The 141,832-nt window shown below is 42.2% G+C and overlaps 8 protein-coding genes and 2 long non-coding RNA genes across 29 annotated transcripts in view; 3 read left to right on the forward strand and 7 right to left on the reverse strand.

Annotated features, from left to right (window-relative positions):
- Positions 1 to 6,445: 6,445 nt before the first annotated feature.
- On the reverse strand, positions 6,446 to 7,387 carry TAS2R60 (taste 2 receptor member 60). The gene has a single exon (XM_020997987.1). It carries the CDS (start codon positions 7,385 to 7,387, stop codon positions 6,446 to 6,448), a length of 942 nt encoding a protein of 313 aa, XP_020853646.1.
- Positions 7,388 to 14,845: 7,458 nt separating this feature from the next.
- On the forward strand, positions 14,846 to 25,511 carry FAM131B (family with sequence similarity 131 member B). Of its 4 annotated transcripts, XM_020998109.2 has the most exons (7): positions 14,846 to 15,038; positions 17,263 to 17,372; positions 17,786 to 17,821; positions 18,616 to 18,709; positions 19,042 to 19,239; positions 20,489 to 20,632; positions 20,869 to 25,511. In XM_020998109.2, the coding sequence occupies exons 1-7, from the start codon at positions 15,011 to 15,013 to the stop codon at positions 21,333 to 21,335; spliced, it is 1,077 nt and encodes a 358-aa protein (XP_020853768.1). In that variant the 5' UTR covers positions 14,846 to 15,010; the 3' UTR covers positions 21,336 to 25,511. The 4 variants fall into 4 exon arrangements, with proteins under 4 accessions (XP_020853768.1, XP_020853770.1, XP_020853769.1 ...); XM_020998110.2 differs by lacking the exon at positions 17,263 to 17,372 and having other exon boundaries at positions 14,847 to 15,038; XM_020998111.2 differs by lacking the exons at positions 17,263 to 17,372; positions 18,616 to 18,709.
- A 279-nt stretch (positions 25,512 to 25,790) lies between these two features.
- Positions 25,791 to 61,438, reverse strand: CLCN1 (chloride voltage-gated channel 1). Its single transcript, XM_020997946.2, has 23 exons — positions 56,593 to 61,438; positions 50,372 to 50,501; positions 49,706 to 49,837; positions 49,193 to 49,321; positions 48,791 to 48,924; positions 48,499 to 48,576; positions 47,232 to 47,310; positions 41,690 to 41,815; positions 41,274 to 41,358; positions 40,956 to 41,057; positions 40,440 to 40,524; positions 40,034 to 40,183; positions 39,054 to 39,123; positions 38,738 to 38,848; positions 37,314 to 37,527; positions 36,138 to 36,271; positions 34,506 to 34,753; positions 33,907 to 34,009; positions 33,569 to 33,648; positions 33,332 to 33,370; positions 27,433 to 27,537; positions 27,140 to 27,226; positions 25,791 to 26,515 (listed from the first exon to the last, which is right to left on the reverse strand). Exons 1-23 carry the CDS (start codon positions 56,770 to 56,772, stop codon positions 26,144 to 26,146), a joined length of 2,973 nt encoding a protein of 990 aa, XP_020853605.1. The 5' UTR covers positions 56,773 to 61,438; the 3' UTR covers positions 25,791 to 26,143.
- Positions 61,439 to 61,529: 91 nt separating this feature from the next.
- Positions 61,530 to 81,011, reverse strand: CASP2 (caspase 2). 4 transcript variants are annotated; one of them, XM_020997945.2, is made up of 13 exons: positions 80,339 to 80,423; positions 76,182 to 76,286; positions 75,769 to 75,922; positions 75,180 to 75,347; positions 74,931 to 75,012; positions 74,318 to 74,412; positions 73,824 to 74,000; positions 66,709 to 66,837; positions 66,463 to 66,553; positions 64,901 to 64,927; positions 64,236 to 64,385; positions 63,840 to 63,949; positions 61,530 to 63,660 (listed from the first exon to the last, which is right to left on the reverse strand). In XM_020997945.2, exons 3-13 carry the CDS (start codon positions 75,916 to 75,918, stop codon positions 63,526 to 63,528), a joined length of 1,314 nt encoding a protein of 437 aa, XP_020853604.1. In that variant the 5' UTR covers positions 75,919 to 75,922; positions 76,182 to 76,286; positions 80,339 to 80,423; the 3' UTR covers positions 61,530 to 63,525. The 4 variants fall into 4 exon arrangements, with proteins under 4 accessions (XP_020853604.1, XP_020853601.1, XP_078009278.1 ...); XM_020997942.2 differs by lacking the exons at positions 76,182 to 76,286; positions 80,339 to 80,423 and adding an exon at positions 80,852 to 81,011; XM_078153152.1 differs by lacking the exon at positions 76,182 to 76,286.
- A 73-nt stretch (positions 81,012 to 81,084) lies between these two features.
- Positions 81,085 to 83,669, forward strand: LOC144456910 (uncharacterized). The gene is made up of 2 exons (XR_013486136.1): positions 81,085 to 81,195; positions 81,771 to 83,669. It is a non-coding gene; the product is annotated as an uncharacterized LOC144456910 (long non-coding RNA).
- Positions 83,670 to 83,904: 235 nt separating this feature from the next.
- Positions 83,905 to 87,639, reverse strand: TMEM139 (transmembrane protein 139). 3 transcript variants are annotated; one of them, XM_020997929.2, is made up of 3 exons: positions 87,557 to 87,639; positions 85,927 to 86,176; positions 83,905 to 85,721 (listed from the first exon to the last, which is right to left on the reverse strand). In XM_020997929.2, exons 2-3 carry the CDS (start codon positions 86,157 to 86,159, stop codon positions 85,319 to 85,321), a joined length of 636 nt encoding a protein of 211 aa, XP_020853588.1. In that variant the 5' UTR covers positions 86,160 to 86,176; positions 87,557 to 87,639; the 3' UTR covers positions 83,905 to 85,318. The 3 variants fall into 3 exon arrangements, with proteins under 3 accessions (XP_020853588.1, XP_020853587.1, XP_020853586.1); XM_020997928.2 differs by having other exon boundaries at positions 87,478 to 87,566; XM_020997927.2 differs by lacking the exon at positions 87,557 to 87,639 and having other exon boundaries at positions 85,927 to 86,303.
- A 13,409-nt stretch (positions 87,640 to 101,048) lies between these two features.
- LOC110216183 (glutathione S-transferase kappa 1-like) lies at positions 101,049 to 106,601 on the reverse strand. 2 transcript variants are annotated; one of them, XM_078153175.1, is made up of 6 exons: positions 106,354 to 106,601; positions 104,204 to 104,304; positions 103,916 to 103,951; positions 102,263 to 102,379; positions 101,765 to 101,858; positions 101,049 to 101,345 (listed from the first exon to the last, which is right to left on the reverse strand). In XM_078153175.1, exons 2-6 carry the CDS (start codon positions 104,288 to 104,290, stop codon positions 101,296 to 101,298), a joined length of 384 nt encoding a protein of 127 aa, XP_078009301.1. In that variant the 5' UTR covers positions 104,291 to 104,304; positions 106,354 to 106,601; the 3' UTR covers positions 101,049 to 101,295. The 2 variants fall into 2 exon arrangements, with proteins under 2 accessions (XP_078009301.1, XP_078009300.1); XM_078153174.1 differs by having other exon boundaries at positions 101,049 to 101,858.
- LOC144456920 (uncharacterized) lies at positions 104,915 to 107,214 on the forward strand. Its single transcript, XR_013486143.1, has 2 exons — positions 104,915 to 106,083; positions 106,152 to 107,214. It is a non-coding gene; the product is annotated as an uncharacterized LOC144456920 (long non-coding RNA).
- Positions 107,215 to 118,038: 10,824 nt separating this feature from the next.
- Positions 118,039 to 141,832, reverse strand: part of LOC110216226 (glutathione S-transferase kappa 1-like) — a 35,815-nt gene continuing 12,021 nt past the window's right edge. The window contains exons 1-7 of one of the 7 annotated variants that reach the window (XM_020998013.2): positions 124,485 to 124,928; positions 123,601 to 123,749; positions 123,218 to 123,372; positions 122,476 to 122,560; positions 121,489 to 121,524; positions 118,756 to 118,781; positions 118,039 to 118,336 (exon numbers count right to left, since the gene is read on the reverse strand). In XM_020998013.2, coding sequence (XP_020853672.1) covers positions 118,287 to 118,336; positions 118,756 to 118,781; positions 121,489 to 121,524; positions 122,476 to 122,560; positions 123,218 to 123,305 — 285 coding nt within the window. In that variant the 5' untranslated portion in view covers positions 123,306 to 123,372; positions 123,601 to 123,749; positions 124,485 to 124,928 and the 3' untranslated portion in view covers positions 118,039 to 118,286. Of the gene's footprint in view, positions 118,337 to 118,755; positions 118,782 to 118,820; positions 118,850 to 121,488; positions 121,525 to 122,475; positions 122,561 to 123,217; positions 123,373 to 123,600; positions 123,750 to 123,994; positions 124,378 to 124,430; positions 124,929 to 141,832 lie in introns of those variants that run through there. The other 6 variants (XM_020998010.2, XM_020998009.2, XM_020998011.2 and 3 more) reach the window with 6 other exon arrangements.
- GSTK1 (glutathione S-transferase kappa 1) overlaps positions 138,166 to 141,832 on the reverse strand; it is a 15,977-nt gene continuing 12,310 nt past the window's right edge. For 4 of the 5 annotated variants that reach the window (XR_002326708.2, XR_002326707.2, XM_020998005.2 and 1 more), the window contains one exon: positions 141,815 to 141,832. This exon is cut by the window's right edge and continues 1,099 nt beyond it. The gene's annotated coding sequence lies outside the window, so the exon portion shown is untranslated. Of the gene's footprint in view, positions 139,096 to 141,814 lie in introns of those variants that run through there. The other variant, XR_013486137.1, reaches the window with a different exon arrangement.

Raw genomic sequence — 141,832 nt, forward strand, 5'->3', positions numbered from 1 at the left:
AATTACATGTAAAGAGAATTTTTAACTTTCATTTTTTATAAAATTTTGAATTCCAAATTTTCTCTCCCTCCCTTTCATCCCCCCCTCCCTAAGATGGTAAGCAATCACATAAAAACATATTTCCATATTAATCAGGTTGTGAAAGAAGAAACAGTTTGCAAAAAAAAATATATAGCTTACAAAAGGAAAAAACACACACACAAAAAGTGAAAATAGTGTGCTTTGATCTGCATTCAGACTCCATCAGTTCTTTCTCTGGATGTGGGTAGCATTTTCCATCATGAGTCTTTTGGAAGTGTCTTGGATCATTGTGGTGCTGAGAAGAGTTAAGTCATTCACAGTTGATCATTGAATAATGTTGCTATTATTGTGTACAATGTTATCCTGCTTCTGCTATGAACAACTTTCAAAAGAAAAAACGCAAATGATAATTTGCAAACCATGATTTTAAATGTTCCAAATCACCAATAATAAGATATATTTATATTAAAAATAATTTTAAGTTTTTATCTCAAACTTACTAAATTGTCAAATATCCAAAAGATGGAAATCATTACCACAGGAGGTTCTATGGGAAGACAGACACATTAATAATATTCTGTTAATGGAGCTGTGAATTGGTACAATCACTTTGAAAAAACAACATGGAATTATTTGAGAAAGTCACTAAATGGTTAATGTCCTTTGACCTCGAGTTACCACTACTGGATAGATATATACTAAGGAGGTAAAAGACAGACTTAAAAGTACTTTCATATCAAAATATTAATAATAGCTTTAATTATGGTAACAAAAATGAAACAAAACCTGGAAACAAAGTTGATGCCCATTGATTGGAGAATGGACAAATAAATTGTTGTGTGTAAATGGAACTGAATAATAATTGTGCTATAAGGAATTACAAATATGGGAATTTTAAGAAATTTGGGAAGATGTCTATGAAGACACTTAAAAAACAAGTTTTCACTAAGCATTCATCATGGAACAGACATTGTGATAGGTACACGGGATACAGACAAAAGTGAAACTGCCCCTGCCCTCAAGGAGCTTACATTCTAACAGAAGGGTGGGAGAGAACAACAATATACATATATGTGTATGCATAAAGAATATGTACATATATGCATGTGTACAGAAAACAAAGCAAAACATGTACAAGGTAATGTTGAAGGGAGAGGCGCTAGCAGCTAAGGAGGCTAGGATAGGCCTCATGCAGAAAATAATGCTTGTGCTGAATCTTGAAAGAGATTTAAAGAGGCGGAAGTGGGGAGAGAGCACATTCCAAGCATGAAAGATAACCAAGGCAAAAGCAGAAATAAAAGATAGATTCTTGTTTGTAAAACAAACAAACAAACAAACAAAAAAGGCCAGCTTGGTGGGAGCACAGTGTACATGGAAGGGAGTAATATGTAATAAGGCTAGAAAGATAGACTGGGGGAGGGCTGTGAGGAACTTTAAATGCCAAATCTAGAGACAATAAGGAGTTTTTGTTGTTATTCAGTCGTTTCAGTCATGTCTAACTCTTTGTGACCCCATTTGGTGTTTTGTTGGCAAAGATACTGGAGTATTCCTTCTCCAGCTTGTTTTACAGATGAGGAAACTGAGGCAAACAGGATTAAGTGACTTGTCCAGGGTCACATAGCTAGTAAGTGTCTGAGGCTGTATTTGAACTAAGGTCTTCCTGACTCCAGGCCTGGCCCTCTGTCCACTGTGTCACCTATCTGCCCATAGTCAGGTGCTACTAGGGTTTACTGAGTGAAGAGGTATTTTGGTCAGATTTCCCCTTTAGAAAAATCATTTTGGCAGCCTTGTAGAAGATGGATCGGAATAGGGAATAATTTCAGTCAGTGAGACCAATTAAGAGGCTATTGCAATAGCCCAAGTGAAAGGTGATGAGGTACCCAACTCAGATCAGGCCTTCAGATCATGAATGTGTTCATGGAGAGAAAGAGAAGGAAGCAAGAGATGTCGAGGAGCACAAGAATTGGCAAATTATTGGATGTCTAGGGTAAGAGTGAAGGACTAATGATGCTGTTTGTTAAACTGATTGATTCAAATGCCCTAGACAGAAATAAGAAAGTTTAGGAAAGGGATAGGTTTGGGGCAAAAAATAACAAAGTGTTTTTTTATTTTTAAATATTAGCCTGAGATGCCTACTAAAGATCCAGTTTGAAACATCCAATAGGCAGTTGACGGGGGATTGGAACTTGGTAGAGAGACTGCTTAAGGGTGCATGCATAGCTCTAGGAATCATTTACATAGAGATGGCTCTTAAAGCCATGAGAGCTGATGAGGTCATTAAGTGCAAGAGCAGAAACAAAAAAGAGAAAGGTGCAAGACAGAGCCCTAGGATACATCCAAAGTTAGGGGACTTTGAATGATAATCAAGCCAAGACTGAAAAGATGCCATCAACACACAGGAGAACCAAGAGAGAGCAGTGTTATGAAAACCCAAAGAAGAGAGAATGTCCAGAAGGAGAGTGTGGCCAAGAGTGTCAAATGCTATAGAGAAATCAAGGAGAAGGAAGATTGAGTTAAAGCCTTTAGACCCGACAATTAAAAGATTACTGCTAATTTTGGGGAGGGGAGTTTTAGCTGCGGGGTTGAGGTTAGAACCCAGATTGCAGAGGTTTTAGAAGAAATGGGGGCAATGAGTGTAGACAGTTTTTTCAAGGAGGCTGGTTGAAAAAAGGAGAAACAAGACAAAAACTAGTAGGGATTGTAGGGCCTAGTGAGGATTTTTTAAGGGTGAGAGAGACTTGGATGTATTTACAAACAACAGTTAAGAACTAATAGAAGATTAGAGGTGGGGAGGGAATGATAGTGGATGGCAAGCTGCTGGAGAAGATGGGAAGTTGTGGAATTAAAGGTACATTTGGAGGGATTGGCCTTAATGAGGAGGTCACCTATTCATCAGAGTCTGGCCTAAAGAACTACTACAAAACAAACAAAGCAGAAACAAGAGAACAATATTCATGATAGAAACAATAACATAGAAGAAAATAAAACTGAAAGACATCAGAATTCAGAGTTACGTAATGATCAGTCTTGATTCCAGAAGACTCTTCATGAAACTGCTTCTTCCCTCTTCTTGATAGAAATGAGGTGAACGGTGGATCCAGAATTCTGCATGCACTGTCAGACATGGTTGATGGGTTTTTGTTAATAAAATGTTTCTTTTTCTTACAAGGGAAAGTTCTATGAGGTTCAGGGAGTGTGGTGATGTAAAAGAAAATTGATTGCAAAAAATAAAGTGCCCAGGTATAAAATTCATCTTGCCTGAAGGCTGAGCCCAGAAATCTGGGAAAAATCTCTGGGTTCCAGATTCCAAAAGGCTAGTATCAGCTTCTAACTTACAAGTACAAGTGCTCTGGAAATGCTATAGCAAAGATTAGTTATTAAAAGAAAATAAAAACAATGAACATTAAATATTCTGCGATAAGTAACTTAGAGTAACCCAAGATCCAAATATACCACAATGAGTGTTTCCCATTATCACTTGAAATCCAGGAGTGAACAATCTTCTACCAGGGAAGCTTTCTTCAATTTCTCAATTGACAATACCTTCTGTACCACTCCTCTGCAGGATCTTCCCTTAAACAGTGGATTCTCTTAGCCATTCTGGGCAACCTCATATTGTCATGGGCAATAATCGCTAATACTTATATAGCACTTATTATGTGCCTGGTACTGGCTAAGCACTTTACAATTATTATCTCATTTATCCTCATGACAATCCTGGGAAGTAGATGCTCTTATTATCCCCATTTTACAGATAATGAAACTGAGGCAAACAAAGGTTAAATGACTTGCCCAGGGTCACACAACTAGTAAGTATCTGAGACCACATTTGAACTCAGATCTTCCTGACTCTTCGCCTGGCATTCTGTGCACTCTGTCACTTACCTGCATAGATTTGGCACCAGGAGAGTTTCTCTGATGATCATAGAAATGACTACTGATCTTTCCCATAGAAAGAAATAAGGATTTTACCCCCCCATATCAGGGCTCATCTTCTTCATTTACAATTACTTTTCAGACATATTCAGAGATGTATCCAGTAGCCAGCGTCTTTATGGAAGCTTGGCACAGTGACCTCTTCTCTTCTCTGGGGTTTACATTCATCTACTCTCACTCAGGAGTGGCATCTTTATAATTTGTTGCTGTTGTTCAGTTGATTCAGCAGTGTCCAACTTTTGGTGATCCCACGGACCATCCTTTCCAGGGGGTTTTCTTGGTAAAGACTCGAGAGCTGTTTGCTATTTCCTGCCCCAGTGCCTCAAGGCAAACAGAGGTTAAATGATTTGCCCCGAGTCACATAGCTAGTAAGTATCTGAGGCCGGATATGTACTCAGGTCTTCCCGACCCCAGGCCCAGCACTTTTTCCATCGAGCCACCTAGCTGCCTCAATCTTTGTAATACTCTCACAGAAAAACACGTCATCATTCTCCATAGCTCCCACTCAATGACATTTATTTCTGCCATGCTGTAGACAATGTGATTGTCATAGACTCTATCTTTTTAACTCAGGGTGATCTATGTTTGAACTCAATTCAGTTGTCTTCCCAAGACTTCTAGGAAGGAAGTAATGTATTATTCCCAAAGAGCCACATCCTACCTTGCCAAACTACCTCGGTATACTACAAATCAGTCACAATATAAACAAAGAGCCCTCGACCACCACCACAGGTTACCCAAGAAATATGTCTGCATGGATTTCCAAAAGCTACTAGACTCAGTCTTCAAAAATCCAATAAACTTTGATTCTTCTCTGTTCTATATAGACTGTAGATATTTCTGATGCTGTTAGATGAACCTCTTCTAGTCAAGTCCTAGGGGAGTGATTGGCAAGGCTGAGATGATGGCTCACAAGCAGTAAAACTGGAAGGCTGGTTGAATAAATAACATAAAGGAGCCTGCTGGTTAATGACCAAACAAAGAGTTCTTGGAAGTGACATGTACTAAGGCTGGAAGAATCTAGAGGTTAGAACCTCCAGGTGCCTAGCAACCTTTCTCACACATGTACAAAAGGAATATAATGCTGGACTTGGAGTCAGGAAGTCCTGAGTGTGAAACCTGATTCAAGCACTTACTATCTGTACTACCCTGAGCAAGTTACTTAACCTCTCTCAGCCTCAGTTTCCTCACCTGTAAAATGGACAACTAGGTGGCACAGTGGATAGAGTGCCAGGCCTGCAAGTCATTTAACCTTGTTTGCCTCAGTTTCCTCCATTGTAAAATGAGCTAGAGAAGGAAATGGCAAATCATGCCAGTATCTTTGCCAACAAAACCCCAAATGGGGTCACAAAGAGTCAAACACGATTGAAAAATGGGGATAGTAATAACATCTACCTCAAGGGATTGTTATGAGGATCAAATGAGCTAACATTTGCAAAATGTTTTGCAAACCTTAAAGCTCTATATAAATGTTAGCTGTTATAATTATTAAGGAATACCCCCTTCATTCACCTGCTCATTAATTATTAACTCATGAATTATTGTCATATTTTATACATGAACCAAAGAAAGTTTGAACGTTAGAAATGGGTTCAATGTTGAAAGAAATGTAAGAAGAAGAAGGTACTTAGCTACAATGTTTCATTTAGATTAGATAATCACACCCTTGCATGTTTAAATAGAGGCTAAGTACAAGTTACAGAGATGATACAGATGCTATTGCATCACTATCCATCAGCACATGAGAAACAGTGCTTTTTCTTATTGGCTCACAGGGTCAGAGCTGGAAGGATCTTAGAAACATCTAATCCCACCCCCTCATTTTCCAAATGAAGAAACTGAGGCTTAGAAAAGCGACTTGACTTGGTCACGGCATACATAAGTGGTAGTGCTGAGATTGAAATCCCAGGTCCCCAACTCCACATTTTGCCCCCTTTTTTTTTATACCTTATTGCTTCTGAGGAAGGCTTCCCAGGGGAACAAGTTGTATGTTGCATTAACAGATAACAGGCACAGAAATAACTTAATGCCAAAAAGAAAGCATATTCCCAATTTGAGGCTGACCTAGGGAAATGGGATGCCATTTCACTAAATGTCTTCTCCAGGTTGATTCAACAGATGAAATGAGTGGGTAGGTGAGCATCCACATGGCCAGTTCTCAGAATGATGATGACTACTACAGAAGGACAGGGCAGTAGGAAAATGTAATTCAAAGATTCTTTCATTGGAAAAGTCAAGTATCACAAAATAGATATTGCCAGGGCATAGCCGTGTGGTCCCCTTTCCCTCTATGTACATATCAGTGGTGCCTGTTCATCTCCTGGTACTCTGAGGATACCCTTATTCCCTTCTTCTTTCAATCAGGATTGGAATGATATCTCATTGGAACAATGGTAAAGTAAGGATTATTAGAGAAATGGGCAAGGGGAACTTGTCTTCTGTATCTGTAGGCTCAGGGAGCTTCCTGTGGTCTTTTATCCGATGGAACTTAAAAAATCCCATCTCTCAAGCAGTTCCTCCTCTCCAGAACACCTCTTAGCTGAGGGTTAGTCAGGATCAGAATCATGGAGTGGATTGTTGTGCACGGGTAAGTCAAAATCTCCCACCCCCAGTACCATGACTTCAAAGAGGGCAAGATGTTTGAAGCATTGAGCAGTGATGCCAAAAAGTAGGAGAAAAATAGGATGAAGAAGGAGATGAGTGTCTTGATAGCCTTTATGTGAGCCTGGGTCCTGAAGTCCCAGAGGCCAGAATCACTACATAGCATCTTCTTTCTGTGTCTTTCCAGGGAACTGATAAGCAAAATCATACAGACGAAGAAGATGGAGGCTGGAATTGAATAAGTAATTATTTTCAGAGGGAAAAAGTAGTATATTTCCAATTTTCTTCTCAAAATTTCCCTAGTACAATTCTCAAATACAAGACTCCTTACCGAGTAGATATAATAGATATAATGGTTGCCTATAATAAACAGGAAAGCAATGGCAAAGCTGAGGCCAAGGGATCCGAGCAATAGCCAAGTCATGTACCCGGAGATCCTCCATTTCAGCCAGAGGAAGACAGGGTAGGTGAAGGTTGCAATTTTCACACAGTAGAAGACACTGAGCAAAGCACAGGACCATATGGTAAGAGAGTTCAAAAAATCCCAGTGAAAGGAAAGGTATTGTCGTATAGGGCTGTATGCGAAGGCCATTGGATAGAGCAAGATGTACAGGTTCCTTCCACATATCACCCACTGCAGGAAGAAGCGAGATGCACTCAGGAAAGTTAAGATCTTATCACTTGGGGGAAGTGTCCCACATCGTGCCCATTTGCTGGCCAGCACTACAAAGATAAAGCCATTCTCCACAATCGATACTAGACACAAGAAGTAGAAAATGACAATTATTCCAACCATGTCCTTTTCAAGCATTCTGTTGCCTGGGAGCATTTCTGTTGCTGACAGCTTGGTTGCTTTAGGGCAGGTGGCAAGTCTTCAAGGGTTGTTCCTGTTGGGCTCTTCTGAAGAGACTCTAGATAATTTGTAATGAACTTTCAGCTACCTTTCTTCTCAAATGCTCAGGTTTGGCCAGAGAAGAGGATGCAGACAATCTGATGAGAGAGAGGGAGAGGTCCCTTCCCCTCAGAATGGATGCAAATCTCCCTAAGATTCAGTTACCAAAGTCCCCAGTAAATGAATGCCTGTAATTTGCTTACCCTTCCTCTGTCATCCCAGTTAGTCAACATCAGCAGAGATATGGCATTAGGCCACTGGGTGCAATGTACATTGGAAAACTATACTGTTCCTTTATTGTAACACTATATTCCCATCTCCTATGTGCCTCACACCTGGTCAATTCCTGTCAGCATCTTCCAAGATCTCACATTCATCTCCATCTCCTACAATTGACAATTCCTCTACCTCTTTAACCTGTTTCCTTGGATTGCTCACATACCTGGACCATTATGCCCCTACTTCCTCCTTCTAGCATAAGAAATAGAAGAACCAAGAATGAACCAGAATCTAACTCCTTTTGATAGCCCAATAAGGAGGGCAGATAAAATTTTCTATAAACATAGCCTCTCATTATCTTCTACCAGAAATGGTCTCTGCAACACTTTCTACTGTAAGGAGCAAAGTAATTGAGCAAGGGATATTATGCATGATGCTATGCATTCTGTTCTGCAAAGTTCTCTTGGTGCCATCTGTAGAGCTAATGGTGAAAAGATCTCATGAAATGTTGTTGGTCAAAGAGTAGTTGAGCTACCAGATCTTTCCTCATTCACTCAACACATACTTAACATATGTGCATAACAGAAGGGTGGCATGGAAAAAGGAGCAAGAATATCTCTGGAACGCTGTCGATTTTCCAGAAACTGGAAACCCATTGAATCCAAAGGTTTTGTATTTATATCACAAGGGATCCAAATGGAGATGGCCAGATGTCATTTGAAAGTGGCCAATCCAATTTAGGTAAAACTCCCACAATCTCCCAGTATCTACTGGCAATTTGTAGATTCATTCATGCCCTTATAGAACTCCTGAAATGTTTGTGATAGGAAAGCTCATATTTGTGCAGTTTTTGAAGTAGCAGGAGGCATTTGGAATCATGGAGAGTTTTTTTCTAAGGCAACTCTTCTCCAAAACATGTAGCCTGAGTCCCACTCTCCATTCCTTAAACAAATTGCACTCAGTACAAGACCCATGAGTAGATCCTCCAGACATCAAGATCTGGTATGAAGCAAACAAACAGGCACGAAGAGCATCACCATAGGAGTTAAAGAGTGGGCTTCCAAGCCAAAGAAAGGAGCAAAGAAGAGAGTATCCCATTGCTAAAACAAGATAAGAACTAAGAGAGGTAAGGGAGCACTCTAATTCTGGACCAGAGTAGGACCAGAAGTGAGACTCCCAATAGAGAAGAGAGTGTCTGGATGTCTCCAACACTTGGTTGCTCCTCGTAGTAACTTTTCCACTACTTGACCACGGCTTTCAGTTTAATCCTTATAAGCTGACTTCATATATTCAGCTAAAATGGTTTCCCATGAGTTTTTATAAACTAGAAGCAGAAATAAGAAAACAATGTATTCAGTGACTACAATCATATCTAAAATGACCACTCCCTTCTCCTGTAAGGTGAGGAGCTTCTTAGCCCCAGACCCATATACACAGGCAGACTGGGTTCAGTATTGCAGGAGTCTAGCACCTAATGAAAGGAGGACCAAACTCCCTTGCCTCACACCCTTTGGGTCCTAGAGACAATTTATTTAAAAAGTAGGTTTTAGCTCACATCTAAGGACTCCCTCATCCAAAAAAGGTGAGTAGAAAGGTATTTAATGTAAAATATAAATCAGGCATTGGACAGGTATTTTTTTTTCCTACACACAAAAGAAATGCTAAAACACAAAAGACTCAATAGCACACATTAACAGAATCAGTTAAAATAGAATTCAGTAACTTTTGTTATGATCTCTCCAGGATGCTGATGATTAAGTCTCATAAGAACATAAAGGAACATGTGAGACTGTTGAATAGGAATAGCTACCTTTCACCTCTGCTCAACACATTATCCAAATCACTCTCAGTAATTCTGTTGATGGTCTAATGAAGAAACTCACTTTCCCTTCAGTCAACTTGAGCTGAACAAACTTCTCTGGAACCTATAAGTTCACCTTCAAATCCATCTTAGGTACCAATTCAAGAAAGGAAACACAAAGCATGAAAACCAGCCAGGGGTCCAGCCTCAAGTTCTGCAAGTGAAGCTCCCCTCCTCTAGCTGACTTGTGACGCAGTTGCTATGACACCAGGGTGGGAAAGGGCTAAGCTATTTCTCATCCCTCACTAGAAGTCTTAGAATTACATTACAGAACCTGGAACAGCGAAGGAAGAAAGAGCCAGCCAGAAGTTCTACGTTCTTTTAAATGACACAGACTCCCACCTCCCAGACACCATCAGTACTGGAAGGGGACAAAAGGGCTGCTGAGGATTTTCTTTTATCCTTTCAGTACTGGGCTATCATGTAGCCAGAAGCAGTTGGGAAATGTCATCCCAAAAGGCTGCAGCATTGAGTCATCGTGTCCCTGAAGTCCCTGGAAGTTTCCAGGGGAGTTCCAGCAACATGTTCCCTAGAATGGCCCTTATAGACCAATTCAACTTCCAATATACATGTAAATGAAAAGATTGAAAACAACAACAGCAACAGCAACTAAAGACTGTATAATTATAATGACCAAAGAGAGATGAGAAAAGCACACCTATCAATTTTCCTTGTGTAGGTGGTGGGCAATGAATGTGGAACTTCATACATGCTGTCAGACTCCACTGCTGTTTTGGTTAGTTTTGCTGAACTGCTTTTTTCCCTCCTTTTTTTTAAAAAAAAATCTTTGTTACCAGGTATGGCTTAATGGGTAAGAGAGATAAAGGAATATATACTGCTGATTTTTTTTTTAAAGAAAATATGTCAATAACATATTTTGGGACAGCTAAGTGGCATGGTAGGTAGAGTGCTGGGCCTGGAGTCAGGAAGACTTATCTCACTGACTTAAAATCCAGTCTTAGATATTTACTAGCTATGTGACCCTGGACAAGTCACTTACCCCTGTTTGCCTCAGTTTCTTTATCTATAAATGAGCTGGAGAAGGAAGTGACAAACCACTCCAGTATCTTTGCCAACAAAATCCCAAATGGGATAATGAAGACTCAGATACGAAAGAAAAATTATTGAACAACAAATGTCAATAACATTTTTTTTAAATTAAAAATAAAATAACCTCCTACAATCTCCAGGAAAAGGGGCTGGGACATGTCTGTCCAGTGCTAGTGAAATGAATGAAACAGTACAACTGCTGTTTCCTAGTACTTTTCTAAGGTCCCATGGACCTCCCACCAGATACATGAACTACATTGACTCCATTATTCTGGTTGCCCTGGTATTAATAGTAATGGAGAGATAGTCTAGTGTTGGGTTAGGGAAAATGAAAGAAATAGCAGGTTTGGCTTGATTGTGGCAATATGGAAGTTCAGCTGAACATGTGGGCAGGTTGTATGACTCTGTGGATCTCCTACCAGGTGTCTGAATCAACATCTTCTAAGGCCACTGAGATAAGACATGATAATGTCTTACAGATGAGCAAAGAAAAAGGAGTTCCCCAATGAAATACACCAGAGCTTTCTCATAAGAGAACTCTGCCACAGTGAGGCAGACCTCTTCTAGGTAATTGTTAGGCATGGCATGGGACTCCTGTATTCCAACCAGGTGTACCTATTTGCCCCATCTGGCACTATAGTGTCCAGGAGTTCTAAAATATGAACTGATGAAATGCTGCAGTCTCTATGGATGGAAATTCAGTTAAAATATAATGAAAGGGAAACATTGTAGACATCTTGGCTAAGATAATATCTTCCCTGTGTTAATGTAATGAGATATTGATGTTAAAGTTCTTTGCCATTACATAATAATAGTTGGTCACATGCTTCATTTCACAGTTGACGAAAATTGAGTGAACAAAAGTCACGACCTTCAGAAAGAAAAAAAATGGTTAGGTAGGAAGCCCAGATGAAATCAGAAGATTTGAGACTACCCAGGTAGTGGTAAATATGGGGCAAGGGGAAAATTCAAGAAAAAGTTTTTCAAAATCATGAACAATAGGATGCATAAATTGAAGGTGCACCAGCCATTCATGATGATAAGAATAATTTTATTACAGAATCTTAGAGTTGGAAGGGATCAGACAGATCTAAGTATCTAGACAGATAATACAGTCCAACTCTGTCCTTTTACATATAGGTTTACATATAAGACCACATCAATGAAAAGACTTACACAGATATAAATCAAGATCCCAGATTTGTACTCAAACTATTTGATTCCAAATATTATGCTCTTTCTACTATAATGTAACTACAAAATGGGTCATGTCATTCCCCTGATCAAAACCCTTTGATGCTTCCTGGTTTTCTAATATTCAAGACCCTTAGCTTGACATGCAAGTCTCCCTAAATCTGGTACAACCTGTCTCTGTGGCCTTATCAATCACTAATCTCTATCATATACTATATTCTGCAGTCAAATTGGATTATTCTTTGGCCACAGGACATACAAGCTCTTGCATCTAAGCCTATGTTCATGCCAGATCCTAAGCGTCAGACGCCCTCTTACCCTGTCTCTTTCTGTTAAAATCCTAACCATCTTTTAACACTAGGTTCAAATAATAGCTCATGTTCCCATGATGTTTTAACGTTTTGGAATTATTTTCATCACACCAATACTGTGAGGCAAGTAGTTCAACCATCATTGTTGTTGTTGTGTCTGACTCTATGTGACCCCATTTAGGGTTTTGTTGTCAAAGATATTGGCATGGTTTGCCATTTCCTTCTCCAGCATTTTACAGATGAGGAAACTGAGGCAAACAGGGGGTAAATGACTTGCTCGGGTCACATAGCTAGTAACTATCTGAGGCCAGATTTGAACTCAGAGAGATGAGTGTTCCTGACTCTACGCCCAGCGCTCTATCCACTGTACCGCCTCCCTGCCCTCAACCATTATTACCCATATTTTATAGAGGATGACACTGAAGCAGAGAAAGATTGACTTACCTGTGATCACACAGCTAGTAAGCTCAGGTTTGAACAAGTTCTCCTGATTTCAAGTCCAGTGCTCTCTCCATTACACCATGTGCATTTTCCATCCTTTATGAAATTTCCCCAGATCCCCTTTTGCCAACCAGAAAGAATCTCTCCTTCTTCAGAACATTCATTGTACTTTTTACTTATTATGACCTATTTTGTGTTCTAGTTACTTATATACCTGTATAATCTTCCTTCCTATACTGTAAGCTCCCCGAGATCAGGAACCATGTCATAGTTGCCATAAAATCTCTTAGCTCCTAGGCAAAAGTAAGATTTCCTAATGGTGTCACAGTTCTCCAAATGTTCCTGTTCATAAATGGCACAGTAGTAATTGCATTGAGCCTTGGAACACTACAAAGACTCCTGACTCTGTGAGATTCACAGTTATGCTGAAGAGGTTGGTCTAAACATCTACAATAGAAATAATTATTTTTTTACATTAATGTAGCCTAAGATTGAACTAGCTTTGTAAAAGGCTGTTATATCACACTACTGACTCATTAATCTTACAATCCACTAAACCCCTCCAGGGTCTTTTCCCACACCAACTACAGGCTAGCCACATTTTCCCCTTCCCGTACCCATGTAGTTGTTTTTTTTTAACCCATATGCACACCTTTACATTTATCTTTATTACACTTCATTTTATGATATTCAGCCTACCATTCAAGCCTACCAAGACTCTGAGATCCCCTTTTGGTATATGCCCACAGTGAATTAATTCAAAGACAGACTGAAATTCCTCATGTATATTCATGTAGCAGCACTTTTTGTGGTAGTGAAAAACTGGAAACAAAGTGAGTGCCCATTGATTGGGGAATGGTTGAAGAAATTGTGGTGTATCCATGTAATAGATGGAATATTATAGTGCTGGAACAATTTATATAAGGAATTCAGAGAAAAATAGGAAGGCTTGTATGAACTATTACAGAGCAAAATAAGCAGAACCAGGAAAACAATATAAATAATGACTAGAGAATGGAACTTTAAATATCTGGCTTCAAATCCCACCTCTGACAATTGTTAGCTATGTAAGATGCTTCTCTGAATCATAATTTCCTCATCTATAAAATAGGCATGCTCATAATAATTGCAGCATCTACTTCACAAGGTCGTTGTGGGGTTCAAATGTAAATAGACATAGATAAGTTTGCAAACCTTAAAGCTCTCTATAAATATCTATTTTTACTATGTTGTTGTTATTATTACAGTATTGTAAATAAACTCAACATTAAAGGACAATAGGACTCTGACCAATCTCTGTCCTGGAGAACTATTGATGAAACAAGGTAGGGGTATAATGTGGAAAGAGGGGTAGAGATCTAGAATGTAATATTTACTTTGTCAGAAGATATGGATATATGTTTTCATTTGTTACAAAAATAGTTCAACAAATTTCGAATATACTTAATTTTCACTCCCGTCCTTTCCTGGGTTTGAATTCTCTCACTTTCACATACCCTAATACACTTAGGTTTGAATCATTCCTTTCCCCCATCACGGTCCCATCCTCCCCCTCTCCCACACGTACATAACGCGTAGTCCTGAAGTTGGATTATCTCCTTCTTCTAGTCCCTTCCCCTCGGATTTGGGGTTGGATTATGAGTCAATAAATACTTAGGAATGTCAAAACCAAGCATAACACATTAACCCTGCCCTCTCAGAGTTAACAATCTTGTTAGGAAGACAAAGCTAACACATACTGAACAATAAACCCACAATACAAAACAGCAGATCATTACCCTGGTGTATGTGTCCCAGATGTAATCTTTGGAAGGAAAGCAAATGCATGGGAACCTGGGGGACAAGGCCCTTAATCACGACTTTGCCCCTGCACCGCTCCCCAAGCTCTCTGTTCTCCAACAATGAATCAGACAATACTTAAATGTGTAGCCACATGGGGCCCTAAGACCCAAACTGGGCATTTGCATCCCCATTCCACGTTTCCCTTGAGGTGATTCCCCCAACCCCCAAACTGGGAAGGGGGAAGGATGGGCACCGTGACCGTGGGAAGCAAATGAAGGTGAATGGGAGAGACGGAGACACAGTCATCCAAAGAGCCCATGGGCTACACAGAGCATGGAGCCCGAAGGGAAAGCAGGAGCGTGAATCTGGGTGCAGGTAGCGGACGGGGGGCAGAGGGCGGGGAGAACCCGGGAGCAGCCAATCGCCAGACCCACCCCCTCCCATCTGTGAGGGAGCTGAGCTGAGCTGGGCTGGGGCGGGGGGAGCGAAGCGGCGCGGCGGCGGCGGCGGCGGCGGCGGCGGCAGCGGCGACGGAGGCTGCTGGAGGGAGGGATGGAGGAGAAGGGAGGGGGGAGCGGAGCCGGAGCCCATAGAAGACGGCGGCGGCGCTGCAGAGCAGCTGGGGCGGCGGCACGGCCCCGGGTGCTACCCCCAGCGCCCGCCCAGCGCCTGTGAGGGCCCTGGCCCCGGCCCCCCGGAGTCATGGGCTGCATCGGCTCCAGGACTGTGGGTGGGTACCGCGGCGGGGGAGTGGGCGGGGGCTGGGCTCAGCCCCTCTCAGCCTGATCCCTCAGCCCTCCCCCCTCCCCCATCTCACCCCTCTTCATCCCTCTTCATCTCTCTCTCCATCCTTCTTTCCCTGCGCCCCCTCTGTGCCTCCATTCCTCTGTCCATCACTCACCTCTCCGTCCTGTTTTCCATCCTTCTCTCACTTCATCTTCCTCCACCTCTGTTTCTCTTCCTATTTCTATCTCTCCTTCCCTTTATCATTCTATCATCCCTCCCTCCATCTCCTCCCCAAGCCTCTGTCCCTGTCCCCATAACTCTTATCAACCTCCTCTCATTCCCTCCATCCCCTTCCTCCAACCCCTATTTCCTCATCTCTCCATCACCTTAACCTCCCTCCCTTCCCTTGCCTCCTTCTATCCACCCCTCCTTTTCATTTCCAAAATAGTCTCCCTTCATCCTCCTACCTCAGTTTCTCTGAGTCTCTTTTGGGCTCTCCCATACCCCCTTTTCATTTCCCCTCCTTTCCATCTGTCTCCCTGTGTTTTACCCCCTCATTGTCTTTCCCTCTCTTCTGCCTTTTCTTTTTTCCTCCCCCAGATTTGCTTTGTTCACGTGCATTTTCCTCTGGGGCGGGGGCGGGATCAACCCTGGGGATTCGGTAACTGAGGAGGTGGGTGGGTTCCTTGTCCTCCCGGAATGGGGTTGGGAAAAGAAATGGAGGGAAGGAAGAGTTTGACTGTGGGTTGGAGTGGAGAGGGGACGGGGAGTGAGGAATCAAGGGGAAAACTAAAGAAAAGACAGTACCTGTGTTGGTGGGGTCAGGTTGGGTGAGACTCTGACTTTATTTACCTGGTTTTAGGGGTTGGGTGTTGAAGAGTTAGGCTCCTTCTATTCTCCTCCCTCCCCTTTGTCTGGTCAGAAGAGGTCTCAGGAAAACTGCCCCCATATCCTTCACACAGCTTGGCAATTAAGTCTGACCCTCTTCCTCAACCTCCAAAATTGTTCTCTCCCCAATTCCCAACTTCCCATACTTACACACCCTTCAGTAACCTCAGGCTGAGAGAATAATTCTCAATGTTACTCACATTCTCACAGTACAGAAGCCTGGTTTCTTTGAAACCTTATTCATTTCTGTGGATACCCCCTCTTCCTCTACTCTCACCTCCTCTCCCCATCCCTCCCCTTCCTGCCCCCCACATCTCTGACTCAGCTCTCCCTATTGCTACAAATTCAATGTCCCCTTCTCTTTCTCTCCCACTCTCCCCACCTCTAAGGATCCCTACACTGATCAAGCATATTTCTGGGCCTCCAACCAACCCCAGATTCTCTCTTATTCTCTGAGGCTCTTTATTTTTTCCCCTGCCCTAGGCTGAGCCTTTTGCCTTTTGGATCCACTAGCTTTCCCTCCCTAACCGCCCCCCCCACTTCTAACAATGATGGGGAGATTTTCCATACATAAGGGGCTTAGCTGTCTACTATCTTAAATTGAGTATTTTCTCTTCCACTGAGACCTGCCTCCAACCAGGGGGTCCCAGTGGTGATGTCAGAGCCCCAGACAACTTTTTCACTAAGACTTATTTCCAGCCATCCCACTGGTTTCACCTTTTCTCTAAGCTGGGAGCCTCAGGGAGGAGGGACTTTGATTCTATATACACAGTCTCCAAGTCCTCCCTTTCTCCCTCTAGTTTCCCTCTGATTCCATCAGGGCCTAAAGTTTCCCTTCTCCCCCAAGTCTTAACTTTCTTCCCATCATAAAGCCCATTCCTCATTAATAACTTCATCCTGCCCTCCCTAAGCCTAGGCTAAACTCCTCTATCCTATCCTTTGCACTGACCACCTCATTTCTGTGTTCACCTCACTAGTAACCCCCTACTGGGAAAAAAAGTAGCCAATGGAAAGTTTTCTCTTTGATTTATGATAGCGTGCTCTGTTTAGCTCATCTGAAGCTAAAATTCGGCTTATTGTTTTTACTATTATTACTATCAAATGTTGGGAGGAATAAGGGTAGTCACTGAATAATGAAATAGAGGACTAAAGAGAGGGGATGGGGATTGTAGGGCAGAGTTTCTCTACCTGGGGTTGGGGAGGGGTGGAGCTTGTTGGAATGGGAACTCTGAACCTTTCTATGGAAATGGGGCTGAGCTGGTACCCAGATTAGATTCAGTGGTGGTGCCAGATGGATTATGGGGGCTAGAGGCTGAGTTTTGGCCCCTGGCTGCCTCTAGGGAATGAGGTGATTGCAGTGGATTGGAAAGGTCTGAAGGATGTTGACCAAATCAACATGGACAGCACCAGCTCCCTGCATGGGAGTAGCATCCACCGGCCATCCACTGAGGTGAGGCCTTCACCCCACCCCAACCCCACCCCAAATGTTCCCTACCTACCATGAATTTCCTTAATATCTCTAGTCCCCTCTGAGATCCATCCTTTGTAACTGCATTATAGTGTCCTGCCCCTCTTAAGCCTTCCAAGTCCCAGCCTAAGAATCTCCATTCCTTTGCCCAAGAATTCACCTACCAATTGTTACCCTACCCATCCTCTAGGTTGATACCTCTCCAGGAATGCTCCAGAATCTCTCCCCAAGGATCCCCAGACTCTCATCTTAGAATTAAGACTAGCCTCAGTCCCTTTTCACCACACATGGATGGCCCTGCTATTTAGTGAAGAGAGAACTCTATGGAAGGGATGATTCTACAGCCCTCATTAGCAACTCTTCAAACAGTGTACTCTTATTGTGTCTCCTCACAGCAAACTCGAACAGATTTCTCCTGGGATGGCATCAATGTGAGTACTTGTCCTGGAGTCTCCCTGGCCTAACCCTCTTCCCTCTTAACTTCCTTCTCATTTTCCTACACCAATATGAAAGTGATGTATCTCTTCCTCTCCCTTTCCCACTCCAATCCTCCACAGCCCAATGAGAACCAGGACTCTTGAGTTCTAGTCTTACTGAATTCCAGTGAGGAACATGGGATCTTCTGCCTTTACTTATCTTTCCATCTCCTAACTATGACCCCTGTCTCTAGTCCTGTCCCTCCAGTTGTAAGGTTTACTGCTCCCAGAATCTTCTCTTCCTTTCACTAATTATTCCCTCCCCTTTATCCATTCTCTACCTTGCTCAGACTTTCACATCATCAGGTATAGATACCCTTATAAATAAACACACACACACACACACACACACACACACACACACATTCATTCTACCCTTTAGTTTCGAAGGACACTTCATTTGGATTCTTGGGAAAATATCTTTTCCCTACCTCCTTTCACTTAACCCTATAAATCTCATCTTCCTTCCCCTGGACACTCTGAATTCTCCCCATGCATGTCACAAACCCACAACCTCCCCCCCACTACACACACACACAGACACCCTTTGTCTAGCACCAACACTTATTAATTATGTGACTTTGAGAATATCATTTCATTTCCTTGAATCTCAGTGTCTTCACTTGTAAAATATGGATGATAATATCTGTACTACTTACATCACAGGATTTTGAAACCTTAAAGCACTATATAAATGTGAGTTATTATTGTTGTTGTTGTTGTCCTTGTTTTTCTGTGCCCTCCCCCAGCTTTCCATGGAGGACACAACCTCCATCCTTCCCAAGCTTAAGCGGAACTCCAATGCCTATGGTATTGGGGCCTTGGCCAAGTCGTCTTTCTCAGGTGAGACCCCAGTCCTGAGACTTATATAGCACCTTCATACACAAGGAACCTTCCTCCAACAACCACACATCCCCTTATCCTTGGCATCTATTGCCAACTCTACCCATTTTCTCCCAATGCCATCCGTACCTTTGCTTCTAGACTCTCCCTCTCAGAGTCTTCTTCCTATCCTTTTTGCCCTTTGAGAAATTGTCCCTCATTGGTAACACCCTGAGGTAGTCCTACATAATGAGGCTCCATTGGTTGGGGGTCATGGATTATGGGTGGTTTAGAGGGTCTGTCCTGGAGCCTGGGTAATAGCCTGTTGGGAATGGGTACCTTTGACTTCTTAGGGATCTCACGGAGCATGAAGGACCACGTTACAAAGCCTACAGCCATGGGGCAAGGTCGAGTGGCCCACATGATTGAGTGGCAGGGCTGGGGGAAGGCTCCAGCTGCTCAACCACAGCACAGTCATGAGTCTGTCCGAAGGGATACAGATGCCTACTCTGACCTCAGTGATGGCGAGAAGGAGGCTCGATTCCTTGCAGGTATCTTCCTCCCCAATCCTGGACATCCTCAACCAACTCCATGGCCCCAGACATACATCACTCAAAAGTCTCCCTGGACTTCTCACCCTGACCTCTCCAACTCAAGTCTTCCCATACTGGGGCCAACCCTATGCAGATTTATGTGGGATTTGAGTGCCTAGTTTCCCTAGAATATTTCTCTTCCTGGTCTCACATTTGCTCCATGTGACTCCCTTGATGTCCTATATCAGCACACAAAGACAAAGGTTGTTCCCAGAAGGCCACTGTTCAAACATGTTATCCAAGGAGACAGGAGTATGGTGGTCATCCTTCATCTATTAGTGCATTGTCACAAATTAGCTTGTCAAATTAACTAGCTATAACAAGTAATGGGAATAGCGTTGGGAGTAGAGTCCTAAGGGTATGAGATACAGGACAGGCAACTTTTAGTTAGCAGTAAAATCAGGTTTGAATCGTAGCTGTGTACCTTACGAGTTGGGTAATCTCCTTCAGAAAGTCACTTTAACTCTGCACCTCAGTTTTTTCAGCTGTAAAATGAAGGTGTTGGATGAAATAATCTCTAAAGTCCATTAGTCTCACATTTATGTGATCCCTGGGTGGGGAATATGGAGAACTTGCTGGAGAGGACATGCCAGTATGGCAAGCCATAGAACAGGACTCTGAGCCCTGGCTAAAGGAGGAGCAGCCTTAGAGTGTTGATTCAAGAAGAATATGGAAGGCATGGGAATATTAATATAGCAGAGAAGTCAATTTAATGAGGAACTTGGACCTAGCAAAATAAAATTTCTCCTTTACAATTTTCCTTAGAGTCAGGACCCCTAAACTCTCCTAGTCCCTAGAGAAATTCTCTCATGTCTCCCTTCCACCATGAAGACCTTTGAAGCCCCTCAACCTCAATTTACCTACAGAGTCCCTCCTGAAGACGTTGAACTGTGGTCTTTTAGGAGCTTCTCACAGAAATTCCCTAATCCTCACTCCTAGAAACATTTAAACATGAACACCTGACTATCTCCAGTCCCAATCTCTAGAGTACATCTCCCTGGAAATACTCCTTGGTTCCAACTTCCTTAATCCCCAGGGACTCCTTACCAGAAACCTCTACCTTTTTTGCTTAGAATTTCTCAATTGCAACACCTAGGAATTTTTCCTCATTTTTATCCCTAATTTGAGAGCTGTATTGTGGTGACCCCAGTTCTATGTCTGTGGTTGGAAGTGTTTCCTGTGATAACTCATCCTATTTCTTTCCCAGGGGTCATGGAACAGTTTGCTATCTCTGAGGCCACACTCATGGCTTGGTCTTCCATGGATGGTGAAGATATGAGTGTTAATTCCACCCAGGAGCCATTGGGCTGCAACTACAGCGATAACTACCAGGAGCTGATGGAAAGTCAGGGTGAGAGATGGTTCTAGAACCCTAAGATTAGGACCTCTTCCTGACTCCTAAGATCTCCAAAACCTTGTCACTTCTACCTAGACCACCATGGGCATTCTAGTTCTTTTAGTCCTTTCTACCACCCATTGCTCTGTGCTTCCCCCACATGCCCTCTATATTCCCTATGACCCCCATATGACTTTATTACCTGCCTGTAATCTGTGTGACATCTCCTTCTTTTATCCTTCTCTTCACAGATGCCCTAGCCCAGGCCCCATTGGATGGATGGCCACATTCCTATGTATCTCAAGGCATGTACTGCTTGGGTTCTTCAGATGCCTGGGAGGCAAGTGACCAGTCTCTCATAGCCTCTCCAGCCACTGGTTCCTACTTTGGTCCAGCCTTTGATGACTCCCAGCCCAGTCTGCATGAAGTAGGGCCTTCCCAACCTCCACCTGGGCACTTAGCCCAGGGGTCCCAACCCTTACTGGGAGGAGACCCTGACTGGGCTCCAGGCATGGGTGGAATGGACCCAGCAAGGGATGTGCCTGAGAAGAGACAAATGCCTGCTGAGGAGGAGGAAGATGCAGGATGCCGGGATCTGGAATCATTGTCCCCACGAGAAGAGCCTGAGGCATCTGCTATCCTCAGTCGGAAAGTATCAGATGTTACTTCCTCAGGGGTACAGTCTTTTGATGAGGAGGAGGGAGAGGCCAACAATTAGTTCCCTCCCATCCGTGTGCTCCTGCCCTCCCCCTCCTCAATTTTACCAGAGGGGCATGGCTACATCAAACATCCTGAGGGCAAAGGGGAACAGCACAGCCAAGGCAGGGTCATAGGGCAGTGAGGGACCCAGGAGTTCCCAATGACCCCAGCAATGGAGGGCATCAGGAAAGAAATTATCCCTGCTTAAGATCCAGAGACTATTGGGCTGATAATTGAGACAGAGACACAGCTGTGTGGATATGGAACCTTGAGCAGACAATGTCAAGGCTGTGACTGTGGTACATGGGGCCTGCAAATACTGATCTATACTGTAGATGAAGCCTGTGGCAATGGAGATGGAGATGTCTGTGGATGTTAGAGATTGGATAATGAATAGAGAGCCTATGGATACAGATTGGACCTTAATTCTTCATTCCCTTTAATTTAGTCTTCCAGGCCTGAGCTCTTGGCAGCCTAGATACCTCCTTGCCACCCTCCCAGTATGGCTTATTCTTCAGACTGTTCATTGTGGCCATGGTACCAGCTTATTCCTACCCTAGGGAACAGATCACCTGGGCACTTGGCCATGGCTGTAATGGATGCCACTTCAAGGGGCCCACTTTCAAAGTGGGTGCAGAAGCTACCTAGAAAGGAGAGTTCCCATCTTGCTAATGGTTATGTAGCTCTCTCCTTGGAAGAAACTTGCAATGCCAGGACGAAGAAGCTGCCTTCAGGCAGAGGTTGAGGATCAATAATGTGTTTGCCAGGATCCTTGGACATGTCCAGGTGTGATTCATCCAGGTAAAAAGGACATCATTGCGCAGGTCAAGAACTTGTCCCGAGATAGCAGTATCACCTGCTGGATCTGGCTTTGCATCTGGGATATAGAACATGCTTTGGTCAGAGAGGTGATTCCAAGGCTCTAAGGGCTGCCCTAGCTGGGTGGGTGGCTGTGGCATTGATTGGCCTTTGGTGTCAGCCTTCTCTTCTTCCTTTCCCATCCCCCTTCCCCCTCGGCTTCTGCCTAGGGAGTCTGCCCTTGGGCAGAGATGTGGGACATAGCCTCAGTATATTGATTCAGGTGCCCTGGCAAGGGGGCTGAGCTTTGGGGCTGTGTACTCCGTCCATTCCCCTCTCTTCTCTGGAGCTGTTTACACTTTTCTCTTTGCCTTTTCTACATTTTTATATCTTCTTGGGGACTCAGGGATGAGCGAGATGGTGGGGCTCGGGGGGACCTAGTATCTAGACCGGAGTTGGGTCATTTGCTGGGAATGGAGGCAGTACAGCCACTTGGCAATTCTGCTCCTTCATCTAGAACCCCACAGAGTGCTATTTATATGGCTTAACCCTTCGCACTCCAGACTGACAGGCGGTGGATCAAGTATCTCCCATCATGGGCGGGGGACTTGTGGTGTGGCACACACTCCAGAAATCATCATTCTCTTACATCCCCAGAGTGTTTAGGTTGCTCTGGGACCCCTTGGGTCTACTGTGGGACCAATCTGAGTCTAGGAGCCCAGGGCTTTGATAGGGTGTTAAGAGACCTAAAGGGGAGGAGTGGAAAATGAGGCAGCTACTAGGGGACTGGACAGGTGATAAAACTGGACTCTGCCCTCCTATATCTCCCTTCTTCTGTAGGGACAAATTCCTCTATACCTCCAGTGTGCCACTCATTATGTAAATTCTTGGCAAACGGAGGCACCCTGGAAAGAAGGAAAGTCTAAGGAATCAATTCAGGTGCCATATCTCCATCCTCCCCTCTCCCTCTGCTCCCCACGGACCAGCCTTTATGGCAGTGCTCCTGGGTGTGTTATGTGGCTTGCTACTTTTGGGGAGATGCTCTTTCCAGTTGTCCTAGGCCCGGTCTAGAACAGAGATGGCCCATGAGGTCCTTCTGACTGTCCTCTGGAATCAGGGGGCTTGGGATGGTTGTCTCCCTGTTCTGTAACTACCCCCTTCCACCAAGCACATGGTAGATCTGATCTAGCTGTCTCCTCTGGGGTTGGATGGTTTGGAGAAGAAAGGGAGACAATTACTCTAATAACAAATCTTGGGGGGCATGCAGGAGTGGGTTTAGCCATCAGATTTACCTGTATGACAATTCCTGGAAAACCAAAAGGTATTTGAGCGTCAGTGATCAGACTCACTGAGGCATCAACAGGAGGAGTACATTTCCAGGTGCTTCAGTGTACCGTGTACCTCCTCTCCCACCTTAGCCTCCCCTGCTGTTACTCTCCTAAAAACTAGTCTTCCATCCCTCCTCTCCAGCCAGGATCCAGTGTTTCTCCTTGCCCAGCTTATCTTCGAGAAATATATCATTCCCTTTTTGTTCTAGACCAAGTCTACATCTCTGTCCCTGAGCCCATTATGGATATATGATCCTTTGGGTCCCCTAGGGAGGGAGAGGCCCACTCTACCACTCTACGTGAAGTCCGTTTCCTGCAGTTCCTTTCTAGTAGAGGCCATTGGGAAGGGAATCAAGAGGCTGAAGGCTCAAGCCTTCCTTTTGGCGAAACCATGCAGGGTGGGTGGGGGGGAATTCCAAAATAAGGGCAAATTGATGGGATCACCTCTAGAAAAAGAATTACCTGCTCAGGGATGCTAGAAAGGGATCATTGCAGGCCAAAGGGCAGGAAAGGTATCTGCCATTCCGACAAGCACCACCACTCCCGCCCCTACCATCATAAAGGAGGAGACATAGGGAGATAGACTGGGGGAGGATCTGCCCCTTGATTTTGCCTGGGGGGGAATGCATGAGGGGTTAATTATAGACTTTTTGTAGGGGGGAGGGGCATGTGCAGAAGGGAGGATGTTTGGGGTGGGGTGCTGGGGTGCTTTTCTTTGGGGGACCAGATCTTACAGCACGTTTTGCAGCAGCTGGGGGCTGTTTTTTTATATTGTGAATGAAATTGCTCTTGCTAATGATGGGGAGGGAGTGGGGCATTTTTAATCAATATTCACTTTACTCAACCAGGAAAAACCTACACCTTCATTCACCACTTCACCCCCACCCCTCCTCCTCATCCTTCCATGAAGGAGGGAGTCTTCCTGGGCATGTCTGGGGGGTGGGCAGGAAATAAGGACCTTATTCCATATACAAACACATCCTACACTTTCTGTCTTCCAGCTCTGGGGAACACGCATTTTGTGGCCAGTTTTTCTTTGCATGTTTTCTTAATGTGACTACCCCTCCAACCCCAAGAGAGATTCTGTGACATATATCAAAGAGAGAATTATATATATATATATATATATATATGATATTGCAGATTATATAAACTTAGACTTACTTCAGTATTGAAGTATATATATATATATATGGGCAAGGGGTAGGAGTGGATATCCTACCCTCTGCCTTCCGCATTCCTGCCTCAGCCCTCTCTCCCTTAGGGAGAGGGGGCTGCATTTTGCATTTTGCAGCCCCTTCTCTATACTAGGGAGGTAGAGGGAGTGGTGTTGGGGGCGGGCCAGGGGTCATGTTCACTGGCACTAAACAGGATGTGGTCTCATATTTTGACTCTGACTGTGTCTTATTTGACAAGGGTGGGGTGAGACGGAGAGAAGTCACCGGCTGAGGAAGGGGAACAACTAGACAGTCAAACTGAGAAGGAGCTGGAAGCAAGGGTGTCTGGGTTGACTTCTGGAGATAACCCAGGCATTAAGAAGAGCTGTGTGACTTTAGGCAAATCATTTAACCTCTTGAGCCTCCATTTTTTAATTTGAAAAAATGGGTTTGGGTGGGAGGGAATTGGACTGGAAGTCTTTGAATTCCTTTCCAGCTCTAATATTCAGTAGCTCCACAGCTGGGCTGGGTGGCTTCCAGTATAAAAGAAAACTAATGGATGATCCCTCTAAGATATCTTTGGGATGTGGCAAACTGAGGCGACTGTCCTGCTCTCTGCCCAAGGAAAATGTTAGGGGTGACTAGGCAGCTGATGCTGCAGAGGCTGTGGGTGGGGGAGAAATTGGTGGCTGTACCAGCTGGTGCTTAAAAACAACAACAAAAACCATGAAGCTCGGGCACATGACTGGGGGGACTGGTGCTGGCTGCCTGGCAACAACAGCCTCCTCCCCCCTTCTACAGACATCCCCCTGTACTGCATATAGCCCTTTTGTGGCATGTCTTTCTTCTTGAAGTCTGTCCTTGACATTCATTTTAACCAAATTTCATCTGAATAAAAAGTGTTGGCACCCAGTGTGGTCTGCTCTGCACTCCCCTAGGGACAGTCTTGACTAGAGGTCCTCAGTAAATTTTTTAGTGTTATTCCTCCTTTCCCCTTACTCCCCTGAGAGCTAGTTAATTCCCTCCCACTCTGCACCCTCTGCCAAGATGCTCTTTCTTTGCCCAATCCGTCACATAAAATGCACCATCTACACCCCCATTCCTACTTGGATCCCAATGGGAGGCAGGTGGGATCAAGTGCAAAGAGAATGGGGAAAGAAAAGTGGGTATCAGGAAGGCGCTAACAACAGATGGAATTCTGCAGTTTGCAGGTTTATTGGGAGGATCCCAAAGGTGGCCCCTCTCCCTAATCCTTCAACAGGGAGCTTGAAAGAACCTCTACCATTCCAGGCCCCTTCAGCCTGGCCTCAAGGAAACTGAAGCACAGACAGATGTGGGGAGGGGGAAAGATAAGAAGATCTTGGGGTCAAGACCACCTGGCCAGGACTCACGTGGGGACAATGGTGACTGGGGCACTGATCATGGTTATTCCCTGACCAGGTTATGACTCCTCCTCTAAGACTATTATACCTTCATTAGAGAACACAGGGCCCTTCCTTAGGGGTATCCCTTCATTACAAATGGGGAGGTTACTAAGTCAGGTATCAAAGGGTCAGTTCATCCTCATCCTCTTCATCAGTAGATCGAAGGCTGGGGCCTTGTAAAATGTCAGCCAGGTCTTCTTCTGGCCCAGAGGTTCCCCCTAGCTCCAGCTCCTCTAGTTCCCCCTCTGCACGGGGAAGGGCTGGGGAGGCAGGGGGGATAGGGGAAGATGACTCTAGAGGTTCAGGATAGGCTGGAACCATCATGCCCTCCATATCACCACCCTCAGTGCTGTCTTCTGGAAGGCTCCAACCATCAGAGGGTGGTGGTGGCCCCCCTGGGGTCTTTCGGGTAGTAGTAGTATTCCGGAAACTCGCAAGGGGGGGTCGAAGCTGGACTCCTGACTTGGTGTGCCCTTCAATGGCCTTCTGTAACTAGAGAGTGGTAGGATATGAGAGAGGGAAAAGGACATGGAACAACAGATGGATGGAAGAGCAGTGACAGGGAAAGGGAAATGGGAAAAAAAAAAGAAAGAAAAAAAAATAACAGAGTAAAGACCAATAGGGCAGAAATCAAGGGAGAAGAGCAAATCATGGATGGCAAGAGGAACGGAGTGAACCAACCAATACTCCGTACCTACAATCTTCCCTTTTACCCCTTCCCTAATTAATATCAGTCCTCCCTATCACTCCTCATCATTCCCTCTCTCCCTTCCCCCTTGACTGAAGCTGGGACCTAAGTCATCTCCCCAACCATTGTCCTACGAATATGTCAGAGCATCTCTAGAATGAGGAACTCTGCCCCCTTCAGGACCATAGCCATAGAACAAGAGCCAGAGTCTCTATCAGGGCTCCCGCCTGATCTCAGCATTGGAAGTGGAGGAGGTTAAGCTCCCTGGGGAGGCACAGGAAGAAAAAAGAGGAAAAAAAATATGCCCAAAGGAACTTGATAGAGCATTGGCACCTCACCTGTCCTCAGCATCCTGTTCTCTATGTCCCCCAACCCAGATTCTGTGCCTCATCCCATTCAGAAGGAGATAGGATACATGTCACCATTACCTCTTCCAAAGCCAGTACACCCCGGAGTTTCCCCATGCTGGTCACATAGGCAAGATGGAGGCCAAGTAGTGAGAACAGCGTATGAGTCTGGGTGGAAGGATCAGAGAATTAGGGTCAAGCCAATGGCATGGCAGCCCTCTACACCTCCCACCAAAGACTCAAAAGCTATAACTGCTTTCCCAGTTTGCCTGCACCTCCCCCTCCCCCACCAAATGAATGATTCTGCCATTTTCATCCAGGGCTGAGAAGTCACATTGGGAACCAAAGAAAGAAGGGAGGTATTAGGGTTTAACTTTGTGCAAAGATGTCCGCTCCACCAACTGGAAGGGAGAGGTATCTATGCAGCAGGAATCAAAGCAGACAGGCTGGTTCAGCTGCTCCTGCTCCCAAGCTTCAATCTGTAGGGCCAGGAAGGAGAATAGGATGTCAGAGAGTCATCGTGGCAGCTCTGATTGCCACAGAGCTCCCTGATCTACCCCACAAAGAGCCTCCCTGGCCCCAGTATGCAGCTTCCTATCTCACACAACCATCACCATCAAATTTACTGTTACTTAAACTCTTTCTGCACCTGGAGACCCCTCAAGAAAAATACTACCTTCCTTTCTTGCCTAGCAGCAGGTAGGTGGATCATGAATAGAACGCTGGGCCCAGAGTCAGGAAGACCTGAGTTCAAATCCAGCTTCAGACACTTACTATCTGTGTAACTGGTCAACTCACTCAACTGCCATTTGCCTCAGCTTCCTCAACTGTAAAATGGGGATAATAATAGCACCTACTTCATAGGGTTGTTGTATGGCTCAAATGAGATATTCAGAAAGGGTTTAGCACAGTGCTTGGCACATAGCAGGCATTTAATAGAATGCTGATTCCCTCTTCCCTTCCCCTATCCCCCCCCCACCCCATTCATTACTCAAGAACTACTAAACAAAGCTCACACATGATTACCTCCTTTCTGCCTCTACAGAGTCCCTTCCAACCCCTAGAACCTGCCTTATCATTGTGGGGCAGCAAAAATAGTGATGGTCTTGGAATCATAGGACCTGCGTTTGAATTCTGTCTCTGCCATTTACTAGCTGTGTGACCTTGGAAAAGTCACTAAACTTCTTTGGGTCTCAGTTTCCTCATCTGTAAAATGAGGAACTTGGATGAGATGACCTTTAAAGTCCCTTCTAATTCTAGATCTACGATCTGAAGGAAAACAAATAAAGAAACATGAGACTCTCATAGACTTCTCCCTGAAACCATGGAACCAAGCTCTCCTAAAACCATAAAGAATGACATACTGGGTCACCCTTCATCCTAGCCCATGTTCTTATGTCTCTGACAGTAGCATATGTATGTGCATGTGTATCAGAAAGCTGTTAGATTGCGCTTCTTCCTTATTTAGATAATTCATTATGGATCTGCCTATGAATTTATCTGAAGCTCGGCAGTGTGAAGGAGTGGATACTTCTGATCTTTGAGTCACAGTCATCAGGGTTCAAGTCTTACCTCTACAGCCCAGAAAAAGTCACTAAACCTCTCTCTCATTGAACCTGGAAACTCTCTAAGTCTATAGGTTACAGGGCAGATGCTGACCTACCTTGGTAGAGGGAGCTCTCTAAAACAATGAAATTGTAGGCTGGATCTATGTGTGTGCTTGCATACATATATGTATAGCAGAAAATTAGAATGTATATATAAATATAAAATGTATATATGTGACAATATGTATAGAAAAAATTAGAATGTATACATATGAATATATAATATTACATAATATATATTATATATTATTTATATAATATAAAATATAGACTATATTATATATGTGTGTATACACATGTATAAGAGAAAATTAGAATGTATATAAATGAACATATAGAATGTATATACATATGTGTGTGTATATATATAGAATGTATACACATTTGTGTAAGAGAAAATTAGAATGTGTATATATGAATATAAATATAAAATCTGTATATATACATATATATACATATGCACATATATACACACACGTATATTATTATACGCATACACCATACACACAGCCAGTATTATCTGTTAGGGGTAAGAAACTCCTAAAGTTCGCTATCCTCTGAGTGAAATCAGATATCATATTGTTTGCCCTAAACAATCTCATTCAAGCTTCTGGGGATGCCTCCAATATCTAGTATACATAAGGATTTGTTAAGCAAGGCCTTGTTCACCCAGCAACACAGAATTTGACACAGAACCTAGTTCAACTCATGCACTAAAGGAAATTCCATGCTAAAATATGCCCCAGTAGAATGGCACCCTATCTGGTTCCTTGATGATTTAACAAGATTTGTACTGTATCACTCTAAGTCTTCTTTTCCAATTGAAGAATTCTAGACTGGTAGTGGGTCCCCCTTGGAAACCCCTGCCCCTTCTATTATATCTGTCTTGCAGTGTGATGACCAAAAGTACACATGAGATTCCAGGTAGTAATTCAACATCTATCCAAGGGTTCACCAAACATTTATAACATGAATTCTATGGCAAGGCATTGTATGCATAGGCACCAAGGGTGTGAAGGTTGCAAATGACCCCTTGCCTAGCGGCCTATGTAGTGCACCTCCCAGTACTGTTGTGGAGATAAAATGAGATAACATTTGTAAAGCAATTTTAAAACCTTATGACATATAAAGGTTAGCCATCGTTACTCGTAATCTTGGAGTTCTCTAAATATTAAGCTATCCTGATCAATTATTAAAATGTGGAATAAGATTGGCTATAGAACTGATCCCTGGTCACTTACAATGGATTGTTTCAAAATTCCTAAATGAAAGTTATTCTTGTGGTCCCTGTGATTTACCTGTTTCGTTTGCTAATTTTGTCAGGAATACCTTTTGCATTTACAGCTGCTTGTGACAGTCCCTTCTACTTGTCCCTTTCAAGAGCCACTCTGAGAATGGGAATCTCCTTAACATTGTCTTGAGGAAAATCTACCTGTTGAGAATTCATTCTCTATCTACTATCTTCTGTCATCTCTTGGTGAACCTTCTGCATTATGATCATTGAGCTGTTGCACTCTCTACTGGGCTACTTCTCTTTGGGGTATTCAAAGGGAGGAAGGTGATGGGGCAACAAGCATTCATTAAGCAGCTGCTACACGCTAGGTACTTTGCTAGGCACTTTATAAACATTATCTTGAAGGGTTTGTTATTGGTTTTTTGAGTCATTTGAAAAGTGTTCGTCATTTATGTTTGGGCCAGCTGTTTTTCTAGTTTGGGCCTGATGATGGATTCATAAAGAGGCAATTCTAGAACCCATTTTTATATATTGGCATGCCACTCCATCCAAATAAGGAACTATTCTCCTCCTTTGAGTTTATTCTTTAGGGGAAGATGTCTTTTCCCCTATTAGTCATCCATAGCTCATCCCTCCCCCAAACCAAACACTTGATATTTTGATCCTCAAACCTGTTTATTATGGGCTTCCAAGAAATTGTTTTTAAACAATACAATTCCTATAGGCTACCTGTTTAAACTCTCCTTTTTCATTTTTTTTCTATTGCCCGAATTTTGTTATAGTTCCTTTTTTTCTTCCTAAAACTGAATAACCGAATGATAGATTTTTTTTTTTAATCATTCTGTCTCTCACCAGGATGTTGAATTCCATTGTGCTATTATCACTCACCCACAGTTACCTCCTGCCCCAGTTCTCGTTCACTATTCAGGACCAAGTCCAATATATAAGTGGATTCTAGGACTACTTCTCCCTCTAAGCCATCATTTGTTCTGTCCAAAAGCCTCTGCTCACATCCCCTCCTGGTGAGGTGTTCCACCAGGCTGTGTTTGGGCAATTCAAGTCCCCCTTTATTATTACCCGGCCTGATTTTTCAGCTCCCTACAATCTTAACTCTTCCTGAACTAAATAAAACACAACAAAATAATACAGCTTGGTCTAACTGGAAAGACCACTAGTTTTCAGTCACAACAAATTATTTGAGTCACAGCTCTGACACTTGCTAGTATTAATCTGGGCAAGTCAACTTAACATCTCTGAGTCCTAGACTTCCTCATCTTTAAGGAGGAGGTAGCATTATTTGCACCTTCTATCTCACAGGGTTTTTGTCCATAAAACACTTTGTAAACCTTCAAATGCTATAACAATCTGTGGCTTGCAGTCAGTGAAGAAGGCTTGAGAAAGATAGGACAAAGTAAGAAAAATTAATCTGGAAGACAAATGGAGACAGCTTTCTGACTGGAACTGAAAAATGGCCATTATAAGAAAAAAAGCGTAGCAGTGAAAGTTTAGGATAAAATAAATATTTTCCTGTCCTGTTCTTTTTCAGTCAGTTCATAATGTCAGTTTACCTATTTTCAGAAAGGCCTGGGCATCTAGTTGGTATTCTGTGCCATTCCTATATTTTCAGTCACCTCAGGGCTAGGCAATTGCATAGTCATTAAGCTAAGTACCATACTACTAGACAAGATTACTAATATATAGATGGGGCACATGAGTTTTCTCTGGACTCAAAAAATTACTTTCCTGGAAGCTATTCCAGGCTATGCTCAAGCAAAATAGTGTTTGCTTTTGTTGCTTGGCATCGGCAACATGCACAGGGTCTGAAGAAGGGCCATGGGTGGCAGCTGCCCTATTCCCACTAGAAGTAGCATCCCAAGTATTTCAAGAATGAATTGTGCTAAGTGACAAGAAAGAGTGGTGATAGTGGACAAGGTGAGATGGAAGAATAGAAGGGAGCTGTGACCTTCTCAGGGGCATCGACCCCACCTATTTCTTGACCCAGCTACCCAAAAAATGACTCCTAGAAATGGGTAGTGCTATAAATAGAATCTGAATTAACTGAATTAGCTGTAAGTACAGGGAATAATGTACAAGAATCTGGTCTTATGCCAAGTGTGTGATTCCCTAATAGAAGATCCCATTATATAAAGTGTCTAGGAGCAAAAGACTACTGTACTGGCTACTGTCTTTTATTGCATCCTACAATACTAGTAGCTTTCATTTTAGGGTCTTCCCCCTAAGAGACAAAGTAACATCAAGTCTGAGAGCTAAGTAACCTACTTTGGTCTATATTCAAATTACCCAAACTTTTCACAATCTTCCCCTGTACCACAAAGAGTACTTATCCATGTCTCCCCCAGACCAGTCCCCTCCCCTTCACAGGCATCCCATCTGGAAATGATGGAGCAGCCTCCTTCCTCTCATCTGGCCAGGATGAGTTCCTCACTGCTATGGGAAGGGTAGAGAGAAGAAAGGGAAGGTTCTATGTTAAGTTAATCATGGGAATAGGACATATATGGACACTTTAATATTATTTTGTGAGGAAAAGCAGTTAGGTCATGCTTGGAGTCCCAATTCTAATTCTCTCAGCAATAAAAGAGCTATTTGCTTATCAAAAAAAAAAAGAAAGAAAGAAAGAAAGAAAAAGAAAGAAAAATAAGGGGATTGGACTTGACGACTTCTAAGGCCTAAATCTACGATCCAGTGATGTGTGCAATGGGAGTCCTGCCTTTACAAACAATGCATCTACACATCTTTGTCCCTTTCAGACAACTCCCCAGCCCTATGCCAATGGAATCTTGCCTCCATCTCCTGCTCTCCTATCCTCCCACCCCCATCCTGCATAGAATTTTAAATTTTCAAAGAAAGACCTTTCACATCTATTATCACCTTTGAGCCATACAGTAAACCCTGAGAAGTGCAAGAGGAGGTCCCTCTTGGAATTTGGGTGAAGAATAGCACACTTTCATTGTGTAAAGTGTTTTTTTTAAAACTGTAGTGATAACATTCCTGAAAATCATTCCCCAAGGACTACCTGGGAGGTGAATCACCAGAGACAGCTTGGGTGGCAGTGGACCATGGCAGTCGGCCAGCCAAGCCCTGGGGCTCTCAAAAGAGAACAAAGTAGGAAATTAGTCCTGGACCTGAGAGGTCTCTCTGGGCATTTGATATCATGAGAAGGATTTCCTGTGGCCCCGAAACAAGGCAGATGTTATTACCTTTGTTTTAAATAAAAGAAAATCAAGTCATAGGGAGGTTAGATGGTTAATGTTACTCAGTGACAACAGAACCCAAAACACAAAACACAAATCTCCTGATTCCCAGACTTTCCTTAACTTAACCATGATGGTTACTGCCTTACTCCTTATTGCTCACAAACAATTACTCCCCACATCCCTCCTCATTCAATTGATACCCACACCCCACACTTACCTCCTCAGGTGGCATATTGTCCACTAAGTTGATGGGATCCTGGAAGAGTCAAATTTGAGGTCACTGTCCCCTCTAGCCCCAGAGTGCCACCTAGCCAATATAAGTGCCACCTGTCCCCACTTCAAGGTCACAGAACCCTTCTTCCTAAGGGACAATACTACTCCCCCAAGTGCACCCTCCCTTCTGTGGATCTCCCTGAGATCTTCTCCCAGAATGTCCCTCAGAGATTTCCCTTACCTGTAGTGTCTTCTTCTCGGTGTGGAAGCCATTTCCCAGCAAGCAGCGAAGCAGAGACCGTAGGATGGGAAATCTTTGGCCTTAATAGAAGGAGTCGTGTGGGCCAGAGCAGGAGGGAATGATTCTTCCTGGAGCTTCCTCCTCCCCACTCTGATTAGTTAGGGTCCTTCCAGACAATGCTTGCAGATGGCCTTCTCTTAAAATCACTCCCTCCTTTTTCTCAACTGAGACATATTCCCTGATAGCCACACACAGGAAGACTCCATTTCCACTGGGGCAGGGGAAAGAGGCTGGGAGTAGCCACAGGAAGGTAGAGTTAAGAGACAGCTGTTTCTTACCGGTAGCATCCTGTGCTTCTGATTGCAGCTTCTGGTGGGGCAAAGGTCCATTGGGCTCCTCAGGGGACAAAGCAGCAGTTAAAGGGTGAGGAGAAGGAGGCAACTGTAAGATACAGCAAAGTTGGTTTCAGCAAGGAGACATGCACGCGCGCATGCGCGCGCGCGCACACACACACACACACACACACACACACACACACACACATCTTAGATGAATCCTAACCAATCTGTCCATACCTAGGGCCCACATATTTCCTCTGTCTTTCTTGTATCCCTCTGCACTCATCTCTTGCCACCATTTACAACCTAATCTTCTGATGAATGTTAAGTCTCAGAAATATCTGTGTTCCAGGCCCTAGGTCTAGAGAACCCTGATGAGTCTTGAGCCCCTAGTATCTTGGACCTCTCTCTCTCTCTTTCTTTCTTTCCTCCCCCCCTCTACTCTCCAATCACTGTTTCTCTGGTTGCCATGTCCCCTCACCCCCAGAACAGAAAGGGGAAAAAACAATCCTATTTCTTTAGCCCTGCAGATTGCTTTCACTTTGTCACAATCTCCCTATTCTCCACTCCCCACCCCCATGCCTCTCTAGTTAGGTCACCTCTGTCCTTCCAGTGATGTCCTCCTCCTCCTCCTCATCCACAAAGGCAAAGGACTGTGGCCGGCCCTGTGCTGAATGGTTCCTGGGGAGTTCCTGACCTGCCTGCTTCACCTGCCCATTGAAGGGCAGTTCTGCCAACTTCCTTGCCATCTCTTGGGCTTCCCGCAATCTTCGCTCAGGGCTCAAGTGACGTTGAAGTAGCGACTGCAGCTCTGATCGCTCCACTGAGCCCAGCAAGATCATCGAGTCTAGGGGACAGCCATGATCACCAGGAAGCCCTCCATAAGTCCAGCAATGTTATGTTAAAAGCAAAGGAAGCCCAGCAACTGCTCTTGTAAGCCAAGTTATGTCTGTTCCCTTCTAAAGGAAAAAACCAGCTCCAATAATTTTTCTGATTGATCCCATCCAACTCCAGTGCATACCATAGTGGAAAATGCACCTGATTTGGATAGACCAGAAGGTCCTGCAATCACGCCTTTGCCACTCAAGCACCTCTCTGGGCCTCAATTTTCATTTCACCCTCATTTCAGTTGGTATAAAATGTCTACACACTTTGAAAGTTGGTGTCCATGGTCTATAACCAATATAATACAATGATGACAACAATGTCAATAGAAAGAACAGCCACAAAACAATCCAAAATGAATGTTGTAAAATTACACAGAACAAGCATAGCCCCCAAAGAATAGATATGAGAAGACATTTCTCCATTCCTTTGCAGAGGAGGGAAGTCCACACGTGTGGTAGATGGTATATATTTGCAGACTTTTTTTGATGTACTGATTGAGTTTGCTGATTTTTTTTTTACTCTCCTTTTTTTTCAAATAAAAAAAGATTTTTGTTATATGGATGGCTCTCTGGGAAGAAGGAAAGAGATACTGGGAGAAATTCTGGTGACACAAAGAACAAAATATAAAATTTATTTTTAAAAAATAATAAGATTGGGGGCAGCTAGGTGGTGCAGTAGATAGAGTACCGGCCCTGAAGTCAGGAGGACCTCAGTTCAAATCCGGCCTCAGACCAAACACTTGACACTTACTAGCTGTGTGACCCTGGGCAAGTCACTTAACCCCAACTGCCTTAAAATAATAATAATAATAATGATAAGATTGGATCTATCAGCAAGACAAATGTGAAGTCACCAAACAATGAAATCCACTAGAAGACACTTGTGATGAATTCAGACTTTGAGAAGACAGCAGAACTATGCAAATATACATATCTTAGAATTCTAGAGTCATGGCTTTAGGGCTGGAAAAGACTTCAGAGGTGATCTAGTACAAAGCCTCATTTTATAAATAAGGAACTTGGTCCCAAAGATCTTAAATGCCTTATCCAATGTCATACAGTTAGCCAATGGCAGAGCTGAGATTGGCATGAACCTAGGCGCTCTGAGGTGAAATCCAGCAAACTCTCCACAGTGTAACACCGCCTGTCTTGGTATCATCTTCTTGTGTCTATATCCCAGCTTTAGACTTTTCTCCTAAATTTGGGCAATTTTCCTCCTTGTCAATTGAGGACATCCATAAGGAGAAAAGGCCATGTCTCTTCCATTATAACAAGTGTTCTCTGAGTGCATCCTCCCAGCCCAGTTCTTCCTTTAGGAATATACCTCTTTCCTTTTCCACTGACCTGTGGAGTCTACTAATGGTAAGGTCTTGACGGCAGTGGCCTGAAGCAAGGCTTGCAAGTCCCGGTAAGTGCAGGAGGCTGAAACAAACTTCACCTCACGAACCATAATGTCCTCAACGAAGATTGTGTATTTGCTGTTGAAGAAGAAGGCATAATGAGGGAGCTCTACGGCCCCATCTGTCAAGTTCCCATGCCCAGTCTATCAGATACCTTTCCTAACATGATCTCTCCCCCTCCTCCAAAGGGCTTTACCATCATAAAAATTTAAGACCTGGGCACCCTTCTCTTCAGTGAGAAAACCAGCAATCGCCTCAGCAAGTATGGAGAAATAGCACTAAGGTATATCTGAGCACAGGTCTCACCATCATTTATGTCCCCAAGTCTGGTACTGTGGGCTCTGGAGCAACATGAGCCAAAGACCAAGACTAATTAATAAATATTGGAGGCAGCCAGGTGGTACAGTGGGCCTGGACTCAGGAAGACCTGAATCCAAATCTGGCCTCAGACACTAGATGTGTGACCCTGGACAAGTCACTTAACCCTGTTTGCCTCAGTTTCCTCATCTGTCAAATGAAATGGAGAAGGAAATTGTAAACCACTCCAGTATCTTTGCCAAGAAAATCCCAAATAGGGTCACGGAGAGTCAGACACAGATGAAATGACTGAACAGCAACACAAAGACACTGAGCTAGCTTCCCTAGGCATCACAATGATAACACAAGGGAAGAAAGACTTTGGACCAAATATCAGGGTCCCCATAGTCACTCTGTACTTTCAAGCATCAACTAATCTCTCCCCCAGACTCCCTCCACTGACTGTTGCTATGCATTTTTCTCTACCACCATATACAGACCTACCTCCTTCCTAGTAAACCCTAGTTTTCATAAAACAGTGAAGCTGCCACTCTTCTCATTCATTCATGGCAACTCTAAAGTCCTGATGAAACCACTCTTGGGAATCTCCTGTGCAGAATACCAGGACTGCCTAGATTCTCTTCTGCTTCTAAATCCCACAGTGTTCCATTTTCCCAATGATAATGAAATCCCTTTCTCCATATCAGGCCTAATCCAATTCTGACCAAGATTAACTGGACAGGAAGGATTCTTCACCTACCCTCTGCTTCCCCCTCTCCCAGTACACCCCCCCCCACACACACACTTAGTCATTCTTCCTGACCTGAGCTGGTTCCAGCCTAGATCAGGCAAATATGGCAGCTTCTTGACTTGGATGATGCTGTCATAGAGTGAGGGCTGTAGGCTTTGGGCTACCATGTTGGCAAGGATCACAGCCACCATCATGGGCAGGATGTGGGCAATTTGGCCAGTCAGCTCAAAGCAGATTACTGCTGTGGAAACCGTGTGAGACACCGCACCAGTAAGTGCTGCTGCCCCTGGATTAGAAACATAGAGTTGTACCATGCTGGTCAATGCTGCCCAACTCTAGGAAGAACATGGCATTAATCCTCCCTTCTGCCCCTCCCCCTCAGTAGGGGAAGATATAAAATAGGTCACCTGGAGAATATGAAGAGTATACTGCAAGTATAGGACACTAAAGAAGACATGGAAAGGCATAGAAGTGGAAAATTATGAGAGGGAATTATGCAGGGGAAGAAGGAAGACATGTTAAGAGTCATCACTGCAGACATGGCAGGGGGTTATAAGGGACTAGCTAGTCACCAGGGAGGGACATAAGAAGGAGCAAAAGAGGGATGAACATGGCTACTGTGAAGGCCACAGTGCCTAGTATCTGTGTTCCTGAGGGAGGCCTGACCTTAGGCATTTTGGAAAGTGGGCACCATAGCTATGGAAATTGCATTGCCTTGATGAAGCAGAGAATTTTTAGCAATGGGAACTTTCATAGTATCATGGACTACGAAAACTGGTAATTATTTAGTCTAATCCACTTCTCCTCCTCCCCTCCATTTTGCATATGAGGAAACTAAAGCCCAGAAAATTTAATTGATGCTAGCCTGGAATAATGAAAAGAGTATTTAATTTAGAGTCAGAAGACCAGGATTCAAATCCCAGCTCAGCTTTTCCTGCCTTTGTGAGTCACTTAACCTCTTTTGGGTTCAGGTTACACATGTGTAAAAATGACTGGGTTGGACTGGATGACTTCCAAGGTCCTTTCCAGCCCCAAATCTATGATTGGTATGATCACAGTTAGTAAATAGCAGAGCCGAGACTTGAATTCTGGTCTCTTGACTCCAGGGGTCTAGATTTAGATGGGGGGGGGGAGAGGAGAAGGAGAAGAGACTCCACTGATAAAAATGTGTCCTCCTGGTTTAGAGGATTAAGTTATTTAGGATAATCTCATCAAAGATGGTACAGTGGGACTTTGGAAAAATTCTCACCAATGACAGTGAAGTCACTGGGTTAAAAGAACAAAGGAGACACGTGGAGAATGTCTCCCTTATTAGGACACAATCCCCAACTATGAGGAGCTGGAGAATTATTGTTCAATAATAGTTCCTGGATGAGGAGAGTGGAGGCGTCTAATTGCTAATGACACAGCCCTTGGGTTTAGTTTAGAGTACTTGATTGTGTGTGGAGGTGGAGGTGGGGAAAGCAGGATAGAAAAGAGAGAGTGAACAATCTCACCAATTACTGCATAGCCCCCAGGAAGAATCTTATAGATGATCCCATCAAATAGGATCCCATCAGGGAAGAGCATGGCCATGACTTCTCCCACCAGTCGCCCAAATGCTGCCCCTGGGTGAGAGATGGAGAGAGTAATTGAGCTGCACAGCATTAGAATCCTTCTAAGAGCCCCCAAACCCCTACCCCCCCAGATTTCCAGAATCAAGCCAACCCCTCCTCAGAGCCCAAAAGCTCAACCATACTCCCAGAACCCCTAAACCAAGTTTTCCATCACTCTCCCAGAACCCCAGTCTCCTGCAACCCTTTAAGGACTCACCCAGCACAAACACAGGCATGAAGCCCCCACAGGGGATGGGCATAGTAGTGGCCACAATGGACATCCAGAACTGGGTCAGACAGAGATATCAGAGCAGGGAGAAGGCAGCTCCCTCCCCCAGTGCTGAGACAGTCTTTTCCCTGGGTCCAGCCAAGCAGTTTCCCCCTTTACCACCCCCCTCCTCTGCCGCCAAATAAGTGCCCATTCTTAGTAGTCACAATTACTGTCTAAATTCTCAGGAAATTAATATATTCATATTCCTACCTCCAATCCTTATAGTTAGGTGATTGGGAAGGGGGGAGCAGGGAAAAAGAGTTATAGATTTAGGGACTCCTCAAGTGTCTGCTCTCTAATTCTGTACTTTCCTCCATTCCTCTGCCTTCCTTTCCCAACCCATCCCCGTCTTGCCCATCAGGAGGTTATTCCCAATATCTAATCATATTTCTTAGTTAAAGTGACTATATTTCCCACAGTCAATCAGGAACGGGACTAGGAGAAGGCATAAGAGGACCAGAGTTCCTTTCCCTTCCCAAAAGCCCTAAGATTAACCTCAGTCCTTAAGTGTCCCTTAAACCCAGAATGTTCATTACAGAAAAGCTGCTTGAAGCCTTTGGGTCTACCTTTATCCAGACCTATTCTATACTTCATGAGACAAGCTCTTAACTCCAGGGTATGAACAATCTGAATGACTTTGTGAATGATCATATAACCAACTTAGATTTGATATGGTCATTTGCTAAGCAGCAAACTATACTTCATAGCGTTCTCACAAGACATACATTTCCCTTGAAAATGGCTTACTCTTTAAAGTGCAGCAAAAGCCCTTACTCTTGCAACGTTCTGTCTTTTCAGGAAGGTGGGAGAATCAGATTGAACTACCATCCTTCATCCTGCCCCTACCCCATATTTCTGGGGTTCCAGACTGGGTATGACTGGAGGGTTGGGTGATCAGGACGGTTAAAAGAGCAAAGGAATGATACCTTCATGATAAAGAAGAAGAAGATGACTATGATGACGCTGACTTGGGGGTGGATCCAAACAGCTGAGCGGCCCAGACTCTGGGGGTCACCTGCATGTTTCACCCATGTGTGATTGTCAAACAAAGAACTGATGGCTTCTCGGGGCATAAGCTATTGATGAAGGAGGAGAGTTACACGGGGGAGGGGTCTCCAAAAAGTTAGCCCCTTTCTCTGGAAAACCACCTCCTTCTCCCAGGGAGCTAACCCACTGTTACTCAGGATCAAGGAAGATTTTTCCCTTGGGTAGTGACTGGAATGAGTGTCTAGGAACCCCCCGGGAAAAGGAATAACTATAGCCTGAGCCCCTAATCCTGAGCATATGCTTGGCTGGCTTTAGAGGCCCTTCCCCAGTTTCCCCATAGCTGACCTCTCCTGCCATGAACTGGCCCATCCCCGGGGGGAAAGTAAATGAGGCAATGATGAAAGTGACAATCCCTGGGTACAGTAGGAGGCTGCAAGAGAAACAGAACTGACACTTGCCCCCAACCCAGCCCCCTCCCAAGAACCCATTCCTCCACTTCACCCCAAGTCATAGAATTTGAGTTGGGAGGGTCTGGGTTACAAATGGAGATGGCCTGCAATCACAATTCCCTGACCAAAGAGTTTCTCTCCTCCCCAAAATGACTGCCTTCAAAAGGGACAGAGGTTATATAGGAACTGGGCTGGGGAAGACAGAAATGTCTCTTAGTTCTGCCCCTCCTCCCTCCCCCTTCCCTCCCTCAACCCTGAAAATTAAGTTCCTTCCTGGATAGAAATCCAAGTCCTGATGTGGAGGTGTATAATGCTCTCCAGAGACACTGATGGAGTGGCTTTTAGTGGGGGGTAAGGGATGGCAGAAAATGACCATGGTTTGAAGGTGGGCCTTTAGAAAGCAGTGACTCACTGCTTAGCAAGGAACTGGCTGAGAGCCTTGTGCTTTCGGACTCCCAGCATAACCTGTCGATGCAGATAGACAAACACAGCACCCAAGAACCCACAGCAGATCCTGGGAGGAGACATGAAATTAGGTAGATGAAACCTGACTAAAAGGATCAAAGGATTATAACATTGCCCCAACCTCCAAAGGGAAGAGGAATCAGACTTCCCTCTCAAAGCCCTCCCCACCGCGGCCCTACCCTCCTCCTGCACTGACCTGCCTCTTCCTCAGTTTATGTCCTCACTATCCCCCTCCTTACTCCCTCCCCCAATTAGCCACACTGACCCAATGATGGCAAAGGCAGGAAGCTCCTGTAGGTCAAAGGGAAAATCCATTCGGAAGTTGGTTCTGAACAGAGCTGTGATGGTAACTGCAGGGGGAACAGGGAAAGGGAGAGATGATACAAAAACTGAAGAGATAGGATGATGGTCAGTGTCAAGGTCGGTGTCAGTGTAGGCACTTCCTAATTTCTTTATGCCTCCTTCATACTGTAATCTACAGACTCTCATCTCCCCTTCTTATCACCTTTCTCTATGCCCTTATCTCCCAAATTTATGAGTTCTTTTTTCTTTATCATTACCAACATATTTGTCCCACATATATGCCACACAAGACTTCCCTGGCTCCCCCACCCCATTGTCAGCATCCATGTTCTATACACTAACTCCACAGACTTTCCACCCTCCCTTCACGCCTATTACCAGCATCTTTGTTCCACACTGCCAGGACACGGAAGACAAAGGCACTGAATGTAGCTGCAAAGAATCCTCGCCAGTAATTCCGGACAGCAAAATACGTGGAAGTAACTTCAATGCTAAATAGCACTCCTATTGAGTCATGGGGTCCAGAGTCAGCCCAGGGCAAAAACGATCTGACAATCTCTACCCAGAGCCCGAAGGATTTTCTGATGTAAATATGGATATTAAGCGGGGAGGAGGGAGCAGCAGCTTCTACCAACCCTAGGGCTCCTAGCTCTATGCCAAGCCATGCTGAAATTCTACAAATCACAGCCATGGTACTACCCAAAATGGAAGACTGGTGTGAACAGAATATGGGGGTAACAGCAGCTGTGGACCCCATCTTTCAACACTCAGGAAGGATAGAAGTCATGTATACCGTGTGGCCATGACCACACTTAGGTACTGAGGGCCACTCACTCATTTAGAGGCATACAATACTTTCCCCCCAATTCAGTTACATTCTTCATGCTATTTCTCACAATAACGTTCTACTTATGCTCCTGAATGCAGTGGGAGTGGTGAGGAAGGAAGAAAGGGAATGAGAATTTTCTTAACCAATCTACCCCCTTCCCCCAATCTTGGGGTTTCCATGTTGGTCTGACAGAAACAGCTAGATAAATTCTCCAGTGAAGTGGTAAGGTTCTTTGAGATACACACATGCCCTGAACAGAATTATAAAGCCAGAGTTCTAGAGTTATGGGGATTCTACTAAAGGCAGCCACTGGGCACAAGGCTCAAAGCATCACGGGGGCAGCTGTCTAGGGCAGAAGTTTGATGAAATGATTAGGAAGACTCTTCTTTTTTATATAAACATTAAGGTGGTTTTCTTTAAGGTGACCAGATAGTGAAAGTTCCAGACTCTGAATAAAGGAGATAGAGAAGAGATGAGAGGAATGAAAAGGAGAACAGCTGAGGAAAGAGGGGAGGGGAGGGAAAAGAAGAGGAAGAGAGGGTCAGAGAGGAGAAAAGAGGGGTGAAGAGGGAAGAAGAAGAGAGGAAAGGAAAAAAAACATTTCAAGAATTAGCTGAAAAAGCTCTTTGGCAGGGAAGTCAGGGTCAAAGGAGTATGGGAGAGGTGAATACCACAGACAAGCCCATGCCTGTGTCAAAGAAAGGTGGGGCTTGCGGGACAAAAGTTAGGTATCTAATCCCAGGGTAGGAATACTAGCAAGAGTGGAGATAGGAACAAAAACCAAACAAAACACAAGGGTTGGTGGGGAAAATGTAAGAGAAGCTGATGATGCTGGCATAAGATGCAATTTACAGAAGCTATGACAGGATATTTTTTTAATCTATAAATGGCAAAGATGAAAGAAGATGCCGGTCCCTGATGAGATGAATTGAGAGCAAACTCATAATAGAGACACCAAAGAGGCCTTCTTAGTGTTTGTTTTTCATTTTAATTTCATCTTTATCAAAACAGTGAACTGAGACCCTAGACAAACAGGGTGGGTAGGAAACACGGCTAGCCCTAAAAAAAACTTGTGATTCAGAGGGTAAAGTCTGAGAGAGGAAGACATTATATTAGGCTTGGTAAACTCTAAAGCACTTCAGAAATGGGAACTACCAAACATCCTGCTTTTCACCCTCTACACTGGTAACCAGTGCCCAGGTTAGCAACTCCCCAAGGCCCCTACTTGGTTTAGTTCCTTCAAGCAACACCAGTTACTTTTTAACTGCTCATTCCTCTTTTCTCCCCCTGCCCACCTCCTCCTTCAGACTACCTGACTTTGACAGGTGACAGCTAGCTAATAAATAATTTTTGTGAAGAGGACAGAGTCTTCATGTTTTACCCCTTCTCAAGTAACATAATAGGATTTTAACAAAGTAAGCTGATGGAAAAGCATTGGAATTTGAGTCACTGGAATGTGACCCAAGATCAAATCCTGGCTCTACTGTTTACTTATCTCTGTGATTATGGGTGAATTACTCTTTGCTCAAGTTTCCCTCTCTAGGCCTCGTTTTCCTCATCTGCAAAAGGAGAGGAATATCTCTAATAAGGTCTGTCCAGCCTTAAAAATCTATTGAATCTAGGGGTAGAAATGTCAGTTTCCAGGCAGGTCAGTGGTCTATCATGGTATAGATGGCAATTTGCATGGCATGGTACATAGGGTGTTGGACTTGAAGTCAGGAAGAGCTGATCTGAAGTCAGGAAGAGCTGATACCTAGGAGTTCTGTGTCTATGGACAAGTTTCTTAGTCTCCCTGGGCCTCAGTTTCCTTATTTGCAAAATGAAAGGGTTGGACTAAGTGGTCCCAAAGATCCCTTCCAGGTCAAAATTTCCTATGGAATTTCAAATGGAAGCCATTGCCCAGTGCATATAGCCATAGAATGGTGCTCTTGAGAAATCAGGTGAAGCAAGTTCCTCTTCTTTCCTTTATTGGCAATGAAGGATAGCCCACTTCTAATGGTCAAACTACAAACTGACAGATTCCTTGGTCATGTTTGGTCAATAAATCATCCTGGATGACATCCTTTTCCTAAGCTTACTTCTGGGACACTTCCCCTGCTGTCAGTCAGTGTGTTCATTCAGGACATGAAAACTAAGTTTAACATTAGCCTAAACTGATTATAATTAGAAATGAGCTCCCAAAGCATAACAAACAGGAAATGGTTTGGGAATCACTCACCATTTGGGATTATCTGGCCACTTTTTTCCTACTTTTATCTAAGAATTCAAGAGATGACATATCTGGGGGGGGTGCGAGCGCACGCGCACGTGCTCGTGTGTGTGTGTGTGTGTGTGTGTGTGTGTGTGTGTGTGTATTCTAAGTCTGATTTTTTTTTTCTCATTAGAGCATTAGTGATGTCATCTGTATCTGTGTTCATTTTAGGGCCATGAGGCACCTAAGCATGCTTCTCAAAGTTGACAGTTGGATGCCTCCAATATCCTAGGCTAGGAATAGCTTGCTGCAGTCTGTGTCTCTCCTATGGGCTGGGTCTTTGCCATGTACTAATCTACAGGAAGGAAAAGAACATTCCTTGCTCATTCCAGTGGGGGAGGGGAAAGAAAGAGGCAGGGATCCTTATGCTAAAATTAAGAGTTCTCATTAAAAGGTAAATCTTTTTGTTTCATAGGAATTCAGCTGATTTACCAGTTAAAAGAAAACCACTATAACAACAAACCAAGAAATTCCATTCCAAAAATATTCTTTGGGCTCAGTAGATAGCTAAAAAATGAATAAAGGCTCATGTGGGGATAACAGCAGTGTTGGATTCTAAAGGACTTAGGAAATTCAGATTCACTGATAGACACTAATAACTACAATGATTGAAGCTGACAACAGAAATGCAAACAGAACCTTAATTAATGAATTTATGCCCTCTGGACATTAAATAGTCCCTTTTAGTATAGAATTTTGTTTTTAGTATGACAAATTTGATTCAATAGTTATTTATTAAGGCCCTACCATGTGCAAAGCACTATGAGAGGCAACATGATATATATATATATATATATATATATATATATAATATATATATATATATATATATATTATAGTGGATCGAGACAGTCTCAGAGCGAAAAAGGTCTAGGTTCACCTATGACATGCACTGGGTAGTCATTTATGGTCTGTGGGGGTCTCAGACAACTCTCTAGGACCATAAGGTGCAGAAAAGTCCCAGATTTGCATTGCTAGAGAGATTTTCTTTGAAGGAAGCTCCCTACACTGATAAAATCATGAACCTGAACCAGAAAAAAACATGTACAAAAGACTCTGTAGGCCCTGGGAGGGGCACGCAGATACATGACACATATCTTTGTACTTGCCTGGTATTTCATATCCTATTATTCCCATGTGAGCCTTTATTTATTCTTTAACACTGTATCCAGTGGGCCTAGAGAATATTTTTGAATTAGAATTGGTCAAATTGTGTACAGATACACAAACACATACATATTTGTCAGTCTCTTGAAGCTTTTGTCTTTAGCATTCTTCTCCTGATCCAGGTCACCTTAGCCATCATAACCTTGGGAATACTGGCTCCTTGAGTGAAAGCACTGATTTCATTTGCATAATGGAAAAGATGCCTCACACTGCTGACATTTTAGATGTACAATGTGAGAGCTGGAAGGGATCTTAGAGATTCACTTAGTCCAATGCCTCATCCTTAGGGAATATGTATCTTTTTTTTTTTCTCCACTGTTTTGTTCCTCCAACTTAGTATTGTTTTATCACTGTCTTGCAGCCCTGTCCTCTCTTCTTTGAAATTACAAGTAAAAATCTTACTGGAAAGAATAATTTTCCAAAGAAATGTTCAGTCTAATAAAGTCTGTTTTCCCCTGTCCAATGAGATGCCTTTGGTTCTGATTACTACTAAGAGTGTACACTGGGCAAACTTATTCAAGTACTTTTATTTCTTTGTCTGGGCCTTATTGATTAATCTGTTACTCATTATAAAGAAAATGTGAATGAGTATTGCTTGCCTAATAGGTAAGGAGAGAGCTAACCCCAGCTCTGGAACTCACAGTTACCTTTCACTCTTCAACTGAGATGACTCAATCACTTAAGCAAAGACCACCTAAATTCCTAAATTCTAAAAACAAAATGCAAAGCAATTTGGGAGCTTCCAGCAAAGGGGTTAAGTTACTTGGTCCAGTCTTGGCACCCCAACAATAATTCCCTGCTGCCCAGGAAGCCAGAGCAGGATTCTGGGCAGGGACACAGAACATCACTTTGGGCTGCTCCCCTTCTTGCCCATCAGTCTAAAGAACATTTGTCCAAAAGTAGGGTAGGAAAATCCAGCTTCATTCCTGAGCATTACTGGTGAAAACTTTCAGAGGATGAAAAGAAACATCTAGACAAGGACCAAAGAAACCAGTGTCTATACTTGAAAAGAAGAAAGGATGATGACTCTGGATACCTGAGGAGAACCTAATGGAGCACTGCATTTCTGGCTTTGTGTATTTAAAAGGTTCATAAAGAAGCTAATGATCAGCTGCTTTTCCCTGGCTACTGATGACAAAACAGGATTTATATTGAAGCAAAGAGGAACTGAGGTTAGGTAGAAAGAGGAACTTCCTGTTAGCAAGAGGGTGTGAGTCATTAAAAAGCTGGCAAAGTTCCCTAGAGGATAAGCAATATAATAGCAGTTCTAAGAATAATTGTTATGGCTAGAAGCAGGGGGATGGAATTGTTGACTTTTAAAAGGCAGCATGGGGCAGGAGACTAGGGAGAAACCGGGACAGGGGACCCTGCAGGAAGGACATGTGTAGTGTCTTTGGTCTTGCCAACATCTAGTGTGTACACATACTATACAGCTTTAGGTATGTGTGTATGTGTGTGTGTGTATGTGTGTGTATACACACACACACATATACACACACACACACACACTATATGTCACATATAGTATGTATACACACGCTTACACCTCCCCCACCACCCATGTATACATATAATTTCCTAACACTGGTGGTAACAGAACAAGGGAAAGGAAGTTGGAAACTCGGGTTAGAAAGGGAATGGGGGAATTGGTCAGTATATCAGCAATCACTTGCCTCCAAGCGGTGTCCCAAAGCAACAGCCGACTCCGACGGCACAGCCCACCGTCAGGATATCAGCGTAATAGTATGGCTGCTACTAGGGAAGAGACAGGTGAAGGGATGGATAGGAGAGATAAGAGAGATGGACAGACAGACAGAGAGGGAGAAAACACCATTCGGTGAGGAACAGGGCTGAGTCATGAGGCTGAAGTTGGTTATGGTGACCCCATCTCCACGACCCCTGAAACTTTACTGCCCCAGATGGGGAAAAAAAATCATCTGATTTGACAAACAGGAAGTGACCTCTCATGGCATTCCGCCAGAAACAGGAAAACATGTAAAAGTTCAGAAAGCCTAGACAGACAAGGTAGTCAATCTGTGATGACCAATAATTCCCATTAGCTTCACCCGGATAAACCAGGTCCAGCCAGAACAGGAATTAACATTAGAGAGACATACAGTGACTTCAAATAGGGCCAGCACCCTTGGGTTTATGACAAATAGGAAGCAACTTCACAATGCCCCTTAGGAAACACTCTCCTTGGCTGGAAGTGCTGATGCCTGGCCAGAGGTCCAGGTTTACTCTCTGAATGGCTAATTCGGGTCCTTACCCAATCCTTGCTATGGAAATCAAGGCCTTCAGTATGTCATTCTCTGTGCCTTGCCCCTAAAGCCACACCCCTTCCACCACCCCAAATCTTGCTTAAGCAATGCAATCAGGGTAAGGGAGGAAGTAAAACTTGCCTCCAATGGGGGCCGCAAAGCAGCATCCCACGCCCACTGCACAGGCTGACACCAGGAGATCAAGCTGCTCAGGCCCGGTCTGCAACAGAGAAGCAGGCAGGACAGGGCAGGAGAGGGGAGAAGGACCAATATGGGGGAGGGTCCACAAAGGGGTGGCATTAGCATGGGAGGGAAGCAGGGTGGGGCTGTGAAGGGGCAGCACAGAGGGACAATATAGGGAAGAAAAAGGTGTTGTTGGGAAGTGACATGGCAAGGGATCATAAGAAAGAGAGAACAGTTATGGGGACAGGCACAGGCTAGGGCAGAGGGAGAATATGATAGTTCCAAGGACCACGGATTTTGAGGGTTAAGGCCTGGGTTAGTGCATTGCCCCTTCCTCCCTCCCCACAATATCCCACCTAGCATCACGGCCAGCTCAGAGCAAAGGCAATACTTCCCTTCCCCTCTCCCCCAATATTTATCTGGCCCCATTATAGCAGCTAGCCCAACTCCCTTTTCCCAAGCTGACCTCTTCCTCATCCTACCTCCCAGTCCTTACCTCATACACACCACAGAACATAGACATGAACTTGCTTAGAACAGCAGCACAGATGCTGGCAATGTGCACAAATGGGCCCTAGGGGAGAACCAAGAAGAAGAGGGAGGGAGATGTTCAGAGGTTAATGTTGGACAGCTATCCAGTGCCTATGAATTCCAATCTCAGCTTATTCCCCATGTTTCTCATTATACCTCATGTCCTTATGACACCACTCCAGTTAGGTCCTTTTTGTCTCTCTGCCACCCCCTCACAGCTCTCTGCTAGTTCTTACCCTACTATCAATTGTGCTTACCTCTTTGCCCACAGGGATACCACTTCCTAGACCAGCAGTCAGTGCAATGACTTTGGCCACAAAGGCCTTGAGAGTGAGATATTCCTTTAGAACTACCCCACGAAGAATGGTCTTCATCTCAGGAATCCCAGAGCCTATACATGGAGAGGGACAAGGCTGACCCAGAGATCTGAAGGGGATATGCTAGCCAGAAGAAAAAAATAAGGGTAGGGGAGTCTAGTCATGAGGGACCAGTGGAAGCTAGTATGAAATAGGAGGGAAAGAGTCAAAAATAGATTCAGGGAGACTGCAGAATGAGCTTTCAGGAATGGGGAGAAGGAAAAGTTCTTATTGATGGCCTACAGATCAATGGGGTGGAAATTCTGGGAGAGCTGAAATAAAAGTCTGGTACAAAGATCTCACCAACAGCCTGTGGGGCAATGAGGTGGCAAAAGAGGGCACTGAAGAGGATGAGGGTTAGTGGGAACGTGACCCAGGCCAGGAACTGAAGGGCAAGGTTGGGCTTCATCTGCTGGTATGTCCACTTGTAGGCTGGGGAGGTGGAGGCAGACAATCAGATATGGAGAACAGACAAAATAAACACAGATAGATTGGTAGACAAAAAGGTAACCACAACTTGAGATATATTGATCAGGGTAAGATTTCAGAGACTTAAAGGGACAAGAGAGGTCAGGCCTGGACCCTTACCTTGTGGCATTGTTTTCCTCACCCATGATATAAACCCATCTTGGATCAGAGACCCAAGAAACACATGAAGAATCATAGAAAATTAGAGCTGGAAGTAATCTTAGAATCATCTTGTCCCCTTCAAGGAGGGGACAGTCCCAGAAAGAGATTTAGGATCAACTAGGAACTGGGAACTGAGAGAATTGGGGATCAAAGCTTAGAATGTTGTGGTCAAGGGGTCAGACATACCCTGAAGACTCTTGGCACTGACATAGTCCATGCTCCAGCTAACCAGTGCCATAACTAGTCCCAGCAATACCAGGAAGATCCAGTCCTCTCCCAATTTCCTTCTCACAATTTGTCCCATTCGATGGGCACAATCTGAAGAAGAGGAAGGTCAAGGTGGTCCAGCTTCAAATAGACAACTGGAAGAGTCCCAAAGATCCCTCCTCTATTTTGCCTTCAGTGTCATTCTCTCTCTTTGATGCTATCTTATTGGTGGTGCAGTGAACAAAGAACTGGGCTTGGAGTCAGGAAGACTGAGTTCAACTCAGACACTTACTAGCTATGTGACTATAGTCAAGTTGCTTAACCTCTATTTGCCTGAGTTTCCACAACTGCAAAATGAAGATAATAATAGCACTTACTTCCCAGGATTGCTGTGAGGACCAAATAATGATCACAAAAATATAAAGAGATAATGGTTATAAAGTACTTACCACAGTCTCTGGCACATAGGAGGCACCACATAAATGCCAGCTATTATTATGTTGCAGTAGAAAAAGCTCTGAATTTTCTATCAAGAAACCTAGATTCTAATGCTGGGTATGACACTTATTAAGTGGATGACCAACTTGCCCGCAATTTCTGTACCTCCACTGATCCCCAAATCCCTTCTGCCTCAGTCCCTACTACCTTGGCACTTGGAATGGTGATCTTCCTCACTGCTGTCCATGGCAGAGCTGGGAACCTTCTGCCCGGGACTTGCCATGTTCTTTTCTTTGCTAGAGAAAGCCAACGGTTGTTCTGGGTGGTGGCCATAGACCTAGGTAGGAGAGGAAAGAAGCAAGTTAGTTTCTGTTCTTCACCTAAGAAGAGGGAAAAGTGAGTATGTGTGTTCCTAGAGCAAAGGTCCTTAAAAGATCCCCCGGAGTACACAAGATAATCTATTTGGCTGGGATGGTGGCAGGAATTAGAAATGAGGAGAGCAGCACAGTGGTTCAACACAATGACACCCTTGTCCAGCTCTGGGCTCTCCTTTCACCTGTCCCCATCGTGGACATTAATAGTCAGCCACCCACTGGTCCTCAGGCAGGCAGAAAGGCCAGCCTTGCCTGAGCTTGACCCACCCCGTTACTGTTGCACTAGCAGCAGCTGCAGCAGCTGCACAAATGTCTGATCTCCCCTGAATTGGGCTTAGGTGCCTTTCCATACCTGCTCAGGTTCTTTCCCCCTCACATCCTTTCCTCAGAAGAGGAGGGAAAAAAGGAGGCTTATAATAGACCAGAACAATCTGTAGCAAGGACAATCTGGGAGGAGCTGGTACAACATGCAACAGGCGAGGCAACGTTTCAGGGGCTACCTGTGGGCTGGGTGCTCAAGTAGCCACACACAGAACTCTCTTGGCTCTGCAACCTGCTCCTAAGACCCTGACCCCCCCAAAAAAAACCCCACCTCATTGGACGATTTGGAAGCAAGTAGGAAGGCCACTCACCACTAGGAAATCAGAACTACCTGGGCATAATCAGCTCCTTTCTCCCCACCTGGTACAGTCACCCTTTGGGCTTGAGATCTGTCCTTCAGAGACCACAGACCACTTCCCTAATGATGGAAATTTCCTATTTTTATCAAAAACCTTAGCATAATTGCTGGGTGGGATTGAAAATGAGTATTTTGATTTAGTTAAGGACGAGCAACAATGTGTTTCATTTGGACCTACATATATTGTTTTAATTTTAAAATTTGATTTATTTTACTTAAGACTGGGTCTCTCTATTTCACTCAGGCTGGAAATACAGCACACTCATAGGCCTGATCCCACTACTGATAGGCCAGGGAGCTTTGACCTGCTGCATTTCCAAGAAGGGCTACTTCACTCTTCCTTGGGTAGGTGAAGGAGGTTGGAGGTTGGAGGTTGGAGAGGGGAAGGGAATAAACATTTATACATTGCCTATTATGTGCCAGGCAACTGTGCTAAATGCTTTACTATCTTATTTGATCCTCACAACTCTTCCAGTTAGGTATGATTATTATGCCCATTTTACAGTTGAAGAAACTGAGGCAGATAGAGATTAAGTGACTTGCCCAGAGTCATACAGCTAGCGTCTCAAGACAGATTTGAATTTAGGGCTTCCGGATTCTACGTCCAGCACTCCAGGCACTGCGCTACCCAGCTGTCTTAACAGGCAACCTCATGGCCCTCCAATTTTGAACGTTACCATTTCAATACTGAACTTAGAGCGGACCCCAGTTGGTTTCATCCTCTGCAGCTCAGAAGTCTGGAGATCAATAGATCTGCCAGCCTCAGCCTCCACTGGCTGCACCACCCTGCCTGGCTCAACATATCATCGTGAGGTATCTTCTTCTGGCTATGATAGTTATGAAAAATCAATAAACTGAATGTAGAACCAGACCTCTGAACTGCTGTATCACAAACTGTTAAACCAAAAGCTCTTCTAAAATAATGATGTATATTCAATCAATAATATTTTCAGCGAGAGCAAAATGTTTTCATACTGTTAACGAAATCAAACAAAAATTGTTTAGAATGTTATTTATTCACCTATATCCCATTTCTATTCTGTGTACATCTGATGTCAACATATTGGAATAGTAGCTAAAGCATATCATTTATAAATAAATATACACATATTGTAGATGAGTCATTTCTTTTCTTTTCTTATTGATGGAGTACGCAGCCAAAAACGTTTGGCATTATCTTAAAGAGCAAAGACTGAATTGGTTTTGTCTTTGGGTCTGCATCACCTAGGATGGTGCCTTGTACATGGTAGGTATTGAATGTGTGTTGAATGGGGGCAGATGGAGAGACAGAGATAGAGCCACTCACAGAAAGAGAAGAGGTTGAAAGTACAGGCTTCTTTAACCCCCCAAAAGCAGGCATCAGTAGTTGGGGCTACTATTCATCCATCTATTCATCTTTCATTCTCAACTTCTAACTCTTCCTCCATCTTTAACTGTCCACTCTTACCCTTTGCTCATTCATTCCTAATTTCTTTCTCTCCACTTATTCCATGTTTTCTAGCCTCTGTCGTTCCGACCCCTGCTTTTGTCCTTCTATCATCATCTTTGTCTATCCACTCTTCTGTCATTCATCTCCCTATTTCTTTTTGTTTTGGCATAAGGTAGGGGTAGCATGCTGGGCCTGGAATCAGGAAGACTCATCTCTTTGAGTTCAAATCTGGCCTCAGACACTAACTAGCTGTGTGACCCTGAGCAAGTCATTTAACTTTGTTTGGCTCCATTTCTTCATCTGTAAAATGAGCTGGAGAAAGAAATGGAAAATCACTCCAGTATCTTTGCCAAGAAAACCCCAAATGGGGTCACAGAGAGTCAGACAGGACTGAAACAACCAAACAAGAAGATGGGAAGCACTGAGTGTTAGAGTCAAGTTTTTGTTTTTTTTTCTCTGGTCCAAAACACACAAAACTACGGGCTCTATTCAGACATGTCAATTAGATACTTTTATATGTAATTTATTCATAATATTGAAACATAGGCCATCTCCCCAGCTCAAGACCCTTCCCCATCTCACTATCCTCTCCTGCCAGACCTATAAATCTGATCTATAAAATTATACTATCTTTGTCTTGGTGTGTACAGCCTCAATTGTCCTATTAAGGCAAACAGAGATAGTATGTGGGTGCTTCTCTCCCTCACACTCCCCCCTTCACTTCCTTGTTTCCACTTAATTTTTCCTATCCCTTTCTCGGTGTCCACAGATCCTGGTGGATCAATAACTCCAAATGGGAACAAGTTCCACAGCTGTCAATCCATTTTTCCCCAGAGTAAGATGACCAGAGATTAACTAATGTGTGGGGGCTGACAGTAAGGATGTCCATAGCCTAGGAACCCTATACTTCAAAGGTCTCACCATCTAGATGTGATGAGATCTCAGAGGGACCAAGGAGGTTTGTTCAGCAAATCCCAGTGTCAAGCATGTGTACAATGGTGAGGGGATATAGATCCTATGACATTCCTCCTCACTCATCCTCTGGGACCAGGGTCAGTTCAGGCCATAAGCCTGGTTCTGAGAGCTGGGGTAGGAGAGATCAGGTTTCACAATAAAAGGCACTGAGTTTGGAAACTTAAGCTCACAGCCCTGGACAGAGACACAGACCTTCCTAGGGGTATCCCATTCTCTGTATTGAGTTAATTACTGGGGCAGTGCCTGCTTTTACTCCCCCACCTGGGGCTCTGATAGCAAAGCCAAGGCTGGTAAAACTGAATCCACTTCCCAAAGCTAGCTGCTTAACTTTCTTTGGCCCTGATGCTTGATTTCCCCTGGGTCCCAAGCTGAGGGGGAAGTAGGTGTGTACAGTGGGGAGGCAGGGTTGACATCAGACCCTGGGTGGGAGGAGATTAAGAGAGCTAAATATGTACCCTTTGGCTCAGGGCTAACCCCTTACACTGAGGAAGAGGAGAAGAGGACAGGGAAAGGAAGAAATAAAAATCCAGCCCGATTTTCAAAGCCTTTCAGAATCTTATGCCACCCTACCTCTTTTCTGGTATACTTGACTACTTAGCAGCTTGTACTCTCATTCCTGGACAGGCCAGTCTCTTCTTTTTTCCCTGAAATGTCATGCTTCCCACCCAGAAGTCTTTCTTTGGGCTGTTCCCCTTGCTAAAATGCTACATCTTTTAGAGCCCCAGCTGAAGTGGAACCATTCTCCATGAAGCCTTCTCTGACCATTTCAACCCATAGAATCACAGAAATTTCAAAGTCAAAAGGAACCTCAGGGGCCACCTCAATCACAGTGTTGATATCAGTTGACAATTAAATAGTACTTCACTTTGTTTACAAAGCACTTTGATATACGTGATTTCATCTGATACAATTGTGTGGGCAGTAAGTAGGGATGTTTATCCCAATTTTACAAATGAGGAAACTGATGCTCAGAGAAGATAAGGTTATACAGAGAGTAACTAGGTGGAACCCTATAGCTTCGGCCAGCTCAAAACCACTATTACACTTTTAGTTGGTACCACAGTTTATCACTTAAATTATATACTTCTTGTGCTATCCTCTAATATCTAAAATAAGCTCTTCTGGTCTCTTCCCACTAAATTGTATTCTCTTGCTGGGCACAAAGTGGGCATTCAAACATATTTTAAAATTTATCAGTAGAACAGTAGAACCCGTGCTCCTTTGACTACAGCTCTGAGCCCTTCCCCTGACATTAGAGCAAATTCCATACTGGTCTTTCTAACCAATGACTATTTCTTTTCTCTCTCCTGAACACCAAAGTGCCTTTACCACATCACTGGTTTTTATGCACATGCCTCCACAGAGCTCATAGTCCTGGACTCAGGAAGCCCTGAGAAATTTCGAGAATCAGTGACTCCATGGGAGTCTATAATTCCCATGCCACTGGACAATCCACCCTCTTTGATTCCCATCCTTCCATTTTTCTCTCCTACTATCTCTTCCCTTTCTTCCACATTTTCTGCTGTTTTCCACCTTTCTTATTCAATCACATTTACTTGTCAAACCACAATTTCTTCTCCCAGCTGAATTGGTTCCTTCCACCTCTCCTGATTTCTTCCTCCCTTTGGTCATGTCTAACTTTGCTCCAACTGTCTTTCCTAAGCTTCCTCCTCACCCCTCTAACTCTAACTTGTGCACTAGTATATGCTTAGGAATTATCAGTCTCTAGCAATGGCTTCCTCTTCTAAATCCCTACAACACTGTATTATTCACTTCATGCTTCCATACTGTCTTGTATTATCTTTTCATTCATATATATCCAATTTCTCTCAACTAGACTGTAAGGGTAAGGGGTCACATCTTTGCATCTCCCACAGCACCCAGGTGTGTTGCCATGGATTTTGTTGTTCAGTCATTTCAGTCATGTCTGACTCTTTGTGACCTCATTGGGGGTTTTCTCGGCAAAGACAGTGTAGTGGTTTGCCATTTCCTTCTCCAGATCATTTTCTAAACGGAGGAACTGAGGCAGGCAGAGGTTAAGTGACTTGCCCAGGGTCACACAGCTAGTAAGGTCTGAGGCTGGATCTGAACTCAGATGAGTCTTCCTGACCTCAGGCCTGGCACTCTATCCACTGCACTATCTAGCTGCCCTAATGCCAGGCACAGAGGTGTTCAACTGATATCCCCCTTTACGTGGGGCAACAGTTTGCTACATTATTCTACATCGATGTATCTGAAATATGGCTATTCAATCAGTTTCTCAGCCTTCTCCATCCACTCTTGTGTTTTATTTCCAGAGGTGGGGGGGTGGGGTGTCCATAGGAAGTAACAGTAGTTTCTATAGTTTGCATATACATGTTTACATGTTTGTACATAGGTGTAAAGGCAGCGAGCATGCCTGCACATAGGTAGGTGTAACCACAGCAGCATGGATAGTTCTACACAATTCAGAAAATATGTTGTGTGCATGTGTGTACACATGTCCCATACAAGTCAAAATGTTGTATAAAAATGTGTACTGAGTGCATGCATGATAGTGAGAACAGATTGGAACACGAACACTGATGTGTACATGGTGGGATGGGGGATGGGGAGAGTTGGAGAGCACAAAGTCACAAGTGTACAGGTAAAGATCACTCACACCATGCCTATTTTTGCATGAGCTAGGTAATTCATACATGAACATGTGTGCATAATTATAGACACGTCTGTTTCTCTTGGCCTCAGTCTATCCATCTCCATTTCTGTGAGACAGAGAACAAGACAGTGTTTTTAAAACTAGTTCTCCAGTTTTAAGATATTAATATCTTTCCACCTTCTGCTATTTCCTCTCCTATCTCCTAGTTCCCTTAGTCTGTGCCCAGTCTCCTTCCCCTTGCCCCAAATTTGCTCAATTCTCCTCTTTTACCTAGCACCTTTTCTCTTTGCTTTCTTGTCACCCTCCCCCTCACCCCCCTACCCACTGTCATACCTGTGTAGGATAAACGTTGGGCCGGGGGCCTGTATTCCCCTGAGGTCTGTGCTCATGGATCCCGTTCTCAGAGGGCAGGCCATAACTGGTGCAGTGCTCAAAGGAGACATACTGGTACTGAGGGGCACTACCCCACCAGCTTGATTCTCCCCCTGGTCTCAGTGACCCAGCACGGTCCATGATCCCAGCCTTGGGCTGGGCCCCAGACTGACTGGCCCCCTATTCCCCAACAGTTCCTTGAACCTCACCTCCTACTTGGCCCCAAGGAGTCTAGGGCAGCATGCCCACCCTCCTACTATTTATAGCCACCCCCTGTCACATGACCCCCCCACTGCCACATCTGATCTGCTTGGGGTCAAAACAGGTGTGAGGAGGGGGGAAGGGAAGGGCCCGCAGGGGACTCCTCGAGAAGAGTACCCTTCTCCATCCCACTGCCAAGTGCCTCGTCTAGCTTAACGCTAACGAGGGCATAGATGTTCCTTCTTTCCAACTCTCTCTGCCAAACATACCCATCATAGACTCACAGTCTCACCATTGAAAGGTTACTCCGTCTGCTTCATACCTGAACAGGAATCTTTTACAACACCCCTGACAAGTGATCATCCAGCCTGTGCTTGAATGCTTTCAGATATGAGGCACCACCCACACAAAGACAGTCCTTTCCATATGGGAACAGATCTTATTGTTAGAAAGTTTTTCCTTCTATCAAGCAAAAATCTGTCCCTCTGCTCTGGAAGCCAGGATGAAGTCTTGCTCAGGACTTTCATCTGTTTATCTACTCCACATTCCTTCCTTGGGGTGGGGGTCAGGAGAGAGGCAGAGATGAGTGGGAAAGGATGATGGCCTAGAACAGTCTGGGGATCAGCAGATGGATGACGTCCAGATAGTCACTCACCTTGGAGAGGAGCTGGTGCTGCTCTGCCATCTCTACTTGCTGCCCCTTCCCTAGCCCTCTATCCTTCCAAGGACTGGTACCCTTTTGCAACATCTTCCATCTGTCCATCCTTGCCTGTCTGTTTGAATCCCTTTGCTCCTCCATCTTTCTGCTTCCCTGTGTTCAGTAAAGGCTATAACTACTCTGATGCCATTCTCTCATCGCTGACTTTATCTCCCCTGAGGTGTGGAGTGCCTGTGGGAAACGGAGGGATAATGACCTTGGATTCTGATCTCTCCCACATCCCAGGCTGATTTATGAACTTCACCTTCTCTACAGGATTAATCAGAGAGTGGGAAGGGCCGTGTTCTCAGAAAGCTTGCAGAATGTCTATTAGTTATAGAAGGAATGGGATTCAGAGGAATGGGATTGAATTTGGGATTTGAAAAGCAGAGATGTAGAGCAAAAAGGGCTTTCAATCTGGGATATGTATATCCTCACGGGATCCAGGAAGCTATAAAGGTGACAATTTATGAAAAGTTAATTTTTATTTCTCATGTGCACATGTACTATAAAATCTAAAATTTTTAATATTTCATACTGAATAAGGGATACAGGAAGGTTCACTAAAATCCTGGAGAACAGGATCTGAAAAAGGCTGGGAACCTGTGATATAGGGTGTGCTATGACAGCTTTGGGGGCTGATGTTTTAGTAGGATACACATATATAGGCCTACTCATGATAAGCCTGACAGAAACATAAAAGATGATGCAGAAGCAAACTACGTCATGCCCACCACAGCTCAATAAATGTGTCAGGATAAGAGCAAAACCCAATAAGCTTAATGTTCCCTCTACCTCTACCTCCCTGGGACATTTTCTCTTCTGTCTCAACTATCACCCCCCCCCACCATACCCCCATACCCCCACACCCAGCTTCTTAATTACAGTTACAAATGAATAGGTAGCTCAGACCTCAAGACTATGGGAGGGTAAGACATGGTATTGGTATGAACATGAGAAATGATGTGTTACAAAAGTAATACAGGGTTCTTTCTGGGGACATTTGTATGGGTTTATCCCAAAGTTCGGGGGATGGCATGAAGGAGAAGCCCAAAGGTTTAGCCTTCAATTTAATTCTGACCAAGGTCCAGTGAAACTATACAGGGTTGGGGGAGGGAGAAGAAAGGAATGGGTCACTAAACATGTACCAGTTTCACAAATATCCTATAGCAACCCAAAGTCCCCTCTATAACATGAGTATATGTGAGGAAAGGGGGAAAAGTCAGCAAGGACAGGATGATGACTTAAGGAGGGGTCAGACCATCATTAAAAGAAGTTTCAGAAGCAGAAAAGATTCTCATCCTAGGGAAAATTAGTTCTGTGTGTGTGTGTGTATACATTTATACATGTTTACATACATCTATTTTTATAGATGTGTGTATACACATACACACACACACACACATACACACACACTCCTACTTTCCACGTATATGGCCTTTGACAGTAAAGTATTACTTCTGAAGAGCTTGACAGCCTCAAAGACAACTGCCTATGATTAGAGGTACCTCTCTCTACATTTGAGTTGGAGTCAATAAGTGGGAGGGAGTCAAGTACTTGGACAGTTCACGCAGTTGTTAACCCAGCACTGGCTTCTCAAATTGGACAGTAGAGGCCAGGACAGAAAACAGTTTCTGGGAAGTGAAGCAACTTCCTGAATTTCCAAGTCAGTGATGAACAAAGAGCCACAAGCTCTATATGGGTTTGGCCAAGGTCTGGGAAGATAGGAAGTGGGTTAGGAATTTGAGATTAAGGGGTTTGGGTCAATGCTACAGGGATGCTTTGGAAAGTTGAACTATCTATTGAATTAAAATATTTCTCATAACCAAAAGAGGTCTAGAGGAAGGGATAAAATGAGAAATGTGAAAAGGAGATCAAGAAACAGATTATGTGTTTTTGTGTTGAAGGCCAGAGGAAAGCCTGAGGCTCACAAGTAGGGAGGTATGGGATTTTCTGAGCCAGAGACTGGATATTGGGGGACAGAGAAAAGGAGCTGCTCTGGGAATTTGCTCCCCGAGGCAAAGGATTTAGGGACACCTTTCTTATCAATGGTACCTCCTCACTCTGATATCCTAAGATTGGTTTTGTGGGGTTTTAAGGATAAAGCAAGTCTCTCCCTCTTTATTTTTGCCATTGCCTCTCCTACTTCTTACCCACTAAGTTCTAAAGAAGGGAGTGGGGGGGGGAGGGAAGAGAAGTTTAGGGAGAGAGATAATTTTAGATGAAGGTGAGGAGGAAGAGGGGAACAGAGTTGTGCAATCCAACCTCTAACACCCTTGTTAAATAGGGTGGGAGAAAGACAAAGAATCCTCAATTCAGAGACAGAGTTTACTCCACCTCTCAAGTGTCACACTACTTAAAAACAGCCTCACTATGGAAATTCCTTTCCCCACTTTAGTCTCATTGGATAACCTTGTTTCATTCCTCCTGCTTCCCTGACTTGCTGATGCCTCAAACTATCTTGCAGTTTTTTCAATCCCACTCCCTCAAGTCCGTATATCCTCTTTGGGGCATTCCTCTTATCCACAGAACCACCACAGAGAATTTCTTTCCACAACATTGCCAACAAGTAGCCATATAGCTTTTGCTGAACCACCTCCAGGAAAGGGTATCCCACTGCCTGGCAGGGCAAGTTATTCTATTTTTAAATAGCTTTAATTGTGAGGAAGTTTATCTTTACTTCAAACCCAAATCTTCATGTCTCCATCCACCATTCCTTGCCTAGTCTACTTTTAAATAGGTTAAATATCCCAAGTTCCTTCCACCTGCACTCATGATGTGAACTTGAGACTGCTCACAAGCATTAAGACTCTCCAGTTTGTCAAAGACTATCACCTTCTTAATCCAACATGTTTCTCTCACTGCAACCTCAGATGCATTAGCTTTGGGGGCTTCCATTACACATATATTAAGTACATGAACAGCCTCCACTCAGATCTGATGAACTACCATGTAGTCAAGCCTTCCCCACCCTGTATTTTATGAGGTTGACTTTTTGAATCCAAGTATAAAACTTTCCATTATCCATATTAAATTTCATGGTATCAGATTTGGCCCAGCTTTTGGCTTGTCAGGATCTTTTTAGATGCTGATTTTGTATTTCAATTGTTATCCTTCCTTTGTCACCTGCAAATGTGGTAAACATAAATATGCCGTCCATGCTTCTGTCCAAGTCACCGATAAATATAGTAAACAGCACAAATCTCTGGGGCATTCCACTAGTGATTTCCTTCCAAGCTCACATTAAATCATTAACAACTACCCTTTAGATCAATCTCCTTCAGCCTATTTTTCCTATTGGTGATTCCACTGGGTCACTGACAACTCCTTTTTTAGGGGAGGGTAAGAGAAAGGGCTCTTTGACACAGGCACCCTAGCTCCTTATCTTTACATATTTTTTTCTCATCACTGCTTCACAAATTCTCTATAATCCATCACCAACTTAACAACCAATTTATTATTCCTATCAGTCCACCCCACCCTTTATTTTACCAAGGTCAACAAAGCTCATTTCCTTCAACCCACTCCAATCCTGGCTCTTTGATCCCCACATCTGTCCTACTTCTATACAATTCACTCACTATTTCCTGCCACTACAGTTATTCCTTTAAGTATATATCAAGACCCCTTAAGCTGCTTAAAGGCTAGAGCCCAATCCAGGTAGAGAAATGGAATCCTACTGTAGACCATCCATTTACTCTACACTCCTTTAACAAGACTGACAGACTTACTGAACCCACCTGACCTACTACCTGCCAAATTTCCTAGGATTTAATTCAGACAGGACTCTGAATGCTTGATGTAGTTGTCCATGGACACTATCAGAGTAGTTATTCAGAGATGAAGTGTAACTGGTTCATTATCATAAGAGTAGGCTAGGGTTTATTTTTTTGGAGTTCTGGCAGCAACATGAAGAAATTAGTGAGGTAGGTTTGTAAGGTAAATGAAAGATATCAGGCATCTGGTTAGCCACAGGGACAGAGGTCTTGGGGACACTTGGTAACAAACATGAATATTTATTTGGCACCTGAAAGCAATACAAAACCCTGGCAGTGGGAAGTGGGGAGAGACTCATGTCCAGATGCTGGAAAAACAAATACCCTCTCTGGAGGACCTCCACCCCAACTCCAATCATTAAGTATTTATTGAGCACCTTTAGGCCCCGGCATAGTGCAGGACACTGTGGGAGATAAAAGTATAATACATGATCTTTGTTTTTACTATGTGCCCACACTATGGGGGCTATGTAAGTATGACACATGGTCACTGCCCTCAAGAAGCTTACAGTTTCTTTGGGCAGCTGTAGCTAACATACATCAAAAAATCAAAATACAGTTAAGTACTAAACTGTGGTAGTATTAAGTACAAAGGGAATTCAAAAAAGGCTTCATTGAGGTGGGAATTGAGCTGAGTCAAAGAATAGGCAAGGTTTTGTAGAAGTACAGGGTAGGAGAGAAGGCATTAAAGGTGGAATGACAATATGAGCAAAGGCACCAAAGAAGAAATAAACATTGTGGAAAGTGAGTGAGAACACTAGCTTGAAAGGAATAGGGGGTGCCTATTGGGGAATATAGGAAGGAAAGCTGGAATATATCCTGTGAGGCTAGGTAATAAGAGGATATTTAAAAACTAGTCAAGATTTAGGAGTCTGTAGTTTCTTTAGCAAGGGAATAATTTAGAAAATGTATCTAATAGTAGCATATGGAATGGATGGAGGGTGAAAGACTGGAAGTAGGGATACTAGCCAGGACGTTTTTATAGTAATCCTGGCAGAATACATAGAAAACCTAGCCTTGTTGGCAAATAGGAATAGTGAGGAAGGTAGAGCATCTGAAAGGAAAAAAATGGGACTCAGGATAGGAGATGAAGGAAAAAAAGGAATTAGATTATTCTGAGGTATCATTCCCATCCATTCTCCATTCTTTCTCTATATTACCCATTTTAACAGGAAAACACAAGAGAAAGTAACTATACAGGAAATCTGGGAAACTCCCTGGGGAAGGAATAAGAGTCACCTTAATAAGGTTAGTTTTCATCCTTCTCCACCACTGGGCTGGAGTAAATTCCAAGCAGGGGAACAGGGGAAGACAGTCCCCTCCTAACAGGGAGGCCTTACAGTACTAAAAAGGAGAATGCATAGGTCATTACTGTAGATACAGCGTTTTGAGCTGTGCTTGGCCCTCTAAGACCAAATACCCCCTCATAAATGATATCTATTGCGTTCTCAAAGACTAAGCTAGTGAAGTACAAACTCTAGTAGAGAGATCCAACACTAAACTGGAAAGGCTTCGAAAACAGACCTAGTGATGGTTCCCATGTCTATTATCCAAAGAGGAATTTAGTTAAGTTTCAAAAGAAACATGATCAAATTGAATGGAGGCAATTATTTTTTGGCCATGGTAATTCAGGACTACCACTTACTAAATCATGGAGGGGCTTCATTATGTAACAGTGGAAAGAGTGAATACTCATACTGAAGAAATCATAGATTTTTAAAGTACTGAATTAAGTAGTAAAGACATCACTCGAAATATCCCTGAATGTCAAGGAAAGTTGTGTTTGAAAACAGAAAGGATAAGTGGAAAAGATCATCAAAATGGCTTCAACTCACATAACAAAAACAATGATCAAAGTGCTATTCACAATAATCCTGGGGAGTGAACTCAATAACTACAAGAGGCTAGGGCTGGGGCTTGATTGAATATTCAACACTAGTACTCAGGATGAAGCTCACTTACCCCATACAAGCACTGTGTTCTAGAACTACCTGCCAGACTCCCTTGACCAGGGATTGCCAAGAAATAGTTCTAGAGTTTCATACACAAGAGGAGCTGGCCTGCAGACCCCATCTTCAAAGTGGAAAATAAAAGGTATATAAAACAAGCCTGGAAGAGTCCCATTATCCCTGAGGGGAAGGAATAAATGGTCCATTTTGAAGAGGGACAGTTCAATCATGCCTCCTGTAGTCACTCTGGGTTAGATGAGAGGATGGGTGCTCATCGTGTAGGAGGATGTCCTGGAAATAAGTAGAGGTGGCGGCAGAGGGTACTGGAGTACTCAGACATCTCCTTACATCGATGAAACTCTGTACCAGGGGCATAGCCTTCTCGATCTTTGATAAGTGCATTAACCTGGAGAGGGAGAAATTTGCTAAGTTTCAAGCCAAAGACTTCAGGCTTCTTACAACACCACCCTAAAAGCAAGCCAAGCCATAACAGAGAAGGAAGACCAGGGAGGCAGGAAAGAAGGCAAAATGAAGGCAGGGCAAACTGCATATCTCAGGCAAAGAGTCAGCCATAGAGACACTTACCTTAACCAACATGTCTGCCACGTGCATATCTCGAGCCCTTTCAGAGAACACTTGTGTCAGGGCCTCAATGTACCAGGATCCCCGCTTGGTGTTCCGCATGGCAGCAGTGCCTACAATCAGACCAGGACTATGTTAGAGTGTGAGATCCTAGCCTTCTGGTTCATTCTCCATTCCATAGCCCATTCTAAAATAGTACCAAACTGAGTAAGGGACCTGAAGACTCCTTCATCACTTTCCTTCTCCTTTGCCATAGTAGTGTCAAAAGCACTTAGCCCAGTGCCTGGCACATAGCAGTTGCTATGTTACAACCCACAGTTACAACCCACAGTTTAAGAAGCACTGAAGGGATTGTGAGTGGAAAAAGTTTAAGAAGCCCTACTCCAGAACCCCAAGTACCTTTGAGGCATGCATAGCCACAGATCATGTCAGAGCGTGTGGGCAGTCGCATTTTCAATATCTTTTCTTTGCCAGCATCACTTTCCTCACACCCCGGAGAGGCCACACGCTCTTTCCCATCTCGAAGGTCTACCCCTCGATCTGTCTCATCTGCAGGGAAAATGGACAAAAACAGCATTCCCCCCCGGGCCTGACAATGGGAAACCAAAACTCTCTCCCATCCCAAGGGGGACAGCCATCTTTGGCTGCTGCTTCAGCCAACTTGTGCTTGATAGATACAAGTGTCTCTCCCTCCTCTGACATAATAGAATTGTGACAGTCCTGAGCTCCTTCCAGGCCTGTTAGGATAGAAGGAATGGTTGGAAGTGCTGAATAAGATTCCATACAGTGGAAAGGACCTTAGAAGTCTTCTGATCTATCACCGGCCTTTGGACAGAAAGAAGCAGCAAATACTTTTACCACAGGTCTAGGAGGATTCAGCCTCTTGCCTCCTGATCTGCTCTAGCAGAGAGAGATTCTAAGTCTGACAGTATTTCCCTCTTCCTAAGACTCACAGAGTAGTCAGGCAATGAATTCAACAGAATTAGGAAGGGGAAATGGGGTGAAAGCCAATACATACAGTCTTTCCTCAAGAGAAAATGGCAAGTAGGTGAGGGTCCAATTACCAAAGAGGCTGGATACTTGATTACTCCCTAGAGGTTTTGTGGAAAAGTTGGGAAGGTGGATTGAGAATGGGCACATGCATGTTATTAGAGGAAAAGAAAAATTCTGCAATCCCATTAAATTCATTCCATATATCCAATTACCTGCCAAATCTTGTTTCTATCTCTACATTTGCCCCCTTAGCTCTACCTATCTAGTCACCACCCTAAACTATGGTTCTCTTGCCTGGACTACTTTAATAGCTGAGAAATGGCATCCCTGTGCCAAGACTCTCCCCCCTCCAATTGGTCCTACACACAGATGCCAAAATGTACAGATCAAACTACAGTGGTTGTCCATTACCTCTAGGACCAAATATAAATACTTCCGTTCAGCACTTATGGCTCTTCACAATCTAACTTGATGCTTATCTTCTTAGCCTCATTTATATGACTACATATCACATACTCTACAGTCCAGCCAAATGAGCCTTCTTAAAGTTTCACACACAGTCCTCCATCTTTCACCTCTATGCCTTTGCACTGGCTGTCCTCCATATCTGGAATGTTCTCTGCTTCTCACTTTCATCTTTTAGAAGCCCTAGTTTTGTTCAGAGTTCAGCTCAAGTGACACCTTCTGCATGAAGACTTTCCTGATCCCCTCAGCTGCTTGTAACATCCTTCATAATGATCTTTTCCTCTTACTTTATTGCTCATGTTTGCAGTTTACACATCATTGCATATTTGCCTACATGTTGCTTTAGAATTTTTTTTATAGATATGTATCTTATCTCACAAACTATATTATTAGCATCTTGAAGAGAGGGATCACATCTTCTTTTCTATCCTTAACAGTACTTAGCATAATATGGATTCAAAATAGGTGCTTGCATTTCTTGGAAGCCATATAAAACCAGAATGCTCAAAGTCCTGGCTCCTAAGGAAGCTGGGAAAACCTCATGCAAGGGAAGAAAAAGGTTAGAATGCAATGAAATAAGGGAAAGAGAAGCACTTCAGGCAGCAGTATGGTCCAAAAGCTGGAGAGCACAGAAGTAAGTAACTTTTGGGTCCCCTGCAGAATGCATAGGTAGTCAAGAAAAAGGCAGGGAGTTTAAAAGAGGCAGACAGGAAGGTAAAGACAGATACAAATGAATGGGGTTTAAAGGAGAAGACAGAAAGGAAATGAGGAAGAAACAAAAGAGAGGTAGACACGAGATACAGAGAACTTTGATTGTTATTCATTACTCTCACCCAAAGACAGAATATCTCCGAGTTAAGAACTGGAGAGACAGACAGGTCCAACAGGAAAATGACGATGCTGATAAGAGTGTTCTGGTGAGAAGAGGACATAAAGATGCAGGATAAAGAGCTGACCAACCTGAGAGCCATGGGCTGCCCAAGTCCTAGCACAGCCCATGCAGAGGGAGAGACACTTACAGAGTGCGAAAGGCGGTGGCAGCAGTGAACAGAAGGGGGTGCCCATGGGATTCAATAGCACCTGAGAGGAGCAAACAGGAAAGTGAGAGCTGGCAAAGGGGCTGCCCAGGAGCTACTACCTAGGCACTGGGCTGGCTGTTAATACTCACCTCCACGACAGGCCTGGATAAAAAACATCTTGGGCTTGTTCTGCAGGTTTGGGCAGTTGGCATTGTCGAAGAGCTGAAAAACCTCTTGGAGCTGCAGTAGAAAGAATGGATGAAGCAAGTGGGTTAAGCAATCTTCATACTGTACTTTTGGAGTTCCACAACACTTAGAATAGCTGTTACATGTAAGAAGGGGAAAGAAGTGAGAAAGTCTAGTTTCACTGGTCTGTGTCTAGATAACCCAAGTACCTGGAGCAACTTGCCATCTACACCATAGATGCCACCGTCTATGCCATGAGAAAGAAGTGCAACCATGCAGGAATCTGTGCTCTGGTGAGCTGACAGCTGTGCAAACCCCTGGAGCTTCTCATGCATCTCCTGAAAGATAAGATTCCCACAGGACTTAACTAATTAGGCAAGATCTCCAATCAGCCCACAATTATAAGTTTTTAAGTTTTTCTCAGTATGTCCTACTGTCAATTGGAAAATGCATGGTATTACTAAGGCCAGTTTTAGGTAGAATCTTAAGGGCTACTTTCTTCTTAACTTACTGAACTCTTAGATAGATAGGTATCTTCACCACAATAAACCAGTTAGTACCTAGCCCTAGGGTCCTCATTCATGGTCTCCCTAACAAGTAGACATAGAACTATAATCTCTCTCTCTTTCAGTCAATGTCACTTGACATAAAAAAACATTCGACAATCTCCTCAAAAAACTGAGTATACACAGGAGAATGTGAGAATGAATTAAATATCTGAACAAAAGATACAAGGCTATTGCTACCTCTTCCTATGTTAATCTCCCTCCAAATTTATTTTTATTTCACTTTTTACCTATTTTCTACACTGTGTTAATGCTAAATACCCTCAATGGTAAGTCAAGGAAGTTACTGATTTTATATCATCCTTAGTTTAAGCATAGTGAAAATATTAAGCTAAATTCAAACTGATTTTGTGGAAAATATACTCATAGCTTAAAAAGAGTTATCTAAAACAGCAGGTAAAATAATCTATCCCACATAAATAATTGATAACGTAATAGTTACGGCAGCATCTGAAAAACAGAGAAAAATGGTTGAAAATATGATGTAGGAATATATCTTACAAACTACACTATAAAAATGACTGAACTCCCTTAACACACAAACTGGCTATTCCTGTATACTAATAAATATCACGAGGAAAAGATTGTTACTTATAAGTCATTTGTTTGGAGAAATAAATGGCACTTTTTTCAAGGAAATAATCTATTCAGTGTAAGGACATACGACTGTTCTCTTGCCCTCTAGTGGAAGGTGAGTGTAGTATTTGATACAGCCTAACCCGTGGGCTCAAAGTAACTCTAAATGCACCCTACCTCCTGAATGGATCAATTGTTGACCTGTTAAGGAATACAGAAAAAGTCTCCTGATGAACCAGACTGTCAGAATCAAGTTTACTTTACTATGCTGAGTACTACTGTTATAACTTGTCCACCCGGACCTGGAGTCTTCGGCCGAAATCGCGACCTCCAATGTTTGAATAACTTTGATTTTCCTATGTTGCATGCTTTCTATTACCAATCTTACCTTGCTCTCACCTAGCTCACCCAGTAGCAGTATTTACATATAAGCTTCTCTCTACCGTCACCAATGAGTTAGATACAACATCAAGCCTGACTCAAAATATTACATAAAATTCAGACTAGTATTTTAGATTAAAATGTCAGATTCAAAAGGTACTAAACCTACTAGAAAGTAGGTATGGTTAATTTGATCACTCAATTTTTTTTAGTCAATTTTCTAACAAAAAAAAATCATTTATAATTCAGATAAAGGGGACAAGAGCTTTTTGAAAGAAAATGAAGAATAGTTTTAAAAGTAAAAAGCTAGATTTATGAATTAGTGGATTAAATACTTATACAACAGAAATTCTCAATAAATACCTCCTGATTTATGAATATTCTGCAAACATATCATAGAGGAAAGCTTCCTCAAGTGACAAGTGGCCCCAGAATGATTGTTTTCTTATTAGTCACCACTGTACTTGTACAAAGAGAGGTATAAAGAGAGGAGGAAGATGCAATCCTTCTGCTACTTGATTTCATTCTTGCTGCAGATGCATTTTCTCACAGAAACAATGTTATGCATGCTAGTTACATTCCCAGAAAGGAAAACACAAGTGAAACAAAATGGGAGAAACAGACAAAAAAAAAAGACAACAGGTCTATGTCAACTCAAAGGTAAAGTATAAATTTAGTTAAATTTCAGCCACATTATGGTTTTAAAAAGACTTCCGGGTAAACTGCAAGCACCGTTTTAAACACTGTTTCTATGGGAAAACGTGTTCCAAATTCTAAATGTGTTGAATAAATGAATGAATGTTGAATAAATTCTAGAACACAACTCATCTGTCAATTGGGAGATGCTTGTATTTGCTGAATTTAGAAACATCTGTACGTTGAGGAAAATGGAGCCACCAAAGCAATTATAATTTTGGTGTGTGAATGTCCTTTTGGTTTTGTTTTTAAAATGAAATTCCTTAAATTATAAGTGAAAAAATGCATTTGAAGATTTTCTTTCCAGAATACTACCTAGCAAAACTCTTTGAAGATAAAAATGTTTTCCTTTTTTGTCTTTCTAGCCTTAGGCCTTTAGATGTAGCTAGGTATAACAGAGATGTTAGCTTCAGAGCTAGGAAAACATGGCTTTGAATATTTCCTCTGAACACACTGGGCAGAGATATCACCACTGGTAAATCATTTAAGTTCTCAGGGCCCCCAGGAGCTATAACTTAGACTATAACTTAGAAACCAACTGCCTATCTGCACTATTGGAGGGAAATTCTACTCAGCCCTGCCTGACCCCTCAAATAAATAAATAGATAAATCCTATATCCTAGTGCCTATAACAGAGAAGGCACTTAATGAACGCTGAAGAATGAAATTAATTTAATAGAAGTTTAAAATTAATATATACATCTCTGGTTTTTATGATACATTGTTCTTATTAAGAACTAGAATAACTAAAGTGCAATTTACTGTAATTATTACTTAGAAATGTATACTTCTTTTTCAAAGGCCTAGATCTGAAAATTGCATTTTTCTTACTATCTCCTGAAAAGACAGAGAAACACTTTACAAAACTTAAGGTGCTATATTAAAAGTCAATTATTTTTAACATTCTATTAATATATTTGGAATAATATGTTAATATAATTAATATTCTATTACTATATTAGTAACACACATACACACATATAGCTCTTATTAAAAGCAAGGTATATTTAAGGAATTACCAATTTATAAAAGGTGCTAGTAGAATTGTAACCTCTCATTAACTTGGGACACAACTTTATGGTGAACAAATTATAAGTGAATAAATGCATTTGAAGCTTTTATTTTTTCAAGAATTTTACTCAGAAAACTCTTACTTTATGGTAAGAATGAAAGAAGAATCTATCATACTTACTGCTATGTGAAAACAGTCACACCTAGGGAGTCACTTACCAAAAGAAATTCTATTTATATACAGGCATTATTTTAGAAAAGTATGTTCAAATTCTGGCTTATGGTTCAACAAGGTTCCAACAAAGGATCTGAATATTTTTGGTCCTTATATTTTAAACTGAGGAATGAAAGAGAGTATGAATGATGAAAGAGGAAAACTTATTACTCTGAAACCAAAGTCAAGCTGATCTATGCAATTTACTGTTTATGGAGTAAATTTTCGCTGCTTTTTTTTTTAATAGAAATTTTGTCTTAACACAATTGGAATACAAAATGCTACGTATGAATAGATCAATCTTCATGTTGATAGATTCAGACTCTGAATCAAGAATAAGGACTTGTTTGCTCTGAACAGCCCTCAGCGTAATTTATTATTTTACAATTTTTTTCATTTTGTTGCTCAAATATTGTTTCAATATTCTTAAATTATCTAGTTCCTATAGATTATGGATTATTGCAACTTCTTCTTTGCCTCTAAAGCCCTGTACTTGGAATGTAATAAAAACGTAAAGAAAATATAGATTTCTCATTGTAAATAACTTTAACAGGTAGCATAGTAACTGGTATTTTTTTCCCTTAAATGACCTAAAAGGCTTGGTAGATTCTACAACACCCAAATAAAACACCTATATTAAAAGAAAAAAACTTAAAAATGTATCTGGCACTTTTATTTGGGTTCTAAATATATTCCATTTGATGTTAAAAGAATATCTCTGAGCCTGATGTTTTTAAATAGAAAACATGTCTGACTGGCTTGATAAACTTGAAACCAGAAAAACAGCATACTTTCTGTTACGTAAATAGCAGACCTTAAAATTAAAAATTATTAATTTAACTATCAATTATTTAAAACCCATATTTTATTTGTATGTTTTTTCCTGTTATTTAGAAAAAATGAAAATCCTCTGCTGGAAGCTAAGTATCACAAGCACTATCAAACCAATGCACTATATACAGGACACCCCTCTAAGTTGAATGTACAAGTCATCATATCAGCCTACAGATTAACACTGGAATGTTTTTCTTTTTTTTAAATATACACTTTTCAAAAACTACTTACTTGTGGCAGAATGACTACATAGCTGGTAAAGCAAAATTTATTCCTTTGTCTATAAACATGCCACAGTCTTCCTTATCCTTAAACATACAACACACACACACCCCTCCCAAGATAAAAAATGTTTGACCATTATTTATGGAGACTATGATAAAATTATACTTATGAAAACAAGAACAGGTAAATAAAAACTGATCTATTAACATAAATGCACTTAAATGAATAAGAAATTTCCATTGTGGAATGACTAAACAAATTGTGGTATATGAATATAATGGAACATTACTATGTGGTAAGAAATAAAACATGATGAATACTAAGAAGCATGGAAAGATTTATATTAACTGATGCAAAGTGGAGTAAACAGAGCCAGGAAAACAATAAATACAACTATAGCAATGTAAGTGGAAAGAATAACCACCAAAAAACAATAAGAAATAAATTGTACAAAACTGTAAAAATCAAATTTGGCCCCAAAGAAGAGAAATGAGAAAAATATCTCCCTGACTCCTCTGCAGGGAGGATAGAAAAGGTGTCTCATAGGTATGGAACATTTCATACAATGTCAGTTTTTTTGATACATTGATTTTGCTGAATTCCTACTTCCCCTCTTTTCCTTCATTTCTTCTTCTTTTTTAAAAAAAATATATTATAAAAGGATGGAGAGAGACACAGATAGTAATCATAACTGTGAATGTGATAATATGAATGTAATGGAATACTATTGTGCTATAAGAAATGATGAACAGGCAGATTTCAGAAAAACCTGGAAAGACTTATATGGTTTGATGCTGAGTGAACTGAGCAGAACCAGGAGAACGTTGTACACAGTATCAGCCACGTTGTGCGATGACTAATATTGATATAACCCTTCTCAGCAACACAAAGATCTAAGACATCTCCAAAAGCCTCATGATGGAAAATGCTATTCACATCCAAAGAAAGAACTATGGAGTTTGAATGCAGATCAAAGAATACTATTTGCTATTTGTTTTTCTTCTGTTGTGTTTTGTTTCTTCTTTCTGGCGGTTCCTCCTCTTAGTTTTAATTCTTACTTACAACATCACTAATGTGAAAATATGTTTAATAGGAATGTATATATATAGCCTATATCAGATTGTGCGCCGTCTTGGGGAGGAAGGTAAGGAGTGAAGGGGAGAGAAATTTAAAACTCAAAAGCTTATGGAAGTGACTGTTGATAAATCAAAATAAATAAATAAATAAATGAAAATACATATGTATACACACATATATAATAAAGGATGGTTGGCTGGGAAGGAACCAGGTGGAAATATAGGTGACACAACAACAAAAAACATTAATAGAATATGTTATGACTAACAAATCAAAGCTAAGTTTGCTCAAATATTATTATCCTGGTATAAAAAGCAAAGGATATAAAAACTTGCAAAGAGTAGCATGAGAATATTTATATGAATTGATAGTGATATGAATACAGGCCCAAGAATACAATATATACAATTATTACAAAAATATAAATGGAAACAAAAAAAAATGGAACAATACATAATTAAAATGACTGAGCTTGGGCCTGAAGAATTAAAAAAAAATTTATCTCCCTCCCCTCTTTACAGAGATGAATGACTATTAGTGTGGAATACTGCTTCAACTATAAGACACAACTGACATATTTGGTTTTGCCAAACTACTTTCCCCCTGATTTAAAAAAAATTCTTTGTTATAAGGGATGGCTCAGTGGTTAATGGAGGTGAAAGGGTTATATTCAGAAATAAAAGTGAAATAACAGCAAAAAAAGTTACAAAAAGCAAAAACTGTGAAATTCATTTTAATATTTCAAGGGATCTATTATTTTATCTGATGATCTCATCCCTACTGTTCCACCAAATCAGATCACAACTCCTCTGTGACTTGGTTTTATGAGTTGTTGTGGCTGAGAAAAATCATCACTTATTGGTCAGCTTCTTCAAACTCAGAAAAGCAAATTCTCAGGCAAATCCGTAGCCACGCATATACAAGAAGGCTTTTCAGCTTGGCAGGACCTGTTCAGTGCAGGCATAATCTTTGAGAATACAGGCCAGACCATGAGATGTTGAAACAGAACTTTATTTGCATTTCATATCTCCAGTAATGTAAAATAACTGTAATCTTGGAATCTATAACAGGAGGCAGGTGACACCATTAAAGATGGTTTGGTAACAAGAAGGAATATTGAGAAAGGATCAGAATTTGTCGGTGCATCCTATAATATTGCTCATGAGATGAGGCATTTGATCTTGGATAACGATCAGAACATATAATTAATTTCCCTTTTTTCTAATACTGGGCTCACCAAACAACTTTCTGTTTACTATTTTAGTCTTCTGTGCTCACCAAAAAATGAACTCCTAATATAGACTAGTCTTGATTACTGGGATAAGCATATTTTACATTATAAAAGCACTGGCATTCTGGTTTAGAAATCACTTTCTTCTGAGTTTGATCAGCATGAACCAATCCCAAAGAACCTAAGTATTCCTGGTCAAACTAGGTGAAAAGCAGTGCCTGAAGCTATAATCTTGACTACCACATGAGATTAAGCACACGACTGCACGAAGGACATTGGTACTCTAAGAAAATTATTCTCAAGCAGTCAATTGGTCTTACCCATCTTTACTAAACTACAAAGTGACACATGGCCCCTGAGTAGGCAGGAGAATATATACCGTAACAGCAGAAGCTCTAAAAAAGGGATGTTCTATCTCATCTATCTAACCCCTTGAGCCCTTGTATACTTTGTTCCAACCTCTTCTTCTATAACCAACTGCTAGACCCCTTCCTCCCATTTCCCAGGTAGTACCTGTGCAGTCTGGTCATGCAGGACATGAACATCATAGTCCAAGAGCTTGAAGAGGGTTACCAGGGAACTATGGTCCACATCCCCACCAGATCGGAACTCCAAGTCTTTCTCCCCATTAAAGTGCACATTGCTCAGCACCAGTGCTAGGCCACGAGGACGAGATTGCAATCTGTAGGCCTGTGTAGGAAAGGCTAGATTAGATTGTGAGAACCAAGACCATATTTTCATCAAAAAGCTATCCAAAGGTAGGAACTATTTCTTCCACAAGCTCCATGAAGATAGGGAATATGTTTTATTCTTTCTCCTCCTCATCCCACTGGGACTAATAAAGGGAGCTAATAAAGGGGTCTATACACAAGGAAACCCTCTATAAGGACTTACTGCTTATCCTGACACAGCCAGAATGTGGATGTGGATGAAAATGGAGACTACATTTCCAAATAAGGCATCCCCTTCTTCTTTCCCATAACCTCAAGTCATTCTGTAAGACTCACCAAATGGTGGTGTGTTCGATAAAACTCCGGGGTACAGGGTTTCACCTGGAGGCTGGGGGGCCCATCTCCATTGTCTAGAGAATGTTCCATGGTCTCTGAGGCACAGACAGGCAAACAATTTCAAAATCCAAGGTTAAACTCAGCACAAGGAGCTGAACGCGGACTTAATCCTTCTTCCTATCTCTGAGGGAACAGCTTTCCTGAAGAACAGCTTTAATTATTAGTCAGATGCTGAATATAATTTCCTTTCTCACTCTAGAAAAACAAGCTTAGTTTTTATTAAGGAAGATTCATAGATATAAGGACCAACTAATTACAAGGATTTCCAATTTACAGAAGTAGGGCAGGGGGAAAGATAGGTTACTTTTCACAGTCAGGGTATATGAAGGTCTCTGTGCTAGACGACTAATAGATGCACTGAATAACAACCATTTCACTACTGATAGGGTAGGGGCCACACCTGAAACCCATCCAAACAGTAGCTCTATTGGGTCCTGGCCAACTAACTGAAAGCACTATCTTCAGAACACAAGAAAGAGGAGGCTTGGCGATCACTGTCAAATCAAATAAGAAATGAGAAATCCAACTATTATCTCCTCCTCTGAATCCTCACCTACAGAGAGGCGGAGTTGCTTTCGAGGAGGACAGGATTCACATACTGGGAGAGGGAGACTTGAGTCATCATCACAGCCCAACTGTAAGAAAACAACAGTTTCCATGCTAAATCTTAAGAGACATCCTAGTCACAGGTATAACTTCTTTCAATATTCTGAATCCCCTGTGGCAGCTCGAAGACTGCCAACACAAAGCTCACTCGGGGAAGGATTCCTTCCCCAAACATCATAATCCCAGTGCCCCATACCGGTGGCAGTATATGCTGAAAGCTGCAGAGGGTTCTGCGCAGCAGCTCCTCCAGGTGCCCTTGCTTGGTTTCCCGTAAGGCCTCACAGAAAGCTCCAAAGGCATGGGGACCCCTCTTGGGCAGCAAATTAAGGAATTCCACATTCTGGCTGAAACTGCCTACTTTGGTCTGGGGCAGACAAAAAGATGAAAAAAAAAATTGTGTTTGCTTACCCTATATGACAACCTACCTCCCACTTCCAGTGAGGTTTACCAAACTGCTTTTCTTCTTTCTTTTGAAATCTCAATTATAAGATATGGCTCAATGAATAGGGGAGGGGTATATTTGGAAATAAAAGTGATGTAAAAACAAAAGCTATTATAATTTTTAAAAAGTATCTTCACCCAACTTACCAATGCTTATTTGTAGGAAAATTGAGTATAATCCCTTTCTTGTTCCTGAGACCCTGTACCATCTTTGGTATCCCCAGGGCTTCTGTAGCTGTACCCCCTTCATAAGGCCATGTCCCTTTTTCTCTCCAGCTCATGTCACTTCCTCACCCTCAACCTATTTCTCTCTCTAAGCTATGCCTCTCCAAACCCCCAGCTACCTGGATGAGCTCCCTCATCTCCAGTGTGATGATGTCTTTCTCTAGGAGGTGCTCTAAGAGTTCACTAAGCAATAGCTGCTTGGCTAGCACGACCCGGTTCTTCTTCAGAGCTTCCTGATGTTTCTGCTCCATTCCCCAGACTCCCAACATCCTCCTGAGAAAAGTGAAAAGGAAAGGAAATTGTCAAGAGAAGGTATCTTTTTTACTACTTTGGTTGGTGGAGTGGAAGGAAGGAATTGTGGGGAGATGAGGTAGAGGAATAACATAGAGGGACAGGATTAACAAAATCCCAGTTTTGCATACATTTTATTCCACTTGTACTATGTGTGATATGGTACACTTAAGTCTATAAAGAAAATACAGACACAGCCTTTTAAAGAATTCTGTTACCCCAAAATACAACTCCATCTTACACACTGCTGAGGTCTGCATATATATACAATCAGTTTGATAGAGGTGTATATACGGCTGGGGGAGAAGGTCTCAGTGTTAAGAAAAATCAGTTTCTTCAGAGGATTCTGCAAAGAGAGGCAAATTTTAATTTAGGAAAAGCACATCACTAAGTTAGCAATTCTAATGGACATACCTGGCTGAGACTGTCAACAGAAATCTGTTTAAAATGGGCCTATTAAGAAAATACAGCAATTTTAGACAGTCTAGACAATTTCATATTGAAAACTGTTTTTAAATGAAAACAATATCTCTGGCTTAGTTAAGCTGACAAAATTTTAACTGAGTTCAAAAGAACTCAATCTCAATGGGAAATGACACTGTAGAAACTGTCAGAATCTGGAAAGAGGGTGACAGGAAAAGACTGTGACAGGAGGTAGTAAATCAATGTTACTAAGTGATAATGCCATGATTTTATAGAAAAATAGATCTCTAAGGTTTGTGGGTCTGATTGATACAAATCTCAAGGTCGCCAGGCAAGTCACAGTTATCAAAAACCTGGCACCTACCTCACAGTACCTAACAGCAACGAATCCTTCCAACTGCAGTAAAGCGCTCAACCAAGATCTTAAAAACTTCCCTCATGATCCACCCCATCTGCTTCTCTTCTCCCAAGGTCACTATGGGCTCTGCAGTTGGCCACTATATGCCTCTCTCAGAAGACAGCACAATGGTAGATTAGGTTTTCTTAAAGTCGATGTGACAAGCATTTCAAAAAACCATGTGCAAGGTTCTGTGCTCAAAGAGCTTACATTCTACTGAGGGATATCTCATACAAATAAACAAATGCAAGATAATCTGAGGAAGGAGAAAGCACCAACAACTAGAAATATCAGGTAAGGCTGCCTATACAAGGTAGAACACGAGGTGAGCCTTGAAGTAATCTATGCTTTCTAAGAAGCAGTGATGGGAAGAGAGTACATTTTAGGCCTGAGGAACTGCTTGTTCAAAGACAGAGGTGGGAGATGGAATCCTAAGATTTGAAAACATAAATTAGGCCAGTTTGGCTATAACCTAGAGTGCACAAAGAGGGAGAGGGTAATGTGAAGTAAGTTGAGAAACGTAAGCTGCAATCAAATTTTGATGGTATATAGTCTTAAGCAGAGGAGTGACATGATCAGATTTGTGATTCATTATCTATGAAAGAAGGTAAAGGAGAGTGAAGAGTCAAGGATAAGTTAGAGGTTGAGAACCTGGGTAACTGGAAGAAGAGCTGTACATGCAACAGAAATAGGTAAGTTTGGAAAATAAAGTTGGGGTGAAGAGAAGGAAGAGAAAATATGTTCTATTATGGACATGTTTAATTCTAGATGCTTATGAGACATACATGGTAGAAATGTCCAACAGGTGATGCTCCAGGGACTCTATATCACTTTTGCATTAGGTCTGTATATATGGGTTTGGGAGACATCAGCACAGAGATGATAAATGAACCCCTGGGAATAATGATTAGAGGGACAAAAGACAAAGTGTAGAGAAAAAACAAGGCACAAGACAAAGTTCTGGGTAAAAATCGAGTTAAGATGAAGGGACATATATGATGACCCAGCAAAGGAGACTGAGGAAAACCTGTCAGACAAGTAGAAGAGAATATCATGAAAGGAGGGAACAGAACAACCAGAAAGAAGAGATCCTCAGCTACATCAAAGGCAGCAGAAGTCAAGAAGGATGAGGAATGAGAAAGGACCATCAGATTTAACAGTGACAAAATCATTGGTAACCATTGGTAGCTTCTAGGATCCAGAATACAAGTGACTGAGAAGTGAGTGGGAGGTGAGACACTGAAGCAGGAAGCATAGCTGAGTTTTTCTACAAGACTGGCTGTGAAAGGGAAGAGAAGCTATAGGTTGAGAGCCTGAAGCAGTGGTAGGATCAAATGGCTCTTTCTCTTTGCTCATCAGTGGTACACCACTATCACAGGCAGATTCTGTAACGAGGCTGCAAGTAAGGATACTGCTACTTTTGTGTATAGTCAGGTCATTGGACTCTCCTACAGATTCCCAGTAATCCCATATGTCCGTAGCACCACAGAAAGGAAACACTTGGCCCTCCCAAAAGAATTAAGCCTTCATGATGGTGCCTTAGTCTATTCCCTAGTCAAGTCAACAAGTATTTATAAGTGATTCTTATATGCTAGACACTGTGCTAAACACTGGGGATACACAGAAAGATAAAAATACTACCTGCCCTCAAGATAACTGCACACAATCTGGTGAGGAGAGACAAACACGAAAAAACTGTGTACAAATTAGGATATATCAGGATAAACTAGAGATGCTTTCAACTGGAAGGCAATAACACGAATATCTCAAAAACTGTATTTTCAGAAAAAAAATCACACAAACGAGTCACCTCTGCAAAAGAAATTTCACAGAGAACGAACATTACTCATCATTATCCTCAAAGTAACTTGAAGTTCTAGAGTAGGTAGGGCATTTCCAAATATAGGCTTTCCAAAATTACTCACACTGACTTGGAATGTTCAAACCACTTATCTTGAGGGGACTTAATAATTTCCTACACCTGAATACTGCTGCAACAACTGGGGGAAAGAGATTGTAACAGGCAACCCATTTACCCCAGAACAGCTTGACCAAAGACCTGCCAATATATCTCCAAAATGACTCTTAAAATGAAAGTTTGTTATCTGGGAAGACATTAAGCAATTCATTAAATAGAAAATGACAATAAACTGGTAACAGGTTGAAGAATGTAGCCAAGGGTAAAGTTCTGAGAGATGGATAAATCAGTGAGACAAAAGTGTGGAGGATGGTATAAAAGCACATGAGAAGGGGTACCAAAAGGTGACAAAAAAGTACCATGAAAATTTTAATCTGCCAGCTCCATATTTGGAATCCCCTCTGCATTGCTCTGACGTTATTTTCCCTAAAGACCCAGTGGAAGCTTTCCTGTAGTAGGCTATAAATCCCTCTAGGGCAGGAACCATGTCTTATTAATTTTCATACCACTACTGAATACTGGAGTGTGTTTTACTAATGGTAGGTATTCAACATTTCCTGATTGGAGGCCAGCCTCCTCAGAGAAAACTCCTTCTTGGCCTTCTGTGATTACATCTTTCTTTGTAATCCTTTAGCTCTTAGAATCATAAAATTATAACATCTTTAGAATTAAGGGAGGGATCAGGAACTTATTTTCTATACCACACATTTAACATTAGCTACACTCCTAACCTCTCATGAACTGGGCAATCCATGGGTTATTCAGATTTAGAGCTGGAAGGGCCTTAAAATCATCTAGTCCTAGAGAGGTGAAGTTATTTGCTCCTGGTTACAGTAACAGTAGCAGACCCAGGACTTAAATCCAGAGTTTTTTACTTCTAGTGTTTAGCACAGTGTACAGGAAAGTGCTCAACTGCCATTTAAATATACTAAAAGTGAACTGATACCCAGAAAAGAAGGTTACATAAAAACAAGATATAAAAAATTTTAAAACAAATGGCTGGGATTTATAAAGGAACATGCCACTAATCAACTATGTTCTTTAAGAGATATATAACTTCTCTCTGGTTCTCTTGTTCTTCTCTGCAAAATGAGTGGCCTGGAAAAATCACTAAGAACCCTTCTAAGTATAAACAATTACGTTTATAAAAAATTACATTTGTGATAGCGCACCCAGACCTAAGGAGCTACCAACAAAATCTCGTAACCTCAGAGATTATCTCATCTAAGCCTCAGTTCAGGGGTTCTTAACTGAAAGATGGGAGAGGGTGCCTGAACTATGTTTTTTTCCTTTTTAAAATATTTATATAATTGCATTTCAATATAACTGGTTTCCTTTGCAACATTATGTATTTTGTAGCATTAATCTGGGCAGGGATCTAAAAGATCCGTGACACTTCCCCCCCCAAAAAAGGTTAGGAATCCCTGCCTTTTAAAGGAAGTGCTCATTGTATACCATCTCCCACAAATGTCCCTCTCTCTCTCTCTTTCCGTATCTGAGGTTTCGCAGATCTCAGTCCCTCCCAAAGGAACCTAGGAGCTCTTAAGTGTTCAGAAGCTCTTTAGGCAGAAATGTGGCCCTTGTCACACCGGGGCCTGATACCTCACTGACAGGTACAGGCTGAGCTAAGGATGCCCACCACCCCACCTCCCTCGCTTACCCTACGTGGCGCTGCACCTCAAGCCTCAGACACCTGCCAACTGTCTCGAAGGATGTGCCCGGATGGAAGTCTGACTCAGTTTCCTCATCTGTAAAACGGAGCCAATAAGAGACCCTCCCTCCCAGGACAGTGATGTGGAGCAAATGAGATCAAGTTTGCAAAGCGCTTAGCTCGATGCTAGCAGTAACGCAGTATTAGCTCGCTGCACATAGTAGGCGCTTAATAAATGCTCGTTTCCTGCCTACGGGAAGGGGCAGGTAAGTGTGGGGGGGCCTCCATTCTTCGCACCCGGATGCTGGTTCCTAGGCGGGCCTGTCTCCGCACCCACCAGGAGCCAGGCCCTCTAGTGGGGAACGGGGCGGTGGTCCCGGGGTTAGGAGTTAGGGGTCAGGACCCGCCCCCCCAAGAGCCGCAGCGAAGGTTCAGGGTTCCCCGCTGGGCCTGGAGAAGCGGTCCCGGCCCGGGCTGCCCGAAAAGACGAGAAGAGTCGGCATCGCCGCGGGCTCCACTCACCTGCGCCCCCCGTCCACTGCCGTCGACCCCCTCCGTCCGAGGCTTGGGCAGGCTCCCGCGCGCGCCTCCGCCATTTCCCGCCTTTCTCAGCCCGGGAGAGAGCCGCCCACTCCACAAACAAATGAAACGCCCCCTCGGGGCCCGCGCTCCCGCCCCCGACCCTTTCTTTGGCTCCTCCCTCCTCCCGCGAGATGCTGAATGCGCATGCGCACGGCCATTTGGTCCGCCCCCGGACCAAACCATTAGCTGCGGCATTCTAGCCGCCGCCGGAGAGGCGTGCGCAGGCGCAGAGCGTCCCGCTTCGGAGCTTTCGGCCTTCTCCCGGAAGAAGATAGAAGATGACGGTGGGTGGGGGAGAGACAAAAGGCGAGGGGGGTGGAATGGGAGGGGGGAGACGGAGACGACGTGCTCGCTCCCCACGTAGGGATTGGATTGGTCGTAGATTCCCGCGGAAACTGACGTATTTGCCCGCCCATTCTAAGACCCCATGCACTGGCTCCCTTTTTTTTTTTTAAAGTGATAGCCAGCGGAAAGAAGGCTTAATTAACTCCTAGAACGTCACCCCCTCCACTCCCACTTTACCGAGGCGGAACTGAGGCTCAGAGACGGCTGTGATTGGCGGCCCAAGGTCATACCGATTGAAAAGTTGCAGACCTTGGACTTGAATCCAGGTCATTGAATTAAAGGCCATTCAGACCCATATCTCATTTCAGATCTCAGGGGAACCAAAGAAAGTATGAGGTTCAAAGGGTGTGTTGAAAACTGGTTGTTAAGTTTACAGTGTGAGCCTTTAAACCTCAGAAATTTGCAAACACGACAAATCAGGGTTTGATTTATTGTTTTGTTAATTTTGTTGTGATTTTGGAGAGCCAGTTGTTAAATATTTGTCAGCCTACCACTCACCTCTTTGCTTTTTCAGAGGCGTAAGAAGAGGGGTTATGTTACTTGAAACAATTAGGTTCCTAGAGGGATAGACAACGGGTATCATGTGCCAGGCAAGTCAAACGTGGCCTTGACCACCATTTCCCCTCTGACTCTGATGGAGACAGCCCGGCACCCTGAGCCCAACAGTGCCCCCCCAAACCATCAGACCTGGGGCAGCTAGATGGTGCAGTGGATAGAGCACTGGCCCTGAAGTCAGGAGGACCTGAATTCAAATCCGACCTCAGACCAAACACTTGACACGTACTAGTGTGTGACCCTGGGCAAGTCACTTAACCCCAAATGCCTCAAAAGTAAAAACAAAAAACAAAACAAAAAAACAAAAAAAACATCAGACCTGCTTTCTGCCCACTCTTCACAGCCATCATTGAAAAATCATTGTGAAGATGGGGCCCACCTTCCTCTTTACCACCAGAAACAACAATCAAATAGGCATAGAAGCCCTGGGGAGTGAGAACGCCCCTCAAACCACTGGTCCTGCCTGCTCACAGCCCAGCCCTCACAGCCATCGTTAGGAGCACTACTTCTGCAGAGAAGGGTACTGCCATCCCCACCACCTGCCGCAACTCCCACACACAGGACAGGCCAGCCAGCCCAGGAGAAGCATCAAGGCATTCTAAGTCAGAGACCAGGAGGCAGTATGTGCTGATGATAGCCCTTAACCCTGGACCAAACAGCCCTAGGAATAGCAATGCTTCCAACCCAGTACCCTTGGCCATCATCCTGGGAAGCAACCCCTGTGGAGATGCAACCTGGCCCTACAGGTACTACAACCATAGCTACTGAAGACCCAGAAAAGAAGAGTCCTTGGCACTGTCAAATGGTTTAGCATCAGAAATTGGTATCATTTTACAATGACATTAAAGCAAAGACATCTGCTTTACTGCTGTACCCTGAGGATCTTGGGACTTTTCCATCTCATTTGCTCTGAACTCTTTCATAAGTGCTGTCTTCCTCGTTAAAATGTGAATTCCTTGAAAGCAGGAATTCTTTTTTTTAAAATTTTTATCCCCAGAACTTAGCACAGTGCTTTGTACTAATAAATACTTAGTAAAGGCTTTATTCATTCATTCAATCTATTAACTTGCCTAATATCATCAAATTAGTGCCAGAGTCTCGATTAGAATCCAGGTTTCCTAACTCCCAGTCAGGTGCTCTTTTCTGCTACAAAATGCTGTGCTTTGGTTTGGCTTCTTGCTAATCCCTGAGCCAAGAACACATAGCTTACCTGGCCCGGACCTTAACAGAAGTCTTCCTCCAGCGTCCCTGGGAATAATACTGATAACAATAATAATTGTTTTCCTTCACTGAAGTCTTTTGCCCTTGAACAATTCGACCTAAGTTCAGATATATACTCATCATCAGATGAGTTCCCTATTTATGTCAAAGGCACCACCATCCTTCCAATATTGCAAGTTCATAATTTCAGAACTATCCTGGACTCCTAACATTTCCTTACCCCAAATATCCAATCATTTGGGAAATCTTAATCATTTCTACTTCCACAGCATCTCCATAATGGCAATACAACATTCCTTCAATATCAACTTCTTATTCTCCTTTCTGTTCTCTGTGAGGAGGTCAAACTGGCCTTCTCTGTTTCTTACAACACTCCATGTCTTATCCTCTATGTGCCTTATCAATGGCTGTTCACCCATTTACCCACACATCATAATTCCTCTTTTCCTTTAAGTATCTCAGGCATCATCTTCTTCATGAAGCCTTTCCTGATGCTCCCAGCTGCTACTGCCCTCCCTCCCAAATTACCTTGTATTTATGTAACGTCTGTGTGTGTACATCTATATCCAGATATCTAGATATACATACACATGTGTGTATATTTATACATACAAATTATATATATGTTATATATGTATATATACATTTGTTAATTTTATACTGTATATATTTTTATATGTACTCTTCTCCATTAGAATGTAAGCTCGGGGGCAGCTAGGTGGTACAGTAGATAAGAGCTCCAGCCTTGGAGTCAGGAGGACCTGAGTTCAAATTTGGCCTCAGACACATGACACTAGCTGTGTGACTCTGGGCAAGTCACTTAACCCTGATTGCCTCAAAAAAAAAAAAAGAGAGAGAATGTAAACTCATTGCAAGCAGGGATTGTCTTGAACCTTATACTTGTATCACCAGTGCCTGATATAGTGGTACATAGTAGTCATTTAGTAAATATATGATTGATTGATTGAATGGGAGGACAGCATAATAATTAAATCATGAACTGTTGAAATTTACAATTTACAAAGCATTTTACAGGCTTTCTTCTCATTTGATCTTGACAACATTCTGAATTTGTTAACACAATTGTTATTTTGATTTTTAAGAATGAGGAATCTAAGGCTTTTTGAGGTTGAGGCTAGAGCTGAATTTAATAAGATGACATTTAATAAGATTAAATGTAGAGTTCTACTCATGAGTTCAAAAAATCAAATAAAGAAGGAAGAAAATGGGATTTTGCATTAAAAAAAATATAGAGGTCCTAGAGGTCAACAAGCTGTATGAGTCAACAGTGTGACATAGAAGCCAAAAAAGTTAATGAAATCTTAGATTGAATGAAGTAGAGAGGTCAGAACAAGGGAAGTGATAATTCCCTGTACTCTGCCCTGGTCAGTTAACATCCGGGGTACTACCTTATGTTCAGTTCTGGGGACAAGGTTTTACCACAGACTTTTGACAACCTTGTGCATCTACAGAGTAAACAGCATGGTGAGAAAATTGGAGAATATGCTAAACAAATGCCAATTGGGAAATAAGCAGTGTTTATCCTGGGAGGGGGGAAGACTCAGGGAGGGAAAACATGATAGCTACCTAGTCTGTGATGAGTTATAAGGAAGAGCAATTAGGCTAACTCTGACTGGCTACAAAGGAAAGCAAGGCACAATAGGCGGAAGTTTGAGAGAGGCAGTTTTTGGCTCTGTGGGAGGAAGAATTTTGTAAACAATAAGAACTGTTCCAAAGTGGAGCGGGCTGCTTCAGGAAGTGGTAGGTTCCCCTTCAATGGAGGTCCTCAAGGAGAAGCTGGATGACTTCTTGACAAGAATGTTGGAGAAAGGATTCCTACTCAGATAAGGTTGGACTAGCTTACCTCTATAGGCTCTTCCAAATCCGATTTTTGATTATTAGGTGACTTGTCCAAGGCCACAATCAGTGATAAGAGTTAGGTTTTAAATCCAGTTCCTCCTTCTCCTTGTGAAATTAGAGGATGGTAGGGAGGGTACATAGCAGTCCCACTTCCCCTTCCTTATGGTTTTGCCATTCCACTTGCATCATCCAGTTTTGGTAGGGGAATGTTGGTTAAGGGCTGAGGACAGGGAGAGGGCATTTGGACCCTGTCACTGTGGGCACAAAGCATGGAGACAAAATAGAGGTGCCAGTCATATCATATCTCTGGAAAGAGGAATGTACCCTGATGGCCTCTTCTTCTTGCCAGGTACCAGTCCCTGCTCAGGTTATCCAGGTAAAGAAAATCACTGATGGGGAAATTTCATATGTCCAGGGAACACAGGTTTAGGGAGGCGTCCAGCCCTCCTCATAGAATACACTGTCATCACCCAGAACATTGTCATCATTGGTATTATGGTTACTAAGACTGATCTCATATTCTGGGGGTGGGGTAAGAGGCTCCAAACGTGGCAGGCTTTGCTGTGGGGGTGTTTCGGACTCTATTAGGTGTCCCTGAAGCCGAAGACCGATTGGGTTGCCCAAAGAGCCTTCTGTCTGGGTCATTGTACCTTCTGACCTTCCCCGCCTGAGAGCTCCTGGGAGTACTGCCAAATGGTTAGGTTCCTCTTCCTGAAGCGATGAAGGGATCACACTGCTGTATGGTGGGGGCTCACCCAAATCTGAGTTGGGGCCCTGAGTTGATACCACGGCTTCTTCATAGCTTGGTACTTCGAAGGCTGCGTTGTCCCTGAGAAGGAGATACATAGGGTCAGTATTCCACCAACCAACCCCTGGGAGATCCTTGGGGTTCCCTCACACCCTTTTGCTAGTTCTTCCCCTTTCTGAACCCAGTCACATAGGGAAGCAGGCCAGCCATATCTGACACATGGGAACAGGGTTGGTGGAAGGAGCCCAAGGCATATATGTGCCTCCATCCATTCTTCTCAATTTACCTTGCTGAGCTCGAGGCCCCAGAGGTATCCGTTGACATTGCCTGGAGCCCCCATTCCTTGAAGCAAAAAAGGAGGCAGATAAGGAGAAGAAGTCCACCTAAGGAGAGGAAGAAATAAGCAACAGGTCTGATATCTGTCTGTAGACCCAACAGGGTGAACCCTAGGAGGGTGGAGGCACAGCACAAGAAGGTCAGTATCTTCACCAGTTTCTTCCACACTTGGCCTGGAAACATTGCCCCTGCCTGGGCTCCTGAAAAAAAGAGAGGCAAAGGAACATTCAGAGAACAGAAGAACATAAACAAGGAGTAACTAACATGGTGCCATAGCTATGATTACCTTGAAATTCATTTAAACAATTGTAGTGGTATACTTACTTGCTTCTGTTGTTTAAAGTCCAGTGCAGAGTAAATTGCTTAAATTTTTCTTTTAAAAAGGCATGAGTGCTATGTCTATACTAGTCATCAGAATCAGGACCAAGAGAGAAGCTTTGGGAGGGTGGGGGAGAGAAGTGGGAAATAGTGTCAGATACCAGGTGGACCATACTTTGCATTTTTATACTCGATTAGCAGAGGACTGGGATAAATGTCAGAGGATTCATGAACTTGAGATAAAAAAAAACCCAACGTATTTGTTTCCACTAACCTCTAACTGAAATTTAGCATTTCCTCCAATGATATAAAAACATTATCCTGAGGAGGGGTCCCTAAGCTTCACCAGCCTGCCAAAAGAGGCCATGACACAAACAAGATTAAGAACCCGTGCTGTATGCCAATCACACTATGAGGGTATGGGTGAAGATAGGGGTCTGTGGTAACTAATAGTGACAACACAGTCAATATTACAGAGAAGTAACCCAGAATGTCTTTCTCAGCCGTGACACTAGGTTAACCATATCTACCCTCTTGATTAAATACTGGTCAGAGCCCCCAGTCTCCTTTCCCTTCCTTTCCCCTTGGTAGCCCCGGTTCTCTCTCCCTTCCAGTGCTCTGGACACAGCAGACATTGCCTTAGGCCTCAATGCACACAGGCATCTTTGGAATCTAGGCAAGGGGGCCTGTTGTCCTTACTGGATTGATCCCCTTTACTACCCTTCCCCCTACCTCCCCACAAGCACATATGCCAGTTTCTCAGTCCGACTCCCCTCTCTCTCCCCAGTTTCTGTCCCTTTTGGGTGGGGTTCTAGTCCCCCCTCCCCCCCAACATGCTGTGTCAGCCAGGCTCCACCTACAAGGACAAAGCGCCACAAGTACAGGGATACATGATAGGGGATCTTTGAAAGAATAGGACACATAGAAGCCCAAAGTCTTTCTCTTTTCTTGTCTCCATATCTGCTTATGCCCCCTTCCTCCAGAATCTTTTTTGAGGTCAGGATCCTTGAGTCCCCACCCAGAATCTAGCACAGAAAACCCTTTCCTTATTGTCCAGGTAGGACCCCAGCCCACTGCAGAATTCTACATCCTCCCCCTCTCCACCCCTACAGCCAGATCCAGTAGCTCCAATGAGCAGGGAACCCTTGGTCAGGGAAAGGGGCCAAGAAAAAGGGATGGTTACCTCCCCCATCCCCCAAGTTAGAGGTTTCCTTCTTTCTTCATCTTCAGTCACCAGCCTCAGGTATGTAAGTATACCTCACCTGTCTTTGGCCAGTCTCCTCTGAAATCAGGTGGTATTAGGGGAGGAGTCACCAGCCCCACCCCTTTCCTCTGCCCGAGTGCCAAGGGTTATCTCAGCTGGACACCCCTACTTTTTCCTCCTTCTTGAACTCTGACATTCAGCCGCACCTCCAAATATAGTTCTCCAGCCTCTACCTCCACACTCCAAGAAGCCTTAAATGGGAGTGGCTTCTCCACCCCTGCTGCCCAGCTTTTTGCTGTAGGGGCAAAGTGTCCTCTGTCTCACAGTAGATTCATTCCCTGACTAAACTACAGCAATCCTGTCCCGTATGACCTTCAGTGTTTCCCAGGTTCTGTCCTTTACAATAGTAAACATTGCATTCTTCAGACAAGGGTTAGATGAATACAGGGTTCATTTACTGGTCAATCTGAAGGGGGAAAGAGGGTGGAGTGGGGGAAGACTGAAGGCCCCTGCCTAGAGTACTTGCTGTCCAGACCTGCATAAAGAAAACAAGACTCCTCACACTCCAGGAACTAGTGAATATCGATGAAGACACTGGGGTTCCCAGGGGCATATCAGCTTCAGGAAAACTAGCCCAAGTTCCCAGAGTTAAGCCTCCCCTCTTCCTCTCTCAGGGTATATATCTGGGATAGAAGGGGAAGATGATGATGATGTCACATGATGCAGTAGAAAGAATACTAGCTTTGGAGTCAGAAAATGTGGATTCGAATCCCATTTGGGATTTGAAGTCCTAATACTTGGTACCCATGTACCTTGGACAACTTACTTAACCTCTGTGGGCCTCAGTTTCATCATCCTTTTTTTTAAATTTTTTTTTTTTTGGCTAGGCAATGGGGTTAAGTGGCTTGCCCAGGGTCACACAGCTAGGAAGTGTTATGTGTCTGAGGTCGGATTTGAACTCAGGTCCTCCGGAAACCAGGGCCAGTGCTCTATCCACCTAGCTGCCCCCAGTTTCCTCATCCTTAAAACAAAAGGATTGAACTAGATAACGACTTCTAGGGTTCCTCCTAGTTCTGAATCTATGATCTTGTCCATGTTCCCTTTTGGGTTGGTAGAGAGGGAAGGTGAGGCCTAAAGAGAATTTGGGGGTGCTGGAGAGAACCCCATTAGGCTGTGTGTTGTGCTCTTCCCCCTCCTCCCAGTCTTCCTATCCCATTGGTATGATGTGTGTATTGCTGGACTCTTTCCAACCACAGGAGAGAATCCTAGGGAAGGGTACATTGAAGGGTGTGTATTGGCTAAATGACAAGTAAAACAGCTTGGGCAGAGTGACTGCTGGAGAGGAAAAGGAGAGGCTGAGGGGAAGGGAGGGAGCCAAGGGTCTTAGGAATATAGGACTGACTTTCTGTAAAATGCCATTATGCTCTACCAGTATAAGGTCTTCTTATCTACCAGTGGGGGGGGGTCCTGTTGATCCCCCTACATCTCTCTTGTCAAATAGGGAGAGGGAGAGTTGGGGCTGGTACTTCCTTAGGCATTTATTTTAGAAGAGAATTTGGAACAACCAACTATCAGATATGACAGACCAAGTCTCACCTCCCTGTGTCCCCAACTCCTTTTCCTAACTAAACTCTGATCGCCATCTCCACATCCCCACCAATTCTTGACAGTCTCAGCCTCACCCCTTCCCACCTTCTGGCTTTTTACATTCAGATCTGCCTGCTTCTTCCACCCTTCAAAGGACTGAGCTACTAAGGAGGGAGAGGAGGAGGTAGTGGTAAGGCAGAAAACCTGAAAAGTCTGGGCTGAGAGAAGAAGGGAGAGAGGCCTTCATTCCTTCCATGATTCTGCACCTCTTCGTTTTTGGGTTTTATTTGTTGTTTTATTTTTTTTTTAGGTGTAGGCTTATCCATGCTTTTATAATGAAGTGCCTTGTCTTGTCTTTCTTGCCATCATATAAACATGTTGTAGGTAAAAGGCTCCAGAGAGACTGTAGATTTGAGGGCTCTGAGTGTGTTTGACTGCTGAATGACTGTTATATAGCCTCGAAGTGATGAAAGGAATGTCTTTTTATAACTGAGTTGTCAGCCTAAATCTGTGTTTCTCCTGTGTATATCTCCTGGTGCCCTTTATCCAAAGTGTGGGGCTGGTAGTAGGAGGTGACTGGTTGCTCTGTGACTGTCCCTAGCTGAGTTTTATCACATTTCAGAGCTGGAGGAAACCTCAGAGATCATTTTGTCCAAACCCTCTCATTTAATGGATGAAGGAGCAAAGGCTCAGATCACTGAAGAGATCTGTCCAGGTTTATAACAACTAGTGAAATCCAGGCCTGGGCCCTTGTTACCCCGCCCAATCCACCCCCGGTTCAGCATTTTTCCCAGTGGGGAACCTGTGCCTTCTAGGTCCTTGGGTGGGGCCTTTTGACTTAGTCCAAGTTTTACAGAACAATTTCTCTTATTAAGATGTGGTCTGTGAAGTTTGGATTCAGTCAAAGGGCCCCACCTGTGCATTAGACATGTTATTTTATGACGAAGATCATAGTTACCTTGCCTAGCCTTTTACTATCTTCTCACTCTCAGTTTCTGCTCCCTAGAGGCAGCAAGGTGCAATGAAAGAATCGCCAGATTTGGATGAGAGGGCCTGGCTTTGAATGCTGCTTTTCCATTTACTACCTTGTAAACTGGGACAGGTGACTTCTGCTAGGCCTCAATTCCCTTATCTGTAAGAAGTAAAGGATGAAATAAATAATCTCTAAGGTCTCCCAGATTTAAGTTGGTGTTCCTATAATCTTTCCTACCCACTGCTGCCAGATCAATTAGTTTTTCTGGTGTGCAGATCTGATCAAGTCATTCTGATGCTAAAAATATTCAGTGGCTCTTCATTGCCGACAACATAGATTCCAAACTCAGCCTAGAATTCAAAGTCCCCCACAAATCTGGTTCCAGTCTTCTCTTCCACTCTTCTTCACTTAATTTATGAGTAAACTATACTAATCTCCATCTCCAAAATATACAACTAATTTTCTAATCTCCATGCCTTTCCTTATGCCGTTTCTCTCATTTATAATGGACCTCTGATTTCAGACTGTTGAAGTCTGGGAGCCTTTTTAAGGGTCAGCTGAAAGGCCACTTACTCAATGAAGCCTTTCCTTACCATCTTAGTTAGGAACGATTTCTCTCTACTATGAAATTTCATAACAATTTCTTGATATCTTTTTTTTTCTGGCTTACTTTGTATTGTGGTTGTTTACATGAGTATTGTCTCGTTAATAGATTGTAAACTTCTTGGGAACAGTGATTATATCGAGGGGGATGGTCTGTTTTTTATTTAGCATTGTTATGTTTTCCAAAATTATTGTAATGAATGGATGAAAGAAGGATAGTTCCTATCCTGTATGGTAGTCATTCTTGAATTCAAGGGGATTAATGTGAAGATCACAAGACCCAAGAGGAAACTGAACTCTCCCACTTAACAAGTTGTGTGACTTGGACAAGTCACTTAAAGTAGGACTCAGTTTCCTCATCTTTAAAATGAGAAGGATGACTCTTTAAGCTGCCTTGCAGTTCTAACAATCTATGATTCTATGATTGAGGATTGGGATAAATACCAAGAAAAGTGCAGATGGGTTAGGGAGTGGGGGGTAGGAAGTGCCCAGCAAGACGGTCTTCTCTGCCAGGTATCTGACTTGTTTGACCACCTTCAATTCCTGTGCCATCTGTTTATCCCTGAGCCCTATATTTCTCTGCAACAGTGGTCATTCCTCTGACAACAGCCATCCAGGCTCTGCTTCTCATGGTATAACCTTAGATAAATTACTTTGTCTCTCCCGGCCTCAGTTTTTGTATATGTAAAATAAGGAGGTTGGACTAGGTGATCTCTCAAATCCTTTCCAGCCCGAAATCAAATGATTTTCTGATCCACATCCATGCACCACATTTATAAACAGATGAGATAAGGCTAAAATTAATTTCAAGGGTAATGTCAAGAAAATAAATTTGGGAAAAGGCAACTTATGGGCTAAAGGATGTGTGGAAAGATAGAAAGGAAGTCCACAATGATCTGATTTGATGTAGGTGGGTGTAGAGGATGAAGGCACTGCTTTAGGTCGATTGTATTGTATTCCAGCATCAAATGTGCTGTCGTAAAGAACTATACAAGGTGATCTCAAGGCTCGACATAAGGCTGTGCACTAAGGAAGAAGACTGTCCAGATCTCCAGATTTCTTGAACCTGACCCTGATTCCTATTTTGTTGTTATTTCTGTCCCTTTCATCTCAGATCCCTTATTCCACACCCACAGCCTTTGGTTCCTGGTCTGTCCCTGACTTCTAGTCATTCCCCATTTCCCACCTTGGCCCCTCCCCCAACACACAATCACAGAAAGTCAGAATGGGAAGGGAGTTCAAAAACCTTCCAGTTCAAACCATTGCCTGAAAAACAATGCTTCTATACCATACCTTACAAGTGGTCATCTAGCCTTTGCTTGAAAACTTCCAGTGAGGTAGAAGCAGATGGTGTCGTCTCTGAGATGTTCTCCATTTTATCCAGTCTACATCTCCTATGTAGTTGTTTACATGTGATCTCTCCTTGTGAGCTCCTTGAGGACAGGGACTGTTGGTTTTTTGGTTTTTGGTTTTTTGGTTTGGTTTTTTGGTAGAACAAAGGGTTGGCTTTTCTTTGTGTGGCTTAGCTCAGTTCTTAGAACATGGTAAGCACATGGGACTCTAAGCCTCATACCAATGGGCTTTGGGTCATGGGTATCACTTAATAAATGCTTGTTCATTGACATCAAGCCCAAATTTCCCTCTCTACAACTTCTAACCACTGCTCCTTATTCTATACCAACAGAGGCCAAACAGAACAAATTCTAATCCCTTTTCCAAATGCTTCAAGAAAACTATTATATCTCTGTTAACTTCTTTTCTACAGAATAACCATTGCTAGTTCCTTGAGCAGATCTTCATATGGCATGTTCTCAAGGCCTGTTATCATCCAGGTGGCTCTCCTCTCTTCAAACTCCAGTTTATTAGTGACATTACTAAAATATACTGGCCAGAATTTAATTCAGTATTCCATCCTGCCTTTTGTCTCCAACCTTCTCCACTCCATCAGAATTAGGAATCCATTCCTGTCTCTTCTCTCTGATAGGTAAGAATCTGGCTTCAGCATTTACTAGCTGTGTGACCCTGGGCAAGTCACTTAATCCCTGTCTGCCTCAGTTTCCTCATAAGTGAAAGGGGGGTAGTAACAGAACCTACCTCACAGGGTTGTCGTGAGGATCAAAGGAGACTGAAAACTGCAAAGTGCTTAGCACAGTGCCTGGCACATAGAGAGCACTATATAAATATCATCATCATCATCATCATCATCATCATCACCATTACCATCACCACCACCACCACCACCACCATCATCATCATCATCATCATCTTCATCATTTTTCCAGGAACCAGGCCACTATGCCACTTTCTGCATTCTCTCCATGCCCCTTCTCTTTCTAGTATCTATTTGTTGTCTTCTCCCATTAGAATGTAAGCTCCTTGAGTGCAGGGGCAATCTTGTTTGTTTTCATAGGAATCCTCAGTGTATATAGCAAGGTACCTGACACATTGTAAAGGCTTAAAAATGCCCCATCTCTTTCCTCATATATCAATCTCTGATTTGGGTGCTTCCTGACAACACCCCCCCCCTCCAGTCAATGTGTAATTGAATGCTTGTTCTCTAACATACCTGATAAGCCTCCCTACTATTTTCATAATCCTACATGTAATTTTCATGGAATGATTACCCCTTTCTCTGTCTGCTACTGGCTCAATTTCCTTCTTCATTTTTCAGGTTCCAAGGCAATTTGATATTTCCTCATTAATTATGGAAATTACAACCTCTCAATAATTGTTTAGCTCTGAGCCTTCAACCCAGTTATTAAATGTTATTTATTTAATAAACTAGAGAAATCTCTTTTCCCATCAGTTTTTGTTGAGCTCTCTATATTTATTACTTCTCCCCTCACTCCCAGTTCCTTAGGCTTGAACAAACATCAAGGTTACTGGCTATGCAATTTATTAAGAGTAACAAACAAACAATAAACCAAAGATATAAATAATTATTCATATATATTAGCTGTGAAAGTCATTTCTAATCATCACTGGCATTCCTCTCAAGTTAACACAATCAACAGTTTTTCCAGAATCATAATCAGTCCCCTCACAGATCCCTCACAGAATGAGTTATACCACAACTGTGTGAAATCCCTTTACAGAAATAACTGTTGTTTCTGAGGGACAACCTGTTGAAACTGTCGTGTGAGGTGTAAAATAAAAAAGATAGGCACTTTGGAATGGAGGTTGTACTAGCTGACTTCCAAAGTTCTTTGCAACTGTAAGATTCTATGTGCAAAATGACGAATATGAAATAATATAAAAGTGCCCAGATCAGCCAGGTTTTGTGAAAAAATTATACAAAAAAGGGTTTTTTTCCTATTTATGTTTGAATTTTACCAAGAACAATGTAGGGTCATTCCACTGCTTGAGGAGAACGTTCTAATATTAATAGATGACAAAAGGAAGATATTCATTCAACTCCTATTTTCCTTTGTTATTTTTCCATCAAGGAGAATGATATGGGAAGGATGGAAGAAAAGAATAAATAGCACAATCCAATAACTGAATACATGAATGCCTAAGTCTGCAGGCCCAGACAAATAACAACCTTATACGTTTTAAGGTTTCTAGTTTGCAGATGTGATTATGCACATTTTAGGAAAGAAATTTGCAAGTTGGAGCCTATCCAGAGGAAGATAACCAGAATGTCAAGGGGCCTAGAGACCATACAGACATAAAGTGAAGAATTTAGTGATGGTCAGCTCAGAGACAGGAAGCTTTAGGGGAAACATGGTAGTTGTCATCAAGTATTCAAAAAACTTGTGCAGAAGGTTAGACTTTTTCCTGCTTAGTGCTGAAGGGCAGAGCTAGAAGCAATGAGTGAATATTGGAGAGACTGAGGCTTGAGGTAAAGAACATGACCTTCAGAATTATATAGCTAGGAGCAGCTAGGTGGCACAGTGGATAAAGCACCAGCCCTGGAGTCAGGAGGACCTGAGTTCAAATTTGGCCTCAAACACATAACTTACTAGCTGTGTGACCCTGGGCAAGTCACTTAACCCCAAATGCCTCGCAAACAAACAAACAAACCAAAAAGAATTATAGATGTAAAAAAAGAAGAATGGGATGCTTTGAGAGGGAATAGGTTCCCCATCATCAGGTCTTCAAACCTAGCTGACAACTTATAATATATGCTGCACAGGAAGTTTGTTTAGGTATAGATTAAACTAGGTGGCTTCAGAAACTCCTCCCAGTCCTGTGATACTGTGATCTTATCACCACTATTCATATTTCATCTGTGATATAATTTGGTCCCTTTGGCTAGAGGCCAGTTAATTCCCAGCTCATTACTTCTGAGTCCTAGTTACTCCAGGGATTCTCCAGCTCATGGCAGCCATTTCCTAAGTACAATCAAGCCTCAGGCATGGCTCAATTCTGGCCTGTACAGTTTTGACCTTTTATTAGAGCTGGCCCGGTCTCAGTCTCTCTGGCTAATCCTAAGAAGTACCAAATGAGTCAAACCCATGATTGACCAAAGCTAGTACTCTCTGGCAGCTTTTCAGAAGATGAATTATAGATGGGTATACAGCCACTTCAACAGATTATTTTTCACTATTTCCACGACTCAAATCAATTCTGAAGAAAAAAAATTTGCCATCAGTGAGGATATTCAAAAGACAGGCAGCACACTCTCAGTCTTGGCTTCGCTGCAGACTCACTAGAAGATTTTGTGTAAGTCATTGCTTCCAGATTTTTCTCTGGTTTTCAAATTCTACACCACAAGTGATGTTTCTTTTTCCCACCTGCCTCCTTCCCCTGATGTGCAGGCCAAGCAGTTATGGAGACATTCTTTTATGAACTCCAAAGCAGAGTAAGTGTTGATGTGAAATCAAGAATACACAAAACATACTAGAATAGTGACAGGGCACAAGAATATTTCCCATTAGGGAGTTTATTTTATCATAACAATGAAGGTTGGAGTTCTTCCTAAGGCACTTTTGAGTAGAAGGAACAGGACAACCTGAGGTCTCTAAGTTCAGGAAATATACATTTTCCCCCCCACAAACATGAGAATATAGGAATGAAGAACCCTAGCATCCTGAATTCCATGAAGGGGACATTGTGAGGAGGAAGGGTCTGGCTCCTAGGTTTGGGCAGCTTCTCCTTCTATTCAAATGCTGAGAGTTTGCCTTTCATAGTGTTAAGTCCTGGGCATTGCCACTGTTCCCCTGGATGGAGAAAACCATGTACCTTCTACAGATGGTCCTTAAAGAAGGGAATCTCTGAGTCCTGGTAAAGCATGCTGCCCATTATTCTCTTCCTTTCCCTTGCCCACAAAGACCCAGGGAATCCTTGGAAGGGGTCATTTTTGGTTTCAAGAAACAGATGGTTTCTCCATATATTCTACGATATACGTGGTTTACTTACAATAGAGATTGCTTCCACTTTTTAAGACAGAGCCTGTTCCCATGTGAAGTATCCAGTACAAGGCTCTGCCTCCTGGAAACTTAAGGAAAATGTGTTGCCCAAGAATGCTTGCTTCCTCTAACCTCTTCCTCAGTGGTAAATTTGGCAGGTTGGCAGGGCTGTGGGGCAAGGAATGTCTTAACAATAGTAAGGGAAAATGTCTCCAACTCACCTAGCAGATGAGCCAGCAGTTCCATCCTGTCAGAGCCAAAGAGCATGTGGGATTTCCCGTTATTGTGGGAAGCCCAAAGGCCTGGAGAAAGAGTGATCACAGTACAGTACAGAAAGGACAAGGAAGAAGAGGGTGGGAGTCAATGTTGACTTAAGATTGGTAAAAGGAAGTGGGCTACGGGGCCCAGAATCAATGCAGATGGCAAAGGATCACACAGGAGATAGACAGGAGAGTCTCTGTCTTTCTGTCTCTTAACGTTGGTCCCTTTCTGTCTCATCCCTTCTTTCCCTATCTATTTCTCTCCTTTTCTTTCTTCCCTTGCATTTATTAGGTGACTAATACTGGTGAGGAATGGGAAAGCATCATATTGGGAAGGTGTGCTTGTGGAAATAAATTCTAAGGTTTATTAGAATTCCTTACCCAGTGTCGTCAAGGATCATAAGCTGGGTTTGGGACATGGGGGACCAAGGCTCCTCACCCCATATTTTCAGGCTGTATTTGCTGTCTCTTAGTTTCTTCTTCACCTCTTCAGTTGAACACTTTTCCAGTAGACAATTAGCCTGTTCTTCAGAAAGTCCTGCTTTTTCTGCAGCCTGTGGAAGTGAGGTAGGTGAAAGACCATAGTAGAGTGGGGTAGGAGGATTAACTTCCAGAAGTCAACTCCTGATCATGGACCTCAGAAATAAAGTGTGTGTGTGTGTGCGCGTGTGTGTGTTGTGTGTATGTATGTATGTATATATGTGTGTATTATATATATATAAATATATGTGTGTATATATATATATATATAAATATATAAATATATGTGTGTATATATATATAAAAATGCACACACATATATTTATTCCTGGGCCAGATCCATATATATATGTGTGTGTGTGTATGTATGTATACACACACATACACACATATATACATATACATAATGCATATCTACCTAAATATCTATCCATCTATCGCTGGCTCTGCTGGGGCGGAGTGTTACCTCAAAGCCAAGCCAAGAATAGGGGAACAGCACATAGTAAAAGAGCTCCAGTTTCCTCGGCAGGCTCAACATGGTGGTGGCCCTGGGCAGACCCAGGGTCTCAATGGGCAGAGGGCCATGCCCTTATTCTTTTAGGGGGGAAGGGGAGGGCAGGGGTGCTTTTTACTCCTCCTTCCACCCTTTGGGAGCTCCCTCTACTGATAAAATCACAGGGCCAGTAAAACACAAAATGAAACACCTTATAAAACTTATGCTGCATACCTCACAGTATAGTGAAGAAAAAGTGTGGTAAACCTTACCTTTGTGTCCTCAACACTTAGAAAATGCCTGGCATATAGTAGATGCTTAAACAATAGGCAGCTAAGTGGCACTGTGAATAGAATGCTGGGCCTGGAGTCCGAAAGACTCATCTTTCTGATTTCAAATCTGCCCTTGGACGCTTACCAGCTGTGTGACTCTGGGCAAGTCATTTAACACTGTTTGCCTCAGTCTCCTCATCAGTAAAATGAGCTGCAGAAGGAAATGGTGAACCACTCCAGTGTCTTTGCCAAGAGAACCTCAAATTGGGTTATGAAAAATCCGACATGACTGAACAGTAGAAAGCTAAACAATGCTTAATGACTGACTGAGTGATGATGAGTGCATGACACCATAAGGGATCAGAGATTTCATCAGCATAGGGAACACACTATGATTAAGTAGCTACACATCCTAGGGAGTTTTCTGTTGCAGAGTGATGTGCATGGAGTCAAAAAATTTTATCTGTACTTCAACTCAGTTCAACTGAATCTTTTTTTTTTTTAAGCTATACACCTCACCATGGTATGGAGTTACTCAAGGTTCTTTAAGGTTATGCCATGACTTTGTAAGATCTGGCAAAAAATTTTGGGAGGAGGGATGAGGTGAAAATGAGGGAAGTTGTAGGATTTTCCATGATGCCCTCTCCCTAAAAAAAGGGGGGAAGAAATACAAAGATAATCGAAGCAAGAAAGGTTTAAAAGCAACATGATGAATTTATTGCATACTTAAAAAGAAAAACAAGCTCTATGTAACATATTTGCAATTGCACATCCAGTCTTCTTTTCTTCTTATAAGTATATGGAAATGTTCATTTTTTTGAGAGGTATTTGTCAACTTTGGAATACAAATAAAATTTAAAAAGTAATTGCTTGGTAGTTTGCTATGGTACAGAATAAAGTAAATTAATTTAAATATCATTGTCATTTTTATTTTATTGTCATGGCCTAACCACAAGCAATTAGTGTTTCTCTAGTTACTTAGGTCTGTGCATTTCTGCGAACAGTGTTTTGTAGTTGTACTTCTGTGTGTGTCTTGGTAGGTAGATTTATTTATATTTTATGCATTCTGTAATTACTTTGAATTTGAATTCCTTTACTTTGCCTGATGGGTTTTGTTAGTAATATACAGAGGTGTTAATAATTTGGGTGGGCTTATTTTACGTCCTGATACTTTTCTGGTTATTGTGCCAAATGTCTTTTTAGTTGACTCGTTCAGATTCTCTAAATAATCAAAGTGTCATTTGTAAAAGTCAGTGTTTTGTTTCCTCTTTGCTCTTGCTTATTCTCTCAATATTTTTGTCTTACTGTTATAGCTAAGATTTCTCACGCTATAGTGTTTGCAGATACTCCTAAATTTAATCTTTCTCTATGACATACAATGCTGGTTCTGGATTTTATTTTATTTATTTTTATTTTTGGATTTTAGATAGATAACTTACCACACTAACACAAGGTCCAATTATTCTTACTTTTTGGTATTTTAATAGAAATGGGTGTTGAACTTTGTAAAAAAACTTTTTCATCCTCTATTGACATAATTATGTTTTTGAAACTATTTTTGTTATTACTATAGTCTCTTATGTTTATTTTTCCTAATTTTTCCACATTCCCTTTCGTTACTTCACAATATATTTCAATGTTGGGAGTTTGTTTTGCTTATTCCTCTTAAATCTCACCTCATTCTTCTATTTCTACCTATTTTCTTATTGAGTTGAATGTTTTTTTCCATACCAAACTCTTGGTATGTGTGTGTGTGTGTGTGTGTGTGTGTGTGTGTGTGTGTGTGTGTGTGTGTGTGTGTGTGTTCAACTTTCCTTTGTCCAGTGGAGATGAAAGGGAGGCTGATGGGATACTCATTCTTCCCACCTTTGCCACACATTTTTATACACTTCACCTTATTATTCACTCTTATTATTTGTGATAGTGTAAGTTCTTTCTTCTTCCTCCTTTTTTCCTCCTCATTCATTCCCATTTCCCTCCCATTCTGTCTTCTTTTAAGAACCATCCAAATAGAACACCTCCGGTCACTTGGCTTGTTTTATATAACTTTCCCTATGACCCTTGAAGACAGGAATGTGACAACACTTGTTTCTTTTCCTCTATTTGAATGCAAACAATTCATCAGAGTTTCTTCCAGTTTATAAAATAAATTTATATTTTTCTTGACTCCTGTATATGCAATTCAAAGTTTCTACTCATCTTTGCCTTTTCATGAGGAATTCTTGGTAGTTCTATATCTCATTAAAGCTCCATCCTCCCCTCTGTAAGATTATGTTCAGTTTTGCCAAATAGATTATTCTTGGTAGTAAGCTGAGGTGTTGTGAGTCAAATGAGATAGATAATGGATGCAAAACACTTTGCAAATCTTAAAGAACTATTGCAATGCTTATTAATATTATTAGCCTCCAGTCACAAGGCTTTTAGTCTATTGATGACTTATTTCATTCCTTGAGCTTACTATTACACTCTTATTGAGCTCAAGCAATGTTTATAGAGTAATACAGAGGTGTGCTGGTAAATATTTAACAACTGTGCTCTCCGGAAAAAAAAGAATGTATATACATTTTAAATTTAATATGCATTATTGACATTTTCATAAGTCTAGAAAATCAACAAAACAATAAATCAAGTACTGATTTGTGGTGATGGCTGATTTCTGATGCATAAATATTCATGCCGAAAAGTTAACAATCAACTGTCAGAGCTAGCTCCAGCACACCCCTGGTTGTGAGCCTTTTTCATTAGCCCTGGAATATCACATTCCAAGCTCTCCTCTATTTTATTGTGGTAGCTGCCAAGCACTGTGTGTTTCTGAAGGTGGCTTCTTGGTGCTCTGACAGACCTTTTATAGGACACGAGGTATAGGGAATTCATGTTTAGATAGGGGCTGAACTAGATGACTTCTGAAGAACTTTCCAACTCTGCATTAATTGTGATCTTAAAGCTATTATTCATCTTCTAGTCAGTAACATAATCTAATATCTCTAGCTAGAAACTAATCAATTCCCAGCTTATCACTTCTGGGTTTAGGAGTCCTGAGCTCACACTGGTCAGTTCCTAAATTCAGTCCAGGCTCAGGCATAGCCCCACTTTGGCCTAGAGTATTTCACCTTTCACTATAGTTGGCACAGTCTTAGATCAATGGCTGAGCAAGCCTAGTATACTCTGGCAGGTTTACTAAAAGATGAATTGTAGAAGGGACCTGTATTCATCTAACAAATTATTTCCAGCTGTTTCCATAACTTACATCATTGTCAAAGAACAAAGATTTGCCACCACTGAAGATGTTCAAAAGATAGAAATCCTGGCTTTGCAGATGCCTAGTTATGTGACTTTGGGCAAGTCACTACTGCCAGCCTTAGTTTCTTCATCTGTATAATGGATGATTTTCCTACTTGCCATTTTTCTGTCTCCCTTGGCATAGAGGCTAGGAAATTGCAGTGGATTTTCTTTTCATTAACTCCAAAAAAGAACAGATATAGAATCAAGAATACACCAACACACAAGATGGTGACAGGCACACCAATATCTATTCCAATGGGGAGTTTATTTGGTTGAAAAATGAAGGTTGGGGCCCTACCTAAGGCACTTATTTGTGAGCAGTAGGAATAGGACAATCCCAGGACTGCAAGCTCAGGATACCAAGCCAAAAATCCCCCAAACTTGAGAATATGGGAATGCAGAGCCCCAGCATCCTGGATTCCTTGATGGGAGTGTTGTGAGGAGGAAGGGTCTGGCTCCTAGGGTTAAGCAGCTCCTCTTCTTCTGTAAGTGCTCAGAGTTTGCCTTTCACAGTGCTGGGCACTGGGCCCTGCCACTGTTCTCCTGGAAGGAGAAAACCAGGTACCTTCTACACACAGTCCTAAAGGAAGGGAGCACCTGGGGCCTAGGCAAAGTGTGCTAATCCACTATTCTCTTCCCTTACCCCTTTTCTTTCCCACAAGGACCGAGGGAATTCTGGAAAGGAGCCATTCTTGGTTTAAGGAGCAGATGGTTTTTCCATATCTTCTACAATATACATGGTTTTCTTACAACAGAAATTGCTTCCACTTTTTAAGACAGAGCCTGTTCCCATTTGAAGTGTCCAGTACAAGGCTCTACCTCTTGGAAACTTAATGAAAATTTATTGCTCAGGAATTCCTGCTACCTCTAACATCTTCCTCAGTGGTAAGTTTGGCAGGTAGGCAGGGCTGTGGGGCAAGAACTATCATAGCAATGGTAAGGGGAAAGTATCTCCAACTCACCTAGCAGATGAGCCAGCAGTTCCATCCTGTCAGAGTCAAAGAGCATGTCAAACTGGTTATCCACATGGACCACTATGATGGGAAGCCCAAAGGTCTGGAGAAAAAGTGATCATAGTACAATACAGGAGAGACAAGGAAGAGGACAGTGGAGGGTGGGAGTCAACGTTGACTTAGACTGATGACAGGAAGCGGGGCTAAGGGATCTAGTATCAATGCAGATTGCAAAGGATCACACAGGAGATAGGCAGGAGAGTCTCTGTCTTTCTGTCTCTTAACATCAGTCCCTCTCTATCTCATCCCTTCTTTCCCTATCTATTTCTCTCCTTTTCTTTCTTCCCTTGAGTTTATTAGTTGACTAATACTGATGAGGAATGGGAAAGAGTCATATTGGGAAGGTATGCTTGTGGAAATAAATTCTAAGGTGTATCAGAATTCCTTACCCAGTGTCTTCAAGGACCATAAGCTGTGTTTGGGACATGGGGGACCAAGGCTCCTCACCCCATATTTGCAGGCTGTATTTTTGGTTTCTCTTAGTTTCTTCTTCACCTCTTCAGTTGAACACTTTTCCAGTAGGCACTTAGCCACTTCTTCAGAAAGTCCTGCCTTTTCTGCAGCCTGTGGAAGTGACGTAGATGAAAGACCATAGTAGAGTGGGGTGGGAGGATTAACTTCTAGAAATCAACTCTTCCTGATCATGGACCTCAGAAATAAAGCATGTGTGTGTGTGTGTTTTATGTATGTATGTAAGTGTATATATACACATGTACACACATATATACACATACTCTTTAGTCCTGAGTCAGATCCATATATATATATATATATATGTGTGTGTGTGTATGTGTATGTATATATATATATGTGTATGTGTGTGTATATATATATGTGTATGTGTATGTATACATATATACACATACACACATACACATACATATACATATACATATACATATACATATACATATACATATACATATACATATACATATACATATACATATACATATACATATACATATACATATACATATACATATACATATACATATACATATACATATATATATATATCTAAATAGCTTTCCTTCTATCTCTTGTTTTGCCCTCTGAAATCATCCTAATAAGGTGCCTATTTCCTTCCACTGGACTTTGGGGCTACTCAAAACCTGAGAGAATGTCTAGTTCAACTCCATCTTTTAAGAGATAAGGAAGCCAGGGCCTAGAGGAGGAAAATTACTAGCCCAAGGCTAAAGATTTTGACACAGAGTTACAAAGGTCTCCTAACTCTTAGTTCAGGACCATTCTTTCTAACATCTTTGCCACCCCCTTATTCCAATGGTCCTCAAACTTTAGAGAAAAGTCAAAAGGTGGAGAAGAGGGCCAGATAATGAGGAACAGAGCAACTGACCTGGAGGTCTATCATAAACCCTGGTCTAACAGATGGGAGCCCTTCCTACAGTCCCTGATCCCCTCTGCTCTAAGCCCAGAACTGTCAAGAAAGAATCAAGACACTTTAATGCTTAAACATGAGCAAAGGCTAATAGTGGCCAAATGAAAAGAAGGCTCTTCTAGGATTCAAGGAGCTGGGTTTGAATCCTGCTTCTACCACTAACTAGCTGTGGAACTCAGGCCAAGGTATTTGAATGCTTCTCTCACAGTTCCCTCATCTGAAAATGGGGATAATGTTTGCAGAGTTTTTTTGAGGAAAGTGCTCATAAACCCTAAAGCTCTGTAGACCCTAGAGTTTGACTCAATCTGGTTAAAGACTGGCTTCTTACTTCACTTCAATGAATATAATCTGTTGTTTAGGTTTTAACATGATGAGCATTCCCTTCTCCAAGAAGCTACTGGACGTCTTCCCTCTACTTGTCTGAGTCTTCCTACACACTCCACTGCCACTCTCCTTTTTGCCACTGGGGTGTCTTTTCAGATGAATTCCAACTGTGATTTCTGCAGAGATTTTTCTGTTGGTATCTCCTACCTCCAAGCCTTCCTGGCCTCTACTCTTTAGGCATTTGTGTCCTGCTTCTCACACACTTTACCACCCCAGAACACAATGTTATCTTCCACCTAAGAAAAATGACCCTCATTGGTCCCCTAACAACTCCAGACTTTGTTTAAGGGCAATAGGGGCAGAGCTGCAATACTTACAGTTTGGATGCTCTGGGATTCTGTGATATCTTCATCCTGGGAATAATGGATAGAATGCAGAGTTGGGGAGTCAAAAGAAAGATTGACAGGGTATGTTGAGGGGATATATATGACTATGGATATAGGTATAGGGACAATATTGGTGCTATGTAAATCAATCTGATGGAGTACTATAAAGGCACAGAGTCACAAGAATTGGATCTATTTACCGTCTACAAAAGGGAAATTTTAGAGAGTAGAACCTAAGAGTTGGGGAGGTAAGGTGGGTGGAATTTCTGAGCACCTCACCCGTGACCAGATGCGCATCCACAGTTCCCTAGACACTTTCTCCAACATCTCAGGCTTCTCCATTTCGACAGAACTGAGGAATTGCATGGCAGCAAGGCTCCCTGGAGGAAAGAAGCCAGAGATGTGTGGAAAATGAATAATAATAATAATAAATAATAATAATAATAAAGAAAATAGTAACAGATTTATACAGCACTGTGAGGTTTCCAAAGTTCATTACTACATTTTAAGCTCACAACAACACTATGGGGTAGGATTCTAGGTATTATCAGCACCATTTTACTGATGAAGAAACTGGAGGTTAGAGAGAGGTTAAGTGACTTTTTCATGGTCACAACATGTATTAAGTGTAAAGAGGAAGAATTTGAACCCAGGTCCCTCCAGACTTTGAGTCCAGAAGCCAATTTGGTATAACACACTCTTTTCCTATGACATTATTTCCTCTCTTTCATATATATATATATATATATATATATATTATATATATATATATATTATATATATACATATATATATTATATATATATATACACACACACATATATATATACACACAATATTTATTCTATAATTATATTTTGTCATAGTTATTATAATGATTATATTGTTCTCATATTATATGCATAATATATAAAATTGACTTTCCTGTTTTTCCAGGAAAGTCTTTAGCCTCTGGGTCACTGGAATCACATTTTCTTATTGTCATCTATCCCTTATATACTCATAACATATATATTTATATATATATCCCTTATAATTTCTATTATTTCCCTTTCCCTAGTATTTTTTCTGCAACTCTCTGTTTAAGTTCTTTCCATACTTCGAACATGTTTTACCTCTCAGTAACCCCTAGAGCCCTTCTTGCTAAGCCCTAGCCACTCAAGCCTCTTCTTTGGCCCACTATTTCTTTCTCCTAGCCCATTGCCCTGTCATGCTCCATCTTCATTCCTTTCCTTCCCTCCATCCACCCACACAAACACACAAGGTTTCCACCTTTGTCTATTATCACTACTCGGTGATCTCTGGGAATCACAAGCGGAACTTGGTAAAAATTCTGCCAACTGCTGGAGTTCATCCATCAGGTATTTCTTTTTTTGAGGTACTAAAAGAGGTGGTAGGTTCCCTGCAGGTAAGTCATTTAATTCAATTCTGCAAATGTTTATTAAGTAGTTCTTTTGTGCAAGATAAAGTTCTAATCTGTGGAGATGTAAAAAGAAATAATTGGGCTCTCAAGGAATTTTCATTCTAGTAGGCCATTGAAGATTTTGGGGAGAGACATTTTTTAGCTGAGTCCAGAAACATAAGAAAGCCACAGGGCCCAGACCTTTTGGGCTGACCCTTCTCTCTTTTTTTTTTTTTTTACAACTTTATGGGCACTCAGGTTCTCTGACCACCACACACTTTCCCTCAGTATTCCTCCACACCACTGTCCTTCATTATTCCTACTAGGAAACTTGGCTGCAGCTTCAGGCTGATGTTACAGATGTTCTGATGGCAACATAGGACTTGCCAGGGGAGACCAAAACCACTGTGAGCTGTGTGTGGGCTTTTAGAACATGTGCAGGGGCCATTTGAAACAGGAGTATTCCTAATCCCTGGCCCCTGGCATGGGCCACCTAGGGCAGGGCTGGAGATCTTTGGTTCAAGTTGGCACAGTCTATTTTGGTCTTTGTGAGCTTATCCAAGTCAGGCCATGTGCCATCCAGGGGCCTGGAAACCAATCTTCTCTCCTGGCCAGGGACTGACTCTTCCCTCTCATCATTCCCCTGAGTTGTTCCCAAGAGATCGAGAGGTTGGGACTGTCCTTCTGATGGCTGAGTGGCATGTAGGAAGAAGGAGGCTGCTATCTGTCTATGAAGACAGTGGGTCAACAGGCAAAGGTAGTGGGGGATGTGGGGGGTGGGACACACGATTTCCGGTTTTCTTTTCTTTTTCTTTTTTATTTCAGAGTAGGAGATAGCAGCCTCATTGCTTCTCTCCTCATCACCTCTCAGCCCTGACCTCCCTTGCTCCACCTCCTCATCGCAAACCCAGGCTCCTCAGCAGCTGGGAGATTCAGAGTTGGTCCAGGACTAGCCACGGTCCCAGCGCCCCTGTCTTCTTCGGCCCTAAGCCCCCACCTCCATGTCCCCTTTCCCTCGGAGCGTCACCTCGAAGCCTAGCCAAGAATAGGGGGACAGCACATCGTAGAAGAGCTCCAGCTTCCTCGGCAGGCTCGGCATGGTGGTGGCTCTGGGCAGACCCGGGGTCTCGATGGGCAGCGCGTCACGCTCCTTTTCTTTTAGGGGCGGGAGGCCGGGCAGCGGGGCTCTTTACCCCTCCTTCCACCCAATAGGTTCTTGGTGGGATCCGCCCCTGGAGCTGGGCGACCTGGTTGGGAGAAGGAGCGCGCCCGAGCCTGGAGACTGAAGCCCGGGAGGAGACACGCCGGCGCTTCCCTGGGCTCATGCTGCCTCCGGGCGGCCGCTGCTGGGACTTTACCAGCTGGCCAGATGTGCGACGGGTATGTGTGTGGGGGGGGAGCGGCGGCGCTGCTTCTGGGCTCTGCCTCAGCTAAGGACTATGGAGCCTTACCGCCCGAAGGTGCATCGGAAAAACGATGCCATCTTTGTGTGACGTCATTTATCCCGTGGATTCCGGTGTTGCCTTATTACAGTGATTACTCCTGCACATCGCTGGAGCTAAATAAATATCACCACGATATGGATTGGTGTGTTTGTGTTCTCAAAATCACCCACAGGCTTTGGACTCCTAAGTTGGAACCATTATAGTATGGTATAAATTTGATGTCAAGATATGTATGTAGCTATGAAGATATACATGTATACGTGTATATATAAAATATATAAATGTAAATGTATTTTTAAAAATTTGTCGCCCCCATTGGATTGTAAGCTCCTTGAGGGCAACGACTGATTTCTGCTTCTTTTTCTATTCCTAGTGCTTAGCATATTGTCGGCATATCGTCGGTGCTTAATAAATATTTATTGGATTGAATTGAAGTTTTACCAGCACAGGAAGAAGACTCCTGCTTCAATCCAATTTAATTCATTTTTCAATTCAAATTTATTACTAGAGGAGCATGCCCTTGAAGCCTAGCCAGGAATAGGGGGACATCAAATCGCAGAAGAGCTCTGGCTTCCTTGGCTGGCTTGACCTGTTGGGTGCGTCTGTGGAGATAAGGGGGTCTCTCTGGGGTAGTCTATGGGATGGGGGAGCAGCTCCTTTTCTTTTTGGGGAGCAGCAGTGCTCTCTACTCCTTCCTTATAACCAGTAGGTTGCTATGGGCAAAATACTATACTAGGTACTGGGAATTTAAAGACAAAAAAGAAAAATGGGTCTACTTTGAAGGACTAGCAGTGCAATATGTAAATAGAGAAATAAATATGAATACAAATAATCTAATATAAATCTAAAATAATTTGAGCAGGCAGAGAATACTGAGAACACGATGATCACTACTTTGAATAAGTGGGACCTGAGTAGGTTGACAGTTCTTACTAGAAATGGTCATTTTGATTAAGTGGAGGAAGGGCAGAGGAAGGCGGTAGGAGGTGTTCATGAAGATGGCTGTTGTGTCACTTGGTGGATCTGGATCTAGGTGAGATAAAGTGAATGCTCACCAGACAGCCCCCATTACAGAGATGAGAACTTGAGTTCCATGGAGAGGTGGAGCCTGGATGGCACAGAGAAGGCCACAAAGCTGCCTTCTGAGTCCTAGGCTCCAAATCCCTGGGCTTAAAGTACATGATTTGATTTGAAAAAGACATCCAGAATAGTGAAATAAATGATGTTGCCTAGAGAAACCAACATTCATTTAGGAAGGCTAAAAAGACAAAAAAAATCTCCCCCATTTTGTTTTGTTCTGTTCTTTATTAAGCATGGTAACTCATGACTAAAATATCTCCACTCAAACAGCTGGTAACCTTCCAAAGAATAAAGATCAAGCATCTTGGAAGTGCCTTGCCATGGACAGAATAAAAGATTAGGAGTCAAAAAAGTGGTTTCTAGTCCTGACTGCCATGATTTTGTAAAACAAATCACTTAACATTGCTAGGTCCCAGTTTCCCAACTTAAGAAATGAGGTCCTTTTCTTTGCACTCTAAAACTCTAAGGCAGCTTTTGAATGTTGGTAGGTTTCTTCACTTCTTATATGAATTTAAGTAAATAAATTAAAGAAGCCTTAGGTTTTGAAAGTAAATTGGAAAGTCTGAATTCATTGCTTTATATTCACAAGAAATTCTTCACAATTTCAACTTTATTTCCCCATGGGAAGGGTTTGAAGATCAGAATAGTTGTTTCTGAGCCAGAGATCAAATAATGAGAAAGCATTAGAGGTATTTTGAAAGAGGTTTCAGAGAGCTTGTGAGAATTGGAAAGGACTATGAGAGCCGATCCCTACAGCTGAGATTCATAGAAGTATGAGTGACAGTCTGATGCAGCTGAGCAGAGACTAACACAGGTGTATGTCAGAGTGTCTGAAAAGATTTTATAGAAATATTTTCATTTCTACAAAAGAAAATTCACCCTCCCAACAGTCCTTATTAGATAGACCCCAGTATACCCAGGAGCAACAGTGATAGTTACAGAAAAATACAAAGGAATTGTTTGAAATCTAGTATAGCCATGAATTGGACATCAGAAGAGGAGGCCTGTACTGCAAGACTAAGGTTCTGACCCCTTACTAGCTATGTGACTTTGGGCAAGTCATTTGACCTCTCTGAGCTTTAGTTTCCTCATTTGTAAAATAAGGATACTATTACTTGAACTGCCTAGCTTACAGGGTTATAGGAAGAACCAAATGAAGTCAGGTATACAATGTCCTGTAAACTGTAAAGCATTATATAACTGTCAAAAATTTTACAAATGAAATTCATTTTTAAAATCTCAATAAAATTTTGGCTGAGACAAGATGGCGGAGTAAAAGCAGTGACTTGCTTGAGTTCTCCCCCAAACCCCTCCAAATACCTGTAAAAAATGACTCTAAACAAATTCTAGAGCAGCAGAACCCACAAAAAAAAATGTGGAACAAATTTGGAACAGCCAAAGACAACCTAGATGATTGACAGTAAGGATATGTTGTGCCAGGCTGGGAGATGAGCACAGTTTGGGCCACATAAGCAAAGACGTGACCCCAGTAGCTCCTGGAGCCAGCTTCAGGGGACTGAATCACTGGCAGCTGTGGCGGTTTCCACTCTTTTCTTTCTTTCTTTCTTTCTTTCTTTCTTTCTTTCTTTCTTTCTTTCTTTCTTTCTTTTTTCTTTCTTTCTTTCTTTCTTTCTTTCTTTCTTTCTTTCTTTCTTTCTTTCTTTTTCATTAATTTTTTTTAAATTAATGAATTTATTTTTAGTTTTTAACAATCAATTCCATAATCTTTTGAGTTTTAAATTTTTCTCCCTCTACCTTCCCACCTCCCTCCCTAAGATGGTGTGCAATCTCATATAGGCTCTACATATATATTCCTATTGAACATATTTTCACATCAGTCATGTTGTAAAGAAGAATTAGAACCAATAGGAGGAACCACAAAAAAGAAGAAACAAAACAAAACAAACAGAATTTAAAAAGGAGCAAATAGTATGCTTTGATCTTCGTTCAAACTCCATAGTTCTTTCGCTGGATGTGGATAGAATTTTCCATCATGAGACTTTTGGAGATTTCTTAGATCCTTGCATTGCTGAGAAGAGTTAAGTCTATCAAAGTTAGTCACTGCACAACATAGCTGTTGCTGTGTACAATGTTCTCCTGGTTCTGCTCACTTCATTCAGCATGAGTCCACACAAGTCTTTCCAGGTTTTTCTGAAGTCCATTTGCTCATCATTTCTCATAGCACAATAGTATTCCATTATATTCATATACCACAACTTGTTCAACTTCCAATTCTTTGCCATTACAGAAAGAGCTCCTATAAATATTTTTGTACATATGGGTCCTTTTCCCGTTTATATAATCTCTTTGGGATACAGCCCTAGAAGTGGTATTGCTGGGTCAAAGGGTATGCACATTTTTATAGTCCTTTGGGCGTAATTCCAAATTGCTCTCCAGAATGGTTGGATCAATTCACAACTCCACCAACAATGCATTAGTGTTCCAATTTTCCCACGTCTTCTCCAACATTTATCATTTTCCTGTTTTGTCATGTTAGCCAATCTGATAGGTGTGATGTGATACCTCAGAGTTGTTTTGATTTGCATTTCTCTAATGAAAAGTGATTTTACAGCATTTTTTCATATGACTATAGATAGCTTTAATTTCTTCCTCTGAAAACTGCCTGTTCATATCCTTTGACCATTTATCAATTGGGGAATGGCTTGTATTTTTGTAAATGTGACTTAGTTCTTTATACATTTTGGAAATGAGGCCCTTATCAGAGACATTGGTTGTAAAATTTTTTTCCTCAGTTTTCTGCTTGCCTCATAATTTTGGTTGCATTGGCTTTGTTTGTACAAAAACTTTTCAATTTAATGTAGTCAAAATTATCCATTTTGCATTTCATAATGATCTCTATCTCTTGTTTAGTCATAAATTCTTCTGTTCTCCATAAATTTGACAGGTAAACTATTCCTTGCTTTCTCAGTTTGCTTATAATATCAGCCTTTATATCTAAATTGTGTACCCATTTTATCTTTATTTTGGTATATGGCGTAAGACTTTGGTCTATCCCTAGTTTCTGTCATACTCTTTTCCAGTTTTCCCAGCAGTTTTGGTAAATAGTGAGCTCTTATCCCAGAAACTGGAGTCTTTGGATTTATCAAACAGTAGATTACTAGAGTCATTGACTACTGTGTCTTGCATACCTAACCTATTCCATTGATTCACCATTCTATTTCTTAGCCAGTGTCAAGTAGTTTTGATGATTGCTGCTTCATAATACAATTTAAGATCTGGAATGGCTAGGTCACCTTCCCCTGCATTTCTTTTCATTAGTTCCCTTGATATTCTGAACCTTTTGTTCTTCCAAGTGAACCTTGTTATTATTTTTTCTAGATCTATAAAATAATTTTTAGGTAGTTTGGTGTGGCACTGAATAAGTGAATTAACTTAGTGAGAATTGTCATTTTTATTATGTTAGCTTGCCCTGCCCATGAGCAACTGATGTTTTTCCAATTATTTATATCTATTTGTGTCAAAAGGGTTGTATAATTGTGTTCATATAGTTCTTGGGTTTGTTTTGGCAGGTAGACTCCTAAATATTGTATAACGTCTACAGTAACTTTAAATGGAATTTCTCTTTCTATATCTTGCTATTGGGCTTTGTTGTCAGTATATAGAAATGCCAATGATTAATGTGGGTTTATTTTATAACCTGCAACTTTGCTAAAGCTGTTCATTATTTCAAACAGTTTTTCACTTTCTTTTCTAGGGTTCTCTAAATATATCATCATATCATCTGCAAAGTGTGGCAGCTTTGTTTCTTCTTTGCCTATTCTAATGCCTTCAATTTCTTTTTCTTCTCTTATTGCTAAAGCTAATGTTTCTAGTACCATAATGAAAAACAGTGGTGATAATGGACATCCTTATTTCACCCCTGATCTTGTTGGAAATGCTTCTAGCTTATCCTCATTACATATAATGCTTGCTGAAGGTTTTAGGTAGATGCTACTTATCATTTTAAGGAAGACTCCATTTATTCCTATCTCTCTAGTATTTTTTAATAGGAATGGGTGTTGTATTTTGTTAAAAGCTTTTCCTGCATCTATTGAGAGGATCATGTGGTTTCTGTTAGTTTTATTGTTGATATAATCAATTATCCTGATAGTTTTCCTAATATTGAACCAGCCCTGCATTCCTGGTATAAATCCTACATGATTGTAGTGTATTATTCTTATGAAGAGTTGCTGTAACCTATTTGCTAATATTTTATTTAAGATTTTTGCATCTATATTCATTAGGGAAATTGGTTTATAATTTTCTTTCTCTGTTTTGACTCTCCCTGGGTTAGGTATCAGTACCATATTTGTATCATAAAAATAATTTGGAAAGACTTCTTTTTTGTCTATTTTCCCAAATAGTTTATACAGTACTGGAATTAATTGTTCCTTAAATGTTTGATAGAATTTACTTGTAAATCCATCTGGCCCTGGGGACTTTTTCCTAGGGAATTCATTGTTGGCTTATTCAATTTCTTTTTCTGATTTGGAGTTAAGTATTTTACTTCCTCTTCTGTTAATCTGGGCAATTTACATTTTTGTAAATATTCATCCATTTCACTAAAATTGTCAAATTTATTGGCATGTAGTTAGGCAAAATAGTTCTTAGTTACTATTTTAATTTCCTCTTCAATGGTGGTGAATTCACCCTTTTCATTTTTGATACTGGTAATTTGGTTTTCTTCTTTCTTTCTTTTTTAATGAAATTAACCAAAGGTTTATCTATTTTATTGTTTTTTCCCCCCATAAAACCAGGTCTTAGTTTTATTTATTAGTTCAATAGTTTTCTTAATTTCAATTTTATTAATCTCTCCTTTGGTTTTAAGTATTTCTAATTTGGTATTTAATTGGGGATTTTTAATTTGTTCTTTTTCTAGTTTTTTTTTTAAGTGCATGTCCAATTCATTGATCTTTCTTTCTCTATTTTATTCATGTAATTATTTAGAGATATGTAACTTATCCTAAGAACTGCTTTCCCTGCATCCCATAAGTTTTAGTATGTTGTCTCATTATTGTCATTCTCTTGAATGAAGCTCTTGATTGTTTCTATGATTTGTTGTTTGACCCATTCATTCTTTAGGATTAAATTATTTAGTTTCCAATTAATTGTTAGTGTATCTTTCCATGGCCTTGTATTACATATAATTTTTATTAAATCATGATCTGAAAAGGATGTATTTAATATTTCTGCCTTTCTGCATTGGATTGTGAGGTTTTTATTCCCTAGTTCATGGTCAAATTTTGTGGAAATGCCATGTACCATTGAGAAAAAAAGTATATTTCTTTCTATCCCCATTCAATTTTCTCCGGAGGTCTACCATATCTAACTTTTCTAAAATTCTATTCACCTCCTTAACAGTTTCCAGTCTTCTCAACCCACAAACACAAAAGACAACTCAGAAGGTCAATAGGAAAGGTCAGTCAGACTTAGGGGAGAGAGGAGCACAGGTCAGCCCTGGCCCTAGTGCAGCCCTGGGGCAGCAGCCACAGCAGCAGAAGCTGCTTCCAGAGCTCTCAGCCCACAAACAAGCAGCTGATTGATCAGAGGGAGATTGCAGGGATCTCTTTGCTGGCACTGAGGCAGGATTCTTTTGCTTCGCCCATGCTCTGCGGCACACTCCTGGGGAGAGGAGGAGCACTGGTGTGGCAGAGCTAGGGCGGTGATGGAGAGGGAATCTTCCAAGTTTCAAGGCAGAAAAAAGGGCTTATGGTTACTCACACACCAGAGCACAGACTAAGAAGGAAGTAAACACCTCCCCTTTGATCATACCACCTTGGAAGAACTGAAAATTTACAGGTCTTTAGAAGTGTCTCTCAAAACAGCTGCACAAAACCCCTGAAGCTTCGGGACAGTACACCTTCCACAGTGGAAGCAGAGCCCTACCTTAACGTAGAGTTAAAAAGTCAAGTAATTGGCTGGGAACTTGAGCAAACAGTGGAAAAAATTCAGACTACGGAATTTTACTTTGGTGACAAACAAGATCAAAATATACAATCAGAAGAAGACAACAAAGTCAAAGCTCCTATATCCAAAGCTTCCAAAATATGAGTTAGTTTCAGGCCATGGAAGAGCTCAAAAAGGATTTTGAAAAGCAAGCAAGAGAAGTAGAGGAAAAATTGGTAAGAGAAATGAGGGTGATATAAGAAAATCATGAAAAAAAGTCAACAGCTTGCTAAAGAAGACCCCCCAAAATACTGAGGAAAATAACACCTTAAAACATAGACTAAACCAAATGGCAACAGAGGTCCAAAAAGCCAATGAATGCCTTAAAAAGCAGAATTGGCCAAATGGAAAAGAAGTTCCAAAAGAAAATAATTCCTTAAAAATTAGAATGGAGCAACTGGAAACTAATGACTACGAACAATCAAGAAAGTATAAAACAAAACCAAAAGGATAAACAAATAGAAGACAATGTGAAATATCTCATTGGAAAAACAGTTTTGGAAAATAGATACAGGAGAGTTAATATAAAAATTATTGGACTTTCTGAAAGCCATGATCAAAAAAAAGAGCCTTGACATCATCTTTCAAGAAATTATCAAGGAAAACTGCCCTGATATTCTAGAACCAGGCGATAAAATAGAAATTGAAAGAATCCACCAATCATCTCCTGAAAGCTATCCCAAAAGGAAAACTCCTAGGAATATTATATCCAAATTCCAGAATTCCCAGGTCAAGGAGAAAATATTGCAAGCAGCCAGAAAGAAATAATTTAAGTAGTGTGGAAACACAATCAAAATAACACAAGAGTTAGCAGCTTCTACATTGAGGAATCAGAGGGCTTGGAATATGATATTCCAGAGGTCAAAGGAGCTAGGATTAAAACCAAGAATCACTTACCCTGCAAAACTGAGTATAATCCTTCAGGGGCAAAATGGACATTCAATAAAATAGAAAACTTTCAAGTATTCTTGATGAAAAGACCAGAGCTGAATAGAAAATTTGACTTTCAAATACAGGACTCCAGAAAAGCATGAAAGGGTAAACAAGAAAGATAAATCATAATGGACTTCTTAAAGTTGAACTGTTTACATTCCTACATTGAAAGTTGATATTTGTAACTCATGAGACCTTTCTCAGTATTAAGGTAGTTGGAGGGAATATATCTCTATGTATGTGTATATATATATGTATATCTTTGTGTGTGTGTGTGTGTGTGTGTGTGTGTGTATGTATGTGTATATATACACACACACACACACAGACACACACACACACACAGAAGGCACAGGGTGAGTTGAATATGAAGAGATGATATCTAAAAAAGAAAATTAAGGGGTGAAAGAGGATTGTACTGGGAGAAGGAGAAAGGGAGAGGTAGAATGGGGTAAATTATCTCACATAAAAGAGGCAAGAAAAAGCTTTTACACTGGAGGGGAAGAGGGTGGAGGTGAGAGGGAATGAGTGAATCTTACTCTCATTGGATTTGGCTTAGGGAGGGAATAACATACACAGTCAATTGGGTATGGAAATCTATCTTACCCTACAGGAAAACAGAAGGGAAGGGGATAAGGAGGAGAATGATAGAAGGGAGAGCAGATTGGGGGAGAAGGTAATCAGAAGCAAACACTTTTGAGGAGAGACAGGGTGAAAGGACAGAATAGAAAAAACAGGGGGTGGAATAGGATGGAGGGAAATATAGTTAGTCTTTCACAACATGACTATTATGGAAGTGTTTTGCATGACTACACATGTGTAACCCATATAAAATTGCTTGCCTTCTCAGTGAGAGTGGGTGGGGAGGGAGGAAGGGAGAGAATTTAGAACTCAAAGTTTTAAAAATGAATGTTAAAAATTGTTTTTTACATGCAACTGGGAAAGAAGATATACAGACAAAGGAGTATAGAAATCTATCCTGCCCTACAGGAAAATCAAAGGAGAAGAGGAGAAGAGAAGGGGGGAGGGCTGATAGAAGGGAGGGCAGAGTGGGGGGAAGGGGAATTCAGAATGCATGTCATCTTGGGGTGGGGGAAGGGGCAAGATGGGGAGAAAATTTGGAACTCAAAATCTTGTGGAAGTGAATGTTGAAAACTAAAAATGCATTAATTAAAAAATCAGAAAAAAAATCTCAATAAGGTTTGTCTCTTTTGAAAAATGTTTAATTGATGACTTTTGATTTATATTATATTCAAAACAGAAAGCACCCCTTCCCTATAACAAAATAGTAACAAATCCACGTGATACAGTGACTGACTGAGTGTGTACATAACATTCTGCATCCTGAGTAATCCACCTCTCTTCTGAAAGGAGGAAAGTATGTATCACTTTCTAATCTCTAGGACCAAAGTTGATCATTACAAGTGCTCAGAATTCAGCCTCCTTTCTATTTTAAAAATTAAAATTATTGTATTCATTGTATATATTATTCTTCTGGTACTGCTTACTTCTCTTTCATAATTTCCTATAGTTTTCTCCAAATTCCTCAGATTGGTTTATATTCACCACTACTGACAGTGTTGTTACATTATATTTCTCTATTGCAATTTGTTCAGTGATCCAGTGATTTTTCAGTTGTATATGACTCTTCATGACCCACCATTTGGGGTTTTGTTGGCAAAGATATTGGAGTAGGTTGCCATTTCATTCTCCAGGTTATTCTGCAGGTGAGGAAACTGAGGCCAACAGCGTTAAGTAACATTCCCATGGTCATGCAGCTAGTAAGTGTCTGAGGCTGGATTTGAACTCAAGAAAAGGAATCCTCCTGACTCCAAGACTGGCCCTCTATCCACTGTGCTACCTAGCAGCCTCCAATATTATATATTTATCACAGTTTGTTCATCCATTCCCCAAGTAACTATGAGGTAGTCAGTTTTTCTTTCACACATGGATAAACTGCCACCTAGAAAATGGTCAAACCCTTTGTATATGTATGTGTGTTTTCAACTTTTCTTTGTCCAGCAGAGATGAAAGGGAGGTTCATGAGATACCCATTTCTCCCCGCTTTCCTGCACATTTTTATACACTTCACCTTATGGACTCTTTTTGTGATAGTGTAAGTTCTTTCTTCTTCCTCCTTTTTTCCTCCTCATTTATCCCCATTTCACTTCTATTTTCTCTTCTTTTAAAAATCATCCAAATAGAACACCTGAAGAGACTTGGCTTGTCTTAAATAACTTTTCCTATAACCCTTGATGACAGGAATGTGAGAACACTTGTTTATTTTCCTCTATTTGAATGCAAACAATTCATCACAGAGTTTCTTCCAGTTTATAAAATAAATTTACATTTTTCTTGACTCCTTTATACACAATTCAAAGTTTCTACTCAGCTTTGCCTTTTCATGAGGAATTTTTGGTATTCCTATATCTCATTAAGCTCTCTATCTTCCTTCCTGTAGGATTAGGTTCAGTTTTCCCCTGGTTGTAAGCCGTTTTTGTTATCCCTGGAATACCACATTCCAAGCTCTCCTTTATTTTACTGTGGCAGCTGCCAAGAAATGTGTGTTTCTGAAGGAGGCTTCTTGGTGCCCTGACAGACCTTTTATAGGACACAAGGTATAGGGAATTCATGTTTAGATAGGGGCTGAACTAGATGACTTCTGAAGTCCTTTCCAGCTCTGCATTGAGATCTTAAACCTATTATTCATCCTCTAGTCAATAACATAATCTAATATCTCTAGCTAGATACCAATCAATTCCCAGCTTATCACTTCTGGGTCTAGGTCACTCCAAGAGTCCTGAGCTCACAGTGGTCAGTTCCTAAATTCAGTCCAGGCTCAGGCATAGCTCCACTTTGGCCTAGAGTATTTCACCTTTCACTATAGTTGGCACAGTCTTAGATCAATGGCTGAGCAGGCCTAGTATACTCTGGCTGGTTTACCAAAAGATGAATTGTAGAAGGGAACTGTATTCACCTAACAAATTATTTCCAGCTGTTTCCATAACTTACATCATTGTCAAAAAACAAAGATTTGCTACCACTTAAGATGTTCAAAAGATTGGTATCCTGAGGTAGAAGTCCTGGCTTTGCAGATGCCGAGTTATGTGACTTTGGGCAAGTCACTACTGCCAGCCTTAGTTTCTTCATCTGTATAATGGATGATTTTCCTACTTGCCATTTTTCTGTCTCCCTTGGCACCCAGGCTTAGAAGTTGCAGGGGAATTTCTTTTCATTAACTCCACAGAAGAACAGATACAGAATCAAGAATACACGAGACACATAAGATGGTGACAGGCACACAAATGTCTATCGCAATGGGGAGTTTATTTGGTTGAAACAATGAAGGTTGGGGCCCTCCCTAAGGCACTTATTTGTGAGCAGTAGGAATAAGACAATCCCAGGACTGCAAGCTCAGGATACCATGTCATATATCCCCCAAACTTGAGAATATGGGAATACAGAGCACCAGCATCCTGGATTCCTTGATGAGAGTGTTGTGGGGAGGAAGGGTCTGGCTCCTAGGGTTAAGCAGCTCCTCTTCTTCTGTAAGTGCTCAGAGTTTGCCTTTCACAGTGCTGGGCACTGGGCCCTGCCACTGTTCTCCTGGAAGGAGAAAACCAGGTACCTTCTACACACAGTCCTAAAGGAAGAGAGCATCTGGGGCCTAGGCAAAGTGTGCTATCCACTATTCTCTTTCCCTTACCCCTTTTCTTTCCCACAAGGACCGAGGGAATTCTGGAAAGGGGCCATTCTTGGTTTAAGGAGCAGATGATTTCTCCTTATCTTCTACAATATACATGGTTTCCTTACAACAGAGATTGCTTCCACTTTTTAAGACAGAGCCTGTTCCCATTTGAAGTGTCCAGTACAAGGCTCTACCTCTTGGAAACTTAATGAAAATTTATTGCTCAAGAATTCCTGCTACCTCTAACATCTTCCTCAGTGGTAAGTTTGGCAGGTAGGCAGGGCTGTGGGGCAAGAACTATCACAGCAATGGTAAGGGGAAAGTATCTCCAACTCACCTAGCAGATGAGCCAGCAGTTCCATCCTGTCAGAGTCAAAGAGCATGTCAAACTGGTTATCCAAATGGACCACTATGATGGGAAGCCCAAAGGTCTGGAGAAAGAGTGATCATAGTACAATACAGAAAAGACAAGGAAGAGGACAGTGGAAGGTGGGAGTCAACGTTGACTTAAGATTGGTGAAGGGAAGTAGGGCTAGGGGGCCCAGTATCAATGCAGATGGCAAAGGATCACACAGGAGATAGGCAGGAGAGTCTCTGACTCTCTGTCTCTTAACATTTGTCCCTTTCTATCACCTCCCTTTTATCCTCATCTATTTCCTTCATTTCCTTTCTCACCATGAGTTTAAAGTGGCTGAGACTGGTGGGAAGTGGCAAAGTGTTGTGTTGGGAGGTAGGCCTATGAGAAGAAACTTGAAGACACATTAGAGCTGCTTCAAGGACCATGGGCTGAGTGTTCAGGCAAGTGGTGGGGGGAGGGAAGGGCCCCTCATCCCTTAACTGCAGGCTGCTTCTGTCGTCTCTTTTAGACTGCTCTTCACTTTGTCAGTAAACTCCTAGGTTGTTCTTTAGAAAGTTCTGCTTTCTCTGCAGCCTATGGAAGTGAGGTAGGCAACAGACCACAGTTGAGTTAGGGTGGGAGGGTTAACTTCTAGATCTCAACTCCTCCCGGTTAGTGACCTCAGGAGTAAACAGTATATATTTCTGACTTTGTCTATGAAGATTGCTAACATCATGACTATTACTTTGACCTTGACTTTGGATCTTCATGGGACTTAAGAGAACATCTAGTCCAACTCAGTCTTTTGACAGATAGCAAAACTAAGACCCAGAAATGGAAAGTAATTTGCACAAGGCCAAAGACTTTGTCACAAAGGTCTCCTAACTCCTAGTTAAGGATCATTTTGTCTAATATTCTGTTTATGCATTTATTTACTTATTTTCTAATATTCTTTGCTGTCCCCTTCTTTGCTCTCTTTTAGTCTGAGTCCTCAAACTTTAGAGGAATGACTTTTCAATTTCCTGAAGTCTTGAGATAATAAAGGTGCTGAGTGGAACATGGAGCAAGGGAGGGGCTACATTCACTTTCCTATGGGGAATCTTGAAAACCTTAGAGAAGAGGGCAAGGTAATGAGGCACAGAAGCAACTGACCTGGTCTATAAAGCCTGGTCTATAAAGCCAGGTAGCCCTTGCTATACAGTCCCTGATCCTTTCTACTCTAAGCCCAGAGCTATCAAGAAATGATCAAGACACATGCTTAACAATGCCTAATATTAGCAAATGGTAACAGTGGTCAAATGAGAAGGATGCTCTACTAGGAATGAGTTCACTGCATTGGAATCCTGCTTCTCCCACTTACTAGCTATGGAACTCAGGCCAAGGCATTTGACTGCGCAGAACCACAGTTCCCTCATCTGAAAATGGGGATAACATTCGTGGAATTGTTTTTGAGGAAAGTGCTTGTAAACCTTAAAGCTCTATATACCTTCGAGTTTGACTCAGTCTGATTAAGGATTGGCTTCTTATTTCACTTCAATGAACACAATGTGTTGTTTAGGCTTGCCTTATGAAAGCTTGCATTCTCCTCTTTATGGCCAAATAAAGATTACTGTTTTGAGTTATTCTTGTTTGTCTTTCAGTTCAGGAAATAACACAAATTTTAGCCCTTTGGTTTCTTGTGGTATCACCTCCAGCTTTTTCATGTACCAGGAAGGTTCTTAGAACTCCTAACACAACGAGCTTCCCCTCCTGTAAGGTACTGCTGGATGTCCTCTCTCTCCTTGTCCGACTGTTCCTATACACTCCACTGCCTTTCTCCCCTTTTTTTACTACTGTCATTGTTGTTGTTTGTCCTTCAGTGTCACAGGGAAGGTGATGCCTTGACTTGCAAGCAAATTGGATTTCAGGGAGGCAGGACTGTGCAAAGTCACTGTCTCCTCCAGAGCCAGATCAGGATGGCTGGAGATGGCCCTGGATGCAATGGGAGACCTTGGCCTTTTTAAGCTAAGGGCTTTCCCAGGTCTCAGTTTGTCTGACTCAATACCCATTCTGTAATTAAGGCTAGGTAAGAAATGAAGCAAAAAGTGGCCTTTTTCACTTAGTCAAAAAACAAACAAACAAAATCAATCTGGGAGGGGAAGACCCTCAGGGTTCCTGGCCAGAACAGAAACAATTGCTATTTACATTCACTCTGAGCCAATAAGACCCAAACAATGACCAGCTGAGGCTTGGTTTGGGGCCCATGATTGGCCAGTCAGTGAGAATCTGACCACTGAGGTGTCTTTTCAGATACATTCTAAGTGTGATCTCTTCCTGTTTCACCAGACAGAGATTTTGCTGCCCACGCCCTTCTGCTCCCTATCTGTACCTTGATTCCTGGAGACCTTATTGCCCCAGAGCACAGTGCTATGTTTCACTCAAGAATGATGTTCATTTGTAATGATTATGATGATAACTAACATTTACATAGCGCTTACTATGTATCAAGTGCTTTACCTTATTACCTCATTTGATCCTTACAACAACTCTGGGAGGCAGATGCTTATTGGTCTGCCCACTTTACAGATGAGGAAATTGAGGCAAACATAGGATAAGTGACTTGCCCAGGGTCACTTAGATAGTAAATGTCTGAGGCCAAATTTGAACTCTGGTCCTGGTACTCTATCTACTGTGCCACTTAGCTGCCTCTCAGATTTCAGTTAAGGGAAAAAAGGATAGAGCTGCGATACTCACAGCCAAGATGCTCTGGGGTTCGGTGATATCTTCATCCTAGGCATAAAGAAGAGAATACAGTTGGGGAAGGGAGATAAGTCCTGCCTGGACAGGTGACACAGGGGAGTTATATGGCTGTGGACATAGGGGCAGGGAAAATATTGCTGCTAATGTAGCTCAATCTGATGGACTACTATAAGGGCAAATAAAGGAATCCAGTCTCTTTTTTGATAGAGTAGCCGACTCCATGTAGAGGACAGCGGACTTTAGAAAGTCTAATCCGGGAGTTAGATTTCTGAATAAATTATGGTATATAAATTTAAAGGAAAACTAGTGTTTGTAAGAAATGAGCAAAAAGATGGTTTAAAAAGCAACATGGAATGATTTCTAGGAACTTAAGCAGAATGAAGTAAGGAGAACCATAAGAATTACTTATATTTAAAAATGAAAAATTCTGATATTTAATAACTCTGATGAACTTAATATGTTTTTCCCTAATTGCAGAGGACTGATAGAGAAGAGTGTTGCATACTTTATGAAAAAAGATGATTAATCTTTACAATACGAAATGCATTTTTTAGACATGACCAACATGAGAATTTATTTAACTGTATTTATATAATGAAAGAGTTCTATAATTTTTTCTTTCTTCTTTCTTTTTCAATGGATGGGGGTAGATAGTAGGGAGGGAAAAAAGTATGGTTGATAATTGTTTTGTAAAATAAACTCTGAACAAGGCAATGACCAACCTGAGTACTGACAGTACAGAATAATGTCTACACTTGTAGCCAGAGAGGTGATGGACTGAGGGTGCAGAATGTCACATGTGTTTTTTGGATAATTGCCACTCCAGGAATTTGTTTTGCTTGACTATGCTTGTTTGTTATAAGGGGTTTTATTTATTTATTTATCTCTCTAGTAAGACAGGGAGAAAAGTGGGAAAGAAAATAGATTTTTGACAATTGAAAAAAAATTTAAAAAAAGAAGCTCCCTCGTGACCAGACACACATCCACAACTCTCGAGACACTCTCTCTAACATCTCAGGGTTCTCCAGCTTGACAGCAGTAAGGAATTGCATGGCAGTCCGGCTCCCTGAGGGAAAGAAGCCAGAGATGGGAGAGAAGGGAACAACAACAACAACAACAACAACAACAACAACAACTACACTAACAATTACCTGGATTTATACATCACTCTAAGATATCCAAAGTGCATTATTTCACTGGAACCTCACACGAGGTAGGTATACTGGGTATTACCATCCCCATTTTACAGATGAAGAAACTGAGGCTTAGAATAGTCAAGTGATTTGCCCATGGTCACATGCCTAGCACATACTAAGGGGAAGGATCTGAACCTAGGTTTCACTGGATTCTCAGTTTAGAACCAGTTCTGGTATTATATAGTTTCTTCTATTGCATAGAGATAGATGGATCTCTGTGGCTTCTCCACTGACTGCACACCCTCTTCCTCTGGGTCCTCCTGCCCCCAAATCAATTTTTCCTATTTTCCCCCATCCATTATATGCCTAAACTTCCATTTCCCCCATTTCCTCCGTATTTTCCTACAATTCCTTATTGACATAGTCCTGATTGTCCAGATCATTTTGTCTATATCCTTCAGTAGAACCTAGAATCCTTTTGCTCAACTTTAGTAACCCCAGACTCTCATCTCACCCAATATTTCTTCATCTTAGCTTCCCTGCTCTGCTATGCCTTCCTCCCCTTTTCTTCACTCTCCCACACCCACCTTTTTCTAATATGACAGAGAGGAAATCCTTGGGTGCCTGGATGGGAACCTGGTAAAACTTCCTTAGGTGCTGGAGGTCCATGAACATGTATTTGCCCTTTTGGGGTAGCAAAGCAGGTGGTCTGTTCCCTGTGGGTGAGTCATTCAATTCATTTCTGTAAACATTTATTAAATACCTACTAAATACAAGGCAATGCGCTTCGATATGGAAGTACAAAGGCACAAAGGAGGTACAAGGTCAAAACGAATATGTTTCCTGACCTCAAGGAATTTGTTTTCTTAGGTCACTGAGTAATTTGGTGAGAAAACTCCTTAAATCCAATAGGTTGGGGATTTAGAAGGAAACAAGGGAGATACTTGATGACAGCAATGTAAGGACTCACTTGGAGCCAGCTCTTTTGTAAAACCCCTCATTGGGCACTCATTCTCTTCCATGGGATACTTCTCTACCACTGTTCTTCATGATCCCTGCGATGAAGCTTGGGCACAGATGAAGGTTGATGTTCCAGATGTTCTAATATCAACACAGGACCTGCCAGGGATATAACAATGATTTTGGACCCACTGTGTGTAATCATTCAGGGCTGTGCAGTGGGTAGTGGTGGAGTCCATAGTTGTGAATTTTTCTGGGTCACTGACAACTGGGCAGGAGATCAAGGTTGAGGAAATCTGTTGGCTCAGGTTGGGATCATTTGTCTAGCTGGGGCTGTGGGATCTTATCCCAGCTGTCAGGGGGCTGGGAAACAATCTCCCCACAGGAGTCAGGGGCTGACTTACACCTCACCAGTCTTCAGGGCTGGAGTACCCAAGAGGTTAGTTCAGTTTGGGATCAAAATCCCTTTCCTCTAACGATTTTTCCCTCCTCCCCAGCGTGGTAAAAATAGTGGTGGGGTGAAAGAAGGCAGAACCTGAGTGTCTGGGTAAGAAAGTTGAGACAAAGAATTGTTGTGGAGAGTGTTGAGGGATCCTAATTTCTGCTAGTGGAATTTTCTTTTATCTTTTTCTTTCTGTAGAGCAGGAGAAATAAACTAGGTCCATCTGATTCCCAGGGGCAGCGCTCATCCAGTAACCTTCAGCACTGATCCGCCTTCCCCAGTCTCCCAATCACCAACCCAGCTGCCCTAGTAGCAGGAAGTTGGCCATTTTTACCTTTGCCCCAGTGCCCTCCCAAATGTCCTAAGCGTCAGGCCCCCTCTGCAAATGCCCTATCTACCTGTGGGTGTCGGTTCCTGCAGTGGGACCCCCACAGCCTCCCTGAATCAGTCACCTCAAAGCCCAGACAGGAATATGGGGAGGGCAAGCTCCAGCTTCCTAGGCAAGCTCGTCATGGTCTCGGTCCTGGGGAGAAGTGGGCCGGCGCTGCTGCAGCTGTGACTGGCTCTTTTTTTTTTCTTTTTTCTTTTTTTGCAAAGGTGCTTTCTGTTTCTCCTTAAACTCAATAGGCTCTGGGCGGGATCCGCCCCAGCAGAGCTGTAGTGGTCGGGAGAGGGGGAGGGTGCTCAAGCCTGGGGGCTGAGGCCTTGGAGGAGGAGCCACGTTGGTCCTTTGCTGGGCTCTTGCTGCCTCCGTGTGGCCACCCCGGGTGCCACTATGCGAAGTTTACCAGAAGGCCAGATAGATGTGCTTCTGCAGTTTGGAGGAAGCATCTGTGCATACTGCCCGCTGGACACTGGGGGGAGCTGCCTCTCAGCTCTGTGATGGAGCCCAGGGAGATTGTTTACAGTGGACTTGACAGCAACTCTCTTCCTTGTATGTCAGCAAAGGTCTGTTAAGTCTTACAATATTCAAGGCATTTTACAAAGCCTTGGGGGAGCAACAGGGATTTGTTTCAAATGCCACTCTTTAAGGTGCTCAGAATGTAATGAGCAGAAGAAAAAGCAGAAACATAATTTTATAGGACAAAGAGTGAGATAAGTGCAAAGGAGAAGAGCAGTTTAAGTGTTACAGGGAATCAATCAAGATTTATGAAGCACCTACTATGTACCAGGCACTGTGAAGTGCTGAAGATATAAAAAGAGGCAACAAAGAGTCCCTGCCCTCAAAAAGCTTATAATCTAATCTAATATGGAAGAGAGAGAATTTTTTCTTCATGTGGAGGGAATTTTAGGGGAAATTTCCTACAGCAGTTGGCCTATAATTTGGGCCTTGAAGAAAGAATGAGACTTCAAAATATCAAGATTGGAAACAGCAGATGGCAGGTGTGAAAAGGGCACTGAGTCCATTTTAGGCATGACAGCCTGGGGAGAAAGGCAGGGAGATGAGAGGAAGCAGGATGAAAATGGAGAGCAATCCAAAGCAATCTTTACAGAAATAGAGACCTAGATAAATGGAGAAATATCAATTGCTCGTGGTTAAGCCAAGTCAATAAGATAAAAATGATAATGCTACCTAAATTAATTAACTTATTCAGCCCCATGCCATATTACCAAAAAGATTATAGTGTTAGAAAAAATCAAAACGAAATAGAAGGAACAAAAGATCAAGGATCTCATGAGAAATAATGAAAAAAAAAGAGAGAGAATGGAGGTCTAGCAGTACCATACCTGAAACTACACTACAAAGAAATGATCATCAACATGATTTGGTACTGGTTTAAAAATAGGTTGATCATTGAAGTAGATTATGTGCACAACATACAAAAGAAAGAGAACACAATAACATAAGAATGAGTAAACCGAAAGACACGTGCTACTGGAGTCAGAACTCACTATTAGATAGAAAGTGCTGGGAAAACTGGAAAGCAGTCTGGCAGAAAGTAGGTGTAGACCAGCACCTCATCACCATATGCCAAGATAAACTCCAGATAGATACATGACTTGGATCGAAAGGATAATATAATAAACAGATTAGAAGAACAAGGAGGAAATTACTTTTCAAAGCTATGGGTAGAGCAGTTCATGACCAAACAGGGAATAGAGAGGATCACGGAAGATAAAATGAATAATTTTGACCACATGAAATTAAATTTTTACTTTATTTTTAGGCAATTAGGGTTAAGTGATTTGCCCAGGGTCATACAGCTAGTAAGAGTCGTGTTTGGTCTGAAGCCAAATTTGAACTCAGGTCCGCCTAACTTCAGGGCCAGTGTTCTATCCACTGCGCTACCTAGTTGCCCCCATGAAAAATTTTTTTTTGACCAAACCAATGCGCTTAAATTTTAAGGGGAGCAGGTAAATGGGAAAAAAAGTCTTTGTAGAAAGTTTCTCTGATAAGGGCCTCATTTCCCAAGATATATAAATGGACATATTCAAATGACTAGAATAATAGCCATTCCTCAATTGATAAGTGGTCAAAAGATATGAATAGCCAATTTTCTAGAGAAGAAAACCAAATCATAAAGAGTCATATGACGCACGATTCACGTCACTAATTATTAAATAAATTAATGCTTTCTGAGGTTCTACTTCTCATTCCTCAAATGGAGAAATATGACAAAAAAGAAAAATGACAAGTGTTATATGGGCTTTAGGAAAGTAGGCACATTGCTATTTTGTTGATGTAGCTATGAATTAGTCTATGCATTTTGAAACACAATTTCGAACTCTGTCCCCAAAATTATTAAACTATATATACGCTATGACCCAGCAATATTACTAGTAGGCCTAGACTCCAAAGAGATCAGAAAAAGTAGAAAAGGACCACACATAAAATAATATTTATAACTTTTCTTTTTGTAGTGCTAAAGAAATAGAAGCAAAAAGGATGTCTACCAATTGGGGGAATGGCTGAACAAATTACAGTATGTTAATGTAATGGAATACTATTGTGCCCTAAGAAATGATGCAATGGACTGTTTCCAAAAATGAACTGGGAGAAATTGAATTGAAACAGATTGAGATGAACAGAAACAGAACAATTTTGACAGTAACAGCAACATCATAAAGATGGCCTTGAAAGACTTAAGAACTCTGATCAATACAGTTTCCAATTATGATTCCAAAGGATCAGTGATGAAACATGCTACCCACTTCTTGACTGGGACATGATAGATTCAGGGTGCAGAATGGGTCGTATATTTTTGGACTTGGCTGGTGCAGGAATTGGTTTTGTTTGGTTCTGTGTATTTGTTATAAGGATTTTGTTTTTCTTTTTTCTTTCTTTTTTTTCCAATGGAGCTGGAGGTGAGAGGGACAGAAAATAGATTTTTTAACTGAAAAAAACTTTAAAAATTCCAGTATGCCTAGAATTTCTTATAAGTGAAATGGAATAATATGCAACAGGTAGGTTGGAATAAGTGTGTCCTTTGGAGTGTAAGGTATGAAACTATATGCTTCGTACCTTTCAAAGGAGCCTAGCATAGTGCATTGTACATGTATATGTATTTCTATGCATATATGTACATACATATACATGTATAATGTTTTACATCCATAGAATTCTATATGTATTTTTCCTATATTTACGTATAACTTTGTTGAATTACTGACTTGCCCAGGGTCGCACAGCTAGTAAATGTCAAGTGTTTGGTCTAAGGCTGGATTTGAACCCAGGTCCTCCTGACTTCAGGGTCAGTGCTTTATCCACTGTGCTACCTAGCTGCCCCTGAATTACTGATTGAGATTAGGTGGGGGTGTGGGGAGAAAGAATGACAAATCCTATCCCTTGAGCCTTGAATTTTAGTAGCTGGGATGTGGGAAACAAGACTGCTGCAGTGACTCTCTACTTCTGAGATCATAATCACAATCAATTTCACAATGAATTTAGTTAATTCAGTATAACTAATCAAGAAAGTCCCTTTGTAAAGATTATTTTTATCTTCCTTTCAAGGTAAAACAGTTTCATCAAAAAATCAGGCCTCTGTGTTCTCTTTCTTTTTACATTCTCTAGCTTCTCTAAAGCCATGATAGAAAAATAATATCTTCTGCACATAGTTCACACTTAATAAATGCTTTTCCATTCCATTCCTCATTTCTCAAACAAAAACTTAAAAGTCTTCCCAAACTCACAATCAAAACTGCCATTCCCACAACATTTAATTTGACTCTTAAAGCTATAGTAACCATAATTATAGCCCTTATAGGTAAAGCTTTTGAAATTGGAGTTATAATTCCCATAAACCAAATCATTCAGCCACCTGTATTTTTTTCTATGATCAAATGTTGAAAGATATGGAAAATTTTCAGCTTATGAATGTTAGTAGGCTTCATTGCTTTCTAGGATTATAGGTATTCAGTGTAAAGACCAAAGAAACCTCTAGGTTAGAGGTTCTTAACCGTGTTTATGTCATGGACTCCATTGGCAGTCTGGTTATGAAGAGGTCTAGAGGTTTTGGGGTGCTAGGAACCCCTAAATTGCAGTACTTGGCCCTGGCTGAAAGAATTCAACTGAAATTTTCAGCCAAAGGAAAAGTTTATTAGTGATAAAACACATAGGCCAGGTGATGCCCGTAAGGAGGAGCTGGCATGAGAAAGTCTCAGCCTTTTGGGCATGAGATTCTCAGCCCCAAATGAGGGCCAGGGTAGATCTTATATACTAAAGTGACTTTGGGTGACCAGGGGAGGGTCTGGGAAAAGGGTGTGGGTGAGAATTCTGATTGGAAGGTGTGAGAGATTGAGTAGACAATGAGAATAGATGCTGAGATCAAAAAGGTGGGGCTGGGGTTTCAAAGGAAGATAAGGGGCTGGGGCCTGTAGACAAATAGGAATCAGATTCCCTTTGGGGCCAAGGGTGGAAGATCTCAGCTTGGGCCACACCCCATCACTATCCCCTCAAACAAATTTGACCCAAATTCTTTTGGGGAAAAGGGCGACAGTCTCAGCTTCTGAAACTGCTTCCTGTTGGCAAGGGGTGTAGAGCTGTCCCTGCCTCTCAGGGTCCTGTTTGAGGGGTCAAACTTCAAAAACATGGCTGATGCTAGGTTCAGTGGGCCAGAATCGTCAGGTTGGTATGCAGCATGAGAAGTCATCTGGAATCTGATGGCTCCGACCCCAGAGGAAAGGAATCTGGCAAGGATATTTAGTAAAGAAGGACCAACCAAACACAAGAGAAATATGATCAGTAGTGGAATGAGAATTGGAACCAGTATAGAAAGAAGCCAGGGTTCCCAGAAAAAAGATTTGAGCACTAAAGTTATTGTGAATTTCTTGCATCCAACTAGCCTTTTCCGAAATATGAGCAGTGCAGAACTCTATCTGCCCGGAGTTGTTATACGTGCAACAAAATGTGTTTGCACATGCACTCCCACTGGAGGCAAGCAAGTAGGTTAGGGCTATTCTATTATCTAGAACTACTTTTGCTAAGGAATCTAAAGATTGCTGGATTTCCTGGAGACCATAAGCTGTCACATTTGCCAACTAGTAAATAGTCTCTGTAAGGTTAGAGAGAATATGTTTGTGTTGTAAGTCATAAAGTAGTATGCTCCCTTTTTAAGAGACCAGAGGACAGTTCCCCAAAATCCATGTTTTATCCTTAACTTAGAGACTGTGAGCTGTTTGGCATTGAAAATGGAGAAGAGGGTGCTAAAAATCTGAGGGTGCACACCCCAAAGTCTTTGTAGGGTGTCAAACTTGGGTGGCCAAGACAGTAGTTCTGGTGTCTTGCCATGTGTTGGCACTTCGTTTCTACCTCTTCCCCGAAATTCTTGTCACTAGTGCTATCTGCACAGGTAGTTCAGGTCAAAAGATCAGTAGAAATCCCTCCCTCCACAGGGGTATTAACTTGTGTAGTGGCCATGCAGCTTGTCTCCCAAGTGAGGGAATATTCCCCTGAGGAGAAGCAAGATGTGGATACAGACACAGTGGCCCATAGAGAAGTGGCAGGTGTAAATGAGGTGGCATAAACTTCTGAGAAAGTCGTATTGGGAAGGGGGGCTTTGTGGAGATGAGAGTTACCGTGTGGGTGTGAGTGGTCTAAAGAGTTTCACAGTTTAACTTGGGAGTTATTTCCCCACTGTTGGAGGCCAAATGTAAATTTAGAGGCTCCCTCAATTAGAATGACTACAGCAGCCACTACCCTGAGACTTGCAGGCCATCTAGCAGCTACAAAGTCTAATGGTTTTGAAAAATAAGCAACCTGGCTAGGATCAGATCTCAAGGACTGGGTTTGGGGCGTGGAGGTCAATTTAGATTTTAAAATCACAAAAGCCTGGTCTGGGCCTCTCACTCTTGAGGGAGTGAGTCAGGGCCCAGAGAACAGTCATAAAGAGGCTTAACAATCAAACTATTATCAGAGATCCAGAGTCTACAAAATCTATCCATGCCTAGAAAAGTTCGAAATTGTTTCTTAGTGGCTGGGACTGGGAGTTGGCCCAGAAACTTTACAGACTGGCATACTATCTGGACTTTGTTCAAAGAGACCCTATAACCTTGAGTTCCCAAGAAATTAAGCATTCCAGAGGCAGAGAACAAAGAAGTCTCCTGGGTGGGGCTAGAAATAGGGAAAATACTTTAGGGTCTCAGAGGTGAACAACAGCTGGGGTGGCAAAAGTATCCCAAATTGTCTCCCACACTTCCAGGGGAACATGGGGAGGTCTGGCACACAGAGGGAAAAGGGAGATGGGAGGTTTAACTAAAGAATATTGGCTCCCCAACTTCACCATCAGGTTCCTTCTCAACGAGGAGGCAAGGCAAGAAGAGAGCATAAGGGAGGAGTGTTTAAATAACAGATTCTCAAATAAGCAGGGGGAGAGGTATGTCTGGAGACATCCTTCAGTTACCTCTCGAATGCCCATGACTGGATGGGTCAAGCAGCAAATAGGGCTAGGGTAATTGGTTAAAGCAAAGAACATAGCCATGATAAAGTGGCTTCAGCCTCGATTTCTGCCCAGGGCTTGGCAAGATGGAGAAAGTGGGAGCATTGCCTGGACCCAGGTTCCCTTGTCTTCCCCAGTCTTGAGAAGACTGGAGGACAGGGTACTGGGGGGCTGCTCTATCACTTCTCCTACCTCAGGGACAATCCTTCCTCCAATATCCCTCCTGGTCACATCTTGGGCAAGGTCCTGGAGGTGTCCGTCCTGGGGGCATCCTCCAAGGGGGCACCCTGGAGGGGCACTCCTTGAACCAGTGAGCCTCCCAGTGGCCTCCCCTGCCCAAGTTGCTGGGCTTCCTCCGAAAGGGTGCCCTGGAGAAAAACTCCTTGAGACCAGTGGCCCTCATGGTGGCATCAAAAGCAGGTTTTCCCACTGCCCAATTTGCCAGGAACACCCTTGGGTCTTTTCCTGACCATAGCAGCAGCCAGGAATTGAGCATGTTCTTTGCCTCTAGCCCTTTGCCTGAGTTCTTTCTCCTCTGCTGCAACTAGGTCCCTGTTGTTAAAGACTCCAAAGGCAATCTCCAATAACTGGGCCTGAGGTGTTTGGGGTCCCATTGCGAATTTCTGTAGTTTCCTCCTAATTCTGAGGCAGATAGGTTAATGAAATACATGCTAAGGATTGCTGCCCCTTCTGTAGAGTCAAGATCTAAATTCGTATACTTTTTAATGCCTTCTACTAGCCTATCTTGGAAAAGGGCAGGGTTTTCCTTTTCTCCCTGAGTAATTCCCTTAATCTTTTGAAAGTTTACCTGCTTTCGAAAGGGCTGTTTTCAGGCCTTCTAAGAGGCAAATTATCATGTAGTCTCTCTTTCCTCTATCCTCACTCTTCTGATAATCCCATCCTGGATCACTAGCAGGAATAGCAAGCTGTTCCTGGGGGATATTTTGTGGGGTCATTGCTAGCCAAACAATCCCCAAAATTTTTGGGCTTGTTCCCAGATTCTCTTCCTCTCCTCAGTGGTACAACAGGTGGAGAAGAGGACATGCAAATTACCCCAAGAAAGTTCAAATTGTAGGGACACATCCCTGAAGCCCTCAGTAAATTTAGTTGGATCTTCAGAGTATCGACCCAGCCTTTCCTTAATCTGGGTGAGGTCTGAAATGGAGAATGGAACATACACCTTAAGTGTTCCATTAGGAGAGGCGGGTACTTCCCTTAAAGGGAAAAGCCCTGAAGGCCCTGTGGGAGCAGGGGCTTGTGGGAGAGGGAGGTAGGAAGTCCCACTTCTCGTGAGCGAGGGACTGGAAAGTGCCGGCTGAACTGGCAAGGCCCAGGAATCCAGCTGGCAAGGGGGAAGATTACCTGACACTGGAGGAAGGTGAGGGATCAGGGGAGAAGATGCCATGGAGATACCCTTGTCTGGAGCCTGAGGAGGTATCCCATCCAAAGTAGAGGTCTGGGGAGGAGGCACTGAGTTGAGAACCTCATCAGCAGCTTGAGCTGGGGTGTCTCTGGAAGTAGAGGCTGGGGCGAGGCCCTCACTCAAGGCCTGAGTAGAAGTAGCCTCTACAGTAGGGGCCTGGGGAAGAAATGGAGGGATCAGAGGAGCAGAAGGGGGGGGTTCTGGGGAGAATGGGGAACAGCTGAAGAGGCCAGAGAAGAATAGGGTGGAGATAGGTGCTGGGGAGGTGGTGCCGATGGTAGTTGGGAAGAGGGGGATGCCATAACCCTAGGAGCCATAAGAGGATCGTTCAAAAGGTCCATTTGGTCCCCACTCACCACTAGTGGGCTGGCTCTAGCTATGAGCATCTTATAATCCTTTCTGAGAAAGCTCAACAAAAGCCATTAAGTAAGAAATCTCCACCCCTTTTCTTTCTCTGCCACAATATTTTTCTAACTCTGAGGGGGTCTTTACCCATAATGTCCCAAAAAGGGGCTATTCAGGTGATACTGAGGCCAAACACTGTTACAAAAATGCCCCAGCTTTTTCTTTTTAAGTTCTTTACAGAAGCTAAGATTTTTCCAATTTAGTAAAAGACAGCCCAAAGGCAAATTTTTGGGAAATAAAAAGGATTGACCTATTGTGGGCTTAGGGAAAAAAAAGAAAAGAAAGAAAAAAATATACATCCAACAGTTTCCCAATTCCTTAGCGCCAAGAGAACTGAGAAATTTGAACCTACACTTCCTGATAGGGAGTCCATCCTCTATGCTAAGGAAGGTATACCCAGGTCCAAGTGCTCAAGCATAGGCACTGGACCAAAAGCAGAGTTTGAGACAGCCTCGTAACTGTCTGACTTAAGGGAACCTAAGATGTCAGGCCTGAAAAAAACTTCCAAGGCAAACCTCGCTAGCTGCTTGGAAATCCAGGTCCAAGTGCTCAAGCAGAGGCACTGTACCGAAAAGCCTATCAGGTGGAATTGGAGAGGGGGAGGCTTAACAGTCATGGATGAAGAAGAATTTTGAGATTTGGCAGTTATTTCTCAGTCAAGGAAATAACTTCATATGGTTTATGAAGAGGTCTAGAGGTTTTGGTACCCTAGATCGCAGTACCGGGTCCTGCTTGTAAGAATTCAACTCAAATCTTCAGCCAGAGGAAAAGTTTATCAGTGATAAAACACATAGGCCAGGTGACACCCGTAAGGATGAGTGGGCATGAGAAAGTCTCAGCCTTTTGGGCATGAGATTCTCAGCCCCAAATGAGGGCCAGGGTAGATCTTATATACTAAAGTGATTTTGGGTGACCAGGGGAGGGTCTGGGAAAAGGGTGTGGGTGAGAATTCTGATTGGAAGGTGTGAGAGAATGAATAGACAATGAGAATAGATGATGAGATCAAAAAGGTGGGGCTAGTGGTTTCAAAGGGAGATAAGGGGCTGGGGCCTGTAGACAAACAGGAATCAGATTCCCTTTGGGGCAAAGGGTGGAAGACCTCAGCTTGGGCCACACCCCATCAGTTAAGCCTATAGGTTTCTTTTTAGAATAATGTTTTTAAATGCGTTAAATAAAACACATAGAATCACAAGGCCAATTATATTGAAATACATGTATCAAATAAAAAACCCCAACAGTTCTTGGACCTCAGGTTAGGAACCCCTGCCCTGCTTTAAAAAAACAAATTCCTCTAAGTCCCCTGATCATTCACACACACACACACACACACACACACACACACACACACACAAACTTACCCTTAGAATCTACTCAGCTTTAGGTTCAAATCACTTGCAGTAATGCTCTGAGCTCTCATGCTGACTTGGAATTCCTCCTGAAAAGACTGTTTTTTTGCTATTATTTATGTGATATTATATTGTAGAATAAGAAGAACTTACTTAAAATAGCAAGCATTGTTATACAATAAAATAAATTATGCAAACCCCCACAGCTCCAACCTTCTAACTTCCTGAGAATGCAAGATTGTGATGCTAGTTTGTTTGGCCCTACCCTTGACATCAATTCAGGGAATGGGTGAATGAATACATGCATTCATGAATGAAAAAGCATTTATTAAGTGCTTGCTCTGTGCCAAGTGCTGAGCAAAGCACAGAGGATATAAATAAAAAAGCCTGATAGTCCTTGCATTTAGAACCTTATGTTCTAACGACAATTTGGGAAAAGGTTAAAAAAAGTTATTCTCAATGTTTAATAGTTACCCAACAAAACAACTCCCTTAAAATTAGAATCAACCAAATAGAAGCTATAAGACTCCATGAGACAACAAGAAATATTAAAACAAAGTCAAAGACTGGGGGTGGGGTGGGAAAGAAAATGGAAGGTACCTCAAAGCAAAAATAACTGACCTGAAAAACAGACAAGAAATAATTTAATAATCACTGGACTACCTGAAATCTGTGACCAAAAGGAAGAGCCTGAATACCGTAATTCAAAAAAATCACAAAACCTCCCAGATGCCTTAGAACAGAGAGCAATATGGAAATAGAAAAAAAAATCGATGAAACAAAAACCCACCATTACTCATAAACCATACCAGATAGATGTATACATAATGATCCAATTAAACAATGATTTATTAGGGACTTCCTATGAGCAAGATACTAATCAAGGGAGAGTGTATATCAGGAGTTGAACCTCAGGGAGCATGCATATACCTGAAAACCCCAGGCAACTTCTGCAACAAGTGTGGTTTATGATTCAGTCAGCCTTAGGCTTTCCCTTGATCCTCCGGTCTCCTCCTACCCCTAGCTGTAGGGAGGGGGAGATGCTGTCATGAGTGAAAAAGGAGAGACAGTTTCTGCCTCTCTTTGTCATGAAGGAGAGGAGAGAAGTTGCTCTTCCTCCCCTGTCCTCCCTGCTTGGTGAATGTTCTCATTTGGTAATTGGAGCAGATATTCTGCTCAGTGAGCTAATTCTGGACCTGATAGCCTTTTCTGCTTTCTGCTTTTTTCTTTGAACATAGGTAGCTAAGCAGCAACCCCAGGAAGGAAGTGTAGCCTTTCGTGAGTCTCAGAGGTCTAGAGATCCTTGTTCCCTTGGTCTGAGCTGATTGACAACAGAGGTAGTTTCTAAATGAGAGAAGAGAACCATTTTGAGGGGGAGGAGCTCAATCCATCGCTTTGTTTGCCAAAAGACATGGAGTTGGAGAGAGTTTTTTTTGCACAGTGCAGGGCTGAGGTGCTATATGAAATGCCAACTGAACAATCCCATACATTGTTTAATACTAAGATAGTTTTGTTTCAACTGCCCAGGAGAGTATCTCAGTATTTATTAGTTATTGTATCCTCTTTCGAATGTCTGTCAATGAATGCTTGTGAGTCCTTGTGTTTCGTGTGTGTGTGTGTGTGTGTGTGTGTGTGTGTGTGTGTGTGTGTAAAGGAAATAAAAACAACAACAACTCTCTTATTCCTGATCTATACTTTACATTGATTACCATTCTACTTCCTCCTTTGGAGAGACTCTAGAAAGGAGGCCAACACTAAGCTTTAAACCTTTTTCCTTGGAGTACCAGGGTGTGCATTTAAAGAGCCAAAAAGTTTGAGACAAAGAACCTGGCCTCTGTCCTTAAAGGTCTGCCTCCTCCAGGGCTGAATCTAGTCAGTGCATGCATGGATCCAAAGCAAACTGGCTGCTTGGTAGAAAGCAAGAGGCTAAAGCACCATAGACAATCCCTCAGGTTGGTTATTGATAACATCGTGCAAAAGGGATACGATAATAATTGTTCCCGTCCTGCACTCAAGGAGCTCGCATTCTATTAGTTGAGGAGCAGGGAGGAAAAGGTGCGATATAGACATGGTATATAATACAATTATTGTAATACAAAGTACAGTCATTGAACCAGACATGATCCAGGAATTTTTGTAGAGAGGGAGAATAATTTTACTTAGTGCAGTTTGGCTTCATCTGGAGTGGGTAGCACCTCAGTTGAGTCTTGAAGGAAGGAAAAGATTCTATGAGGCAGAGATGAGAAGTTCTTTACATACACTGGGGACATGCTAGTTTGGCTAGAATGTAGCAGATGATGGATGGCTTTAAATGCCAGGCAAAGGAGTTGATATTTTATCTTAAAGGCAACAGGGAGTCCCTGAAGTTGTTTGAATGGAGGTGTGACCTGGTCAGTCAGATGGATATTAAGGATCGATTATAGAGGAGAGAGAATAAAGAGAGGGACTAGTTAGGAATCTAATCTAACATTCTAGGCAAGATCTGATGCAGGCTTGAATTTGGGTGTGGGAAGTACACAGGATTTAACAATGGATAAGATCTGGAAGATGAAGTAAAGGAAAATAACAAAGATGACCTTGAGTTTTCTTTTTAAAAATTTAACAATAATGTTTGAGTCTGTGTCTCCCTCTATTATCCTGGTTGGAAATGAGGCAGCCACTCACCATGTGATCCTACAAGTTTTGACCTGTTCCTTTTCTGATCTTCTGTTTCGGGCCAATTTGCCTCTCCTTAGTCAGCCTTGCTGCTCCCCAGTTCTCCAGTCCAGGGGATGTGATCAGATTCAGTCTAACTTCTAATTGCTTTTTCTTTATTGGTGGGGGGGGGGGGAAAGAGGACCTCAAGCTTTATATCCAAAGCGTGGCTCCTTTCCCACCAAATACCCGCTCTACAACGAACACACATAGCACTTAGCCAAGAAAACCTATTTATCCATATCTGTAGTGAAGTCAGAGAAGGTATACATAGGAGAGCATACCAGACAATATAGAGTTCTCCCATTGGTAACAAAGTGACTCAGCTCAACCAAGAGAGAAAGTCTTAGCTCTCATCCAAGGGGAAGTTCCCCAGTCTCTAGTATAGCTGGGCACAGGACATGATGGAGGCTGTTAGAGCCTCTTATATCAGTTTCTTCCCAGAGTCTTTTCCTTCTGCCAACTGAAGTGGAGTTGGCCTCATCCATCTTTTCTCCCAAAGCTGGAAGCAGAAATGCCCACAGAGCCTGCAGGGCCTAAAGCAACTAGAAGCTTGCAGAAGACTGAAGAGACATGAGCTCTCTCTCCTTCTTGCAAACTCTACTCTGCCCCTCATTCAGGGCAGCACATTCATCTCCACCAATAAAGACAGAGTCCCATGCCAATGGGCTTTGAGATTGGGGTTTCCTATGTTATTGCATTTTAAGTTATTTTGTTAAATATTTCACAGTTACAGTTTAATCTGGTTTGGGCTGCCCTCTGGAGTGTTGTGGGCCGCATGAGGCCTGCTGGCCCATGTTCAACACCTCTGAAAAGGATTTAGCTGTAACTGATCTTTAGACCCAAAGTTAGCTCTTTGGGGTTCTCTCTAAAGCTTTAGTCATCAAGTAGCACAGACCAGTCCACAAGAGTTTTCCCACATGTGCAACATTCAGGGAAAGTCACCCAGATAACCAGACTCCCTTGTACCACATTGCTAAGAGCAGATACCTCACCAAGCTTTCTTACTCTCCCTTTTGTCAACACAGTTACCTCTGTAGTCAAGGTATAAAGACTAATTAAACCCAGACACTTTTCTCCTTACATTGATCATTTTCCCTACTTAGATTATTGTGGTAACATTATGTTTCACTTAAAATGTATTGATATTATTTTTAAGTTCCACTGAAAAATGCAGATACTCAAATGTATGAACAAGAACTTAAGAAAAGACAAAAAGGTGAGTATGAAAAATGAAGCAAACAGCCTCCCTCCCCCAATAGGTTGTAAATGATTGTAATATGTCTGTAAGCAAGTATTTGCCTGTTGTTAATCCTACCTCCAAACATATGTACGTTGACATTAATATAGAAACTCCCACATCATTCTTGTTTTCATGATGATTTTTGACTTTAATTTGTATATAGCATAGATTTATTGCTGTTATTATCTTAATTGACAGCTATCAATATGTGTATTGTTTATTTTATCTCTGCTTTCTTCATTCTGTATTACTTCATAAAATGTTCATGTTTCTTTCAGTTATGAAAATTTATCATGTCTTATGGTATTCCATTGTATTAATATACAATAATTTGTCCAGCTGTCCTCAAATTATGTACATTTCATTTGTTTCCAGTTTCTGCTCCTATAAATAATGGTGCTTGACATATTTTTTGATCAGAGAGCTCTTTTCTCTAGCAATAATCTTCTTGGGGGTATAGTCCTAGTATTAGGCTGCCATATGAAAAGGTATGTAGATTTTTGTAATTCTTGTTGCATGATTCCTTATTACTTTCCAAGAAGATTGAACCCTTCATGTTACCAGCTATGCAATAACATACCTCTCTTACCATGCCACGTCAATGTTGAAATGTGTTGTCTTTAATTCTCTTTGCTCATATGAAAGGTGTTAGGTAACATCTCAGAGGTATTTTTTTTAATAAGCATTTTTCTATTAGAAATTTTGAAGGTTTATTCATTTGGTTGTTGTTAATTTGAATTTCTTTTAAGAACTGTAGCATTCTGGGTTTTAAAAGAGAACCTATACACCTTAAGTGGGGAAATAATCAAAATATTTCTATCAGGGTTTGGGCCTCCAGTCCTCAGTGTTCACTGATGTATCCTTATGGTGAAGAAGGGACTTCTGAATACCTGTTGGGTAGATTTGTTTCTTATGAGTCAGGATCTTCTGGAGGCCTTCTCAGAAATGACATTTGTTGAGGTACAGGGTTGTCATGGAGATTCCTAGATTCTGGGACCTTTCACAAAGAGTCAATAATCTGTGCTTTCCTTGATTTGTATTATTTCAGTAGATTTTCCCTCCAGAAGTTCTAGGCATCTAGGGCACGAAGATGAAAATTGGGATTATCCATACAGTAATTGATATTGGTATTTTTTGGGTATAAATTGACCCTCATTTTAGAGTTTTCTCTCTAATGCTTAAAGGAAATCTCATGATATTATTACAGCTTTTCTGACTTTGTTACTTTGTAGATCTTTTTTTCTACTTTTTTTTTTTTATACTTAGAGAAGATGGGACTTCTTATCCCTGAATTAGACTGCTTCTGGCAAAAGCCAAGATCTGAGCTCATGACTTAGGCAGCTAGATGGTGCAGTTGGATTAAAGTACTGCACCTGGACTCAGGAAAACCCCAATTCAGAATTGACCTTCAATGCTTACTGGCTGTGTAACCCTGGGCAAGTCATTTAACCTCTCTGTACCTCAGTTTCCTCATTGTAAAATGGGGATAATAATAACACCTCCTTCCGAGGATTGTTGCCAGGGTAAAAATGAGATGACATTTGTAAAGTGCTTTGCAAACCTTAAAATGCTATGTAAAATGCTGGCAGTTATCACCACTGCTATATATTATCAGGCAACTAGTGCAGAAAACAGATCATGGGGACTGTTCAGAAAAAAGGAAAACTCCCACAAAATTAACAAAAATAAGAGACCAAGGCTGCTTGTTGTGGTGAAACCTTTCTTATTACTTATCTACCTAGGACATGGCTCTGTGTTTATATGCCTGTTAGTCATAAGAAATGGAAAATGAACAGGCTGTAGTTCTTGAGGCTATTTCTCCAGTGGAAGAGGGAAGCAACTAGGCTCTCAGGTTCTGCTCAGATCAAATGAGGAGGAATGGCTCTGCCTCCTGGTGAGACTCCAGAAGCCAAAGATCAGACAAATGATTTGTTGGAGACTAGCCAAATTGAGCCCAGGGATGTGAGCCGTGTCTATCTTGAGAAAAGGATCCCCTAGAGATTTCTTCATGGTTCAACTTACTTGCCATCTCCTATAGTAAAACTTCACTGTTGCACTCAATTATTAATGTTCCTCAGTGTTTTTCTTCAGCTTATCTTAATTTCCTTTTCTTTTTGCATGTTGTTAAATATAGGCTCCTGGAAGACTGAGCTTGTTTTTATTTTTTGTCTGGTAGTAGGAGCCTGTATTGTGCCTTGCACAGAGTATGCACTTACTAAATGCTTATTAAATTTGAAGTGAATAATTTAATTGTAGGTTCCTGGGAAAGACCCATTTGAGAGGAATAGATGGAAGCTGCAACACTGCTAGACTAATGTAATAAAATATGCAGGAGATGATGGGATGAAGGAAACAATAAAAGAATCATTCTTAGGAAGGAGTAGAGGCATCTTTTCTTTATGACAGGAAGGAAAGAGAGAGTGATTTATAATTCTCAGAGATTTTGAGTTATGGATTTCAAGGAATAACCATCTGTGAGATGTCATTCAATTTTTTCAATAAATTGAAGCCAAGGTTATGGAGCCAAGATGGTGGAGTAGAGGGGACATTCTGATGGGGTACTTCAGTTCTTGTGCTTGTACTTGGATCCCAATTTCTCTCTAGTCTCAGAGACACTATCTCTGACAATCATTCCCCAGCCCAAGGACACTGTGCCTAGCAATTATTCATGCATGGGCCCCAGAAAGACCCTTATGTCTCTTCCTGGTGCAGCTACACAAAGCTGGGTGAGAGAGTGCTGGGCTGCCCCCAGCCCTAAGATCATGTCTCTGGAAGCCTCCCAATTCCTTAGTAAGCTTCTGTCTTGTGAAACAGATTTCCTTTGTTGCACAAGACAGAGAGAGAGAGGTGTCTTGCCCAGCCCAAGGAGTTTTGTCTTTGGCTGGCCCAAGGACTCTTCCTCCTGCCAGACTCCAAGATCCATGCCTCTGATATCTCCCTCCCTGTCTGGTATACTCCCTACACTTTCCCATCCATAGCTCCCAAAGACACCTGGACCTTTAGATTACCTAATTGGTATCCCTGGCAATCCTTTCCCATGCCCCTTTCCATATAAATCCTAGCCCTATTCTCAGTCTGTTGCAGGTTCCTTAATAATCCTTGCCTGCTGAAAAGCATAACAATAAATCTTTGCCACCTTGACTTAAAGAATGCTTGAATCTGTGAATTCATTCCAGACGACCCCATCCTGTACTCTGGTCTTTGAGGGGTCTCAGCCTGTCAGACCACAACAATTCCAGCTGCATTCTCCCAACATTGCCCTCCAAAATAACTTCAAAGGAACACATCAATTGAATTCTGGAGATGCACAGGCAAAAAACAGTAAATGTGAGACATTTTTCCAGCCTAAGACAACTTAAGAGGTTGGAGGGAGAGGTCTGTGACCTGAGTAGGACCTGGCCAGGAGCATATCCTATAGCATCACCAGCTCATGGCCTGGGAGACTGCTGCAGAGGCAGTGGAAGTACCAGTGGAAGCGGCTGGGATAGCAGCAGCAGCTTCAGGAGCTCTCATAGCCTAGACATGCTAAGGGGATTGAACCACTGGCCAGAAAGAGATTGCAGGGAACCCTTGTGCTGCCAGGGGGCTCAGGATGCAGTGATGTCTGGCAACATCACTGCCCATTACCTAGATATGGGTAACAGTTCCAGGATGGAGATGAGTGCTTTAGTTGCAAGGGAGTGGCATTCTTCCTCTCACTTTCAGGGCAGAGATAGCATCCCTACTCCTGTTTCTATTTGAATTTGACATCACTGTGTTATAGCATCTGTTAATAGACATGCACTGTGAGGGGAAATAGGAGAGAGAGCAGACT

Source organism: Phascolarctos cinereus, unplaced genomic scaffold, assembly GCF_003287225.1.
Source record: "Phascolarctos cinereus isolate Bilbo 61053 unplaced genomic scaffold, phaCin_HiC Scaffold_1;HRSCAF=81, whole genome shotgun sequence".
Taxonomy (NCBI): Eukaryota; Metazoa; Chordata; class Mammalia; order Diprotodontia; family Phascolarctidae; genus Phascolarctos; species Phascolarctos cinereus.

Excerpts from the sequence above, each read along its gene's own strand:
- TMEM139 (XM_020997927.2), bottom strand. The coding sequence starts at position 86,222 with ATGTTCTTCTGTTCTCTGAATGTTCCTTTGCCTCTCTTTTTTTCAGGA. Across the intron at positions 85,722-85,926 it reads GGGGCCTCGAGCTCAGCAAG|GGACAACGCAGCCTTCGAAG; the intron begins GTAAATTGAGAA and ends TCTCCTTCTCAG.
- FAM131B (XM_020998109.2), top strand. The coding sequence starts at position 15,011 with ATGGGCTGCATCGGCTCCAGGACTGTGG. Across the intron at positions 19,240-20,488 it reads GGAGGCTCGATTCCTTGCAG|GGGTCATGGAACAGTTTGCT; the intron begins GTATCTTCCTCC and ends TTTCTTTCCCAG. Across the intron at positions 20,633-20,868 it reads GGAGCTGATGGAAAGTCAGG|ATGCCCTAGCCCAGGCCCCA; the intron begins GTGAGAGATGGT and ends TTCTCTTCACAG.
- CASP2 (XM_020997942.2), bottom strand. The coding sequence starts at position 80,925 with ATGGCGGAGGCGCGCGCGGGAGCCTGCCCAAGCCTCGGACGGAGGGGG. Across the intron at positions 64,928-66,462 it reads TATCCAGGCCTGTCGTGGAG|GGAGTAATCAAGTATCCAGC; the intron begins GTGAGTATTAAC and ends CAAAACCTCTAG. Across the intron at positions 63,950-64,235 it reads TGGCTATGCATGCCTCAAAG|GCACTGCTGCCATGCGGAAC; the intron begins GTACTTGGGGTT and ends GTCTGATTGTAG.
- LOC110216183 (XM_078153174.1), bottom strand. The coding sequence starts at position 104,290 with ATGCAATTCCTCAGTTCTGTCGAAATGGAGAAGCCTGAGATGTTGGAG. Across the intron at positions 103,952-104,203 it reads GGATGCGCATCTGGTCACGG|GATGAAGATATCACAGAATC; the intron begins GTGAGGTGCTCA and ends CATTATTCCCAG. Across the intron at positions 102,380-103,915 it reads AATCCCAGAGCATCCAAACT|GCTGCAGAAAAGGCAGGACT; the intron begins GTAAGTATTGCA and ends TCACTTCCACAG.
- TAS2R60 (XM_020997987.1), bottom strand. The coding sequence starts at position 7,387 with ATGCTCCCAGGCAACAGAATGCTTGAAAAGGACATGGTTGGAATAATT.
- CLCN1 (XM_020997946.2), bottom strand. The coding sequence starts at position 56,772 with ATGGACCGTGCTGGGTCACTGAGACCAGGGGGAGAATCAAGCTGGTGG. Across the intron at positions 40,525-40,955 it reads AGCCAGTTCCTTGCTAAGCA|CCTCCTACTGTACCCAGGGA; the intron begins GTGAGTCACTGC and ends TTTCTCTTGCAG. Across the intron at positions 27,538-33,331 it reads ACAATATGCCACCTGAGGAG|ATTGAAGCTTGGGAGCAGGA; the intron begins GTAAGTGTGGGG and ends CTGGCCCTACAG.